The sequence below is a fragment of the Chenopodium quinoa genome, unplaced genomic scaffold (assembly GCF_001683475.1).
Source record: "Chenopodium quinoa cultivar QQ74 unplaced genomic scaffold, ASM168347v1, whole genome shotgun sequence".
Classification (NCBI taxonomy): domain Eukaryota; kingdom Viridiplantae; phylum Streptophyta; class Magnoliopsida; order Caryophyllales; family Amaranthaceae; genus Chenopodium; species Chenopodium quinoa.
In genome coordinates, this window is record NW_018744100.1 from 4819 (window position 1) to 133069 (window position 128251).

The 128251-nt window shown below is 35.9% G+C and overlaps 9 protein-coding genes and 2 long non-coding RNA genes across 22 annotated transcripts; 7 read left to right on the forward strand and 4 right to left on the reverse strand.

Moving 5' to 3' along the window:
• Nucleotides 1-20661: 20661 nt before the first annotated feature.
• LOC110692367 (hydroxyproline O-galactosyltransferase GALT3-like) lies at nt 20662-21929 on the forward strand. The gene has a single exon (XM_021869372.1). The coding sequence runs from the start codon at nt 20775-20777 to the stop codon at nt 21774-21776; it is 1002 nt and encodes a 333-aa protein (XP_021725064.1). The 5' UTR covers nt 20662-20774; the 3' UTR covers nt 21777-21929.
• Nucleotides 21930-24234: 2305 nt separating this feature from the next.
• Nucleotides 24235-25374, forward strand: LOC110692242. Its single transcript, XR_002505437.1, has 3 exons — nt 24235-24486; nt 24936-25011; nt 25363-25374. It is a non-coding gene; the product is annotated as an uncharacterized LOC110692242 (long non-coding RNA).
• Nucleotides 25375-26233: 859 nt separating this feature from the next.
• Nucleotides 26234-49727, forward strand: LOC110692236. Of its 2 annotated transcripts, XM_021869228.1 has the most exons (6): nt 41896-42708; nt 43407-43580; nt 45097-45226; nt 46255-46328; nt 48820-48876; nt 49488-49727. In XM_021869228.1, the coding sequence occupies exons 1-6, from the start codon at nt 42643-42645 to the stop codon at nt 49602-49604; spliced, it is 618 nt and encodes a 205-aa protein (XP_021724920.1). In that variant the 5' UTR covers nt 41896-42642; the 3' UTR covers nt 49605-49727. The 2 variants fall into 2 exon arrangements, 1 of the variants encoding a protein (XP_021724920.1); XR_002505427.1 differs by lacking the exons at nt 41896-42708; nt 43407-43580; nt 48820-48876 and adding an exon at nt 26234-26255 and having other exon boundaries at nt 45051-45226; nt 49488-49529.
• LOC110692233 (zinc finger protein ZAT3-like) lies at nt 38405-39966 on the reverse strand. The gene has a single exon (XM_021869226.1). The coding sequence runs from the start codon at nt 39631-39633 to the stop codon at nt 38671-38673; it is 963 nt and encodes a 320-aa protein (XP_021724918.1). The 5' UTR covers nt 39634-39966; the 3' UTR covers nt 38405-38670.
• Nucleotides 49728-49840: 113 nt separating the features above from the next.
• On the forward strand, nt 49841-62486 carry LOC110692240. Of its 2 annotated transcripts, XR_002505435.1 has the most exons (17): nt 49841-50310; nt 50675-50750; nt 51193-51268; nt 53083-53246; nt 53374-53486; nt 53694-53773; nt 54199-55101; nt 55750-56123; nt 56237-56370; nt 56490-56659; nt 56827-56996; nt 57279-57335; nt 58721-59512; nt 59653-59838; nt 60444-60689; nt 61205-61520; nt 62102-62486. It is a non-coding gene; the product is annotated as an uncharacterized LOC110692240 (long non-coding RNA). The 2 variants fall into 2 exon arrangements; XR_002505436.1 differs by lacking the exons at nt 49841-50310; nt 50675-50750 and adding an exon at nt 50821-51021.
• Nucleotides 62487-62969: 483 nt separating this feature from the next.
• Nucleotides 62970-66003, reverse strand: LOC110692237 (protein FAR1-RELATED SEQUENCE 4-like). Of its 2 annotated transcripts, none has more exons than XM_021869229.1 (2): nt 65661-66003; nt 62970-65199 (listed from the first exon to the last, which is right to left on the reverse strand). In XM_021869229.1, exon 2 carries the CDS (start codon nt 64296-64298, stop codon nt 63690-63692), a length of 609 nt encoding a protein of 202 aa, XP_021724921.1. In that variant the 5' UTR covers nt 64299-65199; nt 65661-66003; the 3' UTR covers nt 62970-63689. The 2 variants fall into 2 exon arrangements, with proteins under 2 accessions (XP_021724921.1, XP_021724923.1); XM_021869231.1 differs by having other exon boundaries at nt 64385-65199.
• A 194-nt stretch (nt 66004-66197) lies between these two features.
• On the reverse strand, nt 66198-88200 carry LOC110692238. 9 transcript variants are annotated; one of them, XR_002505430.1, is made up of 10 exons: nt 80632-82129; nt 79706-80006; nt 73915-73990; nt 73397-73472; nt 71432-71595; nt 71192-71304; nt 70905-70984; nt 70413-70478; nt 69386-69611; nt 68519-69204 (listed from the first exon to the last, which is right to left on the reverse strand). XR_002505430.1 is itself a non-coding variant. In XM_021869232.1 (7 exons), exons 1-5 carry the CDS (start codon nt 85828-85830, stop codon nt 79890-79892), a joined length of 561 nt encoding a protein of 186 aa, XP_021724924.1. In that variant the 5' UTR covers nt 85831-86576; the 3' UTR covers nt 73552-73563; nt 73915-73990; nt 79706-79889. The 9 variants fall into 9 exon arrangements, 2 of the variants coding, with proteins under 2 accessions (XP_021724924.1, XP_021724925.1); XR_002505431.1 differs by lacking the exons at nt 68519-69204; nt 69386-69611 and adding an exon at nt 66198-66818 and having other exon boundaries at nt 80632-82127; XR_002505432.1 differs by lacking the exon at nt 69386-69611 and having other exon boundaries at nt 80632-82127.
• Nucleotides 88201-88502: 302 nt separating this feature from the next.
• LOC110692235 (zinc finger protein ZAT3-like) lies at nt 88503-89897 on the forward strand. Its single transcript, XM_021869227.1, has one exon. It carries the CDS (start codon nt 88836-88838, stop codon nt 89796-89798), a length of 963 nt encoding a protein of 320 aa, XP_021724919.1. The 5' UTR covers nt 88503-88835; the 3' UTR covers nt 89799-89897.
• A 22050-nt stretch (nt 89898-111947) lies between these two features.
• On the forward strand, nt 111948-114108 carry LOC110692239. Its single transcript, XM_021869234.1, has 2 exons — nt 111948-113037; nt 113620-114108. The coding sequence occupies exons 1-2, from the start codon at nt 113008-113010 to the stop codon at nt 113974-113976; spliced, it is 387 nt and encodes a 128-aa protein (XP_021724926.1). The 5' UTR covers nt 111948-113007; the 3' UTR covers nt 113977-114108.
• Nucleotides 114080-117497, forward strand: LOC110692344. Its single transcript, XM_021869352.1, has 5 exons — nt 114080-114483; nt 114624-114810; nt 115445-115690; nt 116208-116523; nt 117115-117497. Exons 1-5 carry the CDS (start codon nt 114080-114082, stop codon nt 117126-117128), a joined length of 1167 nt encoding a protein of 388 aa, XP_021725044.1. The 3' UTR covers nt 117129-117497.
• A 559-nt stretch (nt 117498-118056) lies between these two features.
• Nucleotides 118057-120700, reverse strand: LOC110692345 (protein FAR1-RELATED SEQUENCE 5-like). The gene is made up of 4 exons (XM_021869353.1): nt 120359-120700; nt 119193-119913; nt 118535-119150; nt 118057-118205 (listed from the first exon to the last, which is right to left on the reverse strand). The coding sequence occupies exons 1-4, from the start codon at nt 120391-120393 to the stop codon at nt 118057-118059; spliced, it is 1521 nt and encodes a 506-aa protein (XP_021725045.1). The 5' UTR covers nt 120394-120700.
• Nucleotides 120701-128251: the final 7551 nt, after the last annotated feature.

The window sequence follows — 128251 nt, forward strand, 5'->3', positions numbered from 1 at the left end:
TAATTTTTTTCTAATCGCATCAAAAGTTATAAGTTCTCATAAATTGAAAGGTTCTTATTATGAGCATAAAATTATAAATCTATATTGTAAATAAAATCATTAATTTATAATTTTATTTTTTTTACTTTAAGCTCACAATAAGAACTATCTTTACTTACAATTTTTTGAAAAAAAAAAACAAAGAGACTAGCTACTCCATTTGTGTGCCCAAATTAATAATGCTAATTTAAAAGATAAAGTATGTATATGTAAAAATTTAAATCTAAACCACGTACTACATGTTTTATTTAAGAATAGAAAATTTCAATTATTGTATATATCAATTTAATTAGTTGATTTGCATACACTAGAGCTAAGTATACCTATGATTTTTATTTTAATTTTGCTTATTTTACCAGTTTTGCTCATTTTTGTAAAACTGATAAAATGAGGCCCCCCCCACCCCCCCCCAAAAAAAAAAAAAAAAGTGTACCTAATGATTAGGGGATTTTTATCCACCAAGCGCCGTTTGACAAGTGGACCAACCAGGTTCCGCCACGCGTCCTCCACGGACCACTTAAGACACGCCACGTGTCCACCCATGCCAAATGGGACAACCGGCCATCAAGGCCCATTTCAGTCTAGAAGCCCGATCGGCCCTAGGTTTACCTTAAACCTAGAGAGTTGCACGCTTCCCAAGGCTATAAATACTCGATTAATCCTCATTAATCAAGGGACCGAATAATTAACGGAACGGAGGAGAAACATTACGGAACACACTAATAACCGGCTGATCTCGCTAGCAAAGCAGATTACCTACATTAAATACTCTCACCTAGAGAGACCTTATTACTTTAATTTCTGTATTAATTACTCCTTAATCAGGTACTAACTTGACCGTTGGAGGCGGAGCTCTCAGGAGTCTCCGTTATTTTGCAGGTACAGGCGTCCGGTTCCAGTCTCGGAATTGTAGCTCTCCCGCAGGACATCAGAAAACCCCAAAACATTTGGCGCCGTCTGTGGGGAGAGTACTTCAGAGATGGCATCCAAGTCTGTACCGACCCCAGAAGAGAGGCGTCCCCTAGACGACCCTCAAGTTCAGTCGGACCATGATACCGAAAGTGAATTTGAAGTTGAAACTCATACAGCTCCAGACGGGACCCTAAGGGCCCGCCGTACCCGTCATACTGAAATAAGGGAACGGGAGTATCTTCAAACAGGAAGCGAGCCAGCAGGCGCACCGCTTGCTCGGCAACAGCCGACTGATGGGTCTGCTCCCATCACAAGGAACGAACTCATGACCTTCATGAGGGGATTCAAGGGAGAGATCCAAGAGTTGATCAACAAAAAACCGCCTGCTTCAGTCAAAGAGCAGGCGGCCAAAAAAACCTTCCACTTCACTGAAGAGGAAGCCAGTTCAAGGGCGAGAGGCGACTCCCCATCCTAAATCTAAGAAGCGGGAGCCGTCTGCTCTTGATTTCACAAAACTCCGTTATCCTACGGGAAATAGGAAACCGGTTCGTCATATTCAGGCGGACGGGTCAAAGCAAACGTTCACAGATGCTCGGCACCTGCTAGAGCAGAAGAAGAGTGACCGATTATCAGAGTCGGCTTCTACTTCAAATTTTCAGGACAGTTTGCGAAATGCCTCGATGAGGCCAACTCAGTCGTACCATGAGAGTCAGTCAGGCGGCACCTCCCGTCAGTCTGGCTTTCATAGTGCGCAGGCGGTACCAAATTTACCATTTGTGCCGCAACAACAATATTTTATGCAGCCACCTCCATTTGGTGGACCTGCAGCAAAAAACGTCCAACCTATGGACTGGCAGCTACGGCTGCTTAGACTTGGTGAACAGCCGTCGGCCTTCTCCAAGGAAATTACTGAAGCCGCTCAGCCGGCCAAAGTAAAAAATGTTTTAGTAGGCGCCTATGATGGCACTACTAACCCGGAAGACCATCTGATGGCATTCACCAACCTGATGTACCTTCAAGGGTTGGATGATCCCACTTGGTGCAAGTGTTTCCCAGCAACTCTCAAGGGAATTGCACAGCAATGGTTCGGCAACCTGCCGACTGGTTGTGTAAACAGTTTCAGGACGCTTGCTTACTTATTTGCCTCCAACTTTGCAATGAACATCCCTGCGAAGAAAACGACCCTTGATTTGGGAACAATTCAGCAGGGTGAAAAGGAGGGGCTTCGTTCCTACATCAGGCGGTTCAACCTGATGAGAATACAGATTCAAGGGTTACCGGATGAGGTAGCTTATACTGACTTTTTTAGAGGTCTCAAAGACGGGTCTACCTTCAAATTTGATTTAGTTCGAAAAAGGGTGGCGACTCTTCAAGAGGCCTTGATTGAAGCAGAAGCCTATATACAGGCGACTGATCTGTGTACAATGAAACAGTCGGACGGGAAGAGGTTCGACAATAGAGAAGGACGACAGAAACAGTCGTCCAACAAAGATGAAAAAAGAAAAGGGGTCTGGGCGGCTGATTCCTCTAAACAGCCGGCCAAGAAGAAAAAGGAATTCAAACCATACTCCCCAAAGTATGTGTTTAACAAGGATAACCAGTTTATCCTAAAAGAAATAAAGGGACGGCTCTCAATTGAGAAACCGCTCCCCATGAAGGGTTCTGCGAGCAACCGGAACCAAGACAAAATCTGTGCTTATCATGATGACATTGGTCATCACACCAACGACTGCATTAGTCTCATGCGGTACCTAGACCGCTTGGCTGATCAAGGTGATCTTGACACTTATGTCAAGAAATCTACGGGGAATACTTCCTCAAAAAAGCAGTCGGCCAAAAAGAATCAACAGGCCGACAGTTCCGATACAGATGATGCAGTCGTCTACACCATTGCAGGCGGCTTCTCAGGAGGCGGCCCCACTATTAGGGGCAACAAAGATAATATAAGGCGGTTAGATGTAAATTCCGTTCACCAAGAACGACCGTCCAAATATACATTTCCTGAGATTGTCATCACTGAAGAGGATCTAGGAGGAATAAGGGGGCCGCATGACGACCCTCTCGTTATTGAATGTAAAGTGGCCAACCAGAGAGTTGGTCGAATCCTCATAGATACTGGGAGCTCTTCAGATCTCATCAGCAGCAAATGTCTGTCAAAACTGAAATATCAGACGGACTGCATACATCCGGCCTCCCACCCTTTAATAGGGTTTGGAGGAGGAGTCGTCCACCCACTGGGACGAGTTGATCTACCCGTCCGCCTGGGCGAAAAAGGGGAAGGACGACACATGGTAGTCCGATTCCTAGTTGTAGAGGAACTCTCTGCCTACAACATGATTCTGGGTCGCCCAACCCTGAATAGTGCCAAGGCTGTTATAATCCCGTCACTTATGCTGCTTAAGTTTGAAAGGGACAATGGAACAGTCGGCTCCCTAAGGGGAGATCAGAGGATGGCCCGAGAGTGCTATCTCTCGGATGTCAAACCCACTGCTAAGGCCACTGGGTCAAGTGGAGAAAAAACAGACCTTGACAATGTCAAGGAAAGTGCGCCTGTTCAAGAAACAGGCGACAGAAAAAGAAAGGCGTCCCAGACAGAGTCCGCCAGAAAGGCAAGAAAATAGCAATCATTGGCAGAGGACCGGCCGGATGAGTTACGCCCTCAGCCGGCTGGTGAGCATACGGACCTGATATTAGACGACTCCCGCCCTGACCGAACAGTCAAAGTTGGGACGACTGCTCTGAGAAACCTTGGTGATGACTTTCACAACCTGTTGAAAGAATACAAAGACATCTTTGCATTTGAAGTCCATGAAATGCCAGGCATTAGTCCTGATCTGGCAGTACACAAACTCGCTGTGGATCCGAAAAAGAAGCCGGTACGGCAAAAGAAGCGGAACCATGGTGAAGAAAGAGGTCAGGCGGCCGCCGCCGAAGTCAAAAAATTACTTGATGCAGGGTTCATTCGGCAATGTTACTTCCCAGATTGGGTTGCAAATGTGGTACTTGTTAAAAAGCCGAATGGCACCTGGCGAATGTGTGTAGACTACACAGACTTGAACAAGGCGTGCCCCAAAGACAGTTACCCTCTGCCCAAAATTGATAACCTGGTCGACTCAACAGCCGGCCATGCCTTGATGAGTTTTATGGACGCCTATTCTGGTTTTCATCAAATTCCTTTGTGGAAGAAAGATCAGGAGAAGACGGCCTTCGTCACTGATCAGGGATTATACTGTTATACGGTCATGCCGTTTGGTCTTAAGAATGCCCCGGCTACATTCCAACGAATGATAAACACAGTGTTCTTTGATCAGATTGGGAGAAACGTCGAGGCATACATTGATGATATGATTGTTAAGACTAAACTTCAGAAAGATCATCTGACGGACCTCCGAGAAACTTTCGCCACACTCAGGCGGCACCATGTCATGCTCAATCCCAAGAAATGTGTATTTGGAGTTGAGTCTGGGAAATTTCTCGGATTCCTTATCAACCAGAGAGGAATAGAGGCGAACCCTGAGAAGGTACAGGCGGTCGTTGACATGCAGTCGCCTCGTACCGTCCGAGAGGTTCAGAAGTTAACAGGTTGTCTGGCGGCCTTGGGAAGATTTCTAAGCCGATCAGGCGACAAATGCCTATACTTTTTCCAGGCAATTAAGAAAAAGGCAAGGTTTGAATGGGGGCCGGATGCTGAGGCCGCCTTCCAGAAATTAAAGGTTCACTTGCATTCCTTGCCAAGGCTGGTCAGCCCTTTGCCCAAAGAAAATCTCTACATGTACCTGGCCGTCTCTGATCATGCGTTAAGCGCGGTGCTCCTTGCTGAAAGGGACGGCTGTCAACTTCCGGTCTACTTTGTCAGTCACGTACTGAAAAATGCCGAGTTGAGGTATCCCCTAGTGGAGAAATTTGGTCTTGCACTCTTCATGGCTGTTAAAAAATTGAAGCCCTACTTTCTGGCACATGCAGTCGTCGTGTATACCGACCAACCGATCAAACGGCCCCTTACCACCATGGAGTCCTCCGGACGAATGATCAAATGGGCCATAGAAATGCAGAGTCTCGAAGTTACTTTCGAGCCTAGAAAAGCAGTGAAGGGGCAAGCCTTTGCTGACTTTATTGTAGAGATGACTCGTCCTCCTGACTCTCAAGTTCCAGACCAAGTCTGGAAGGTATATGTGGACGGAAGCTCTACTTCAAACGGTTGTGGAGCAGGCGTCGTATGTCAATCTCCAGAGGGCGACAGGTTCGAGTATGCTCTACGCTTCAGTTTCCAGGCTTCAAACAATGAGGCAGAATATGAAGCTTTACTAGCCGGGATCCGCATGTGTAAGGCGGCCGGGGCAAGGAAAATAGACGCCTGTTCTGATTCACAACTGATAGTGAGTCAGTACAATGGCGAATACGAAGCAACACATCCGGCCATGATCAAATATTTACAGGCGGTCCGACAAGCAGTCGGCTCCCTTGAGGATTTCCATCTGATCCAAGTACCGAGATCAGAAAACAACCAGGCAGATGCACTCTCGAAATTAGCATCATCCGCCTCCTCCGATACTCCTCGAACTGTGTTTTGGGAAGTAATGGAGAAGAGAAGCATCGAGGAAAATCCTATTGGAATTCTAGACAGAAGCTCAACCTGGATGGATTCAATCAGGGCATATCTGACAAACGGTACACTGCCGGATGATCCTCAACAGGCGGCATCACTGAAAAAACGAGCCTCCTGTTTTGAAATGATACAGGGGGAACTGCACAAGAGGGGGCACCTTCAACCCTTCTTAAAGTGTGTTACTCCTGAAAAGGGACGAGAGATACTAGATGATCTTCACTCTGGTTTCTGTGCTTCCCATATAGGTGGTAGGATGCTTGCTCAAAGGGCAAGGCGGCAGGGCTACTTTTGGCCTACTTTGGAAGCAGATGCAATGGAGATGGTGAAAAAATGTGACAAGTGCCAAAGGTTTGGCAAATTAATTCACCGTCCGGCTACTGACCTCACTACCATTCACAGCCCACTACCGTTTGCTAAGTGGGGCATGGACATTCTGGGTCCATATACGCCTGCTACAGGCGGCAGAAGGTATATACTTGTTGCCGTTGACTACTTCACTAAATGGGTAGAGGCGGAGGCTGTAAAGGGAATCAAGACGAAAGATGTAATTTCATTCATTTGGAAAAACGTCATCACTCGGTTCGGGGTTCCCATGTCTATGGTTTTTGATAATGGTCCCCAATTTGAGACGCCTGTTCTCAAAAGCTGGTTGGGAGACCAAGGAATTGGACATTACTTTGCATCTGTCGGCCGTCCACAAGCAAACGGCCAGGTAGAAGCCTTTAATAAAATCATCTCAGACGGTCTCAAGAAAAAAGTTGAACGAGCAGGCGGCCTATGGGCAGATGAACTACCACATGTTCTTTGGGCCATTAGGACGACTGAAAAAGGGGCGACTGGAGAAACTCCATTCCTCCTAACTTATGGTGCAGAAGCTGTTCTTCCAATAGAACACTACGAGCCGACTCTTCGAGTAATGCTATATGACGAAGAGGCAAACTGGGAAGCTATGCGCCTGGCATTAGACTCACTTCCTGAAAAGAGGGGCAATGCTGTTTTGCGCCATGAAATCTACCGCCTGAGAATGACTAGATCATACAACAAAAAAGTGCACAGGCGTCCACTCAAAGTAGGGGACTTTGTACTTAGAAAAATGGAAGCAGTTGGTAGGGCTAACGAGTCTGGCAAACTAACTCCCAACTGGGAAGGACCCTACCGAATCTATGCGGAAGTCAGGGACGGTACCTACCGTCTGGAAACACCAGACGGACAACCGTTGCCTCGAACTTGGAATGTAGATAACCTTAAGAAATATTTCTTTTGAATGATGTAAAGTAAAGAGCTACTTAATAAAGTTGGCACTTACTATTCAATTTTGTATTACGAGGGGCATGCCGTCTGTACCTTTACAGTCGGCTACTCTCCATTGAGTTTCACTCTTTATCTTTACAGGGGCATGCCGTCTGTTCCATTACAGTCGGCTACTCTCCCTCGAGTATTTTACTCACAATACTTAGCTAAAAAGTTTAGGGCCTGGCCGATCCTGTAACTAACAGGCGGCTACCCTTCTTTTACTTAGCACATACGTTCACCAAAAACGTACCAAGGCCACTGGCCGAATGATCAGACCAGGCGCCTAGTCAACTGATCTAATTTTTAAAAACTAATCCGACCTGTCCCAACATTATAGCAGGCGTCCGGCGGCATCCATTCGGATGAAATTCGTCGCAGAGAGCAGCTCCCTTTTGGGTGGAACATTGTTCTATAAACTAATTACACGGCACCTATACGACTGTCCCAAAGGGCAACCACGTAGCCGTTTTTGAGACAAGGATAACTCTATCACTAACCAAACCAGTGGTAGCAGTTGACATCTGAGTCAGATGACCGCCTGTATTACTTGGGATAAATGCAGGGGGTACCTATTGAGTTAATAGCCAACAAACATTGGCGAATCAAGGGGTCTAGCCGGCCTACGCCGCCTGGTACCTCTACTTCTCAAACAAAAGTGACGGCGACTGAGTAACTCCAAAGTTAACTCATAGTCACTCCTTCAAATTTGGTATGGAACCTAAAAAGTTTGAGTCGTCCGCCTGTTTTATACAAACAAGGGCACTCGAACCCCTATTCCTACTGGATAACCTATTGAGTAAATAGCCAACAAACATTGGTAAATCAAGGGGTCTAGCCGGCCTACGCCGCCTGATACCTTTACTACTCAATCAAGATTGTGACGAAGACTAAGTAACTCCTATGTTAACTTAATAGTCACTCAAACTTAGTACTGAGCCTAAAAGGTACGAGTCGTCCACTTGTTTTTAATAAACAAAGGCTCTCAACCAATACTCTTGCTAGGTTAACAAATAACAAATTAGAGGCCAACATTGGCAATAAAGGGAAACAACCGGTACCCGCCGCTTGTTTTCCTACTTAAATTCCTTGGCTACTTGGTAATTCTATTTACTTGGTCAAATTGAATAAAGAGTTCGAATACCGATTGATTAAATGGCCGACTGATCATCTATCCTGGAAACAGACAACCAGTCGTCCAGGGGCATAGGCGGCATACTTACTATTTGTACCTGTCTTAACGTTCGGCCATACACAACAGTCTGTCTAGTGAGCAAATTTCAAATACTTAGACAAATTTGAACAAAAACAAAAAATTTGATTAAAATGAGCCGGCCATAAAAGACCAGCAGAATATTCAAAACCCCGGCCCCCTGGCCGGGTAATTACAAAGCAAACGGCACGCAGGCCGTGAAAAGAAAAAATATACTTAAAGCTTAAGAAGGGGGCAGTTCAGTATCAGCAGCAGCCGCCTGGTCAGCACTCTTCTTGCTGGACTCGGCCTTCGCTGCATCATCTTTTGATGCCTTTCCCCCAAGTGGCACAAGCGCCACAACAGGCTCTTCCTCCTCCAACGCAACGTCCATCGCCTCTTCTTCAGCAGCCGCCAGGATCTGTTGATTATATATTTCCGAACACTGGCGGTACGTTCTTTCCCATGAGGCAAAGTCGGCACTGGGGAACAGTCGTTCCCAGGTCATGCGTTGGATTTGGGCGGAGTCTTCCACCATCTCCCGGACGAGCTCTTGTTTTTCTTGCTCGGCCTTGTCCGAGAGCTCTTGGGTAAGACTCTTCTCCTGGTTCACCAGGCGTTCTTTTACGTTAGCCAAAGATTTCTCCATGGCTTCGTAAGAGTGCATTTTCTGGCGAAGGGGTTTCAGCTCGGCTTTAAATTTGGTGACGGTCCCCTCCAGCTCGTCAACCTTCTTTTGGGCCGCCTCTAGCTGAGCCCGAACAGCGGCGGTCGCCTGCGCCTGATAATAAAGAAGATCAATGGTCAGTACTTCATTTTGGGCAATTTGAAACATTGCTTTATCACAGCTGGAGGCGGCCATAGCCTTTGCGGCCTTTACCTCTTTGTTTTTCCGATCAATCGGCTTGCGAAGGCTGTTGACTCGGAGCAGGGCCTAAGTACAAAGAAAAACAGGCGTCAGTTTCCAATCATAAGGGTTAACAGGCGTCCTGGAACTTCAAAAGGGTATACCTCAGCTAGGATCCCCGAAATTCCATCGAGGTCAAGGGTGCCGGCACCCTTGACCGCCTCCCTGTCAGAGGGAGGAACTACTTTAACCATTGACTTGGCTACCTCAACCAAGTCAAGTCCCTGGGGGCCGGCTGCATTAAGCAGAAGGAAAAACAAGTTAGACCTAATCAAGAAGGAAGCAAGAGTGAGTTTTTACAAGCAAGTGTCCATACATCTAGGCGGCCCCGCCTGGGTTTTTGAAGAAGTGGCCGGCTGCTTCTCAGCCGCCACTGTTTTCCTGGAAGACCCAGGAGAGCTTGCAACAGTCGTTCTCCGGGCCTTGGGGTCCGGCTGTTGCGAGGAAGAAGCCCTTGGAGTGCCAGACTGAAAACAAAAAGAGTTAGTATATGCATAATACAACTTAAAGGGGAAGAGTTTTCAAAGCTTACCAAGGGTGCCTCCTTGCTGGGGGAGTCGGCGTACGACTGCTTCATTAGCGAAACCCGCAGCATGGCCGCCGCAGTCTTAGATGCTGTTATTTTACTCATGGCGTCGGCTGAAAGAAATAAACAGCAAAGTTAGTAAAAATCCCAAGTAAACAAGGCGTGAGAAAACAGAGTATTCGTCAGGCCGGCTACCTCTAGAGCACCGACTGCCGAGGCCACAGGCGGCCAAGAAGTACTCATCATAGAGCCACTTGAAGCTCGGGACGCAGTGTAGGGGTACTTGCTCTCGTACCCCTGAAGTAGAGTTCACCCTAGTCTCTACTTTGAAGAGTCCTTTGTCTAGGATCTCTCTTTTAGCCTTTGGGGGAACAGGCGGCATGCTGCGGCCGCCTGCAAGAAGAGGCGGATCTCTGTTCCACTTGTTAAAACGTTTGTTCAGCTCCGTGTCTGAACTCTCGATAATAAGGAAGGTGTTCCGCCAATCCTTCCATTTGTTTGCCTTACCTCTCGTCATGAGGTAACCCCTGTGGCTTGTTAGTTGATACCAGCCGGTACCTCCCGACTTAGGGGTCCGGCTGAGATAGTTCATGTGGGCGAAAGCCTCAAAACTTGGCTCCACCCCGTTCAGTTCGCACCCGGCCACATAGCCGAGTACGTTTACCCAAGAGTTGGGGGCTAACTGCCATAACCCCAGATCATACCCATCTAAAATCCGCTGAACAGCCGGATGTAATGGGAAGCGCAGACCAGCTTTGATGGCCGCCACATAGCAGCCAAAACAGCCGTCACCATAGCTGGTACCAGCCGGCCAGACGACAGTATCTTCTGGATCCGGCACAAACAGTAAATACTCCGGGCTCATTTTGTGGTTAGCAATAAAGCTCGCCACGTTGTCTCGCATGGTTGCGATCCGGCCCCGGGGCACCCTGCAGTAGTAGGGGGTGTTTTCCTCTCTGTAAGAGGCGGACGGCTCTGCCCAATTATCCCCCTTCTCCACTGCATGGGAACTTCTCGCCTCTTGTAGGCGGTTATGTTTTTCTTCTGAGTCAGAAGAACTATGGTCAGAAGAACTATGGTCAGAAGAGCTGGAATCGGACTCGTCCCCTGACGAGTCCGAAGAGGACGACTCCTCCCCTCTCCTAGAGGGGCCCGCCTCCTCTCCCTTAGAAGGAGCAGAAGGTAAATTAGACATGTCCACGGTTAGATGAGAAGGGAACACCTTGGTCCCTCTCTCAGAACTGTCAGCTTGACAGTCGCCTCGTTCCACATCTGGCGCCTGGTCAGATGTTTCGCTAAGGAGTACCCTTTGGGAGGAGCCGTCTGAGTTTGATATTCTAGCAGTCTTTTTTGTTCTGGCCATCACGTTCTGCATAGACACAGATTCAGTCGGACTTTGTATAAAGGGCAAAGATGGGTCCAGAAAAGGGCAGGCGGCACTCCTAGTCCTAGATTCAGCCGTCCCCGGTGACCGGCTGATCACTAACTTAGGGCGTGTCGTGTGCTTCCATGGTGCCATTTCAAAAAATAAAAAGAAAATTAAGAGTAAGAGAACTGAGTTACCTGAACGGATGACAGTTGATGAAGTCCTGAAAGTTCGGGTCAGTCGGCTTGTCAGAACAGGCGGTAGGCAGAAAAAGTCCGAAAATGTCAGATCAAGTTCAGGGGTCCGAATGTTCTCGCAAAAATTCTCAAATGTGAAAATGACCGAAGTCAGCACTTCCTTTTATAGGCAAAATGAGAAGGCGAAGGGTCGCTTCCGAATTCAAATTTGGGCGGGAGGATCTCCCGGCCGTCTGCAAGGTGACACCTGTAACGGGCCGTCGCCTGTCACCGTGCGACACCTGTCACAGGCGACACGTGACCAGTCGCGTGCCACCTGTGAGGGGCAAATGATTAGGGGATTTTTATCCACCAAGCGCCGTTTGACAAGTGGACCAACCAGGTTCCGCCACGCGTCCTCCACGGACCACTTAAGACACGCCACGTGTCCACCCATGCCAAATGGGACAACCGGCCATCAAGGCCCATTTCAGTCTAGAAGCCCGATCGGCCCTAGGTTTACCTTAAACCTAGAGAGTTGCACGCTTCCCAAGGCTATAAATACTCGATTAATCCTCATTAATCAAGGGACCGAATAATTAACGGAACGGAGGAGAAACATTACGGAACACACTAATAACCGGCTGATCTCGCTAGCAAAGCAGATTACCTACATTAAATACTCTCACCTAGAGAGACCTTATTACTTTAATTTCTGTATTAATTACTCCTTAATCAGGTACTAACTTGACCGTTGGAGGCGGAGCTCTCAGGAGTCTCCGTTATTTTGCAGGTACAGGCGTCCGGTTCCAGTCTCGGAATTGTAGCTCTCCCGCAGGACATCAGAAAACCCCAAAACACCTAACATTAAGTGTATCCGAAAACACAGCATAGGATTTGTCCATATTGAGAATGTAAAGTAATTTATTTGGTTTAAATCTTAGTTGTGATTTTTAATCAATTAAGATGTATGATCATCATATGCCATTTATATTTTAATATTCTCATAATAACTCTTTGTACACCGTCCAAATAAATTGATATTAGTTTCGACGATACTAAATAGTGCAAGATTGAATCAATTATTTTTAGTATGACTCATAGATATGTTAGTATAATTGTAGTTGAGTATGATTTACCAAAGCATAGATAAAAGTAGAAGAAAAGGGACACAAAAACCAACTTACAACGATAAGGGTTGTAGGAAGTTGAGATTGGTGAGAAGATAAGAGATGGCAAAAGCTCAAGGAAAACGACAATGTTTACCTACTTCAACTACAAACGAGTCGGGCCGGATGGTTCGTCCGGGCCGAGTGGCAGGTTCCACAATGTGAAAGTGGTTAATTATGTAATATATGTGTGTGCATGACGGCTATTAAGCGTCACTCCACCAAAAAACATCATAAAAAAGAAGCATAGTATGTGTGTTTTTCTTTACGTTAGACCTTTTATTTGTGTTGATTTTGTGGACTAGTGCTCAATTCAAATAATTTGTGGACACAATTCAAGTTCACTAACCCACCCAAAGAAATAAAATATGCAAGAAAATAATGTAAGTGTTACTACAAGATCATGATATAAAGAGCATGCCATCATTATCGCAATATACACTTGTTTTTATGTAAATTAGGGCCATAATTAATAAGGTACCTATCTTAGGTTGGCATTTGGCGGGTTTTTGCAGCTACCTAATTTCCTACCATTTTAAAGCCTGTAGTGATGGATTTAGAATTTTTAGGTGGATAAATAAATTATATTCATCCGCTTTTTTTTAGATGTAACATTTTTATTTGCACGTTTGTCAATACGTAACTTTTTTTTTGGTGTTTAGAGAGCACAAGGGCGTGTTATGAGAATAGATCCCAAAATCTCCTGAAATCGGGAGAGAAACTCTAATCACTTGACCTATACCTCACGCTCGTCAATACGTAACTTTAACTATAAATATTTTAAATTATCAATTAATAATTTTTTAAATAAAAGTTGTTGATTTGAATGTAAAACTAAGATAAAGATTTAATATGACTATGTATGTTTTCTCTTAATTATTTATATAAAACACGAAAACTAGTCAAATTAAAGCATATGAATAGTATAAAATGTATAACATTGCATCTTAAAATAAATGGATGAAATATAAAAAATTATATTAGTCAAAATCATTAGAATACTAATCAAAACGAAAATTATAAAAGTGGCCAATATTATTTTGTTATTAAATTTGAAAGAGATTTTTTAAATTGAACTTGTGAGAAGTGACTTTTAGGATATAGGGATTTGTTAAACATCGCCCACAAATCTCTACATAAAGCCCACAATTATTTTTACTTTGACTCTTTTGCCCTTTTTCTAATTTTTACCGAAATTGTAATTCACTCTCACGAAGAATGTGGAGCTGGAGTGGATTGCCGAGGGACACCGGAGAGTCGTCATTGTCGTCGGAAAGCGAGATAATCCGGGGAAAAAATTACGAAAAGTAGGGGTGGCGTTTGGTCAGGACGCCGCCACCACGGCGGTGGCGTCTGACCGGGACGCCGCAACCGTGGCAGTGGCGCCTGGCAAGGACGCCGCCACCATGGCTGTGGCGTCCTGGCCAGACGCCGCCCCTACTTTTTGATTTTTTTTTTCTTTTTTTTGTAATTTTATTTAAACTTTTTGTAATTTTTTTAAATTTTATTTAAAGTTTTTGTTTTTTTGTTTTTTTTTTTTGGTTTTTTAACTTTGATAAATTTGAAATTAAATATGTGTTAATAAGTTCAAAAAAAAAATGTTTTAATTTGAAATTATGTTTTAAATATGTGTTAATAAAATTATGTTTAATTTTGTATGTGTAAATTATATATAGAAATGAAATTTACAAATAAAAATTTTACATAATGTAAAAAATTTAGACACTATTAATTAACACAAAAAATTACCACATACAAAAAAATTAACACATATGAAAAATTAACACATAAAACAAAAAAAAATTAAACATTAACAAAAAAAATTAAACATTAACGCAAAAAATTCTGATTTTCAAAAAAAAATATATATATTAGAAATAAAAACATTAACACATAAAACAAAAATATTAAACATTAACAAAAGAATTCTGATTTTCCAAAAAAAAAAAAATATTAGACAAAAAAAAAAAAAAAAAAAAAAACCAGAAGTGGTGGGGCGCCTGGCCAGGACGCCCAGCCCCTGGTGGTGGCGTCTGCTCCGGCCGCCGGAACCAGGGGGCTGGCGTCTGACCTGGACGCCCAGCCACGGCGGTGGCGCCTCTGGAAAACGCCACAACCGTGGCTAGGCGTCCCAGACGCCAGTCCCCTGGTTCCGGCGGTTGGAGCAGACGCCACCACCAGGGGCTGGGCGTCCTGGCCAGGCGCCCCACCACTTCTAGTTTTTTTTTTAATTTTTTTTTTTTGAAAAAAACCCTGCCACCGTGAGCCGTCCTTCCCTCCGCCGCTGTGGCCGCCAAGTCCTTACCTTGCCGCCTCAACATTGCCGTATTTTCGAGTAATTAGAGTGTGGGTATGGGTTAGATTTTTTTATTTTAGGTTTAGGGCAATAAGGTAAATTCAATATAGATTTGTGGGCTTTATGTGGAGATTTGCGGGCGATGTTTAGCAATCCACATAAACATTTACGAACTCTTTATCACATATTATTTTTATGGTAAGGAAAATAACTATGAGTCTATGATTAGACTTTAACTCTTACATTTTTCTTAGTCCTATACATAAGGGTTAGGCCATTAAAAAGTAGGAGAGAAGGTAAGAGATCCTCACTACTAATAAACTCTAGTTGGAATGATTGGATCATATTCTCAAAAAGAAAAACTGAATCCCCAACTAACTACACAAAGCCTTACTTGATACATCCGCCGCACAACCACTAAATCACTAATCTATCTATTATTAGCAATCACTATAATATATGTCGAGTCACGTCGTATATTATTTTTATAATCCATCAAGCAAGGACACATGCCCCCTCTTGCTATAAGGTGGGTTAGATGGAACCACTATTGTTGTTTAGACGGCCAAACCGTTTGAAAGTCCCAAATGAAATACAAACTACTTCCTCTGTCCCTTTATTTTTGTCCCATTATCATTTTTTGGGTCAAATTTTAAAAACTTTGACCATAAATTACCGTTAATCTATAAACGATAATATGAGTGGTCTTGTTAAATTCGTTTTGTTGTTTATTTTATTAATATCACGTTTTTATAATTTTCACGTGTATGGACATAAAAATATAGACGTTTTAAGACGCGTCTTGAAGACCGTGTATAGTCAAATGGGACAATAAAATAGGGACAGAGGGAGTAGCTAGGAACAAGAACAAGTATGAGACACCCAAGATTCCCAACGAGTTCATCGTGATTGTTTTGATATATTACCAATAATAGTAGTTAATAGTTGTTGAGAAAATTTGCAAATGTTTGTTTTTTCTTTATTGTTTAAATGACTTGGTTGAAAGACCAACTATATGACTCAATGACTCATAATCATTTAACTTTATAAGTACTAAGTAGGTCCTTCGTTCATTACATGTCGGAAAAAGTCTAAGATCTTCACATCTATTGTAACAATAATAAAACCAATATATGAAAACAAGGAGTAACCGAGAAATATATCATTTTTTAAAATATAAAGAAAAAGTAATTTGTTCTTAATTTATAACATGGATTTAACTAATAAATAATTAAGGCTCTATTTTCTTCTACGGGCTCTTATAATCATAAATTACTTGTACACTCAAAGGTCCGTAGTTTTTATGGGAATACCCCTAAGACATTTTTGCATACGCAATGGTATCATCGACTTATTTGCATTTTTAATTTGCTCCAACGGATACACTACCTAAGTACCTATTACTATCTAGTATCTGATATAGAATGAGACCCTTGTTGCACTTGGCAAGGCCCAATAAAGATTCACCACTATTATCATCTAATTAAAACAATTTGTTCTTAGCTAGGAATTTTTTGGCATGGATATTGGATACTGGATACTGCCATATACGAAGTATATTCACAATTTCAATGGTAAGGACAACTATTATTGTAGAATTTTAACTCTTGATGGATGGAATGTATTTCAAACTTCATTATTTCATTTTCTTCTACTTGCAATATTTTCTGTGTTTTATGTTTGTCATGGAATAACTTTAACCATTAACTAGTTTTGTGTCCGGGCGATATCAAGATTGTTGATAAAATCTTAAGATATATAAACTTTTGGCTTGAATGTTAAATATGGGCACATAATGCCTTTTGATAATGCAATAAATTTAGACATATGATATCATAAATAGTGTATTTTTTGTAGTTTTGTTTGTAAATAGATTTTATTAATTCTGTATTATTTTTTAAATAAATTAAATACATAATAAATGGATCTTATTTTAAAGAACTTTTAAAAACGAATTTTATGATGGAAATAGAACCGAGTTATTGGATTTTTATTGAAAGTTATGATTAATTTCGTAAATAAAAAATATTAGAAGTATATCGATAATAAAACTCTATACAACATTTTTATCTTAAAAAAATATACCCAAAATTCGCTTATTTAGCATCATATGTGTCACAATAATACTTATTTGTCACCTAAGTGGCATGATATTTGGCGAAAAATTAAATGTCAAGTGTCGTTGTCTCGTGGCCTGGCTGTGAGACTGGCTTTATTTATTAATGACTAATTTTCCGGACGATGCCCAGATGGTTAATAAAATTTTGAGATAACATTTTTACTTGAATGTTAAATACAATCGAATAATTCGTTCTGATAATGTAGGATATTTAGATATATGATATCATATGGAGTGTACTTTGTGTAGTTTTGTTTGTAAATAGATATCTATGTCATTATTGTCTTGAAATTACTTTTATTAAACTCAAATTATTTTCACTGAACTGAAAGTATTTTTACCAAACTAAAATTATTTTTACTAATTTTTTTACTGATTCTATAATATTTTTTTTACATAAATTAAATAGCAATGCATTTTATATGCTGCTAACCACAACATCATCTGGCTGGACAAAGTAACCCCTATAAAATTGATCGAGTAACCCCTGAAATACTAAGTGAGTAACCTCTGTAATACTAACTGAGTAACCTCTAACACTGACTAAGTAACCCCTATCTATAACACTGATTGAGTAATTAACCACTACTATAACACTAACCAAGTAACCCCTATACCACTAACGAAGTAACTCTGATCTTGTAATGGTTGGTGACACGGTTTGGCCAGCTACGTATAAAAGTTTGTGATTAAATATATTATAAATGAATCTTATTTTAAAGAACTTTTTAAAACAAATTTGATGATGAGAATAGCATTGAGTTATAGGATATTTATTAAAAGTTATGATTAATTTTAATTTTATACATGAAACATTAGAATTTTATCGATAATAAAACTCTATCCAACAATTTTATCTTAAAAAATCTATCCAAAAATCGCTTACTTAGCATCATATGTGTCACAATAATACCTATTTATCTCCTACGTGGCGCGACACTTGGCGAAAAACTAGAATGTCAAGTGTTGCTGTCTCGTGGCCTGGCTGCAAGACCGGCTTTATTTATTAGTGATATATGATATAGTAACTTGTTTTTTTCGGATGCAGACATATGAGCTAATAATAGTTGAGTTCATAGTTTCATTTGTTGTTACTAGATACTTCACATGCATATTACACCAATTGTTCATGTTTAGTGCATTAATTAGAGTTTTATTATACTGCGAATTATATTCCGTATGTTTTATTTCTATGTAGAATGCATTTACGCGTTTTGGCACTGAATAATGCATATTATATTGTAATATACTCTGTATACTACACTTGTGAATGCATTAAGAAAAAAGTTTTTGTCACACTTTTAGACATACGTTAGCTAAGGATTTTTACGCACTAATGAAAGATTTTACTCCCTCAATTTTCTTTTTAAGTACTGTTTAACACAAATTAAAATTGCTATAAAGAGCCTTATTGCCTATTTAAGAATGTTTAGATTCATTTTTTGCAAATTAACACACACACTTGTGCCTTTTGCGCTACATCTTTCACGTACTCTTTTTTTATCATCAGTTTTGTTCATCCATAAACCTCAAATGTAATATAACCGCACGTACATTTTCCATCAATGCAAGAAGTCAAGATCTCCTTGTGAAAAAACGAGTTTACTAGAGTACATAGACCAACTTAAATAAAGGCAAGTGTATCATAGATTCTCCTTAGTCTTTACAATCCTAATACTTCGTAGTATTTGCTCGTGAAAATTAAAGTCTAGTCTAAGTATGTTATATAACACTTAGTAGACAAAGTCAACCATGAAACCGTGTTGATGCAATGCAAAAATACCTGATTCATAAAACGTTGACTTTATGACTTAACAGAAGACCCAAAAAAACTACTCCCTCCTTTTTAAAATACTTGTACCATTTCTTCATGCGAGGAGTTTAAGAGTAATTGGAGAAAGTAATAAAATATGGAAGTAGTGGGGTTGGTGGAAGAATAAAAAATTGTAAAAAACAAAAGTAGTTGAAAGAATTGGAGGAGAGAGAATATGAAATTACGGAGTAATAAAATATGATTTATGTTGGGACCACTAGTTGAGGAAAATGAATTAAATATTGTAAAATCTTTCTAAATAAGGAAATATAGCAAATATTTAAAAACGGAGAGAGTAAAAGAAAATAACAAATTACTCCCTCTGTCCCTTTATTTTTGCACCATTACATTTTTTGGGTAAAATTTGAAAATTTTGACCATAATTTACCGTTAATCTATAAAAGATAATATAGTCATGAGTGGTCTAGTTAGATTTGTCTCATTGTATATTTTATTAATATCATGTTTTTATAATTTTTACGTATATGGAAATAAAGATATAAACGTTTTAAAATGCGTCTTGGAGACCGCGCATAGTCAAATAGGGCAAAAAAATAGGGAGTACGTATGAAAAAGAAGAAAAAAAAAAAAAAAAAGAGTTTGACTTGGTTACTCCATAATAATCGATTTAACTTAATACTTGGAAAGTTGAAAACCTTATACGGAGTACTAGTTTTAATACGGAGTACTAGTATTAATTAGGTAATACGCCACTTTCTTAAAATCTTTTACACTTTTCTTCATTTTTAGACTTAGTCTTACGTTTTGAGATTTTTAGATTTAGATTAGATTAGAATAGAGGTGCGCATCCTTAAAACATACAAATTGCCAAATTGCCTTGATCTATTGCATTTTGCACGTTTAAGAAACTATACTTGCCTACATTTTTATGGAACTTGATTGGAGCACAAAAGACCATCTTATGCTTTCTTTGATTCTTGTTATTTTAAGTTTTAAGTTTTGCTCGTGAATACGCATAATTTTGAAAATTAATAAAAACTTTAATTATACAAAGTGTATTAGATAAAATTACATTAAGAGTACTTTACATTATTGATACATCACTAGTGGTTGTAACCAATATACAGTACAAGACTACAAGGGAATAACATTGGGAATAAAGATGTCACTAATTTGAGACGATCAGGATAAGGGGGGATTCGGAAAGTGAATATAAGGGATCTTAATTAATGATGGACGATAGATTCGTTTTCCAAGCTTGCATCTTTCAATTATCTTCAAATACACTCTTGTACAAGAATTACAATCATTGTTTAAAGCTCTTTTATAAAAGTGTAAGGAAAAGATCAGAACTACTCCGTAAGACATTTTACTAGTGAGACATTGTTTTGTCCATTTGAAGTGTTTGGTATTACTCTTTCCATTTTGAAATACTACGTACTACATAATACGGAGTATATACCTTTTCGAAACACAAACAAGATAAGAAATTTTCCATTTTATTTCATTTTGTTTATTTTCACCTTAGCCTAGAGGTAAACAACAATGTGCCGAATCGTGCTTTAGGGGGTGGGGTGGGGGTGGAACAATTAAGGATTGGGCCAAAATGGCCGGGCCTAAAAATCAATACTTAGGTTTAAAATCACATGGTTGGAGTCCAATTTCATTTTAACCAAATTTTAGGCCAAAAGTTGGGGCCCAGACCAAAAACCATGCTTGAACGTTCACCCAATACTTTTTCGAGATGATGAGCATGATGGACTCTAGTCAAGCTTATAGAGATCACCTCCACGGCTACGTCATCAACCAAAAGCTTAAGCTGATGGTTGAGCCTAAGAAATATGTTTTATACTTTATCAAATATTTTATATCATTTTTATTTACATGAAAATGTAAATTAAGAATAGTGACATACTACCTCAATTTCTTATTATTTACATCAAAGGAACATGTCTCACAAAAAATACCCCTTCATTGCAAACAATAAAAAAAATCAGGTAACATAAAATTCGATTCGAAATCTCCAATACTTTATAAATTTACCAAATTTACTAATTAACCTCATGCATATTTCAACACTCCAACTTTAAACCTTTTTTTAACATAACAATCTCCACACGCTACTTTAATATGGACACTAAGGGGCACATGCATAACCCCCTAAATTAGGCCCGTATCCTCCTTGACTACTTACTTTTTAAGTTAACAAAAGTCAAATTAAAGCAAATTGGTTGTTTTAACATCAAGAAACGACCTTAACTCGTTTATAGCAACGAGAAACAAGCTCTTATTTCATTTTATAACTTCCAATCACATTTTCAAACTCAGTTTTTCATCCTATAACCCCAATTATAAAGTTTATAACAACCCTCAAAAACCAAGAATATTCACATTTTTTCAATATGAAACCATCGATAATTACAAATAATGTTACACCAAAGCAAAGTAATGGTAAAAGATTTATCATTTCTTGTTTCTTCATCATTTGTTTTCTTTGTACTTTAGCTTCAATCAATGAAATTAGATACGAGAGCTTGTTAAATCTAAGCAAATGTGCTTTCTCTAGAGCGCCTTCTCTTCTTTCTAACTCGTCGTCATTGGATTCATTTCCGCTTTCTTTACGTACAATCAAGTCATCTCCTTCGGATGATGAGATTCGAGTTCTTGTAGGGATTTTAACGTTACCGGATCAATATCACAAGCGACATTTCCTAAGGATGATCTACGGAACGCAATCGCCGGAGGGTGCTAGAGTAGATTTGAAGTTTGTGTTTTGCAACTTAACAAAGGAAGATCAAAAAGTGCTTGTTGCCCTAGAGATTATGCGTTATAATGATATTATCATCCTTAATTGTTCGGAAAACATGAATAAGGGTAAGACTTACACTTATTTTTCAAGTCTCCCTAATATATTTAATAACAATGAGGGTCCATACCCTCCTTACCATTATGTTTTAAAAACCGACGACGACACGTATTTTAGGTTGGATAATTTGGTCAAGTCTTTAAGGCCTTTGCCTAGGGAGGACTTGTACTATGGATATGTTATCCCGTGTCCTAGTATGGACCCGTTTGTTAATTATATGTCCGGAATGGGATATTTGGTATCATGGGACATAGCGGAATGGATCAAGGAATCAGATATTCCGAAAGCCCATCTGGAGGGTCCGGAAGATAAAATATTTGGAGACTGGATGCGAAATGGGCATCGTGGTAAGAACCGATTTAATGCTAAGTGGTCGATGTACAATTACCCGGAGCCTCGCACGGGGTGTACCCATGAACTATGGCCGGATACAATTGCTGTTCATCTTTTGAAGACACAAGAGAAGTGGATCAAGACATTGGAATATTTCAATGCTACCAAGAATCTCAAGCCATCTAAAATGTATCATATACCTTAAGATGGATTTTTTTTTTAAAACTATGATTTTGGTCATTCTTTTCATTTATTTCTGCCCATTTGTTGATGTAGCAACCCTTTGAGTATATTTTGATAACTATACATAAATTTTTATTACAATTTTGAGATGATAACTTTTGTACTTCTATTTACAGAGCCCTTAAGATAATAAAATGAAGGATTTAATTTAAGAGTCTCTTAAATTTAAGATAGTAGTTACTATGTAAAATTGTCTACAACCTCAGTATACTCAAATTTTATAGACGACATATCCTGTGTATATTAACAAGAGTAGTAGAGTATATACAATCATAGCGTTAATTAAGTTCATTCTTGATAATAATAAATGTTTAGCTATATTAATTGCAAATTTGCAATTGATTGTCAAACTTAATAAATCGTTGAATCAAGACGAAAACAAAAATGAATAAAATAATGAGCTTGCTTTAAGTTGTGACTTAAGAGGACTTTTGCGTTAGTGCTAACGTAACAAACTCAACGACGGTGGTAAGGTGTCAAACCATATGGTGAGGGTGGATGCAGGCCTAAAACGTGACAAGTTGCAGATTATAATGCAAGTTTCACATGAATTGTCATGCTTAAGTTTTACTATAACCTTATACAAAGGTGAGGTTAAGGGGCGGGTTGGGAGCGAATGCATCCCCCAACTGCGGAACCGGAATTTTTTAATAAGGGGGCTAAGCGTAATATATGTAGTAATATGTCTCGTATAAAAATAATATGGAGTATATTGAAATATGAAGAAAAAAAAATGAGACCAAAAAAATATATGTTAGGGAGAAGGTTTGAATTTAGAGCTAGAAAAAGATCTCCATATTTTCACCGAAGACCAACTCATCTATATTACAACTAACATAAATTAATGCAATATTTATTAGATAACTTAAACCAAGGGGGAGGCCAAGGCCCACCCAGCCCCCCTGGTTCCGCCCCTGCCCAACTCTCCCTAAAATTTTTATCCTCATCCCTGTCTCGTTAAAATTTTAAATTTATCATCGCTTTATTACTCACCGAGGTCCACATATTCGTTTCTTGAGAGAGATTGTTATATACACCTGGGTGCACCGTACACTCAACTAACTCAAGGTTAGTTTTTGCTCTTCATTTGATGATTAAATAAAAAAAAATGAAAACGAAATACTTATGGGTGTACAGTGCACCCGGGTGTATATAACAAATTCCAATTTCTTGACACGTTTTAGGTCTGCATATGCACATGATGTGTGTACGAAATTTATATAGAAAATGTAGACCAATGTAAAACCTTCAGTTTTATATTATTTACAATGATTAAACGCTTTATAGTTTATTCTCACACTTTATGTCAAAATGTTACACTGATATGAAAAGGAGGTAGAATAAGCAATTTTATGGAAAATATAGGCATTAATACCAATAGTATCTTGGCCCAATCGGCCTAACTTGACAAATTTAGTTGGAATCAGGCAAAAAACATTGGGCTTTGTTAGATTTTTGGCAATATTATGTGTTTGCAAAAGGCTATTTTGGCGTTACGGCTAAGTGCAATCTAGATTGGCCCAAATTTCTTGGGTTGGTTGGAAAAAGTTCTTCCTAATTTGGGCGATGCCGAATTTTTAATCATGTTGTAAATTGTAAATCGAACTTGGAGTAACAATTCTTAATCCTTGAACTATTTTTGTTGAAATAGTTTTTTACAAACTTATTTTACCGGAATCCATTTGAGTTGTAAGTTACACCTAGTGATCTAGATGAGTTGAATTTGCTCAAGGGTTTTTGCTGGGGATATTTATGGGGATCATGCAGTGTCTTGTGCTGGGATGGTGGGTATTAAACAAGCACAACGTTGTTCGTGATACCCTTGTTGATATTTGTTTCCGCTCTGGGATTTCTGCAAGGAAGGAGGTCAAAGTTGGGTTGACTGGAGGGAACGACGGGGCTCTTCGGCCAACAGATGTGTTGCTTTACTCCTGGGATAGAGGCCTAGATGTATGTGTTGACTTGACGGGGTCCTTCTCCATTGACTCAATCTGGGTTGTCTGACTTCGTTCCTGGTCGTGTTGTGGCGGCTGCGGCTCAGCGGAAGCGAGACAAGTATGGGGCGCGTTGCAGGGCTATTGGCTATGATTTTCTCCCTTTCTCCTTTTCTTCATTGGGGGAATTAGAGAAAGATGTTGTTGCATTGCTGAAGTGGGTTCAGGCGTTCGCTAGGACTCAGGATATTGGTGCTCGTGCGGCTGCTCACATCTTTAACAGGATTGGGTTCGCTATAGCTAGAGGGGGTGGGGGCCCAGATTGTATCTCGGCTTCCCACTAATTTCTTGTAAATCGTTTGACTTTGTAGGTGTTTATTATAATAATAATAATAATAATAATAATAATAATTAATTAATTAACTCTTTAAATATCAGTAGACCACCCGGCACAGTTCCCTAGGAACAGTAGGACAGTGCGCGGACGGTACTACCCTTCGTCTGGGGTTTGTTTCACAGTTTTGCCACCGCCATTCTTGTTGTTCTTGCTTTCCATTTTTCCCTCACCATCACTCATTTGCTTCACTCTCTTTCTCTCTCTTCTTCTATTTTGGTTTTTACTGTTGATTCTCTCTCTGTACTTGCTTCTTCTTTCAATTTGGTTTTCTTCTCTTTGTTCGCCATTGAAGCTTTCAATTTGGTTTTCTTCTCTTTGTTCGCCATTGAAGCTTATATTAGGTGATTTAGTGTGTTTTTTTCTTTCTCTTCGTTTATTTTGAATTTTAATTTTGGGTTTTTTTTTTTCGTAATTGCTTGCCTTTTCTTTTAATTTTGGTATTCTTCTTTTTGTTCGTCATTGAAGTTTAGATGAGGCGATTTAGTGTATATATATATATTTGTTTACTTATTATTTGAGTTTTGAATTTTACTGGTTTCAATTCTTTTTCTTTGATAATGCAAAATTAGCTTAAAACATCCCCCACCCGCGAAATCCCCTTTTCCTTCCCGATCCAAGCCCGGAAATGATTAACGAGTGTGTTTAAATCATTTGAATTTTACTGATTTGGGTTTATATTTTACTGGTTTCACTCATATGAATACATGCATCTCCTAATCCACTATCATTAATATGTACAGTTACCCCTGATTACTCTTTGAATTTAACTGATTCCGATTGTTTCTTTCAGGGTTATTTTGCGGTATTCCTGGAGAAATTCACTCGGGTTTGAAGGTGTCAGTGAGTTGGGTGTATCTGTTGTGAAGGTACTAATTCTGAATTCATAATTGATTAACTCTATTCAAGTTCAAATTAAATCAAATCAAATCAATTTTAGGTTTTCTTTTTACATTTGGTTGAGGTAATTTAGATTAAAAAGTGTAATATCATATAAGAACATGCAATTGATGTTGGAGGTCTGACAGGGGAGGATGAGGTTTAACAATGGCGATAATTAGATTTTTTGGCTGCTGTTTGCAGTTTTGCATGCTTGAGATTTGTGCCGAAATGAGGAAATATAAGATTGTTGCAACTGAGGTTTATGACTAATAAAATTCAATTAGATTATTTCGTTAGATGAAGTAAAACAGAAATTTTACACCTACTATAATTTCCAGAATTTTGCATATTAATTTAAATTATGTGTGAAAAATTAATCTCTGTTTTAATATGTGATAATTCAGTTTTTACACCTATTATAATTTCCAGAATTTTGCATGTGGGAGAAGTTCAGGGAATTCCACTTCTGGAGCTGATTCTACCGAATCTAAGGAAAAAGGGAGAGGTAAATAATCAGTTCTTTACTCATTGATGTTATGCAGTAAACTGATTTAAGGGGAACTAGGGGAGGGGCTCTTTTGGCAGTATCTTTATATGTTAGTTATGAGTAGCTTGGGATTTGGAAATTAATTAGATATAATTAGGGAATAAATTCTATGTATAGAGAAGATTATGGAGAGGGAAAGGATGTCAATCTTGATGATAGTTTTTTTTTAGCATTTATGTTGCTTATTGGTTGAGAATGGAGCCTTTTGATAGCTTGAATATCCTTCATTTTGCTGCAATTACAGATTATTAATCAAATTGCCTTTTTTTTTTTTTACCTTTTTTTTGCCGTTTTTGATGTTGAAACTATTTAATTTATAACATGTTGTACACGTGTAGCTATTTTATATGAATCTCTGTTTAGTAAACTGCCTTGTGGCTCTGAGTTATATTTTTAACGGTCTTGCCATTGTATTCTAATTTTCATTGCTTTTCAGCTTTTTTGTCCTTCTTCCCTTTTTCTTTTTCCCTAAAATCAGATGCTATTACACAGTCTATCCTTCTTCTTTTCTCTCTCTTCGTACTTGCTTCTTCTTTAACATGCAATTGGGTTATGTATATTAGTCTATTAGTTTTCGGAGGAGTTGTAGTTGATTTGATTAATATTACATATATAAGAGCATGCAATAGATGTTGAAGGTAATTTGGTTTTCTTTTCTTTGTTCGCCATTGAAGCTTATATGAGGTGATTTAGCTTTTATTTTCCTTTTTGTTCGTCTATTTTGAATTTTAGTTTTGGGATTTTCTTTTCGTACTTGCTTGCTTCTTCTTTTATTTTGGTATTCTTCTTTTTGTTCGCTAATAAAGCTTCCATGAGGTGATTTAGTGTATATATTTGTTTAATTATTTGGGTTTACTATTTGTGTTTTGAATTTTACTGATTCCGATTCTGTTTCTTTGAATTTTATTGATTATGATTGTTTCTTCAGGGTTATTTTTGGGTACTTGTCATTACATAAAACAAAAAAAATATTATAATAAAGAAATGGAAAAAAGGACAGGATTCACATTTATATTTTTGTAGAATATTTACATTCTATTTGTTTAGTTTCATTCACCATTTAATGGGCATAGATTATAGACTATAGCTTGGCTGGACAGTAATATTTTTTCCTGTACTTTATAACCAGTCTACAATTTGTATGTCTAGACACGGTACGAGTAGTATTTATTAAGTAAAATTTGTTTATACTTGAGTAATGGAATAGTAAAGCTGTTGATTACATTTGATTTTATAATTTATACTTCTACTGGCATATTTATGCTGCTGTTTTGATTATGTCTTTACTCATTTCCTCCCATTCTCTTTTCAATGTCTTTTGAAAAGAAATCTTTTTGATACTCCCCTCTTTAGGCTAGAATATATACAAACAATATATACAAAGCATTGATTACTAAAACTATAAAGTTATGAAAATGTTCTGATATAACCACAACTGGAAAATGTTTAAGAAAAAGAAAATTAGAATAACACAGAAAGACCAACATCAGAACCACGATCCTTTTTGAATTAACATTTTTGTTTGTAATCTTTTCGGTTTTTTTGGGTTGAATTTGCGATTTCATTGTAATGTTTGGTTTTTGATGTGATTATTTATCTGTTTTTCGTTTTTTTTGTTTTTTTTGTTTTTTTGTTTTTTTTTTTTTTGTTTTGCTAATGGAGTTATGGTATAACAGACTGCTATCGACATAATGAGGTTATTGTGTGATTGTATTTTTTGTTGTTTTGATGAGGTTATTGTGTGATTCTTTGTCTGAATTTTGATTTTATTTTCTACTCAGCTTAATTGTTTGCTGAAAAGGTCATTGTATCCACCAAGCACAATGATGACGAGCAGTTCGTTTGGGAGTCTCAAGCTGGTGGTTCCTTCACTGCCACAAGGGACACTACTGGTGAACAACTTGGAAGGGGTACTAAGATCACCCTTTTCCTCAAGGAAAATCAGGTATATTTTTGCCCTCGAAAATAGCCTGCACTTTGCTTATCTACAGTGTTTGGTCTGTTTTGCCCTAAAAGAAGTCCAAATTTCCGCCCTCTCACCATAACCACAAATTCATCTCCTCTAATTTCAGTGTTGATAGATTGAGAAGCAAACCAACTACAGCCACAACTTCATCTCCCTCCTCCTCTTCTCCTGAGCTCTCCATGTTTTGCTCTTTCTCCTCTGTTGAAGCCCGCTGTTGAGGTAAGGGGTTTTTTTCTTCCTTTAAATTGTCCAATATGAATTTCACATTTGGGAGTTCAATTTCATATTATTGTCTATTTAACTGTTGAGGTACCATTTCCCCTTTCCTCTTTCATTTTTTTGTTTGTTTTTACTGGATTTACTCTGAATTTATATATTTCTGGTTTTTAATTTATGTAATTGAAATCTGGGTTTGAAATTTTGTAGGGAAATATAGAAAGGAGAAATTCTCAACATTATTTGCCCTTCGCACTGAAGCGACTTATGGGATTCTACTCCTTCATGAGGTAAGATTTTCTTTCTTCTTATTAATCACCCCGTATCAATTTCACAATCTAAGGTTTATAGAAACTTAATCGTACTCAATTTAGGGTTATTCTAAGGAACATTATGAAACTATCGATTTAGGGTTATTCTAAGTTAGATTATGAAACTATTGATTTAGGGTTATTCTAAGTTAGATTATGAAACTATTTATTATAAATCTTATAATCATTGAAGTAATGAAATATTATAACGAGCAAATTTTTTTTATAGATGATAGGTCATTTTTATATGAAAAACTTCTCATTAGATCTTTCAATAAACATTGTCGACCTTATATGGTACAAAGTAGAAATACCATACATTAACGTACTTAATGTTTATTACCTCTAAGCTTCAAAACGGCTTCCTTGATAATTGTTATTCTTTTTTTGTTTGGTATTTGCAGATACCAATTGCACCTTTTTGAGTACTAAGATGGCTAGAAGTTAATTCAAATTCAAGCACCCTTGTGGTTCGTACAATTTCTTTTTTCTGTGCCCTTTCAAATTTTGAATTTTTGGTGTAATTTGAATGTTTGATGATCAATTTTTGTGGAATATGCATCTGGGTTTGTTGTTTGTATGAATCTTGGAAGCAAATGGTCTTAATTGATAATTTACGTGATTCTAATTGATGATTATAATTGCTCACCAATAAGATGGGTTCAATTTTAAGAATAATTTTTGAGGCAAGTATAAATATAATTCGTACTCCTAATAATACAACACTATTCATAAACATTTTTAGAAGTAAAATTTGATTTAAATGCTTTTGATTTGAATTATTATAGACCCTTTAATTATATAGTTGCTGGTGAAAAAAAATTAATGATGCTCATACGCTAACATAAACAAGCCTTAATTGAGATGGAGTTTGATACAATAACTTTTTAGATGTTAGCTATAGAGATTATTGAGATGTAATACCTGGGAAATCTATATAGGTTACAATGTCTGCCAGTGGCTATAGAGTTCTCATAATTGGTCCTGAATGGAAGAGCTTGTATGATATTTGGTTTCGTGTGGAGAGCTTGTATCATATTTGTTTGAGTTAACTAACATTCTTGCTTCAACTGTGTTAAGCTGTTGCTACAATTTTTTGCTGAATTCCTGCCTTGATTTACTGATATTTTATTCTGAAATTTGAGAAGATTTGCTCTATTATGAATATATCGGCCATAAATTTCTGTTAGCCCACATGCTTGGTTTACAATTATTGTCGTTGTTTTCCTCAATCTCTCTCAATTCTCTCTCTCTCTCTCTATATGTGGTAGTTTAGTGAGAAACATAGAAATTAACTAAGAAAGAACTGAAGACTCATGAAGCAATAATACATGATGAGGAGAGCCCAGAAATTAAAGCACAGGGAGTTCATCAAAATAATAATGGCAAAGAAATCAAGGGAAATTCGCTTTGCTGTTAGATGTGTGCCCCAATCAATTGAGGCTGCACTTCAAAAGGCTGTTCTAGATAGTTCCAATAATGATTGGTTATTATTGCATCAGGTATCGTGCTTAGTCAACATCTTGTTACATCTGTTGGTTTCTAAAATAAGCTATGAAGTAGAGCATTTTAAAGTATGGAGTTAGGACGAATAATCTGCTCTCTTTTTCAGTTCCTAATTTTCAAATAAATCTTGGTGCTTTATATAACTGTACATTAATGATCTACAAATGTGAGTGCTAGCAAACCAGAGGATTGTTGATTCTGTTGCAACACATTTGGAAGTTCCTACAGAACGTGTCTTGCTAATTAGCAAATTATGGTAACACCAGTGCCGCATCAACCATCAATCCCCTTGGCATTGGATGAAGCTGTTTGGAGTGGAAAAGTCCAGCCAAGATATATCATTGCAACATCTGAATTTGGTGCTGGTCTTACATGGGGTTCTTCCATTATTAGATGGGGATAAAAAAGAAAAGATTTTGTGAAATCATCCTCCTGTTTGCAATATCTTCTTATTGTTGGTGAAAGAGGAGGGCGTTAGAGGAAGTGTTGTCGGTTCATTCTTGAAGAATCTCACTTCCCCTGGTTACAGATGATTCAGGAGCAACACCTCTCATAATTCACTGAAGCTCCATCAGAGTGGCCCCTTCGCGTGTTATATCTTTCCCTTTATTGCCAGAATAAGTTTTATTTATTCAAATCAGGTGAATTTATTCACACCTAGGAAAAAAAAACCTTCAAGCTGTTATTCATATTTTTTTTGCAGTGAGATCAGTACACAGAGCTATGAATCTTTTCAGATGAGTGATTCAAACAGCTTCTCTAGGCTTGTTCCTCCTGTCTGCTAGACCGTTTATGTTGAACTGTGTTGTTAGTACATTCATCTTTCTTGATATATTGAAGAAGTTATCGCCATTTCAGATTTATGTAGAAAACTGTTAATCGAAAGGGAGAAATATATATATATATATATATATTGGTAACTAAATTGCTGTTAGGAAGGATTCGTAAGGGTGTCTTAGCTGAGATGTGTCTGTAGTATATATAGAAGTTATCTCATATTCAGTAGTATATATATTATATCATTAATTTTATAGCCAATATGATATAAAACTAAAATTGAATATAACTTAATTTTGTATTCAATTTAGTATATAATACTTAAATTGAATTAAATTGAATTTAGGGTGTCTTAGCTGAGATGTGTCTGTAGTATATACAGAAGTTATCTCATATTCTGTAGTACATACATTATATCATTAATTTTATAGCCAATATGATATTAAAAGTTATACTTCTGTAGCATGCTCTTTTAATTCTAAATTCAGTTTAAGTATTAATTTAATCTAAGTTATATGCTCTTTTAATTCTAAATTCAATTTAATTCAGTTTAAGTATTAATTTAATCTAAGTTATATGCTCTTTTAATTCTAAATTCAATTTAGGGTGTCTTAGCTGAGATGTGTCCGTAGTATAAATTGAATATAAAGTTAATGTTAAAAGTTATTGTAGCATGATAAAATTAAATTGAATCCTCCCTAACAAATAATTTTAAAACTCTTATTTGAATGATTATTATTACATTATATCATTAATTTTATAGTCAATATGATATTAAAATTAGAACTATTTATACTTCTTATTGTAACATCTTTGATCCGATTCTAAGAACATTACTTCTTTCTAATAACATAATTTAAATTACATCTTTCTCATATAATAACTTAGCATGCAACATTTCCCTCTTAGATTGCCTTTAATAATTTAAATTCTTACGACATGCACACACTACGCAAACATAATTACCGTGTAACAGAACCACCGGATACATTACTTACTAATAATAATCACCACCGTTGGGGTACCGCACGCTACATCGTTAAATAAGTAATATTAATTAGCCTTGTCATAATTTATTTCCATCTTTAAAGTTTTCAGCCGTTCAGTATCATATGTTTCTTGCACTATATCAAGCACAATTTATTTTTATCTTTAAAGTGTTCGACAGTCGTTCAATATCATTTGTTTCTTGCACTGTATCAAGCACCTTTTCTTATAACAAACATCTTTTGTCTTTATGTTGCTTATTGGTTGAGAATGGAGCCTTTTGATAGCTTGAATATCCTTCATTTTGATGCAATTACATATTATTAATCAAATTGCCTTTTTTATTTACCTTTTTTTTGCCGTTTTTGATGTTGAAACTATTTAATTTATACCATATTGTACACGTGTTGCTATTTTATATGAATCTCTGTTTAGTAAACTGCCTTGTGGCTCTGAGTTATATTTTTAACGGTCTTGCCATTGTATTCTAATTTTCATTGCTTCTAAAATATGTATTTTATTTAAGTTTACTAACTTCAAAAATGTGTATTTTATTTAAGTTTACTAATATTTTGATATAATTTTATCCATTTCTCGAACTAACTTGCCATTGTATTCTAATTTTTGCCATTGTATTCTAATTTTCATTGCTCCAAATTTAACTTCCAAACAATCATCATTATATGTATGTTTCTGATCCAAAATTTATTGCACTAAATCTATAGAAGTAGAGAGAGACTACTTAAGAAACATAGATCGTTTGAGATGGACCACTTAAGAAAATAAGAGAAATTAGCTTAGGAGAAAGAGTTACTAAAAGCTATAGAGAGAGTGGGAGAGAGAGGGAGAGGCCACTTAAGAAAGATCGATCATTCAAAAAGAGAGAAATATCACTTAGGAAAGAGAGAGATAGACTACTTAATTAAGAAAGATCGCTTAAGAAAATCAATTCAATTAGTTTATGGGGAGAGAGAGACTACTTAAGAAAGATCACTTAAAAAATTAGGATAATTAGCTTTGGAGAGAGAAAGACCACTTAAGAAAAATCGACCAGACAATTAGCTTTGGGAGAGGTTTACTATAATGCTTAAGAATAGAAGAACACTTATGAAAATAATAGCAATTATTTAAAAACACAAATAACCACCTTATCTTATACGTCCTTAGCCCTTTCGCCATTAACTATAACAAACTTTTGCATTTACCCCCACAAACCAACAAATAATTTTAAAACTCTTATTTGAATGATTATTATTACATTATATCATTAATTTTGTAGCCAATATGATATTAAAATTAGAACTATTTATACTTCTTATTGTAACAACATCTTTTGATCCGATTCTAAGAACATTACTTCTTTTTAACATGATAATTCAAATTACTTCTTTCTAATAACATAATATAAGTTACATCTTTCTCATATAATAAATTAGAATGCAACATTTCCCTCTTAGATTGCCTTTATTACTTTAAATTCTTACGACATGCACACACTACGCAAACATAATTACCGTATAACAGAACCACCGGATACATTACTTACTAATAATAATCACATCGCGGGACCACAACTAGTTAAAAAAAAAGTAAGTAACATATTTAATTTTTTTCCATTCTTTTATAAAAATATTTACAAGTTTTTTGAACTACAAACTTTTTCTTTAAAAAAAATAAGACTTCTTCATGATTTCATTTGTTAATTGACTTGTAAAGTTGATGAACTTGTTTGATCATATTCTAAACTATTACTGTAGCAATTATTTTGACGTAAATCTAATTTCAAAGGAGCCATTATTATTTTAAATTTTGGTAGGTCTAGAAGAGTTCAAGAGAAATGGTGAGAGAGGAGACAAAGGTGAGGGAATAGGAGGATATAAGACATTATTTTTATTTTCTTCTATTACAAACCAATCGGAAAATAAGAAAGCCGTTTTTGGAAAAATGATTTTCCTTCCATTGAAACACAGATTTAAGCCAAGAAGCAAAAAACGGGAAAGCAAACAAGTGAATGAGACAAAAATGGAAGCAAAGCAGGACATGAAAACGAAGGACCATTGCATTAGATAATACTAATTTAAAGAAATGATAATGAAAATTATTACACTACATATTAGTTGTTAGACAATACAAACTTACAGGTGATAATGAAGAGGAGTGTTATCCATGGAAGGAAAATAGGGAGTGAAAAGTTGTCGGTAAAAAACAGAAAAAAAAAAAAAAAAAAAAAAAAAAAAGGAAGTTTGATGGTAAAAAAAAAAAAAAGAAGAAAGAGAGGGGGTGTATGAAGAGAAGAGTTGAAAAAGGTTGGAAGTGGGGGGGGGGGAAGAGTGGGTTTTGTAGGGGAAGGAAGTGTGAGATGACGGTTATTTGCCTCTATCCATTTTACAGTTTTTTTCGAAGAGTTAGGTGCATAGCCGTTTCTAATATTCTAGTGGCCCGGGGCAAAATGATAATAATTTTGTTGAATAAATCATTTGTTTTTATAATTATAAATATTTACGTTATTTGTTAATTAATAAATAATTTTACGTAATTTGTTAATTACTAGATGAAAGCCCGTGCAACGCACGGTTTTTTCATCTAAGATTTTTAATTATTTGCTTTATTGTATTTAATAATTTCAGACAAAATTACAAAAGTTTAATATTTTTTTTTTTACTATAATTTATAATGAATTTATTAAATATAAATAAATTGTAAATATGATATTTTTTATCTAATTTGTTTTTACTGAATTCATAATATTTAAATATAAATATTATTAAATTGTAAATATGAATTTATTAAATATAAATAAATTGTAAATATAAATAAATTGTAAATATGAGAAAGAAAATATTGATACTCATAATATTTTTTATTTAAATAGAATATATTTAAATAATATGTAAAATAATTAGATGAAAGCCTGTGCGATACACAGATTTTCATACATATATCTCAAGAAAAGATATTTCTTATATACTCTAAGTTTTTTTTTTTAATCATATATATATATATATGACTTATTTTTCAATTTAATAATTTCAGACAAAAAAATAAAAACAAATAATAATTTAATTAAAATGATATTGTCAATTACAAAAGTATAATTTTTTTAATGTAATTTATATCGCGACTTCATTTATTGTTGTTTTGTATTTTTTTCGTTGTTCTTAGTTATATGACAATAATATGATATCTTTCAAAAAAAAATAAAATTGTAAATATGATATTTCATTGATTACATATTAGGATAAAATCATTAATGTGAAAAGATAATAATTTTTTATTTTTAAGATAATTTAAATCCTAAATCATTATTCGTTACTTTTTACACTTGAAATTAAACTCTCAAATCTATATATCATTATGTATATTTCTTGTGATCTCTTGATCTCAAACAAATGATCTGTCTTTTAAAATTTGTAGACATAAAATTTTTACAAAAGGTAAAGTTTTTTATTGGGTTAAAAGTTTTAAATTTTTTTTATGAAAAAACATCTTATAAATCGGGTATTTAGATAAAACCATTAATTTCATAAGATAATTTTTATTTTTTTAATAATTTAAATCCTAATATCCTACGGTTTTTTATACATAAAATCTCATAAACATAATTTTTGTAATTAGATTATACTCATAATATTTTTTACATTAAAAATAAAGTTATTAGATGTAATATTTCGATGTAAAAAAAATTTGTATTAAAAAAAAAATTCGATAGGATCACCAACTTAGTTCACATCGATATCTCTTCCATCTAATAAAAGTGGATAAATAGAATATGTTAGCAAAAATAAAATTTATATAAAATTAATCTTTATAGTCTTATAAAATAAATTAAAATATTTACCAGAAAGTCAATAATTGTTGTGAAATTAATCTAAAAATTGTAATTATACAAAATTAAATTTATGTATTGGAATTTGTTCATCTAAATGTCACAAATTTTAATTTAATTATAATCAAGGAATATTTTTTATTTCTTATCATAAACACTATCAAAATTTATCTTATAATAGTACATATATAAATCCTATATCTAAAGATGATTATTTTAAAAGATAATTTCTAGTTTTTTAAATAAATTTAATCCTAATAAATCAATATTCGTTGTTTTTACTTACGTGGAAAAATTCTTAAATCTCATTCGCCAATTTTGTTTAGGTGGCAAATGAATTTTTTAATTCCAAAATAAAATAGAAATCTAATTATTAATTGGTCGAAAATATACCTTTGCTTATGTGGCGCTCCGAATGCTCTTGAAAAATGCCTACTTTATTTATATATATTAGATTTCATCAATTATTTTAATTGCATTATTTATACTTTTTCACTATTCACACACCTCTTTTGAATTTCTTTTGTGATTTATTAGTTAGAATATTATATTTTTAAATAGTTATATGTGATAATTTATTTCGTGATTAATCAATTTATTACATGGTTATGACACACACAAAATGTGCATAATTATACTTCTACATTGAAATCCTTCTTTGATTCATCTCATTCTATGAAAGAGTATTAAATTGACTTACTTGTTTCAATCTATAATTATGAGTGAGAAATCAATAATAATCATGTTTCATAAATATATCATCTCATAATTAAATTATCATTTATTATCATGCTTGTAAACATGTCATTAAATAGAATTTATCAAACAATCTAAGAATCATAATCTTCTTATAATGATGACACTTTAATTTTCAAAGTATATAAAATACCTATTAAGATACTATGCGAATATTAAAAAATCCATACATGTATACATACCAAATAAAATTATCAACCACTTAAAAATCATCTCACTCGATTCTCCTATATCGTAAAAATAATTATTGTCAAAATAAAATTGCATAATTAAAATATTTTAAGCCTAAAACAAGAAAAACCTTCTCATGTAAGAAATAAAAACTTATAAGAAAACTTCTGAAACAACTACTATCATTAGTAACACATACACATCTAAATCCCTTCCAATTCAAAGTGGAATCTTGATTTTGATAACTTTAATATAAACTACTTAAGAAACATAGATCATTTGAGATGGACCACTTAAGAAAATAAGAGAAATTAGCTTAGGAGAAAGAGTTACTAAAAGCTATAGAGAGAGTGGGAGAGAGAGAGAGAGGCCATTTAAGAAAGATCGATCATTCAAAAAGAGAGAAATATCACTTAGGAAAGAGAGAGATAGACTACTTAATTAAGAAAGATTTCTCATATAATAACTTAGAATGCAACATTTCCCTCTTAGATTGCCTTTATTACTTTAAATTCTTACGACATGCACACACTACGCAAACATAATTACCGTGTAACAGAACCACCGGATACATTACTTACTAATAATAATCACCGCGCGGGACCACAACTAGTTAAAAAAAAAGTAAGTAACATGTTTAATTTTCAAAAATGTTTTCCATTCTTTTATAAAAATATTTACATGTTTTTTGAACTACAAACTTTTTCTTTAAAAAAAATAAGACTTCTTCATGATTTCATTTGTTAATTGACTTGTAAAGTTGATGAACTTGTTTGATCATATTCTAAACTATTACTGTAGCAATTATTTTGACGTAAATCTAATTTCAAAGGAGCCATTATTATTTTAAATTTTGGTAGGTCTAGAAGAGTTCGAGAGAAATGGTGAAGAGAGGAGACAAAGGTGGGGAATAGGAGGATATAAGACATTATTTTTATTTTCTTCTATTACAAACCAATCGTAAAATAAGAAAGCCGTTTTTGGAAAATGATTTTCCTTCCATTGAAACACAGATTTAAGCCAAGAAGCAAAAAACGGGAAAGCAAACAAGTAAATGAGATAAAAATGGAAGCAAAGCAGGACATGAAAACGAAGGACCATTGCATTAGATAATACTGCGTACAGTATATGGGTCTTACATTCAAGCTCTTGAACATTTTCTAAGTTTGAGGACTAATTTAAAGAAATGATAATGAAGATTATTACACTACATATTAGTTGTTAGACGATACAAACTTACAGGTGATAATGAGACAACACCACCTTTAGCAACACATTCTCGTGGTGGAACTCAGGAGCCTGAAACAATGATTGATGAATAAAACTTCCCTACAAAATTCCTTTTGTTGGTAGGCCGATGTGGTTTATAATGACTTGAGTCATGTTAAAGCATCTTAAAGTTCGATGAGAATCATCTAATTTCATGCGGTTTCATGTCAAATTGATCCAACTGTTTAGTTAAATGTCCTTTTCGAACTAGCTATCGTTAAGCCTTAATTACTCCGTAAAGGTCAATATAATATACTAGTCGTAAATATATGAAATTTTTTGTCCATAGGGACCATTTAAACTTGTGTTTCTCTATAATCCAATCACCTCATATAGATATTACTAATGATTGTATTAAAGTCTTAAAAAAAAAAATAAAAAAATAAATCCTGAACATTATATATAAATGTTCCCTACTAGCTTGATGATGAGAAATTATGACAAAAATATGAAGTACGAGTTGGTGAAGTGGTCCAGATTACTGGATCTGTAACTTTCAAACTAATAATATTTCTAAATTTAGGAACTCACCAACTAATAGTTTTTTTTTTTTTTTTTTTTTGACACAATATCATAGTTCATAAATTATACGGAGTGCAATAATTATAATGGTCACTTGCTCATGCTTTAAGGAATAATTAAAAAGAAAATCAAACTTAAACAAATACATACCTACTGAGGTATGCAAAGCATTACTTTAACTTTATTACAATTAATTAATTAATACACTTTGCATAGACAATACCTTAAAAAAGGACATTTTTTTGGATTATAGGCTATATAAGTGTTTAGTCTAAATGTTGTCAAAAAAAAAAAAAAAAGTGTTTAGTCTAAATGGATTAGGTCAGGTAAGCTATATGGGCCTTAGGTCCATGGGCTCATTGTATTGATCATCCATGAATTCCAAACTAATGATCGTAACTAAGAAAAAATACATCAAAATCAATACTATCTCCGCTTATATTTAACCATCACCTTACTAGTTTAGATATACACTTACAGCTAAAAATGTGACATATGTTTCTAGACATGGGAATAGTATAGTATTCGCCATAGGAAACAGCAACCTTATAACAGAGAAAGGTTACAATTATACGAGTAGTAATAAGAGTAAGTAATAATATTATGATGAATGAAGCGTTGTGTTAAATGAGATATTACATGAACCCACACCTAAAACAATGAGCATACATATGTTTTCATGAAACCCACACCACACACTATAAATAGTTAGTCTTTAACACTTAAATATGTGATAAATCATCAATTAATTAGTATTACAACAATTTTAAATAACCTAACCAATTGTATACCTTATATTCCTAACTTCAGCTCTAATTGCATGTTATTGGAAGAATCAATAGTAGTAGAAGAAGAACCATCCTCTAGAAGTTGGGGCGGTAGGTTAAGATCAACACCACATTGGGCCTTATTGGGCCTTGAATCTGACCCAAGTGGAAGCCCAAACAACGATCGCAATGCCGGCTCCTCACTCTTCTCCCAGTGGGACCTCATGTGCCCACCCAAGGCCTGTCCAGTAGGAAACACCTTCAAACAAACACCACACTTGTGGCCCACTCCAAGGCCCAAGCCCAAAGAAAGGCCCAGCCCAATTGCCTCCTCATGACTTGAACCACTTTGCATGATCATACATTGATCATCCTCAACGTCAGTTGCACTCTTGGTAATGGCAAAGCATCCCTTGACATTCTTATGGCTAGCACGGTGACCGCCGAGCGCTTGGTGAGACCCAAATGTCTTCTTACAACTCGAGCACTCAAACCTGGGCGGAGAGGCTAATGCCACGTCAGGGGAGACAGGACCAGCAGCGAGTAAGAGAAGGCTAGCAGCGACCTCATGGTCATCAGTGGTTGTAGTAGGAGTGGGAGGAAGAGAACGACGTCGAAGATGAGGCGGAGGGTTAATGCCACGCCACTCACGTTCGGGGTGGCATCGCATATGACCGAAAAGAGCCTTCCAGGACCAAAAGGTTTTCCCACACTCCGTGCATGGTGGTGTGATCTCAGGTTTTTTGTTGGCCGGTGTTGTGCTGGTGGAAGTGTCAATGCGGAGGAGTTTAGAGTGGCGTTTCTTACGTAAGGAGGCGGTTGGGGAGGAGGAGATCGGTGTGGTGGGAGGAGGAAAAGGTAAGAGTAAATCTTTGTGATTGTGGACGTAGGAAGTTGGAGTAGGAGGAGACAATGAAAGAGGTATCGGTATCGGTGTCGGAGGCGGTAGTGGCAAGGGTGGTGGTGGAGGAGGAGGAGTGTTATCCATGGAAGGTGAAAAAAAAGAGAGAGGGGGTGTATGAAGAGAAGAGTGGAAAAAGGCTGGAAGTGGGGGGAAGAGTGGGTTTTGTAGGGGAAGGAAGTGGGAGTTATTTTACAGTTACTTCAGTTTTTTTTATGAACAGTAGGACAGTGTCCTTCCGGAATTACCCTCGGTTTTGTCCTTTTTCTCCTTTCTGTCCTTCATTTTCTTCACGTTTGAGTTGCTTTTTTCCTCTTCGACGGTACGCTCCATCTCTCCCCTCGATTGAAGTGCGATCTGAATCCTCCATTGAAGTGCCTTCTTAGCTCTCTCTCCTCCTCCTATGAAGCAGCTTTTGAGGTCGCTCTTAATTTTTTTTAGTTGGGCTTTCAGGGTTTTGTTTAATTTGAAATTTATTTTTTCAATTTCTTTTGGTTGAAGCAGTTTTATGTTCCTGTTGTTTTCGATTTTTTTGGGTTGAATCTTTGTGGGTGTATTTTTGTGCGAAATCGTTTCGTTTTTAATGGGGTTTATTTGATCGATTTGTGTTCGATTTTTTGGGTTTATTTGTTCGATTGGTTTTCGATTTTTTTGGGGATTCTTTGTTTTATTTATTTTTTGTTTTTTTGGTTGCAATTTTGCAATTTTTTGGGGTTTATTTGTTTTTTTGGGTTTTTTTTTTTGTGTTGAATTTGAGTGATTTATTTTTTTTGGGTTGATTTTTTATGTTGATGATAATTAAAGTTGCAATTGAAGCAATTGTTGATATTATAGTTTCAGAATTTGGATTCTTCAGAACCATCATCGCATAGACAACGGGCCGGAGGAGGAGGGATTGTTTTTGAGGTGCTCTGAAAAGCACTTTAATGGTGCTTATGAATTCAGGTATGAATAATTGAATATATGTTTTTGAATTTAAATTAATTTGCTGATTTTTTCTGCCATTTGTTTAGGCGAAATTTCTTTGTTTGTTATCAGTCGATTAAGCTTCATGTTGTTTGTATTGGTTTTTATTTGTGAGTTGAGTTCCGAGATTTTTAAAATGAAAAATTGGATTTCTTGGGTCTACTGTTTACTGAAAGACCTTTTCTGTTTTCGTCTATTTGGAATAAACTGAGCTCTAAGGTTCTGTATTAAGTCCTTTCTTTCTTTCTTTTTATTTTTTTTTTATTTTTTATAATTACAGATAAGTCCTTTCTTACATCTCAATGGATTTTAAAGAAAGAGATTAGGAGCATGTGACATCCTCTTATACAATAATATTTATGATCATTTTAATCTATGAAAATTACCAAGCTATTTCCTATGGTTTTATGTTCTGCAATCAAATTTCAATTACAAAGAAGCAATTAGTGGGGGCAAAGTTGGACTTATTAGAGACTCAATTATAGCAAGGATTTTCTTATTAATGCGAGTTATTAGCTTTAATTCAAAGAAACTTTAAATGGGAGTTTGCTGAGGACCGTTTTGCCCCTCTTCTGTGATAACCTCCGTCAACGGCGGTCATCTTTAGCCGGTGATTTCTCCGACCACCATTAAAACGGCCCTCTGAGAAATCGAAGAGCTTAGTTTCCACAATTTTGCTCTCTTTCTCTCACCTTTTCTTTTTTTTTTTTTTTTTTGGCTACTCTGAATCTCTGATCTCTGGTTCTGTTTTTCACCATATACCATAATCAACCCCCAAAAAGAGCTACGTACTACGTATATATATATATATATACACACACACACACACACACACACACACACACATAAACAATTATACAAATTAATGAGGCTGTGATGAGTCAATTCAAAGTAATCGATGGTTTGGTTTTGGAATGTTTTACGAATTTGGGATACGTTTTGATCATTTGGCTTGGCAGCAAACGAAATTGTATTCCCTAATTCTTATTAGGGGGCATTTGGTTTGTGGGATTCGGTTGAGTTGCTGCCATGGTTGAGGTTTTCCCACTTCGAGAATGTGCCGCCAAATTGTTCGATGAAATGCAGATCTGAGTCTCCCTATAACCCACCCACCAAATAAACCTTGAAGATGGTATGGAGTTTTAATTTTTCTTTTTTTTTGTTGGTTTATTATGTCATTTATGTGTATGAAATTGTGCTGAAAATGCATGAAAGTATTATTGCAGTATTAGGGGGCGTTTGGTTTGTGGGATTCGGTTGAGTTGTCTCCATGGTTGAGGTTTTCCCACTTCAAGAATGTGCCGCCAAATTGTTCGATGAAATGCAGATCTGAGTCTCCCTATAACCCACCCACCAAATAAACCTTGAAGATGTTATGGAGTTTTGATTTTTTTTTTTTTTTTTTTTTTTGTTGGTTTATTATGTCATTTATGTGTATGAAATTGTGCTGAAAATGCATGAAAGTATTATTTGCATGTAATTTTTTAAGATGGTTGATGTTAGGTTCTTTAACTTTTGTGCTCTTCTTGCATGGAGTTGTTCACAGTATTTTATTTATTGCAAGGTATAAGATTTATTGTATAAAATAGATGTAGAGTTTATCAGTATTCTTATAATCCATCAATCTTGCTTTTGTTGTGAAGTATGAGATAAATTTAAGTTCTATGTTGTTGACCGTTGTTATTTATTCTCTAATGTGTCTGGATAAAGTCATACTGATGCATGTTACATAGTTGACTAATCAAAGGGAAGGCTGCTGGTGTTTTATAGGGAGGGTTGTTTGCTGAGTCTAGAATTATGTAGTTTCAACTATAAACATGGCCCTGGTCTTGGTGCATTCGTTTAATGGTGTTTAAATGAGAAGACCACCGGTACTGTTCCTTATGAACAGTAGGACAGTGTCCTTCTGGAATTACCCTCGGTTTTGTCCTTTTTCTCCTTTTCTTCTGTCCTTCTTTTCTCTCTCTTCTTCTTTACTCATTCTGTCCTTCTTGTAACCTCTCCCCTACCTTTCACTTCATCTTCTTCCTTCGTTCTCTCTCTTCTCTACCATTAATTATTTTTTCAAAGAATTCTTTGTTCTTATTAATGTGAGTTATTAGCTTTAATTCGAAGCAAGAAACTGTAAAAATGGTGGGTTTTTTCTCTAAGTTTTCTAGCAGCAAATCTGGGCACCGAAGAACGCAAAGCGCAATTGTGAGTTAAATTAGTTTTCTGGGGTTGCATGATTTTGTAAAATTAGGAACTTTTTTTGTTTAATTTGATTGTGAATTTTGTATGAATACTTTGTGTGGTAAGTAACCTAATATGATTTGAATAGGTGAACTGTCTATCTTACTGTTGTGTTTAGATGATTTTGTTCTTTGTTTTTACTGTTTTGTTTGACTATTTAAAGTTGATTTTGTGGGATTTTCTTATTGTGGTTGATTTGGTCAGATTTTGTATGTTTCCTTTTTGATCTGACTTTCTTATTGGCTTCCTTAGATCTAGGCGTGAATTGGGTAGTTGAGAATTTTTGATTTTGGGCAATATTCATCCTTTTTTTACCTGGGTTTTTATAAGGTTCATTGTTGACATAATTGGTCAGTTTGCTTGGTTTCTGTGGTCTTGAGTTTTCGGGAGAAATATAACCAGGTTTAGTCATGTATCTTATTGTCCTTTAAGATCATTGAGTCATATAGTATCCGAAATTGTGTCCAAAATCTTTATTGGGTTGTCTTTAATCATGTCTAGAACCTGCTTTTGGTGTGTTTTTGCCAAGGATTGGTGTGCTTCATTGTTATTGGTATTGCTCTTCAAGTTCATGCTGCTTGTAGTTAATTGTCGTAAGTTCGATGCCTGCTGATTGCTGATTGTGATTTTATTTTCGCGTTTTCTTATGTGAATGGACACAGGATGCAAGGGAGGTCTCAGCCCCGATTCCAGAGGACACGGTGGCCGAGGTTGCACAGCCTCTTGCTCATGGTATAGATGTAGGTGTAGAATTTAAACCTGTTGAACATCCAGTTGAGCCTCTTGACAATGATAAACCCGTCCAGTGCCCATTGCCAGAACCTTCTATTCTAAATGTAAGTTTTTACTCATATCTGATGATCCCCATATTTTCATACTTCTTTGCTTGTAGAGTCTTACAATATCCCTTGTCTTAATTGGCTTCTGTACTAGATTATTGGATTTCATTGCTTGGTGCTTGTAGGATAGTCCTTTTGATTGTCACTCATGTGTCCAACTTATTTGTTAAGAAATTAAAGTTGGTACGATACTATTAGCTGCTTTGGACTATAGGTGTGAGAAAGTAATAGGTGGTGGACAATTACATTAAGATAGAATCGTCTCATATTCGTACTAGGGAGGGAAAAGAGAATGTTCTCTTTGGTCTCTGCCTTTGAAATATATGGCAGGGAGGTCCTTCAAGTCTCAACTTCCAAGCAAGCATGTTGAAATTAACTTCTTTCAGATGCATTGTTTGAGTATTGCTACAATAAAATGCATCTAGGTCATTAATATAAAAAAATAGGTGTATTATTAGCGGTAGTTTGCATCTTGAGTAGTTAGATTACTATTCTTAAACAGGGGAATGTGGATGATCGCCTGAAAAATAACCTCTTCCGTCGGATGAAAGCCTATGTAGTATGTAGGATGCTGTATATCAAAAACCAATGGCAGCATATTGAGTGTTTCTATGGTAAACTGAGTGTTAAAATGTCCATGTTAGTACCTTAGAAATCAAAGGCAGTTCAGTGTAGTAGATTTTCTCAGTGAATATCGACCATTTTAAGTCCTATCACCTTTGGTACTAGCTTACCAGTTGTTTATATACTTTATACCCGTGGTTGTTGTTCTAAAAATTGTTGCTCGAGCTTAGAAATGTATGCCTTCTTTATGGTGGCAGTGTGACTCTTCTTCTAACAGTATCAAGCTATATGCCTGCATTTTCTTAGTAACTTTTGGTTGAAGTAAACTGCTACTGTGAATTGGGCATTGCCTTCAATCTGAAGTTGAGCTATTATGTTAGCTGTATTCACTTGCTAGAAAAAATAGATTTGCCAACTCTACTCTCAGGTTCCCTACTTATTCGTCTTAACTTTAACAAGCTGTGTGAGCATCACACCATTTCTCCATATAATAATTCAATAAATTTCTTATATGAGCTAACTGTGATGAAATCACAGATAACAGCTGCTCAGTCATAATTAGTTATGAGCGATCAAATTCTTGAGCATAGTTTTTTATGTAGAGGGATGGTTTTATATTTTAATCATTGTCTTAATCTTTGTCAAGATTCAAAAGCCCGCTATCGGAATAGTATCAACTGCTGAACAGTTGAGGTAAAAGATGAAAGCATCTTGCTCTTCAGCAAGAGTTCAGGACTGCATAAAAAAGCTTATATGAGGTGATTTAGTGTAGATTTGTTTAATTTTTTGGGTTGAGCTAATATTAAGTGTGAATCTTTTGAAATTTTGGTTTGAGCTTCATAATTTGAGTTTTGAATTTCGATGTTATTGATGTTGGTTTTTACTGATTTTGATTGTGTTAAGGTCTCTGTTCATTTTTCATTCTGAAATTTTTGTTTGAGCTTACTAGCTTAGCAAACCTACAAAAATGGCGATTGCTACTGGTTCATCTTCATTGTTGAAGACTCTTCTTAATCCTAAGAAGAATGTCTTGGCTGCTATGCACAAGAGTTCCGTCGACCATCGTCTTCGCAAATATGGTATGGTTCCTCTTCCTCTCTCCTCTTTTTTGATTGATTTTGACCTAATTTTTGTGATTGATTTTTATATCAATTATGTGTTTTTTGATGGAGTGAATTTAGGTAATTCTGTTTTGCTTTTGAATCTTGGTGTCCTCTTGGTTTAATTATTTTTTGCATGTGATGTTAGGTGAGATTTATTGGTTTCGTTTGCTGCTTGAATTCGTTAAGTGAGCTTGATTGGGTTCGTAAAGTGTATTTTTGGGCTTAACATGTTTTATTTAGTTGGTGGATGTTCTGTCTGTATTAAACCGTGTTATGCTTAAATCTTGCAACTTTATTCTCACTACTTGCATGTTTAAGAAACGCTAGGCAAGTTTAATTAAGTATACCTGCCAAGAAAATTCATTTTGTTTTGGGGTTTTGCAGCTTTTACTTGTACTTTTATTGTTTTTGTTATTGTTCAGGTATGATATTTGATTTGCATTTGTTTATTGTGGTACTTATAATCATAAGAGAGTGGTGTATCGTAATATGCGGTTTTTATTTTTTGAATGGAGAAAATCCATGTAATAGATCATGAATAACTGATGGAATAGATCTAAAACTCTAAATCTAAATTCATACCTAAATATAAATAGATTACCATTAAATGCGATCATCAAATATGTATAGATTAATAACTAGGCTATTTTGCTTTGGGTGGAACCTGGTGGTGCATGGGCCACGTAGTAGATTATAAATGGTTATTGCAGCTCGTAGGCCAAGACCTCTATTGCTTTCATGAGTGTGGCTTGTAAGTTTAGGTTGCGATGTTTGTTATTACTCATCAATAGATTGTTAGTTTACAATATGACACATTTTCTCATTGAAGACTGCAAATGCACACTTCGGCTAACAAGCGTAGGTCGTGATTGTTTTGTTGCACACCATCTTTTGAGTCTGGTCTGCAATTGTTTTTGTTATCTGAAGCAACTTAGCTCTTTTACAGTGACAAGTTATTGTTATTCTATGGTTAAGGCTTATTGTTGTTCTTTTGCAATTTACAGTGCATTGGATAAACTGTCACTTTGGTTGGTACTCAATTGGCTGTTTGGGCATTTCGGTTACTACATTACAGTTGGTAAGTTGACAATTCTGCTAAATTGTGATCTGAAATGATGTAGTTTGTGCTGTGGTTTCTTTTTTTGGGGTTTAGCTTAGTGGGGTGTGTATAAGCTGTTGGAATCAAGAAGAGGGTAATAGACATATTAGTGGATTAGCTGACTTTAATTTGCATTATTTCTCCTTCTATTGCTTCTACTCAATAGTCAAATTAACATGAATACCCTGTCTGATGACTGTAGCAATGAAGTAGCTGTTACCGGCATTTGCATTTCTATCAACTGCAGTATTAAGACACAGTTTGGAAGAAACCTACATGTACTGAGATAGCTTATTACAATGAGATACTGGCATTCAGTTTTGGGTATTGTGGTTTAGAGATATTTCCTTGCACCTCTGACTTCGTTGTATTACGCACTTATCATCATGGCATTTGACTATTGGTTGATTTTCGTTCTTATCAACAAAATATCCCCTTCTGTGTGCTTAATTTTTGTTGTCTTTAATTCCATAAGATGTTGTGTAGAAATGCCTGTTTCAGGGTTGCCAGTTGCCACATTCTGCTAATCTATGAGCTAATTTAATTTGGTGTCCTATAGTACAAATAATGGATCACCAGTATACCACAGTTAATATGAAGATAAGTTCAGCGACTTTAATAGTTAAAAGGTCATCTTATTAGTTTCTTAAGAAAGAAGAGAGATACAAGGTCAATTTTTATTAAGTAATATCAGTCTCCCTTAGGCCTTTAACAACCCGACAACAATTATATGTTTAATCAAGCATTCCATGAGAATTGGAAGGACTCTTAAAGGAGAGAGACCTTAGTAAAGTAAGAAACGGTATTGTAATTAAAATTGGTTTTTAAGAGTGAAAATTTTCATGGGTTAATAAGTTTGTAGTGCTTTTATTTAATTTTTGTATGGGTAAGTAATATTAAATTATTAATTTTAGGGAAATTCTCATTGGTAACCCTCTATAATTGCTACACCCTAATGGTGACCCTACTTTTTTTGGATTATGCGAAATGACCTTAGTTATCTTTTTTCTCCTAATGATGACATTAATGATGGTGTTTTAATATAAAATTAAACCATGGTTAACCAAAATAGCGAAATGACAAAAATGCCCCCACCCTAGCTGGTGAACCCACCCAATCCCCCACCCAGCCCCAACCCCTGCCACCTCCAGCCCCTACAGCCGCCCAACCTCCAGCAGCCCACACATCACCAATCCAGCCATCTCAACCTCGCACACACCAACCACCTAACTAGCCGCCAACAATACCACCGAACCGTCGCAACATACCACCAGTTAACCACCACTCCACCTTCGCACCACCGCAGCAGCCCCAATTGCACCAATTTTGCATCTAATTGAAGAACCATGGCAGCAATTCAATAGAGAAATCCCAATTTCGGTTCGTCGCACGCAACCCCCAAGAAAACCTCTCCCGCAACTCCGAAAACCCACAAACGGCTAGGGTTTTTGGTGGTGGGGAGGGCCGATTGGGTGTTTTCGGGAGTAGGGAAAGGGGTTTCAAGGGAGTTCCGGGAGCGGAGGTTGGGGCTTTTAACGGCGGAGAAGAACCGGAAAAGGAAGGGTTGGGTTAGGGAAGGAGGGCGGCGATTGGGGTGGGTTACAGTACCAGCGCGAGGGGAGGGGGAATTTGGCGCAGCACCTGGAGTGGGGGAACGGATGGCCGCCGTAAAGGTGGCCGGATGGTTTGGCAACCATAAAGGGGTGGGGCTGGGTGAAAATTTTTTGAAATTCTGTTTTTGTTTTTTGTTTTAATTTTTAACCAATGATCTTGCAACAAGTGTCATTTTTTTTTTTATAAATATAAAAAACTAACCATAGTTAATTTTAATTGACTATTTTATGTTAAAACACCATCATTAAAGTCATTTTTAGGAGAAAAAAGAAAAGTAGTGTAATTTTGTATAATCCAAAAAAAAGAGGGTTACCATTGGTGCGTAGCAATAATAGGGGGTTACCATTGAGAATATCCCTTAATTTTATTATTAGTTATTATTATGTGGTCTGTGCATGGAACGTTATGCAATGCCAGCAAGGAATCTTAGGTTAAAAAAAGATGAAACTAGGATATAATTAAGAATTAATTAGTGCATTATCCAAGGAAGACTTCATCAATTTTGTATAATTGGGGATAATGAAATCAACATCAGCATGGGTTCATCATGAGCATGTATGTCATATATTTGTTACATAAGGGGTTCCATGTAATTCAACTGTTTAGTCCTTAAGTATGGTTGATTAGCTTGATTAACTATGGTTAATTAGTTCACGAACACAAGTCAATACTAAAATTAAGACAATGATTAAAATATAAAACCATCCCAACAATGAGTTTACTATGAAAACTAAATATACTAACAGTCATTCGTGATATAATTACGCTATATCACGAATGACTGTTAGTATATTACGCTATATCACGAATGACTGTTCAGATAAGTGTGTTGGATATTACTCCTTTGCTGCTGCAGATTGAACTTGAACAATACCCAACTGGCCCTCGTATTGCTTCTCTGATGTTATACAGTGTATGTAATAATCCCATTACTTTCTTTATTAGTATAACATCATTTTGTTGTTGATATCATTTAAAAGTTGTAATCTTTTCGAAGTTTGATCGATTTACTGGACCGATAATTGATAGGTATTTTTGTTTCTTGAATTGGGTAGGCAGAGAATTCATTTGGAGATGTTAGTGATAAGGTGGTGGCTGATTTTGGTTGTGGGTGTGGCACATTAGGAATTGCTGCTGCTCTTTTGGGTGCAGAGTTAGTTTTTCTAGCATTTCTGTGAGCATGAGTGCTTGATTTGATGTTTAATGTACTTTGTCCGAAAATCGAGCTTTTATCAAATGATTGAATGTGTAAAGTACATCAGTCATGATTGTTTGTTTGTTGTCTTCTTTTTTCTTGGGCTGAAGTTGATTGCTATCAACAGTCATGTTATAGGTTTCGATGTGCACCATCTAATTTGCGCTCTAGCATGGTTTTTTTTTTTTTTTTTTTTTCATAAATTTTCTTGTTAGACCTTCCTTGCAAGCGGAATAGAAGTATAAAGTGTTCGCAGTTGTTAATTTTGTCCTTCCATGTGCTTGAATAGTAAGTATCTAATACATTTATGTCTTCTGCTTCCTTTACAGAGTGATGCAGATTACTGGTTACTGTCGGATGGTGATGTCAGCATTACTGATATGTGGAGAACAGACTATCCTTTCACTTTTTTTTACTTACGTTTCATTTTGTTGTATAAAAAATAATTTTGTCAAGTTTCTGAAGAAAGAAACATGAACTTTGATTCCCTAACTCAGTGATAGCTGGAGTTGAATGGAATGAATTAGGGACCATCCACGAAGACTATGCTGTGGCCAATGTTGGCACACCACAACCACAAAGCCCACCTCCAAGTGCTACAGAAGTTCTACCTAATAACATGATGGGGAGGTGATTAGAGGTCTTTCTTCTCAGTATATCAAAATTGATCTTCACATTTAGTTGATTGTGTGCTTGATGGATTTATGTGTTATTATTATTATTAGATTAGATTTATTTATTTATTATTACTGGCTTTCTTTGTTGCTATATCCTGTTGTAAGAGTCGTTACTTTCTTATCGATGGGCATACTGAAAATGCTGGGATTAAAAAGAAGAAGGTTTGTTGCAAGATTGTACTTTTTTTATAAGATTTCTTCATATGCTGTTTCAGTTTTGTTTGCTACCATTTTAGCAAGGACTTATAGATTTATAGCGGCGATTGTATCCCAACTCTTAGTATAAAATACTCTTAAATTAAGTACTGTTAAGATTAATTATGTTAAGTTGCATTCAGTTTTTTCGTAATAATAGTACAGAGAATATTTGGTTAAATTAAGCTTCTTCTTTCAATTTGGTTTTCTTCTCTTTGTTCACCATTGAAGCTTTCAATTTGGTTTTCTTCTCTTTGTTCGCCATTGAAGCTTATATTAGGTGATTTAGTGTGTTTTTTCTTTCTCTTCATTTATTTTGAATTTTAATTTTGGGTTTTTTTTTTTCGTAATTGCTTGCCTTTTCTTTTAATTTTGGTATTCTTCTTTTTGTTCGTCATTGAAGTTTAGATGAGGCGATTTAGTGTATATATATATATATATTTGTTTAATTATTATTTGGGTTTATTATTTGAGTTTTGAATTTTACTGGTTTCAATCCTTTTTCTTTGAATTTTACTGATTTGGGTTTATATGTTACTGGTTTCACTCATATGAATACATGCATCTCCTAATCCACTATCATTAATATGTACAGTTACCCCTGATTACTCTTTGAATTTAACTGATTCCGATTGTTTCTTCAGGGTTATTTTGCGGTATTCCTGGAGAAATTCACTCGGGTTTGAAGGTGTCAGTGAGTTGGGTGTATCTGTTGTGAAGGTACTAATTCTGAATTCATAATTGATTAACTCTATTCAAGTTCAAATTAAATCAAATCAAATCAATTTTAGGTTTTCTTTTTACATTTGGTTGAGGTAATTTAGATTAAAAAGTGTAATATCATATAAGAACATGCAATTGATGTTGGAGGTCTGACAGGGGAGGATGAGGTTTAACAATGGCGATAATTAGATTTTTTGGCTGCTGTTTGCAGTTTTGCATGCTTGAGATTTGTGCCGAAATGAGGAAATATAAGATTGTTGCAACTGAGGTTTATGACTAATAAAATTCAATTAGATTATTTCGTTAGATGAAGTAAAACAGAAATTTTACACCTACTATAATTTCCAGAATTTTGCATATTAATTTAAATTATGTGTGAAAAATTAATCTCTGTCTTAATATGTGATAATTCAGTTTTTACACCTATTATAATTTCCAGAATTTTGCATGTGGGAGAAGTTCAGGGAATTCCACTTCTGGAGCTGATTCTACTGAATCTAAGGAAAAAGGGAGAGGTAAATAATCAGTTCTTTACTCATTGATGTTATGCAGTAAACTGATTTAAGGGGAACTAGGGGAGGGGCTCTTTTGGCAGTATCTTTATATGTTAGTTATGAGTAGCTTGGGATTTGGAAATTAATTAGATATAATTAGGGAAGAAATTCTATGTATAGAGAAGATTATGGAGAGGGAAAGGATGTCAATCTTGATGATAGTTTTTTTTAGCATTTATGTTGCTTATTGGTTGAGAATGGAGCCTTTTGATAGCTTGAATATCCTTCATTTTGCTGCAATTACAGATTATTAATCAAATTGCCTTTTTTTTTTTTTTACCTTTTTTTTGCCGTTTTTGATGTTGAAACTATTTAATTTATAACATGTTGTACACGTGTAGCTATTTTATATGAATCTCTGTTTAGTAAACTGCCTTGTGGCTCTGAGTTATATTTTTAACGGTCTTGCCATTGTATTCTAATTTTCATTGCTTTTCAGCTTTTTTGTCCTTCTTCCCTTTTTCTTTTTCCCTAAAATCAGATGCTATTACACAGTCTATCCTTCTTCTTTTCTCTCTCTTCGTACTTGCTTCTTCTTTAACATGCAATTGGGTTATGTATATTAGTCTATTAGTTTTCGGAGGAGTTGTAGTTGATTTGATTAATATTACATATATAAGAGCATGCAATAGATGTTGAAGGTAATTTGGTTTTCTTTTCTTTGTTCGCCATTGAAGCTTATATGAGGTGATTTAGCTTTTATTTTCCTTTTTGTTCGTCTATTTTGAATTTTAGTTTTGGGATTTTCTTTTCGTACTTGCTTGCTTCTTCTTTTATTTTGGTATTCTTCTTTTTGTTCGCTAATAAAGCTTCCATGAGGTGATTTAGTGTATATATTTGTTTAATTATTTGGGTTTACTATTTGTGTTTTGAATTTTACTGATTCCGATTCTGTTTCTTTGAATTTTATTGATTATGATTATTTCTTCAGGGTTATTTTTGGGTACTTGTCATTACATAAAACAAAAAAAATATTATAATAAAGAAATGGAAAAAAGGACAGGATTCACATTTATATTTTTGTAGAATATTTACATTCTATTTGTTTAGTTTCATTCACCATTTAATGGGCATAGATTATAGACTATAGCTTGGCTGGACAGTAATATTTTTTCCTGTACTTTATAACTAGTCTACAATTTGTATGTCTAGACACGGTACGAGTAGTATTTATTAAGTAAAATTTGTTTATACTTGAGTAATGGAATAGTAAAGCTGTTGATTACATTTGATTTTATAATTTATACTTCTACTGGCATATTTATGCTGCTGTTTTGATTATGTCTTTACTCATTTCCTCCCATTCTCTTTTCAATGTCTTTTGAAAAGAAATCTTTTTGATACTCCCCTCTTTAGGCTAGAATATATACAAACAATATATACAAAGCATTGATTACTAAAACTATAAAGTTATGAAAATGTTCTGATATAACCACAACTGGAAAATGTTTAAGAAAAAGAAAATTAGAATAACACAGAAAGACCAACATCGGAACCACGATCCTTTTTGAATTAACAGTTTTGTTTGTAATCTTTTCGGTTTTTTTGGGTTGAATTTGCGATTTCATTGTAATGTTTGGTTTTTGATGTGATTGTTTATCTGTTTTTCGTTTTTTTTTTTTTTTTTTGTTTTTTTTTTTTGTTTTGCTAATGGAGTTATGGTATAACAGACTGCTATCGACAGAATGAGGTTATTGTGTGATTGTATTTTTTGTTGTTTTGATGAGGTTATTGTGTGATTCTTTGTCTGATTTTTGATTTTATTTTCTACTCAGCTTAATTGTTTGCTGAAAAGGTCATTGTATCCACCAAGCACAATGATGACGAGCAGTTCGTTTGGGAGTCTCAAGCTGGTGGTTCCTTCACTGCCACAAGGGACACTACTGGTGAACAACTTGGAAGGGGTACTAAGATCACCCTTTTCCTCAAGGAAAATCAGGTATATTTTTGCCCTCGAAAATAGCCTGCACTTTGCTTATCTACAGTGTTTGGACTGTTTTGCCCTAAAAGAAGTCCAAATTTCCGCCCTCTCACCACAACCACAAATTCATCTCCTCTAATTTCAGTGTTGATAGATTGAGAAGCAAACCAACTACAGCCACAACTTCATCTCCCTCCTCCTCTTCTCCTGAGCTCTCCATGTTTTGCTCTTACTCCTGTGTTGAAGCCCGCTGTTGAGGTAAGGGGTTTTTTTTTTCCTTTAAATTGTCCAATATGAATTTCACATTTGGGAGTTCAATTTCATATTATTGTCTATTTAACTGTTGAGGTACCATTTCCCCTTTCCTCTTTCATTTTTTTGTTTGTTTTTACTGGATTTACTCTGAATTTATATATTTCTGGTTTTTAATTTATGTAATTGAAATCTGGGTTTGAAATTTTGTAGGGAAATATAGAAAGGAGAAATTCTCAACGTTATTCGCCCTTCGCACTGAAGCGACTTATGGGGTTCTACTCCTTCATGAGGTAAGATTTTCTTTCTTCTTATTAATCACCCCGTATCAATTTCACAATCTAAGGTTTATCGAAACTTAATTGTACTCAATTTAGGGTTATTCTAAGGAACATTATGAAACTATCGATTTAGGGTTATTCTAAGTTAGATTATGAAACTATTGATTTAGGGTTATTCTAAGTTAGATTATGAAACTATTCATTATAAATCTTATAATCATTGAAGTAATGAAATATTATAACGAGCAAATTTTTTTTATAGATGATAGGTCATTTTTATATGAAAAACTTCTTATTAGATCTTTCAATAAACATTATCGACCTTATATGGTATAAAGTAGAAATACCATACATTAATGTATTTAATGTTTATTACCTCTAAGCTTCAAAACGGCATCCTTGATAATTGTTATTCTTTTTTTGTTTGGTATTTGCAGATACCAATTGCACCTTTTTGAGTACTAAGATGGCTAGAAGTTAATTCAAATTCAAGCACCCTTGTGGTTCGTACAATTTCTTTTTTCTGTGCCCTTTCAAATTTTGAATTTTTGGTGTAATTTGAATGTTTGATGATCAATTTTTGTGGAATATGCATCTGGGTTTGTTGTTTGTATGAATCTTGGAAGCAAATTGTCTTAATTGATAATTTACGTGATTCTAATTGATGATTATAATTGCTCACCAATAAGATGGGTCCAATTTTAAGAATAATTTTTGAGGCAAGTATAATTATAATTCGTACTCCTAATAATACAACACTATTCATAAGCATTTTTAGAAGTAAAATTTGATTTAAATGCTTTTGATTTGAATTATTATAGACCCTTTAATTATATAGTTGCTGGTGAAAAAAAATTAATGATGCTCATACGCTAACATAAACAAGCCTTAATTGAGATGGAGTTTGATACAATAACTTTTTAGATGTTAGCTATAGAGATTATTGAGATGTAATACCTGGGAAATCTATATAGGTTACAATGTCTGCCAGTGGCTATAGAGTTCTCATCATTGGTCCTGAATGGAAGAGCTTGTATGATATTTGGTTTCGTGTGGAGAGCTTGTATCATATTTGTTTGAGTTAACTAACATTCTTGCTTCAACTGTGTTAAGCTGTTGCTACAATTTTTTGCTGAATTCCTGCCTTGATTTAGCATAAAGGCCCTTGTTTGTAGCTTATCATTTTAGTAAAGAGTGGTTGCACAATTATAATGTGTTGGTTTTTTTATGTAAGAGTAGCTTATGTAAAGACACTGACATGTGAAGGAGGAGACCTCACCACATTGATTAAGGAGCAATTATGTGACCCCATGGGAAATTTGTACTCTAAATTGCTGAAGGTGCATATTCTTTGTTTTCTATAAAAGCTAGGTGTGAATTGAGGCAATGCTGTGTTTAGACCCCAGGAACTTGTTGAATTATAGGGATACCAGGGACATTAGAATAGCTTTGGTATAATTACATGTGTGTATGATAGATAACAGAGCTTGCAACTTGTACAAGGGTAGAAGTGAGCATATGGTCATTCTCCAGCCCCAATCCCAACCTATCCCGACATCCCGACCTTGTGACACCCTAACCATGGATGTCCCATACGTAGCTTACCTGTCCTACCCTTGCACCATATTACTCTGCCCAGACCTTGTAAAATAGTGATTTGTGCCTCCTCCCCTAAGCTAACCTATGAAAAGTTGTCTGTATCTACATCGTAATTATCAGCCCAATCCCTATCCTCCCTAAGATACATCTTCTGGTTAGCTTTAAACATAAATCTGATTAGCTTTAAACACCTCAGATGGGAAAACCTCCTCATTATCATGTGTAGGTGTTTGCTCATTTGATAAATGAGTAATCTACTATTTGCTCATTTGGTAAATGAGCAAAAAATTGATTGCTCATTTGACAAATGAGCATCTATGTTTTTGCTCATTTGTATAAAATTACCAACTAATTATTTACTTTTTTTTTTTATTGTTTTGTATGAGCAGGAAGTCTATTGAAAAGGAGCCTGCTGCCGATGTTGGTTCATCAGGTGCTGCTGTTGATGTTGTTTCAGCAAGGCCTGCTGCTGATGTTGGATCAACAGGGCCTGCTGCTGACTGCTGATGTTGGTTCATCAGAGGTATTAGTTGGTACTAAGGTTAAAGGGAAAAAGGTTGAAAAAGGATTGAAAGAAAAACAGAAGATTAAGTTGGAGGAGACGAAATCCAGCAACGAAGGGGAAAATTTGAAGTCTCGTGTTTATAGGACATTACATAGTCGGATGTCCCCTTCATCCATAGTTCAAGTTATTGAAAAATGTTCAGAAAATCAGTTGAAAGCTATTAGAGCAATAGGATTCGGGTCTATGGAGTTCTTGAAGGTGAGGCAGTTGGGTTTATGGTTGGTTCATCACTTTGATGCTAACACATGCTCTTTAAACATTCCAGCTGAACCTTTTTGTATCATTGAAATTGACAAAAATAATTTTTCCAGAGATAAGAGAGTGATTCAGCAATGGAAGAAGCAATTCAAAAGCAACTCACTCTCTATCAAAATAGGGAAGCTGAAAGAGTTTCTGAAATAAAATTAATTATATCATCAGGAAAAGGTGGAGAGTCAACATCAAGGTTTTAAATTTTATAGGAGTTTGTTCATTTTCAATTTTGTTTGCTTATTTATATTATATTTTGTTCATTTAAATTTCATTTTACTCATTTTTCTTTTGTTTTGCTCATTTTTTTGTCAGGGAAACAAAATGTGAATATCAATTCTGATATTCTCACATTTCTTTCTGATGTTGATAAAATAAAGGACTTGAATTGGTGCAAGTATATCCTTGATTCACTTGTGAATGCCAAGCTTTTCTGGGAAGAACGTCAAACTCGTTCTTTTCTTGGGTCTTTACTGTTTCTTATGGTATTACTTTAATTTTTGTTTTTTTTTTTTAATGTAGTATTTTTTACTTATTTGTTGATTTTTAATTTACTAATTATTTTTTCTTACTTGTTTGTAGTTATTGTATGTATTAATTGTTATTTGTTTAATTTTAATGTACTAATTTTTTCTATCTTACTTGTTTGTAGCTTTTATATGTTCATCAGTTAGAGCCAAACGAGAAACTCCACTTCTCAAAGGTTGAACAACCAATATGTTGTCAAGTCGTGAGAAATTGGAAATTTTTAAGGGGAGGCTTGGAATTTTTGATAAAAATCAGAAGCTTGTTGGTCCTTCTGGCAGCAATCAACCAAAAATGGTATTTCACTTGTAACCAATACTTAGTTTTTCTATGTCTTTGGCATTGTTTGAAGAATTGAATTGGAACAAATTTTGCCTTTAGGAAAATGATGCAATGTGGTGCTCTTTATAGCACATTAATGGACCTCATAAATCAGCAAAAAAATATTTGCTCATTTGTCAAATGAACAATTATTTTTTGCTCATTTGATACTGTGTGTGATTTGGATGAAAGTTACACAAGTAGCTATTTTTTTTTTTCTTTTTTTTTTTTTATTTTTTTATTTTTGCTTGATTTTAGGAACAATCTGATCCAATTCATACAAAAAATGAAGAAATTGAACAAGATCCGAAGAAGGTATTTATATGACTTTTCCGGAAACTTATATTAATTTGCTCATTTTTATATGACTTTGCTCATTTTTTGTTTTTGTTTTTTTTTTCCTAATTTTTGTTATTTTTTACTTAATTTGTGAATTTGTATTGTTGTTTTGTGAATTTGGGGATTGCCGTGCGATGAAAGAGTAGGGGGTTAAAAAGGTTGGGGGTGTGCGAGTTGTTATGAGGTGAGGGTGACTTTCATGGTGAATATCCTTTGAGTTGTGCATATTAATTGAATCCGATATCAATTTTTTTTTTTTTTTTTTTAACTACCAGCATATATTTAGTTAATTTAGCCTCTATGATTTTGAAGATTAGGGTATGTTGAGTTGTTCTCTTTACTGAACTCATTGTATAATATCTTGGATTGGACTATTTCTGTTGCATCTGCTTACTGCTTTGTTAAGTTCATTTGTGCTATACTTAGTTAATATCCAGAATTATAGCTATGCCTTGTTTAAATGTTTTTGATTTGCCTTTGGCATATAATTTTTAAATTGTTTAAATGTTGAAAATGCCTATTCTTTGGAACTCGAATATGTCATAAGAGGTTTGAGGCTTTGTTTTAGAGATAGTGTGGGAGCAGTGAAGATTTAGCATAAAGGCCCTTGTTTGTAGCTTATCATTTTAGCAAAGAGTGGTTGCACAATTATAATGTGTTGGTTTTTTTATGTAAGGGTAGCTTATGTAAAGACACTGACATGTGAAGGAGGAGACCTCACCACATGGATTAAGGAGCAATTATGTGACCCCATGGGAAATTTGTACTCTAAACTGCTGAAGGTGCATATTCTTTGTTTTCTGTAAAAGCTAGTTGTGAATTGAGGCAATGCTGTGTTTAGACCCCAGGAACTTGTTGAATTGTAGGGATACCAGGGACATTAGAATAGCTTTGGTATAATTACATGTGTGTATGATAGATAATTACATGTGTGTATAATTACATGTGTGTATAATTACATGTGTGTATGATAGATAACAGAGCTTGCAACTTGTATAAGAGTAGAAGTGAGCATATGGTCATTCCCCAGCCCGACCTGGTGACACCCTAACTATGGATGTCCCATACGTAGCTTACATGTCCTACCCCAGACCTTGTAAAATAGTGATTTGTGCCTCCTCCCCTAAGCTAACCTATGAAAAGTTGTCTGAATCTACATCATAATTATCAGCCCAATCCCTATCCTGCCTAAGATACATCTTCTGGTTGTATCTTAGGGAGGATAGGGTTAATATCACATTTCTGTACCACATTTCTTTGCTCATTTCACATCCACTTTGCTCATTTCATATTCACTTTGCTCATTTCATATTTTATCTTTTCATTTATATTAATCTTATTATGTATTTTTTTTTTTATAGAAATGCCTTATGGAGCTTGCAACAACATCTACAAATCTAATCTTGGCATACATGGATTTCAGTCAAAAACATGAAACTGCTGTTAAGTATTTTCCAAACAATAAGAAGATGCAATGACCATTTGTGATGAGCAGAAGATGAGCTCTAAAGCTTTGACTGAAGATATTTTTCTCTCATTTAGCCAAGATGAACAGTATTGGCAAGATCCAGCTGTAATTGAAGCTTGGGATGGGTTTTCAAAGATTTCAGGCAATGACAAGCATGTTGAATCTACAATTAATGCTAGGGTTGATCATCTGATTGAATCAGAACCAATTAATGTTACTAAGATTGCTTGAATGTGTTCACATAGCAAGTGGTATACAGCTCCATCTGTTATCATACAGCCTAAGGTTGCTGAACATGTGTTTAAAAAACTTGGAGAGTCAAGTATGAGATATAGTTTAAGAAGTTCAGTTGCCAAAGGATATGGAACTCCTTCATTTTGCTTAGGAATCTCTTCTCAAGAAACTGATTCTCAGATGAACCTGTAGTTGCTCCTGTCAGTGCACAAGTTGGTGCTTCTAAATCAGTTGTTGCTGCTGTTGCTGTGAATGCTCAAGAAGATCCAATTGCGCTTAAGAGAAAAGGAGATGCTGAAAATGAGAGTTGTATTCCAAAGAAGCGTAAAGTGCAACCATCGTTGCAGATAAGATCTCTTTTTAAGTCTCGGATTATCAACATATATACACCATTAACAGCAGTTCAGAAAGGTGTTATGGATTCATTTTTTCATGAGAAGAAAAATCGTTTGTAAGTATTTATTCAATTTTTCAGTTCTGGAAATTGGCAACTGACCATATTTTTCTTTCTTAAAACAAGTCTAGCTCTATATTCTCACTTTACATATCTACGATTGAAATTATTTTAACTTCCCTAAATCTTATATGTAGTGATGCAGGTTTTTATGCGAGGGTGAGCCTGATAGTGAAGTAATGCTATTTCAACTTGAAATGCTAAAAACTCAGAGCAAAATTCATGGCGATATCATTAATGCATGGTCTACTGTTCTGAATTATAATGAGCAATATAGAGATATCAATTCTAGTGGACGTTTCTTTTTCGGTCTTAATGCAGTTGTAAGTTCAACTCGTTCATTTTATTTTGTTCATGTTCACTTTGCTCATTTCATATAATTTTTTATATTTGAATGTAGATGTTGTTTTGTATTTGCAAAAACTATTATTAGTTCTTTGCTCATTTGTCAAATGAGCAAACTATTCAATGCTCATTTGTCAAATATTCTTGCTAATATTCTTGCTCATTTGACAAATGAGCAAAAAATAAATAGTGAACTAATTTAAGTCTCTTATTGGACATTAAATAACATAAAATCTTTTGATAAAGTATTTGATATACAGAACTAATTTAAGAAATTTGCCTATTATAGTTATCTTCAAGGCATAATTATGTCATGGTTGTTTGTTTGCACTTTGTAGTGTATTGTCTTCCGTTTGCTCATTTTTTAAAAGAGCAATTAATTTTTGCTCATTTGCCAAATGAGCAGTTAATTTTTTGCTCATTTGTCAATGGAGCAAAACATTCACTGCTCATTTGTAAAAAAAATTTCAATTTACTCATTTTATAGGACTTTTCTCATTTCATATTCACTTTGCTCATTTGTTATTTACTCTTTTTATTTATATTTATCTTATTTATGTATTTTTCTTTATGTATTTTTTAGGATTGCCTTTTTCAATACGAAAGCGATCGTGCTCAAGAAAGGAATAAAATGTTTTGTGAGGTTGTGGAGTTGGAATTCAGCAAAACAATCATCCTAAAGAAAGATATTGAGCTTTTCTTTTTCCCAGTATTTGAAAAAAATCATTATTATCTGGTATGTTTTAACACCACCACAGACCGTGGTACAATTGAGGTTATTGATTACAGTGATGGTCCTAGAGAAAATAAGAAATTGCTTAAAAATCTGGTACGTCTCCTGGCACTTCATCATCATCATAAATCACTTCATTATCAATATCCCCATTGATGCCTGTCATGTTGTTACCAGATTCCTTATTCATGTCTCCTCTCATTATATCCCTGAATGAAATTCCATGTCCTCGGAGCCAGTGACGACGGTACCCTAACCCTTTCAGGATTCTCCTCTGAATTTCTCCTTTCTCCCATAACAAGAAAATATACACACACACACACACACACACATACACACACACACACACACACACACACACACACACAAGCACACATACAACCTGTAATAGAATCTGAAATCAGATTCTGAAATTAGTTTCTGAAATCAGAATTGTGTAATGTGTGGGTAGGTTTGTGTGGGTAGGTGGCAGTAATGGCTCAAGATTTTGTTAGATTATTTTAGAAAAATGATTAGAGTTTAGTTGCTTATCTTGATCTTGTTCTGCTTGTTCTGACTATATTTGTTCTACCTGTTTTTGTTCTTATTTTAACTTATTTGTTCATTTTCAGAGAAGTGCATTTTCATATTTCATGGATGGTGAAGGAAGTATACAAAGTGTTGTTTTGTCAAAACAGATCAAGTCTATGGAGTCTGTACTGATTGATTTATCCTGGAAGTCTTCAAATGATCATCATTTGTATTGTGGTGTTGCAATGATGAGGCATATGGAAACATATATGGGTTTGCAAAAGTGGAATTCAGGTTTAAAGAAAAATAATTTAAGTCTTTCACATTTCATGCTTGTTGTTGCAACTTACAGGCTATGTTCCTCTCATATGAGTATTAAATGTGTTGGAGAGCACTTAATTGCTGCAAATCCTGTTGGTAGGCACCTGTTTTATGTGCATTCTTTACTGAGCTTTGAGTACTCTATTCTCTTCATATTGTTGTATATTTGTTAACGAACACACTCAATCAGTGATAGCTTCTTGTTATAATAATTGCAAAACAATCTTAGGTAAGATAGTAGTTAGGGTTTAGAAACTAATCAGAAGTTAGTGGATATGAGTTTTCTTCGATATCTCTCTCTTTAGTTATTAAATCTTATGAAGCTAATATTGAATATTCTGAAAGAAGACTAAATATCTGAATCTTAATGTTTTATCTCGAATGAGATACACCATAAGTCATCACCAAAAGATTAAGGAACGAAGTGAAGAAGATTATAAAGGATAGTGGCAGATCAGGGAGGACGGTAGAGTAAGCAGTAGAACCTGACTTGTCTAACCAGAAAAAGTCTAATTGCAATTTTTATAATTTGCTTCTTCTGGAATGGGACACTTGCACTTTTTATCCATTTTTAATTTTAATTGCAATTTAGGTTAAAATTTGTGAGCAGCTTGTTGATATTCATTCATGAAGCCATTACTTACCCTAAATTATTGCTTCATTTTTTCTCTTTGCAGGACATAATTATTGAAAAACTTCGTTTGAAGTATACCTTCTCAATTATTTCAAGTGAAGTAAATACTGTTAAACCTGCTAAACAAGTTGTCCAAAAGAAAAAAAAAAAGGCTGAGGAAGCAAGTGATGCTGAAGAAAGCTAGGGGCAGCAATCCAAGAGCAATCAACGGAGAGAGTTAAAGACTGAAGTTGATCAATTGTTATGATGTTCTTAGGATTTGTATAGTTTTTGTATAGAACAATAGAAGTGTTAGTTTTATGATGTTTTAATAGGACAAATGTGACAAATGTTCTTAGTTGATCAAATGTTTTTATGATGTTGTTAGGATTTTCTAAGTATAACTTTTGCTATGTCAATGTAATGGATATCATTTTCTATCTTATTAATTAAGTTGGTCATTTGTTAAATTGCTAATTAACTATTTGCTCATTTGACAAATGAGCAACTAATTATTTGCTCATTTGACAAATGAGCAACAAAAAATTAATTGTTCATTTGCCAAACAGTATATAATTGTTCATTTGCCAAATGACCAAATAAATATTTGCTCATTTGACAAATGAGCAACTAACTATTTGTTCATTTGCCAAATGAGCAAAGAAATGTTTCCTTATTTTTCAAATGAGTAACTAATTATTTGCTCATTTAAAAAATGAGCAAACTAATGCTTACTCATTTCACTAATGAGCAAAGAAATGGTTGTTGATTTAATGTATGATTAAAGAAATGTTTGCTCATTTGACAAATGAGCATTAACTATTTGCTCATTTCAACAAAATTAAAAACACAAAATGCTAAATCTTATATTTATATAAAAATATTAACTTTTATATTTGTATAAAAATATTAACTTTTATATTAGCATATATCTAGTTAATTTAGCCTCTATGATTTTGAAGATTAGGGTATGTTGGGTTGTTCTCTTTACTGAACTCATTGTATAATATCTTGGATTGGACTATTTCTGTTGCTTCTGCTTACTGCTTTGTTAAGTTCATTTGTGCTATACTTAGTTAATATCCAGAATTATAGCTATGCCTTGTTTAAATGTCTTTGATTTGCCTTTGGCATTTAATTTTTAAATTGTTTAAATGCTGAAAATGCCTATTCTTTGGAACTTGAATATGTCATAAGAGGTTTGAGGCTTTGTTTTAGAGATAGTGTGGGAGCAGTGAAGATTTAGCATAAAGGCCCTTGTTTGTAGCTTATCATTTTAGTAAAGAATGGTTGCACAATTATAATGTGTTGGTTTTTTATGTAAGGGTAGCTTATGTAAAGACACTGACATGTGAAGGAGGAGACCTCACCACATGGATTAAGGAGCAATTATGTGACCCCATGGGAAATTTGTACTCTAAATTGCTGAAGGTGCATATTCTTTGTTTTCTATAAAAGCTAGCTGTGAATTGAGGCAATGCTGTGTTTAGACCCCAGGAACTTGTTGAATTGTAGGGATACCAGGGACATTAGAATAGCTTTGGTATAAATACATGTGTGTATGATAGATAACAGAGCTTGCAAAATATTTGCTCATTTCAACAAAATTAAAAACACAAAATGCTAAATCTTATATTTTTATAAAAGTATCATTATACTTTGTTTGGACAATTTCTAATATCATGATGACTCAATTCACCACAACCTCTACATAATCTCTTCTTTTTCTGGTTTTGTTCTACAGCCTTTTCTTTTTCTACCTTCAGTCTTTTTGCACTTCTACCTCTTGTTTCAACATTTGGCACATCAATCTCAGCCCCTTTCTCTTTTGAAGTCTCTTCATTTGATACATGAACTCCAGTCCCTTTATTCTTTGAAATTTTTGGAGGTTTGACAATTATTTCAGTTGGCACACTAGCTCCAATCAATAGCTCAATGTCTTGTCCTTTGTTGTTTGCACTTCCTGTTGTTTCATTATTCCTTGCAATCCTCTTAGCCTCCAAATCCTTTCTTATTCCTTGAAGATTTATCACAAGATCTTGAATATCTTCATCATTGCCTTCTGCCAAACTTACACAAGTGTGTATCTCTGACCATAAATCATTTAACAATTTTTTCTTGTCAATTAAATTAGCACATTGCTCCAACAGGTTTCCACCCAAGTCAAAAATTGATTTTTTCAGTGCCATAGTAGTCCATCTGTGTAGCATATACTGCTCAGGAATGGTTTCAAACCTTTTTGCTTTCCAAACCCAAATCATATGTCTACATGAAATTTCTTGTCTATAAAATAGCTTGCAAGAACATGTGGTATCATAGTTAGTTGGATTAAACACAACATCAAATGTTCTAATCCGATTTCCATCACTTACTTTTGCAACTTCCAATCCATTTTCTTTCTTCAATTCATCAACACCACAAGAAAAACAAGCAATTTCAACCTCATATTAAAATTCATAAAAGACAGAGTTAGTATATAAATGTGAGGCATGCTTTTCTATCCCTAGTGGTGTTTTGCACTCAGGATATTTGTGCTTTGAATCATTATCATTCTGACCTTGAGTGTGTCTCTGGGCATCAATTGCAGCTTCATATCTCAAGTAAAACTCAACAAGTGACACATGAGGATTGATAAAGGAGCAGAAAAAGTTGTTTTCGCTTTCGGATCTTGATGTTGTACGCATTATTCCTCCAAGGAACACATTTCTGAAATACGCCGGAATCCACTTGTTCCTTATCTTGTACATATAACCTAACCACTCATGTTCTTCCAAGTGGTATTCAACCATCATCTTGTTTCACCTTTCTTCAAACTCAGCAGGTTCAATGTCAAGATGCCAAACACAAGCACATAATTTTTTTAGGAAACCAGTTTCTTCTTGCATGATTGATTTCTCCACCTTATCTGGTAACTTTTTCATCATGTGCCACATACAGAAGCGATGTTCAGTCTTGTTAAACACACTTTTAACAGCAATTTTCATTGCTGGATCTTGATCTGTAATCATACAATTCGGTTCATTTCCACCCATTGCTTTGAGAAATGATCTGAACAACCACTCAAATGACACTATATCTTCCTTTGCTATGAAACCAACAGCAAAAGTAATGCAGCTCTTATGATGGTCAACCCCTGTTAATGGAGTAAACACCATGTTGTACCTGTTTACACATACAGATTAAATTTTAAATGATCAAATAACTACACACACACATAAATACACAGACACACGTACTTAGATACGGACACAAGCACACACACACACACATACACATACATACACGCACTCACAATCTGTAATAGAATATGAAATCAGATTATGAAATCAGAATTGTCATCAGCTACTGAAATAATTCAATGCTCATTTGACAAATGAGCAAATAATTGATTGCTCATTTGTCAAATGAGCTTATAACTCAATGTTAATTTGTGAAATAAGCAAACAATTGTTTGCTTTTTTATCAAATGAGCAAATAATTGAATGCTCATTTGTGAAATGAGCAAATAAGTCAATACTCATTTGTGAAATAAGCAAACAATTATACTAAGTTCATTTAAAACAAAGTTATTAAGTTAAGCTATAGTTATAACATAAAAATGAATTGTGATTTTTATGAATTACCTATTGGTTTGGTATGTGGTATCAAAGGATACCATATCACCAAATAGAGCATAACTCTTTTTACAAAAGGGGTCAGCCTACAATGCTCTACAAAGGCAATAATCTTCATCCATCTCAAAATCAAAGAAAAAAGCGCTCCACATTAGCTTTTTGTTGGTAAAGTTATCCACGAACATTTAAGCATCACTTCCTTGAATGTATGCTTTCAAATCTCTATGAAATTTTTTGAAATCTTGCTTAGATGCACCGATGTTATCATATCCTCCAACAATTTCCTTCATCATTCAAAAAGTTGTAAGAGGACCAATATTCATCTATTTAAAGAACAAAACAGTTTGTCAAATGAGCAAATAATTTAAATGCTCATTTTAAAAATGAGCAAACAATTCAATTATTTGCTTGCTCATTTGAACAATTTAATGCTCATTTTTCAAATGATCAAACAATTTAATGCTCATTTTTCAAATAAACAAACATTTAAATGCTCATTTTTCAAATGAGCATACAACTTTTATTAGAACATATAGAGAATTCATGAAACATAAGAGACTTTGAAAGTCGTACCTTAGAATTATTCACAATTATTTTTTTGTGCAATATGTTCATTTTTCTTCCTTCTTTTTTGGAAGAGATTGCAACTAGGTGTATAAAGTGCATGAGTATGTCCCTCATGAAATTGTGACACTATGAATTTGTTATCATCACAATGCTTTATGACAATATGTGCCTTGCACCCAACACGAGTAACGAGTCTCTTCCTTTTGATTGAAGTTTTTTCTTCATTGCTTTCTCCTTCGTTGTTATTTAAATCTTTTTCAACAGTAGGCTTTCTTTTCTCTTTGTATCCTTCTTTATTGCATAAGATATATTGTGATTTCAATTCTTTGCTTCTTCTTTGCCTTTTAGTTGTAGACTTTCTTGTGTTGAATCCAGCAGCAAATGCGTATCTTTTATAAAATTCAAGGCCCTCTTCAAGATTATTAAACTTCATCCCTATAGCTGGTTTCAACTCATTGGGGCATATTGGAAGCCATTCTTTTGTTCCTCCAGGAGTGAGCAAAGGTGCTACTTTAGAAGAAACTACTATTGTAGGAGTAGTTGGCACATTTGTGATGGTACTAGAATGACTGTCAAGTTCTTCGTTGTTGCTCATCATTTCTGACATTAAATATAATAGAAATAACAGGTTAGTAACAATTCCATAAAATAGTTTAAGGAAGCTCATTAAAAATCTCATATCAGAACATTATGTTGCTGCATCATGTTTTTAACCATATTAATTACTACTTACAGCATAACTCTTACACTTACTCACACACACACACACACACACGCACAAAATAATTTCAGAATCTAAAATAGATCTGAAATCAGCTTCAGAAATCAGAAGTGCAAACAGAAAGATTAGGGGGGAGGGGGAATAGGTTTGTATAAGGAAGTGTAAGAAGGGAGTGTGGTTGGTGTGCAGGAAACAGACCAAGAAGAAGTGGGGTGGGGCTTGTGTGCAGGCAAGAAAACCAAGGAACTCAATGCTTTAATAGCAGAAACTAGATGATTTGAAAAGGAGTAAAACTTGATAATGCTACCCTTCACTATGATTTGCAAAACCTAGCATATATAGCATTCAGTATAGCATATTTGCCTACAAAAACCATACACTCTTACACACACACACACACTCTAACACATGCACTCTTACACTCACTTACACACACACACACACACAGTAATATCAAATTATCATAGCACACAGAAGTGCTCAATCTAAGAAGCACAACCACTTGCTCATTTGATAAATGAGCAACTAAATATTTGCTCATTAGCTACAGCTACCTCTTTCACTTTCACTGCTTCTACAACTCATGTTAATGAGCTGAATCCCATTTCTCACCCTCTTTCTTACACTGTATAATCACCACCACCACCAAACTCTCTCTTCTTCCTCCGCCCCTGTCCCTGCACCTTACCACCACCACTATCACCACCACCACCTGTCTCACTCTCACTCCCTCGCTGCCACCCCTGTCCCCTGCACCCTACCACCACCACCATTACCAACTTATTTTGCTCATTTGCTCCTTTTTATATTTGCTCATTTTTTTTTGGATTATCTCATTTTAATTATGTTTGCTCATTATATGTTTTTTATATTATTACAAATATTTAGGTTTGCTCATTTTCAATTCATTTGCTCATTTTAAATTTGATTGCAAATTTCCAATTTCTATCAAATTAATCAAACCTAAATTATTGATTTAATTCAAAAAATTTCAAAGAAGTAAATTCAATCAAATCCATAATTAATGCAATTAAACAAGCAATTGAATGAGAACAGAACAAACCTCAAAAATCGAAAATTATCATGCAATTAACATGCAATTCAATAACCAGGCGATTGATGCAATTAAATATGCAATTCAATAAGAACAAAACAAACCAAAAAATCAAAAATTATCATCCAATTAACATGCAATTCAATAACCTGGCGAATTTGATTAGTAGTAGTGATTGCAATCGCGATTAGTAATATAGCGCAAGGCGAGTGAGGTCGGTGTGAACTTGCTTATGATTACTTGGAGGATCCAATTTGAAGCAATGAGAAACAGCGTTACTGATTAGGCGCCATTGATGAAGCTTCGTGGTGGAGAGAGAAGTTAGTTAGCTAGGTGGAAAGAGATGACAGTTAGGTGTGATTTTTAGGAGTTTTATGTGATTAATCACATGCGTTGGATTGAATACAATTTGATGGCTGAGATTGGTTCTCACATATAGGATGAGTTCTCACATAGAAGGTGGTTCTCACCGAATCCCGACCCTATATATATATATTACTCCCTTTCAATTAACAGTTTTCTACATAAATCTGAAATGGCGATAACTTCTTCAATATATCAAGAAAGATGAATGTACTAACAACACAGTTCAACATAAACGGTCTAGCAGACAGGAGGAACAAGCCTAGAGAAGCTGTTTGAATCACTCATCTGAAAAGATTCATAGCTCTGTGTACTGATCTCACTGCAAAAAAAATATGAATAACAACTTGAAGGTTTTTTTTTCCTAGGTATGAATAAATTCACCTGATTTGAATAAATAAAACTTATTCTGGCAATAAAGGGAAAGATATAACACGTGAAGGGGCCACTCTGATGGAGCTTCAGTGAATTATGAGAGGTGTTGCTCCTGAATCATCTGTAACCAGGGGAAGTGAGATTCTTCAAGAATGAACCGACAACACTTCCTCTAACGCCCTCCTCTTTCACCAACAATAAGAAGATATTGCAAACAGGAGGATGATTTCACAAAATCTTTTCTTTTTTATCCCCATCTAATAATGGAAGAACCCCATGTAAGACCAGCACCAAATTCAGATGTTGCAATGATATATCTTGGCTGGACTTTTCCACTCCAAACAGCTTCATCCAATGCCAAGGGGATTGATGGTTGATGCGGCACTGGTGTTACCATAATTTGCTAATTAGCAAGACACGTTCTGTAGGAACTTCCAAATGTGTTGCAACAGAATCAACAATCCTCTGGTTTGCTAGCACTCACATTTGTAGATCATTAATGTACAGTTATATAAAGCACCAAGATTTATTTGAAAATTAGGAACTGAAAAAGAGAGCAGATTATTCGTCCTAACTCCATACTTTAAAATGCTCTACTTCATAGCTTATTTTAGAAACCAACAGATGTAACAAGATGTTGACTAAGCACGATACCTGATGCAATAATAACCAATCATTATTGGAACTATCTAGAACAGCCTTTTGAAGTGCAGCCTCAATTGATTGGGGCACACATCTAACAGCAAAGCGAATTTCCCTTGATTTCTTTGCCATTATTATTTTGATGAACTCCCTGTGCTTTAATTTCTGGGCTCTCCTCATCATGTATTATTGCTTCATGAGTCTTCAGTTCTTTCTTAGTTAATTTCTATGTTTCTCACTAAATTACCACATATAGAGAGAGAGAGAATTGAGAGAGATTGAGGAAAACAACGACAATAATTGTAAACCAAGCATGTGGGCTAACAGAAATTTATGGCCGATATATTCATAATAGAGCAAATCTTCTCAAATTTCAGAATAAAATATCAGTAAATCAAGGCAGGAATTCAGCAAAAAATTGTAGCAACAGCTTAACACAGTTGAAGCAAGAATGTTAGTTAACTCAAACAAATATGATACAAGCTCTCCACACGAAACCAAATATCATACAAGCTCTTCCATTCAGGACCAATGATGAGAACTCTATAGCCACTGGCAGACATTGTAACCTATATAGATTTCCCAGGTATTACATCTCAATAATCTCTATAGCTAACATCTAAAAAGTTATTGTATCAAACTCCATCTCAATTAAGGCTTGTTTATGTTAGCGTATGAGCATCATTAATTTTTTTCACCAGCAACTATATAATTAAAGGGCCTATAATAATTCAAATCAAAAGCATTTAAATCAAATTTTACTTCTAAAAATGCTTATGAATAGTGTTGTATTATTAGGAGTACGAATTGTAATTATACTTGCCTCAAAAATTATTCTTAAAATTGAACCCATCTTATTGGTGAGCAATTATAATCATCAATTAGAATCACGTAAATTATCAATTAAGACCATTTGCTTCCAAGATTCATACAAACAACAAACCCAGATGCATATTCCACAAAAATTGATCATCAAACATTCAAATTACACCAAAAATTCAAAATTTGAAAGGGCACAGAAAAAAGAAATTGTACGAACCACAAGGGTGCTTGAATTTGAATTAACTTCTAGCCATCTTAGTACTCAAAAAGGTGCAATTGGTATCTGCAAATACCAAACAAAAAAAGAATAACAATTATCAAGGATGCCGTTTTGAAGCTTAGAGGTAATAAACATTAAGTACGTTAATGTATGGTATTTCTACTTTGTACCATATAAGGTCGATAATGTTTATTGAAAGATCTAATAAGAAGTTTTTCATATAAAAATGACCTATCATCTATAAAAAAAAATTTGCTCGTTATAATATTTCATTACTTCAATGATTATAAGATTTATAATGAATAGTTTCATAATCTAACTTAGAATAACCCTAAATCAATAGTTTCATAATCTAACTTAGAATAACCCTAAATCGATAGTTTCATAATGTTCCTTAGAATAACCCTAAATTGAGTACAATTAAGTTTCGATAAACCTTAGATTGTGAAATTGATACGGGGTGATTAATAAGAAGAAAGAAAATCTTACCTCATGAAGGAGTAGAATCCCATAAGTCACTTCAGTGCGAAGGGCGAATAATGTTGAGAATTTCTCCTTTCTATATTTCCCTACAAAATTTCAAACCCAGATTTCAATTACATAAATTAAAAACCTGAAATATATAAATTCAGAGTAAATCCAGTAAAAACAAACAAAAAAATGAAAGAGGAAAGGGGAAATGGTACCTCAACAGTTAAATAGACAATAATATGAAATTAAACTCCCAAATGTGAAATTCGTATTGGACAATTTAAAGGGAAAAAAAAAACCCTTACCTCAACAGCGGGCTTCAACACAGGAGTAAGAGCAAAACATGGAGAGCTCAGGAGAAGAGGAGGAGGGAGATGAAGTTGTGGCTGTAGTTGGTTTGCTTCTCAATCTATCAACACTGAAATTAGAGGAGATGAATTTGTGGTTGTGGTGAGAGGGCGGAAATTTGGACTTCTTTTAGGGCAAAACAGTCCAAACACTGTAGATAAGCAAAGTGCAGGCTATTTTCGAGGGCAAAAATATACCTGATTTTCCTTGAGGAAAAGGGTGATCTTAGTACCCCTTCCAAGTTGTTCACCAGTAGTGTCCCTTGTGGCAGTGAAGGAACCACCAGCTTGAGACTCCCAAACGAACTGCTCGTCATCATTGTGCTTGGTGGATACAATGACCTTTTCAGCAAACAATTAAGCTGAGTAGAAAATAAAATCAAAATTCAGACAAAGAATCACACAATAACCTCATCAAAACAACAAAAAATACAATCACACAATAACCTCATTCTGTCGATAGCAGTCTGTTATACCATAACTCCATTAGCAAAACAAAAAAAAAAAAAACGAAAAACACATAAATAATCACATCAAAAACCAAACATTACAATGAAATCGCAAATTCAACCCAAAAAAAACCGAAAAGATTACAAACAAAAATGTTAATTCAAAAAGGATCGTGGTTCCGATGTTGGTCTTTCTGTGTTATTCTAATTTTCTTTTTCTTAAACATTTTCCAGTTGTGGTTATATCAGAACATTTTCATAACTTTATAGTTTTAGTAATCAATACTTTGTATATATTGTTTGTATATATTCTAGCCTAAAGAGGGGAGTATCAAAAAGATTTCTTTTCAAAAGACATTGAAAAGAGAATGGGAGGAAATGAGTAAAGACATAAACAAAACAGCAGCATAAATATGCCAGTAGAAGTATAAATTATAAAATAAAATGTAATCAACAGCTTTACTATTCCATTACTCAAGTATAAACAAATTTTACTTAATAAATACTACTCGTACCGTGTCTAGACATACAAATTGTAGATTGGTTATAAAGTACAGGAAAAAATATTACTGTCCAGCCAAGCTATAGTCTATAATCTATGCCCACTAAATGGTGAATGAAACTAAACAAATAGAATGTAAATATTCTTCAAAAATATAAATGTGAATCCTGTCCTTTTTTCCATTTCTTTATTATAATATTTTTTTTTGTTTTATGTAATGACAAGTACCCAAAAATAACCCTGAAGAAACAATCATAATCAATAAAATTCAAAGAAACAGAATCGGAATCAGTAAAATTCAAAACACAAATAGTAAACCCAAATAATTAAACAAATATATACACTAAATCACCTCATGGAAGCTTTATTAGCGAACAAAAAGAAGAATACCAAAATAAAAGAAGAAGCAAGCTAAGCAAGTACGAAAAGAAAATCCCAAAACTAAAGTTCAAAATAGACGAACAAAAAGGAAAATAAAAGCTAAATCACCTCATATAAGCTTCAATGGCGAACAAAGAAAAGAAAACCAAATTACCTTCAACATCTATTGCATGCTCTTATATATGTAATATTAATCAAATCAACTACAACTCCTCCGAAAACTAATAGACTAATATACATAACCCAATTGCATGTTAAAGAAGAAGCAAGTACGAAGAGAGAGAAAAGAAGAAGTATAGACTATGTAATAGCATCTGATTTTAGGGAAAAAGAAAAAGGGAAGAAGGACAAAAAAGCTGAAAAGCAATGAAAATTAGAATACAATGGCAAGACCGTTAAAAATATAACTCAGAGCCACAAGGCAGTTTACTAAACAGAGATTCATATAAAATAGCTACACGTGTACAACATGGTATAAATTAAATAGTTTCAACATCAAAAACGGCAAAAAAAAGGTAAATAAAAAAAGGCAATTTGATTAATAATCTGTAATTGCAGCAAAATGAAGGATATTCAAGCTATCAAAAGGCTCCATTCTCAACCAATAAGCAACATAAATGCTAAAAAAAACTATCATCAAGATTGACATCCTTTCCCTCTCCATAATCTTCTCTATACATAGAATTTATTCCCTAATTATATCTAATTAATTTCCAAATCCCAAGCTACTCATAACTAACATATAAAGATACTGCCAAAAGAGCCCCTCCCCTAGTTCCCCTTAAATCAGTTTACTGCATAACATCAATGAGTAAAGAACTGATTATTTACCTCTCCCTTTTTCCTTAGATTCGGTAGAATCAGCTCCAGAAGTGGAATTCCCTGAACTTCTCCCACATGCAAAATTCTGGAAATTATAATAGGTGTAAAAACTGAATTATCACATATTAAAACAGAGATTAATTTTTCACACATAATTTAAATTAATATGCAAAATTCTGGAAATTATAGTAGGTGTAAAATTTCTGTTTTACTTCATCTAACGAAATAATCTAATTGAATTTTATTAGTCATAAACCTCAGTTGCAACAATCTTATATTTCCTCATTTCGGCACAAATCTCAAGCATGCAAAACTGCAAACAGCAGCCAAAAAATCTAATTATCGCCATTGTTAAACCTCATCCTCCCCTGTCAGACCTCCAACATCAATTGCATGTTCTTATATGATATTACACTTTTTAATCTAAATTACCTCAACCAAATGTAAAAAGAAAACCTAAAATTGATTTGATTTGATTTAATTTGAACTTGAATAGAGTTAATCAATTATGAATTCAGAATTAGTACCTTCACAACAGATACACCCAACTCACTGACACCTTCAAACCCGAGTGAATTTCTCCAGGAATACCGCAAAATAACCCTGAAAGAAACAATCGGAATCAGTTAAATTCAAAGAGTAATCAGGGGTAACTGTACATATTAATGATAGTGGATTAGGAGATGCATGTATTCATATGAGTGAAACCAGTAAAATATAAACCCAAATCAGTAAAATTCAAATGATTTAAACACACTCGTTAATCATTTCCGGGCTTGGATCGGGAAGGAAAAGGGGATTTCGCGGGTGGGGGATGTTTTAAGCTAATTTTGCATTATCAAAGAAAAAGAATTGAAACCAGTAAAATTCAAAACTCAAATAATAAGTAAACAAATATATATATATACACTAAATCGCCTCATCTAAACTTCAATGACGAACAAAAAGAAGAATACCAAAATTAAAAGAAAAGGCAAGCAATTACGAAAAAAAAAAACCCAAAATTAAAATTCAAAATAAACGAAGAGAAAGAAAAAAACACACTAAATCACCTAATATAAGCTTCAATGGCGAACAAAGAGAAGAAAACCAAATTGAAAGCTTCAATGGCGAACAAAGAGAAGAAAACCAAATTGAAAGAAGAAGCAAGTACAGAGAGAGAATCAACAGTAAAAACCAAAATAGAAGAAGAGAGAGAAAGAGAGTGAAGCAAATGAGTGATGGTGAGGGAAAAAGGGAAAGCAAGAACAGCAAGAATGGCGGTGGCAAAACTGTGAAACAAACCCCAGACGAAGGGTAGTACCGTCCGCGCACTGTCCTACTGTTCATAAGGAACAGTGCCGGGTGGTCTAATGATATTTAAAGAGTTACTAGTTGTGGCGTCGCGCGCGCCACCACAATGGCGGTGATTATTATTAGTAATTACTTTATTCGGTGTTTCTGTTACATGATAATATTGTTTGCGTATTTTGTGCATATCGTTAAAATTTAAATTGTTAAATGTAATCTAAGAGGAGAAGATTGTTGTATTTAAAGTTAGTATATGAGATAGATGTAATTTAAATTATGTTGTTAAAAAGAAGTTTTTTGAATTATTACCTCCGCCCGCAATTATCTGCAACATTTACTAAAAATAGGTGCTCTCTATTATCTGCAACAATTTTTTTTATTTCCTCTTTTGGTAAATTTTTAGCAATAAAATGTCAACTTTACCCTTACTTAAAATTTTTAACTTTGTTTACAATTTGTTAATTACATTGACTAACCAAGTAATCCACCACCTTACCCCATCCACCTTCGCCGCCCCTACCACCGGCCCAGACGAGCCCAGAGCACCAGCACCACCGTCATTCGTCGCACAATTCTCCACCACCTTACCCCAGCCACCTTCGCCCCGGCACCACCGCAATCCGTCCACAATTCGTCCGCAATTCCACCACAATTCGTCCGCAATTCATGTCGTCTGCAATTTGGTGGTGGTTTGGGGGGTTTCGGGTGGGTTTCGTGGGTTTGGTTTTGTGGGGTGGTGGTTTGGGGGGTTTTCGTGGGTTTGGTTTGTCGGGTGGTGGGTTTTGGTGGTGGTTTGGGGGGTTTCGTGGGTTTGGTTTGTGGGGTGGCGGGTTTTTGGTGGTGTTTTGGGGGGTTTCGTGGGTTTGGTTTGGGGGAGGTGGGTTTTGGTGGTGGTTTGGGAGGGGTTCGTGGGTTTGGTTTGTGGGGTGGTGCGGTGGTTCGTGGGTTTTGGTGGTGGTTTCGGTGGTTTGGGTGGTTCATGGGGTGGTGCGGTGGTTAGTGGGTTGGGTGTTGGTGGTTTGTGGGGTGGTGTGGTAGTTTTGGGGTAGTTGTTCTCCATTCATTAATTGTGTGTTTTATTTTAGTTTAGTTTAATTATCCCTTCTCTCTCCTCTTACTTTTCAATAACCTTGTTTAAGAAGTTTTGCCTAGGAGTCCGAACTTCTGTCCTTTGTTGCAGATAACCTCGGGCGGAGGTAGTACTATTTTCATAAATAACATTAGATATTTTATTTTCGCGCGCGGCACCTCAATGACGGCGATTATTATTGGTGATTATTGTATTCGGTGTTTCTGTTACACTGTAATTATGTTTGCGTATTTTGTGCATGTTGTTAAAATTTTTAGTGTTAAATGTAATCTAAGAGAAGTTTGTTGCATTCAAAGTGGGATAGATGTAAAATAATTTCATTAAAAAAGGTAAGTACGAAAGTACTTTTGTCATAAACAAAAAAGGTAAGAAAAATACTTTTTGTACTTTTCATTAGTTGATCTTGAAATTCTTCTTCAGAGGTTTAGGGGTATTCATAGATTTAAAGGTTTCATAATAGAGCTGAATAAGTAATAATAGACCACTGTAAACTACCGATGAAGCTGAATGAAAAAATAACAGCACAAGGTTTTGAAGTTGTCTTTTCTAATTTGATTGAAAAGTAAGATCATTATTTTAGTAAGCGTTTCTAATTGACTAAAAATATGAAATGACTAAAAATTAAGAAAACAGTGTAAATATCAATCTTGGATATCACTTTATTTCTTAGTAATGTTTTATAGCACAGAATTGGATATTTACATAAGGCCATTGTTGTAAAACATTACTAATAAATATGGTAAAGAAATAAGCTTAATTGAAAAACAATGACCTTATGGTGAAAAAAAATCTGTAAAATTTAAGAAATACATAATTCTACTAATATATTTGAAGTTGTTTCGAAATAAGTACATTGAAATCATAATGTATATTTGCATTCATTTTTTAGAACGTTAACCAAAGTCTTTGAATGAAGTTTATTAAACAAATGGAGCAGATTAGGGAATACTAAATTTGATTGCATCATCCAAACTCTAATTTTAAAGGATCATATGGATTATTTATTTGACTAATAGGCTATTCTTGGTTTTGAAGATGATAAGTTGCAATTGCTCCTTTCTTACTTATTCTTTCCTTTATTGGCTCAAACTCTTTTTCTTATTCTCTTGTTTTTCCTAATCGTTTTGGTCTCTATTTCATCCTCTAAAAAACTTTGAATAGTACGTTGCACTTGCTTTCTATTTCCCTTGGCCCCTAGAACTTCCTATCTCTCCCTTATATGCATCAATCTGATATTGTTCTGCATTGCCAATTTATATATTCATTATAAACAGATTTGTAGTTTTTAAAAAATTTTAAAAGGGAAGATTTTAATTAAGCCAGTAAAAAATGGAACAATTCTAAATTACCGTAATTAAAATATTTTAGACATGCTAATCTGTACATAAACATTACATCAGTGTTTTTTTTTTTTAACAACATTCGACCTTTTTATAGTGTTTTCTAAGAACATTAACTATTGTACATGTTCTTAGAAAACTCTTCAAAAGTTTTAACTTAACTGCATTGCATTCCTATTTACATTAGATACTCTATTTTCATCTAAAGGTATTTTAATGCAATGTTGGAGTAGTACACCAAAAAAATATAGGTTTTTAAAGAAATATACATCAAAACAGCTACTGCTGTAGTTACTCTGCTGTTTAATATAAGTCACTGATGTAATTATCACGGAAGCTCAAAATTTGTAACAGAGGTGGTGACAGTACCACAACTTTGAAGTTATTTATAATACCTACTTCTCTTATGTATGTGCATTGTTGTTCTTTTTTTTTGCTAATTATCTTGAGTAAGAGAGTTAAGTGAGGCCTGTGTCATATGATCATTCACAAGTACAGATGTGTTAACATCATTTTCTGGTGTAACTGATTTTTCAGAAGCAGATGTTAAATTAGCTGGGGCAGATGGTGATGCTGTGAAACGGAGTTTTTTTCGAGCTGGACTTTGTACACAATCCAAGTTACTTTGTGTGTCTCCACTTCGTGTTGGAGTCACTGGAGATTGCTTGTTTGCATTTATGCGAGTGCGACAGAGCTGTATCCACTCTGTAGGTGAAATCTTTGGAGTTTTGACAGGTGGAGGTGTATGTGTAGCTGAATGCTTGAGGGGCTTGTTTTTCAAGTTGCTGTTCAGCAACCCCATGGCCTTCGTAAATAGGGATATATGAGTATCAATTGTCATGAATGTATTCTTAATAAATTTTCTTGAAATTGAAAGTGCTTACATTAAATAACAACATAACACTTAAATACAAACATCCAGAATTATTTTTGAAATTGAAATAAGCAACTAATAATAACCTTTTAAAACAATAATTAAATTAAATGATTAAAACATATCTACTTAACCATAGATTTATTTACAGTCAACTTCTCATACGTGGAATATATATACACTTCCTATATGTTCTTTTTTATTATATCATTTGTGATTTCCAATGCTTTATTTTAGCTATTAATATCTTTAATTATACTTTTGTACAATAATGTTGTTTAGTAATCCTCATAAATTATTGTAATAGTGTTAATGGTATACTAAATGCTAAAGAGAAAAATAATAATAATAATATCCTCATACATTAGATCTTTTCCTTATACATTATTGTAATAGTGTAGATTTCAAATGGGTTTTAGCACGCCTAAAAACTAATAATGAGTTGTTTGCCAAACATTTCACTTACAATGGCGAATTTCATGTATGAGGATGGTCAATCAACATTTGATAATTGGAATTAACTAAACGGACAAATAAATTAATGAAGAACCCTAAATTGTGAAATCAACATTTGATAATTGGAATCAAACCCCATAACTCAACAATTCAACAGTGATTTATTTCACTATAAAAAATGAATCTATTTGCAAGGAACTTCCATTAATTTTACCAAATCTGATTCATTCTTCGTTTTCTTACCCATACTATATAAAATCTAGCACCAATTACCCTATTGATCTACACACTACCATCACAAAGTCATGCTCGCTCCCTTCCCAACGTATTCATAATTAAGGGTCTTACATTTCATACTTTGTCTCTCCCATCCAAAACATGCATCACCCCTTTACTTAGACTCTGACCATTATTTACCTCAAAATAAACTCATAAAATGTCGTTTACATTATTCTGTACTATTATTACGAAAAAACTGAATGCAACTTAACATAATTAATCTTAACAGTACTTAATTTAAGAGTATTTTATACTAAAAGTTGGGATACAATCGCCGCTATAAATCTATAAGTCCTTGCTAAAATGGTAGCAAACAAAACTGAAACAGCATATGAAAAAATCTTATAAAAAAAGTACAATCTTGCAACAAACCTTCTTCCTTTTAATCCCAGCATTTTCAGTATGCCCATCGATAAGAAAGTAACGACTCTTACAACAGGATATAGCAACAAAGAAAGCCAGTAATAATAAATAAATAAATCTAATCTAATAATAATAATAACACATAAATCCATCAAGCACACAATCAACTAAATGTGAAGATCAATTTTGATATACTGAGAAGAAAGACCTCTAATTAGCTTAACTCAGTCTAGCCAAGTAAGTGGGATTCCAAATGTAAAACACATAAATCCATCAAGCTCCACGAACACCCTTAGATAGTCAACCACTCTTCAAATTATAATCACAGTTTGTCAGGGGTTATTTGATATTTCGTAATTGATACGGAGTATAAGTAATGCCCATCTAGTTCCTTATACCTCAAAATTTCAATAAAATGGCATCGAAAGGCCACAACACATATTCATATATAATATGTAATACCTTCACCAGAACAGTATTGCACATGATCTAGCAGCATCCTTTGAAGCCATTTTATGCCCAATTCTCAGGCTGAACCAGAGAAATAAGGAAGCTCAGTTCAGTTCTAGCATAAGCAATCAAGATGGACAACATTGGCAAATCCCTCAGAACTTTATGTTAATCACCTCCCCATCATGTTATTAGGTAGAACTTCTGTAGCACTTGGAGGTGGGCTTTGTGGTTGTGGTGTGCCAACATTGGCCACAGCATAGTCTTCGTGGATGGTCCCTAATTCATTCCATTCAACTCCAGCTATCACTGAGTTAGGGAATCAAAGTTCATGTTTCTTTCTTCAGAAACTTGACAAAACTATTTTTTATACAACAAAATGAAACGTAAGTAAAAAAAAGTGAAAGGATAGTCTGTTCTCCACATATCAGTAATGCTGACATCACCATCCGACAGTAACCAGTAATCTGCATCACTCTGTAAAGGAAGCAGAAGACATAAATGTATTAGACACTTGCTATTCAAGCACATGGAAGGACAAAATTAACAACTGCGAACACTTTATACTTCTATTCCGCTTGCAAGGAAGGTCTAACAAGAAAATTTATATATAAAAAAAAAAAAAAAAAAAAAAAAAAAAAAAACCATGCTAGAGCGCAAATTAGATGGTGCACATCGGAACCTATAACATGACTATTGATAGCAATCAACTTCAGCCCAAGAAAAAAGAAGACAACAAACAAACAATCATGACTGATGTACTTCACACATTCAATCATTTGATAAAAGCTCGATTTTCGGACAAAGTACATTAAACATCAAATCAAGCACTCATGCTCACAGAAATGCTAGAAAAACTAACTCTGCACCCAAAAGAGCAGCAGCAATTCCTAATGTGCCACACCCACAACCAAAATCAGCCACCACCTTATCACTAACATCTCCAAATGAATTCTCTGCCTACCCAATTCAAGAAACAAAAATACCTATCAATTATCGGTCCAGTAAATCGATCAAACTTCGAAAAGATTACAACTTTTAAATGATATCAACAACAAAATGATGTTATACTAATAAAGAAAGTAATGGGATTATTACATACACTGTATAACATCCAAGAAGCAATACGAGGGCCAGTTGGGTATTGTTCAAGTTCAATCTGCAGCAGCAAAGGAGTAATATCCAACACACGTATCTGAACAGTCATTCGTGATAAGAACTTATACTAACAGTCATTCGTGATATAGCGTAATATACTAACAGTCATTCGTGATATAGCGTAATTATATCACGAATGACTGTTAGTATATTTAGTTTTCATAGTAAACTCATGGTTGGGATGGTTTTATATTTTAATCATTGTCTTAATTTTAGTATTGACTTGTGTTCGTGAACTAATTAACCATAGTTAATCAAGCTAATCAACCATACTTAAGGACTAAACTAGTTGAATTACATGGAACCCCTTATGTAACAAATAGATGACATACATGCTCATGATGAACCCATGCTGATGTTGATTTCATTATCCCCAATTATACAAAATTGATGAAGTCTTCCTTGGATAATGCACTAATTAATTCTTAATTATATCCTAATTTCATCTTTTTTAACCTAAGATTCCTTGCTGGCATTGCATAATGTTCCATGCACAGACCACATAATAATAACTAATAATAAAATTAATAATTTAATATTACTTACCCATACAAAAATTAAATAAAAGCACTACAAACTTATTAACCCATGAAAATTTTCACTCTTAAAAACCAATTTTAATTACAATACCATTTCTTACTTTACTAAGGTCTCTCTCCTTTAAGAGTCCTTCCAATTCTCATGGAATGCTTGATTAAACATATAATTGTTGTCGGGTTGTTAAAGGCCTAAGGGAGACTGATATTACTTAATAAAAATTGACCTTGTATCTCTCTTCTTTCTTAAGAAACTAATGAGATGACCTTTTAACTATTAAAGTCGCTGAACTTATCTTCATATTAACTGTGGTATACTGGTGATCCATTATTTGTACTATAGGACACCAAATTAAATTAGCTCATAGATTAGCAGAATGTGGCAACTGGCAACCCTGAAACAGGCATTTCTACACAACATCTTATGGAATTAAAGACAACAAAAATTAAGCACACAGAAGGGGATATTTTGTTGATAAGAACGAAAATCAACCAATAGTCAAATGCCATGATGATAAGTGCGTAATACAACGAAGTCAGAGGTGCAAGGAAATATCTCTAAACCACAATACCCAAAACTGAATGCCAGTATCTCATTGTAATAAGCTATCTCAGTACATGTAGGTTTCTTCCAAACTGTGTCTTGATACTGCAGTTGATAGAAATGCAAATGCTGGTAACAGCTACTTCATTGCTACAGTCATCAGACAGGGAATTCATGTTAATTTGACTATTGAGTAGAAGCAATAGAAGGAGAAATAATGCAAATTAAAGCCAGCTAATCCACTAATATGTCTATTACCCTCTTCTTGATTCCAACAGCTTATACACACCCCACTAAGCTAAACCCCAAAAAAAGAAACCACAGCACAAACTACATCATTTCAGATCACAATTTAGCAGAATTGTCAACTTACCAACTGTAATGTAGTAACCGAAATGCCCAAACAGCCAATTGAGTACCAACCAAAGTGACAGTTTATCCAATGCACTTAAATTGCAAAAGAACAACAATAAGCCTTAACCATAGAATAACAATAACTTGTCACTGTAAAAGAGCTACGTTGCTTCAGATAACAAAAACAATTGCAGACCAGACTCAAAAGATGGCGTGCAACAAAACAATCACAATCTACGCTTGTTAGCCGAAGTGTGCATTTGCAGTCTTCAATGAGAAAATGTGTGTCATATTGTAAACTAACAATCTATTGATGAGTAATAACAAACATCGCAACCTAAACTTACAAGCCACACTCATGAAAGCAATAGAGGTCTTGGCCTACGAGCTGCAATAACCATTTATAATCTACTACGTGGCCCATGCACCACCAGGTTCCACCCAAAGCAAAATAGCCTAGTTATTAATCTATACATATTTGATAATCGCATTTAATGGTAATCTATTTATATTTAGGTATGAATTTAGATTTAGAGTTTTAGATCTATTCCATCAGTTAAATTTATGATCTATTACATGGATTTTCTCCATTCAAAAAATAAAAACCGGAATATTACGATACACCACTCTCTTATGATTATAAATACCACAATAAACAAATGCAAATCAAATATCATACCTGAACAATAACAAAAACAATAACAGTACAAGTAAAAGCTGCAAAACCCCAAAACAAAATGAATTTTCTTGGCAGGTATACTTAATTAAACTTGCCTAGCGTTTCTTAAACATGCAAGTAGTGAGAATAAAGTTGCAAGATTTAAGCATAACACGGTTTAATACAGACAGAACATCCACCAACTAAATAAAACATGTTAAGCCCAAAAATACACTTTACGAACCCAATCAAGCTCACTTAACGAATTCAAGCAGCAAACGAAACCAATAAATCTCACCTAACATCACATGCAAAAAATAATTAAACCAACAGGACACCAAGATTCAAAAGCAAAACAAAATTACCTAAATTCACTCCATCAAAAAAGACATAATTGATATAAAAATCAATCACAAAAATTAGGTCAAAATCAATCACAAAAGAGGAGAGAGAAAGAGGAACCAAACCATATTTGCGAAGACGATGGTCAACGGAACTCTTGTGCATAGCAGCCAAGACATTCTTCTTAGGATTAAGAAGAGTCTTCAACAATGAAGATGAACCAGTAGCAATCGCCATTTTTGTAGGTTTGCTAAGCTAGTAAGCTCAAACAAAAATTTCAGAATGAAAAATGAACAGAGACCTTAACACAATCGAAATCAGTAAAAACCAACATCAATAACATCGAAATTCAAAACTCAAATTATGAAGCTCAAACCAAAATTTCAAAAGATTCACACTTAATATTAGCTCAACCCAAAAAATTAAACAAATCTACACTAAATCACCTCATATAAGCTTTTTTATGCAGTCCTGAACTCTTGCTGAAGAGCAAGATGCTTTCATCCTTTACCTCAACTGTTCAGCAGTTGATACTATTCCGATAGCGGGCTTTTGAATCTTGACAAAGATTAAGACAATGATTAAAATATAAAACCATCCCTCTACATAAAAAACTATGCTCAAGAATTTGATCGCTCATAACTAATTATGACTGAGCAGCTGTTATCTGTGATTTCATCACAGTTAGCTCATATAAGAAATTTATTGAATTATTATATGGAGAAATGGTGTGATGCTCACACAGCTTGTTAAAGTTAAGACGAATAAGTAGGGAACCTGAGAGTAGAGTTGGCAAATCTATTTTTTCTAGCAAGTGAATACAGCTAACATAATAGCTCAACTTCAGATTGAAGGCAATGCCCAATTCACAGTAGCAGTTTACTTCAACCAAAAGTTACTAAGAAAATGCAGGCATATAGCTTGATACTGTTAGAAGAAGAGTCACACTGCCACCATAAAGAAGGCATACATTTCTAAGCTCGAGCAACAATTTTTAGAACAACAACCACGGGTATAAAGTATATAAACAACTGGTAAGCTAGTACCAAAGGTGATAGGACTTAAAATGGTCGATATTCACTGAGAAAATCTACTACACTGAACTGCCTTTGATTTCTAAGGTACTAACATGGACATTTTAACATTCAGTTTACCATAGAAACACTCAATATGCTGCCATTAGTTTTTGATATACAGCATCCTACATACTACATAGGCTTTCATCCGACGGAAAAGGTTATTTTTCAGGCGATCATCCACATTCCCCTGTTTAAGAATAGTAATCTAACTACTCAAGATGCAAACTACCGCTAATAATACACCTATTTTTTTATATTAATGACCTAGATGCATTTTATTGTAGCGATACTCAAACAATGCATCTGAAAGAAGTTAATTTCAACATGCTTGCTTGGAAGTTGAGACTTGAAGGACCTCCCTGCCATATATTTCAAAGGCAGAGACCAAAGAGAACATTCTCTTTTCCCTCCCTAGTACGAATATGAGACGATTCTATCTTAATGTAATTGTCCATCACCTATTACTTTCTCACACCTATAATCCAAAGCAGCTAATAGTATCGTACCAATTTTAATTTCCTAACAAATAAGTTGGACACATGAGTGACAATCAAAAGGACTATCCTACAAGCACCAAGCAATGAAATCCAATAATCTAGTACAGAAGCCAATTAAGACAAGGGATATTGTAAGACTCTACAAGCAAAGAAGTATGAAAATATGGGGATCATCAGATATGAGTAAAAACTTACATTTAGAATAGAAGGTTCTGGCAATGGGCACTGGACGGGTTTATCATTGTCAAGAGGCTCAACTGGATGTTCAACAGGTTTAAATTCTACACCTACATCTATACCATGAGCAAGAGGCTGTGCAACCTCGGCCACCGTGTCCTCTGGAATCGGGGCTGAGACCTCCCTTGCATCCTGTGTCCATTCACATAAGAAAACGCGAAAATAAAATCACAATCAGCAATCAGCAGGCATCGAACTTACGACAATTAACTACAAGCAGCATGAACTTGAAGAGCAATACCAATAACAATGAAGCACACCAATCCTTGGCAAAAACACACCAAAAGCAGGTTCTAGACATGATTAAAGACAACCCAATAAAGATTTTGGACACAATTTCGGATACTATATGACTCAATGATCTTAAAGGACAATAAGATACATGACTAAACCTGGTTATATTTCTCCCGAAAACTCAAGACCACAGAAACCAAGCAAACTGACCAATTATGTCAACAATGAACCTTATAAAAACCCAGGTAAAAAAAGGATGAATATTGCCCAAAATCAAAAATTCTCAACTACCCAATTCACGCCTAGATCTAAGGAAGCCAATAAGAAAGTCAGATCAAAAAGGAAACATACAAAATCTGACCAAATCAACCACAATAAGAAAATCCCACAAAATCAACTTTAAATAGTCAAACAAAACAGTAAAAACAAAGAACAAAATCATCTAAACACAACAGTAAGATAGACAGTTCACCTATTCAAATCATATTAGGTTACTTACCACACAAAGTATTCATACAAAATTCACAATCAAATTAAACAAAAAAAGTTCCTAATTTTACAAAATCATGCAACCCCAGAAAACTAATTTAACTCACAATTGCGCTTTGCGTTCTTCGGTGCCCAGATTTGCTGCTAGAAAACTTAGAGAAAAAACCCACCATTTTTACAGTTTCTTGCTTCGAATTAAAGCTAATAACTCACATTAATAAGAACAAAGAATTCTTTGAAAAAATAATTAATGGTAGAGAAGAGAGAGAACGAAGGAAGAAGATGAAGTGAAAGGTAGGGGAGAGGTTACAAGAAGGACAGAATGAGTAAAGAAGAAGAGAGAGAAAAGAAGGACAGAAGAAAAGGAGAAAAAGGACAAAACCGAGGGTAATTCCAGAAGGACACTGTCCTACTGTTCATAAGGAACAGTACCGGTGGTCTTCTCATTTAAACACCATTAAACGAATGCACCAAGACCAGGGCCATGTTTATAGTTGAAACTACATAATTCTAGACTCAGCAAACAACCCTCCCTATAAAACACCAGCAGCCTTCCCTTTGATTAGTCAACTATGTAACATGCATCAGTATGACTTTATCCAGACACATTAGAGAATAAATAACAACGGTCAACAACATAGAACTTAAATTTATCTCATACTTCACAACAAAAGCAAGATTGATGGATTATAAGAATACTGATAAACTCTACATCTATTTTATACAATAAATCTTATACCTTGCAATAAATAAAATACTGTGAACAACTCCATGCAAGAAGAGCACAAAAGTTAAAGAACCTAACATCAACCATCTTAAAAAATTACATGCAAATAATACTTTCATGCATTTTCAGCACAATTTCATACACATAAATGACATAATAAACCAACAAAAAAAAAAAAAAAAAAATCAAAACTCCATAACATCTTCAAGGTTTATTTGGTGGGTGGGTTATAGGGAGACTCAGATCTGCATTTCATCGAACAATTTGGCGGCACATTCTTGAAGTGGGAAAACCTCAACCATGGAGACAACTCAACCGAATCCCACAAACCAAACGCCCCCTAATACTGCAATAATACTTTCATGCATTTTCAGCACAATTTCATACACATAAATGACATAATAAACCAACAAAAAAAAAGAAAAATTAAAACTACATACCATCTTCAAGGTTTATTTGGTGGGTGGGTTATAGGGAGACTCAGATCTGCATTTCATCGAACAATTTGGCGGCACATTCTCGAAGTGGGAAAACCTCAACCATGGCAGCAACTCAACCGAATCCCACAAACCAAATGCCCCCTAATAAGAATTAGGGAATACAATTTCGTTTGCTGCCAAGCCAAATGATCAAAACGTATCCCAAATTCGTAAAACATTCCAAAACCAAACCATCGATTACTTTGAATTGACTCATCACAGCCTCATTAATTTGTATAATTGTTTATGTGTGTGTGTGTGTGTGTGTGTGTGTGTGTGTGTGTGTGTGTGTGTGTGTATATACGTAGTACGTAGCTCTTTTTGGGGGTTGATTATGGTATATGGTGAAAAACAGAACCAGAGATCAGAGATTCAGAGTAGCCAAAAAAAAAAAAAAAAAGAAAAGGTGAGAGAAAGAGAGCAAAATTGTGGAAACTAAGCTCTTCGATTTCTCAGAGGGCCGTTTTAATGGTGGTCGGAGAAATCACCGGCTAAAGATGACCGCCGTTGACGGAGGTTATCACAGAAGAGGGGCAAAACGGTCCTCAGCAAACTCCCATTTAAAGTTTCTTTGAATTAAAGCTAATAACTCGCATTAATAAGAAAATCCTTGCTATAATTGAGTCTCTAATAAGTCCAACTTTGCCCCCACTAATTGCTTCTTTGTAATTGAAATTTGATTGCAGAACATAAAACCATAGGAAATAGCTTGGTAATTTTCATAGATTAAAATGATCATAAATATTATTGTATAAGAGGATGTCACATGCTCCTAATCTCTTTCTTTAAAATCCATTGAGATGTAAGAAAGGACTTATCTGTAATTATAAAAAATAAAAAAAAAATAAAAAGAAAGAAAGAAAGGACTTAATACAGAACCTTAGAGCTCAGTTTATTCCAAATAGACGAAAACAGAAAAGGTCTTTCAGTAAACAGTAGACCCAAGAAATCCAATTTTTCATTTTAAAAATCTCGGAACTCAACTCACAAATAAAAACCAATACAAACAACATGAAGCTTAATCGACTGATAACAAACAAAGAAATTTCGCCTAAACAAATGGCAGAAAAAATCAGCAAATTAATTTAAATTCAAAAACATATATTCAATTATTCATACCTGAATTCATAAGCACCATTAAAGTGCTTTTCAGAGCACCTCAAAAACAATCCCTCCTCCTCCGGCCCGTTGTCTATGCGATGATGGTTCTGAAGAATCCAAATTCTGAAACTATAATATCAACAATTGCTTCAATTGCAACTTTAATTATCATCAACATAAAAAATCAACCCAAAAAAAATAAATCACTCAAATTCAACACAAAAAAAAAAAAAAAAAAAAAAAAACCCAAAAAATTGCAAAATTGCAACCAAAAAAACAAAAAATAAATAAAACAAAGAATCCCCAAAAAAATCGAAAACCAATCGAACAAATAAACCCAAAAAATCGAACACAAATCGATCAAATAAACCCCATTAAAAACGAAACGATTTCGCACAAAAATACACCCACAAAGATTCAACCCAAAAAAATCGAAAACAACAGGAACATAAAACTGCTTCAACCAAAAGAAATTGAAAAAATAAATTTCAAATTAAACAAAACCCTGAAAGCCCAACTAAAAAAAATTAAGAGCGACCTCAAAAGCTGCTTCATAGGAGGAGGAGAGAGAGCTAAGAAGGCACTTCAATGGAGGATTCAGATCGCACTTCAATCGAGGGGAGAGATGGAGCGTACCGTCGAAGAGGAAAAAAGCAACTCAAACGTGAAGAAAATGAAGGACAGAAAGGAGAAAAAGGACAAAACCGAGGGTAATTCCGGAAGGACACTGTCCTACTGTTCATAAAAAAAACTGAAGTAACTGTAAAATAACTCCCACTTCCTTCCCCTACAAAACCCACTCTTCCCCCCACTTCCAGCCTTTTTCCACTCTTCTCTTCATACACCCCCTCTCTCTTTTTTTTCACCTTCCATGGATAACACTCCTCCTCCTCCACCACCACCCTTGCCACTACCGCCTCCGACACCGATACCGATACCTCTTTCATTGTCTCCTCCTACTCCAACTTCCTACGTCCACAATCACAAAGATTTACTCTTACCTTTTCCTCCTCCCACCACACCGATCTCCTCCTCCCCAACCGCCTCCTTACGTAAGAAACGCCACTCTAAACTCCTCCGCATTGACACTTCCACCAGCACAACACCGGCCAACAAAAAACCTGAGATCACACCACCATGCACGGAGTGTGGGAAAACCTTTTGGTCCTGGAAGGCTCTTTTCGGTCATATGCGATGCCACCCCGAACGTGAGTGGCGTGGCATTAACCCTCCGCCTCATCTTCGACGTCGTTCTCTTCCTCCCACTCCTACTACAACCACTGATGACCATGAGGTCGCTGCTAGCCTTCTCTTACTCGCTGCTGGTCCTGTCTCCCCTGACGTGGCATTAGCCTCTCCGCCCAGGTTTGAGTGCTCGAGTTGTAAGAAGACATTTGGGTCTCACCAAGCGCTCGGCGGTCACCGTGCTAGCCATAAGAATGTCAAGGGATGCTTTGCCATTACCAAGAGTGCAACTGACGTTGAGGATGATCAATGTATGATCATGCAAAGTGGTTCAAGTCATGAGGAGGCAATTGGGCTGGGCCTTTCTTTGGGCTTGGGCCTTGGAGTGGGCCACAAGTGTGGTGTTTGTTTGAAGGTGTTTCCTACTGGACAGGCCTTGGGTGGGCACATGAGGTCCCACTGGGAGAAGAGTGAGGAGCCGGCATTGCGATCGTTGTTTGGGCTTCCACTTGGGTCAGATTCAAGGCCCAATAAGGCCCAATGTGGTGTTGATCTTAACCTACCGCCCCAACTTCTAGAGGATGGTTCTTCTTCTACTACTATTGATTCTTCCAATAACATGCAATTAGAGCTGAAGTTAGGAATATAAGGTATACAATTGGTTAGGTTATTTAAAATTGTTGTAATACTAATTAATTGATGATTTATCACATATTTAAGTGTTAAAGACTAACTATTTATAGTGTGTGGTGTGGGTTTCATGAAAACATATGTATGCTCATTGTTTTAGGTGTGGGTTCATGCAATATCTCATTTAACACAACGCTTCATTCATCATAATATTATTACTTACTCTTATTACTACTCGTATAATTGTAACCTTTCTCTGTTATAAGGTTGCTGTTTCCTATGGCGAATACTATACTATTCCCATGTCTAGAAACATATGTCACATTTTTAGCTGTAAGTGTATATCTGAACTAGTAAGGTGATGGTTAAATATAAGCGGAGATAGTATTGATTTTGATGTATTTTTTCTTAGTTACGATCATTAGTTTGGAATTCATGGATGATCAATACAATGAGCCCATGGACCTAAGGCCCATATAGCTTACCTGACCTAATCCATTTAGACTAAACACTTTTTTTTTTTTTTTTTGACAACATTTAGACTAAACACTTATATAGCCTATAATCCAAAAAAATGTCATTTTTTAAGGTATTGTCTATGCAAAGTGTATTAATTAATTAATTGTAATAAAGTTAAAGTAATGCTTTGCATACCTCAGTAGGTATGTATTTGTTTAAGTTTGATTTTCTTTTTAATTATTCCTTAAAGCATGAGCAAGTGACCATTATAATTATTGCACTCCGTATAATTTATGAACTATGATATTGTGTCAAAAAAAAAAAAAAACTATTAGTTGGTGAGTTCCTAAATTTAGAAATATTATTAGTTTGAAAGTTACAGATCCAGTAATCTGGACCACTTCACCAACTCGTACTTCATATTTTTGTCATAATTTCTCATCATCAAGCTAGTAGGGAACATTTATATATAATGTTCAGGATTTTTTTTTTATTTTTTTTTAAGACTTTAATACAATCATTAGTAATATCTATATGAGGTGATTGGACTATAGAGAAACACAAGTTTAAATGGTCCCTATGGACAAAAAATTTCATATATTTACGACTAGTATATTATATTGACCTTTACGGAGTAATTAAGGCTTAACGATAGCTAGTTCGAAAAGGACATTTAACTAAACAGTTGGATCAATTTGACATGAAACCGCATGAAATTAGATGATTCTCATCGAACTTTAAGATGCTTTAACATGACTCAAGTCATTATAAACCACATCGGCCTACCAACAAAAGGAATTTTGTAGGGAAGTTTTATTCATCAATCATTGTTTCAGGCTCCTGAGTTCCACCACGAGAATGTGTTGCTAAAGGTGGTGTTGTCTCATTATCACCTGTAAGTTTGTATCGTCTAACAACTAATATGTAGTGTAATAATCTTCATTATCATTTCTTTAAATTAGTCCTCAAACTTAGAAAATGTTCAAGAGCTTGAATGAAAGACCCATATACTGCACGCAGTATTATCTAATGCAATGGTCCTTCGTTTTCATGTCCTGCTTTGCTTCCATTTTTGTCTCATTTACTTGTTTGCTTTCCCGTTTTTTGCTTCTTGGCTTAAATCTGTGTTTCAATGGAAGGAAAATCATTTTCCAAAAACGGCTTTCTTATTTTACGATTGGTTTGTAATAGAAGAAAATAAAAATAATGTCTTATATCCTCCTATTCCCTCACCTTTGTCTCCTCTCCTCACCATTTCTCTCGAACTCTTCTAGACCTACCAAAATTTAAAATAATAATGGCTCCTTTGAAATTAGATTTACGTCAAAATAATTGCTACAGTAATAGTTTAGAATATGATCAAACAAGTTCATCAACTTTACAAGTCAATTAACAAATGAAATCATGAAGAAGTCTTATTTTTTTTAAAGAAAAAGTTTGTAGTTCAAAAAACATGTAAATATTTTTATAAAAGAATGGAAAACATTTTTGAAAATTAAACATGTTACTTACTTTTTTTTTAACTAGTTGTGGTCCCGCGCGGTGATTATTATTAGTAAGTAATGTATCCGGTGGTTCTGTTACACGGTAATTATGTTTGCGTAGTGTGTGCATGTCGTAAGAATTTAAAGTAATAAAGGCAATCTAAGAGGGAAATGTTGCATTCTAAGTTATTATATGAGAAATCTTTCTTAATTAAGTAGTCTATCTCTCTCTTTCCTAAGTGATATTTCTCTCTTTTTGAATGATCGATCTTTCTTAAATGGCCTCTCTCTCTCTCTCTCCCACTCTCTCTATAGCTTTTAGTAACTCTTTCTCCTAAGCTAATTTCTCTTATTTTCTTAAGTGGTCCATCTCAAATGATCTATGTTTCTTAAGTAGTCTCTCTCTACTTCTATAGATTTAGTGCAATAAATTTTGGATCAGAAACATACATATAATGATGATTGTTTGGAAGTTAAATCTGGAGCAATGAAAATTAGAATACAATGGCAATGAAAATTAGAATACAATGGCAAGTTAGCTCGAGAAATGGATAAAATTATATCAAAATATTAGTAAACTTAAATAAAATACACAATTTTGAAGTTAGTAAACTTAAATAAAATACACATTTTAAAAGCAATGAAAATTAGAATACAATGGCAAGACCGTTAAAAATATAACTCAGAGCCACAAGGCAGTTTACTAAACAGAGATTCATATAAAATAGCTACACGTGTACAATATGGTATAAATTAAATAGTTTCAACATAAAAAACGGCAAAAAAAAGGTAAATAAAAAAAAAGGCAATTTGATTAATAATCTGTAATTGCAGCAAAATGAAGGATATTCAAGCTATCAAAAGGCTCCATTCTCAACCAATAAGCAACATAAAGACAAAAGGTGTTTGTTATAAGAAAAGGTGCTTGATACAGTGCAAGAAACAAATGATATTGAACGACTGTCGAACACTTTAAAGATGAAAAGAAATTGTGCTTGATATAGTGCAAGAAACATATGATACTGAACGGCTGAAAACTTTAAAGATGGAAAGAAATTATGACAAGGCTAATTAATATTACTTATTTAACGATGTAGCGCGCGGTACCCCAATGGTGGTGATTATTATTAGTAAGTAATGTATCCGGTGGTTCTGTTACACGGTAATTATGTCTGCGTAGTGTGTGCATGTCGTAAGAATTTAAAGTATTAAAGGCAATCTAAGAGGGAAGTGTTGCATTCTAAGTTATTATATGAGAAAGATGTAACTTAAATTATGTTATTAGAAAGAAGTAATGTTCTTAGAATCGGATCAAAAGATGTTGTTACAATAAGAAGTATAAATAGTTCTAATTTTAATATCATATTGACTATAAAATTAATGATATAATGTAATAATAATCATTCAAATAAGAGTTTTAAAATTATTTGTTAGGAAGGATTCAATTTAATTTTATCATGCTACAATAACTTTTAACATTAACTTTATATTCAATTTATACTACAGACACATCTTAGCTAAGACACCCTAAATTGAATTTAGAATTAAAAGAGCATATAACTTAGATTAAATTAATACTTAAATTGAATTAAATTGAATTTAGAATTAAAAGAGCATGCTACAGAAGTATAACTTTTAATATCATATTGGCTATAAAATTAATGATATAATGTATGTACTACAGAATATGAGATAACTTCTGTATATACTACAGACACATCTCAGCTAAGACACCCTAAATTCAATTTAATTCAATTTAAGTATTAATATCATATTGGCTATAAAATTAATGATATAATGTATATACTACTGAATATGAGATAACTTCTGTATATACTACAGACACATCTCAGCTAAGACACCCTTACGAATCCTTCCTAACAGCAATTTAGGTACCAATATATATATATATATATATATATATATATATATATATATATATATATAGGGTTGGGATCCGGTGAGAACCACCCTTTATGTGAGAACATATCATTTATGTGAGGACAAATCTCAGCCATTGGATTGTAATAAATCCAACAGCTGAGATTAATGATATAAACATTCTATAACAAACCTTCTCTAACAACCATGCTTAACTGTTTCTAAGCTTCTGCTCTGCTCTCTCTCCACCACGAAACTCCAATCTCTGCTCTACTCTCTCTCCACCACGAATTGAAGCTTCAAGAATTTATCAACGGCGTCTTTTTAAACTCGACAATTTCTCTCTCCTTTTCTTGTTCACGGGTATCAATTTCCATAAATTATTGAGGTTTGTAATTCTTTTAGTTTTGTAAATTTTGTAAATTCAATGATCTTAGTTTAATCTTAGCATCAAAATTTACAAAAAGTTTTTCAATTGCATGTTAATCTTAGTGTTTGAGAATTTCAAATTGTTCGTGTTTGAGAATTTCAAATTGTTCATTAGATTTTTTGATAATTTTCCTTAAAAAATTCGATTATATTCGTTAAAATTCAATGAGAAATTTTCGATTTGAGTATTTAAGAACTAATAAATTGCCTGTTAATGTTATTATGTCCAGTTGAACGAGCTCAATTTTCTCTCTCCTCTTGTTCACTGCTGCATAATTTCAACTAGTACTTTTCAGATTTTTCTTAATTTAATTTTAATTTTGATAATTTCAATTGAATTCCCAATCTTCTTGTTTTGATTTTTGTAATTTTGATGATTTCAAATCATCTTGTTTGAATTTTGATGAATTCAAATCAACTTGTTCGAATTTTGATTCATTTTTATGATACTTATGAATATCCTGATAGTGCATACAAGGTGTTTGATAAAATGCTTGTTAGAAATCTTGTGACTTGGTACTCTATTATCCATGAGTTTGTTTTGAATATCCTGATAATGCATGCAAGGTGTTTGATAAAATGCTTGTTAGAAATCTTATGACTTGGTACTCTATTATCAATTAGTTTGTTTTGAATGAGTTCGTAGGTAATACTTCGGATACTTTTGATGCGGAAAATGAATTGCCCTTTGTTATTAAGGGTAGTCAGATTGGTGTGGCAGACGGGGGTAGTTGGGTTAATGTCTTAGTTGGTGATATTCGAACAGATGATAATCTTGGTATTTATCATATGAGCAAACAATTATTTGCTCATTTTTCAAATGAGCAAATTATTCTTTGCTCATTTTGTCAAATGAGCAAATTATTCTTTGCTCATTTGTCAAATAAGCAAGCAATTATTTGCTCATTTATCATGATATCAACATATGCAAGATTTAACTCATCTTGCTGCACCTGCCACCTGTGTACAATTTCTTGGGGTATAGCATGAAGTCTTATATGGCCATTAATATTCTGATCACCGTTGCATTATCCTGTTTAAATTTGTTGTAAGACCACTATTTATGTGCTATGTGTCATTTGTGACTGCTTTATATTAAATGTATGCTCTTGAAATCTGAAAGATTTAAGTAGATTTTTACCAAATACACACACACGTGCAAGATTTAACTCATTTTGTTGCAACATCGACAAGTTTCGCGAGTTATGAATCTTATGATGTTAAATTGATATGATACAATTCTCAAATTTGAGCTAAGCATTGTCTGTATGCAGGTTTATACTTGAATCATATACTTGTGATCAACATGGCAGGAAGAGTTTGTATCTAAGAGGTTTTCAAGTGGCGGCAAGGTTCTAGGTGAGGAGGAAAAGGCTGCAGAGAATGTCTACATCAAGGTGATGCATTTACTTTTAACTTATAAGTTATATTTATGTAGTTAAGTTGATGGTCATGCTGATTATTTCTAAGAATAATGGAAATTTGGACTTTTAGGAGAGAGAACATGTTATCATCTATCAGTGTTTCTCTGAATTCTCCATGTATCTTCATCTGATGTGTAGATTAAATGTGCTATGACGTGCATTTTTTTCCCTTGCATAAACATGGTCTGTTGTCATTTATAACCAGTCTCAAATTTTGACCTTTATGAACTGTCCTAGTGGTTGTTTATTTGAGATCAGAGCTCTAGAATGAATGTGGTTGTTTAATTTATGAGTTTATTTTTTTTCTTGCCCTTATTTACCTAGCCAGCTGATATACTAGATTCTAATACCTATTTATCGCTCTCTGCAGAAAATGGAAAAGGAAAAGCTGGAAAAGGCTGCTTGTCAGGTTTGCAGATTGCGCCCTTTATCTGTTTAATTTCATTTCTAATGTGGGTATTATGAATGCCCAGTCTAAGTAATTGGGATTGAGACAGCAGGGTTGGTGACAGTGTCTCTTTTTTATGTGATAACCTGCTTTTACTTCTGGTCCCTCCTCTCTCTGTATGATTCCCCCATTATAATTCTTAAATGGAACTAAAATAAACGGTGGTTATGTTGGGCCTATAGTATTTCTTTTAATATGAGCAATCTGCACAAGATTTATTTTGTTTCTTGCTACTGTTATGTTCATCTGCCATCTTGATATCAGTAAAGTTGATGACTTTTGCAATATACACATTTCTCTCTGCTAACACACTAAGTAAGACTGAGATGATGTACATAAACTACATTACTCTTGATATATAATCTATTAATCTATTGTGGTGGCTGAAAGCTCTAATGATGTAGAAAGCCTTGGGTTTGGTGCTCAGTCATTATTCTCCCCCTTTTTTCAGGTTTGGCAATCTCTTTCAGCTGTCACATGATGCAGATCCTTGGTCATTGTCTATGAGGAGAGTTGTATATGTCAAATTGGTGTGGCTACTGAATCATTGATCAGTGGTGAAGCAGCAAATGTGGATTGGTGTTTTGATTGTGTTTCCTACCATTTCTGTTCTGATAGAATTCAATAACTTCTTTGGTTAGATTGATTATAAAACCTATTAACTCAATTGGTAGAGCACTATGCAAATGCATAAGGGATGTAGGTTCAATTCCTACATAGGTTATCTTTATAAACAAAATTAATTAAAAAAAAAATCAAATTCGTACTAATTATATGAGCAAAAAAAATGGTTTGAAATGATTTATAACTATATAAACTTTGTTACAATTAAACTCTCATACAAACTTGTGTCTCCACATTACATAAATGAACCTACGTGGGATTCGAACCCACATCTTTTGTGCATTTGCACAATGCTCTACCCTTGAGCTAGTAGGCTAACATATTTAAAACATTCAAACACACTCACAAATGAGCATTAATTTGACAAAATGAGCAAGAATCATTTGCTCATTTGACAAAGCATTGAATTTTTTGGCTCATTTGACAAATGAGCAAAAAATAATTGCTCATTTGAAAAATGAGCAAAAAATAATTGCTCATTTGACAAATGAACAAAAAAATTAATTGCTCATTTGACAAATGAGCAAATTATTAATTGCTCATTTGACAAATGAGCATTAAATAGTTTGCTCATTTGACAAAGGAACATTGAATTTTTTTGCTCATTTGACAAATGAGCAAAAAATAATTGCTCATTTGACAAATGAGCAACTAATTATTTGCTCATTTGACAAATGAGCAAATAATTAGTTGCTCATTTGTCAAATGAGCAAATACTTAGTTGCTAATTTAAAAAATGAGCAAAAACTTAGTTGCTCATTTGTCAAATGAGCAAACTATTTAAAAGGCATGACTTAAGAAAAAAGAAGAGCATAACCCCAAAAAGAAAGGACACCAAAGATCCATTCCCAAACGACACATATATCATCCACCATACAATTCAGTCCTAAAATATACTAAACACTATCAGACAACTCCTATCTGAATGCACTTGCACTTTTGCAACAAAACAAAACCCAAACTCGAACAAACCGCAAATAAGTAAGATGTTCACACGATGCTAGCAGGATTAACTGTGAAAATTGACCTTATATACAACAGTGATCTATCGTATTGTATCAACTATCAGCATTGACCTAATATCCTGCTAGCATTCAGTATTGACCCACACAAACAGAAACACTAATGAGAGAACAATGCAGCAGATAAAACAAAGGATGCAGAAAAGTGCAAACAACGGTAAGAACAAAGGGTAAATCTACATTACTGAAATTTAGCAACGGTTAAAAAAAAGCACGAGGTAGATATCTCTTTGAAGACTAACAGAGCATTGTAGACAAAAGCCACACCTTTTAAAGGCTCAGCAAACAGTCACAAAGGCAGATTAGCAACAACACAGTAGCCTGAAAAAAAAACCAAGCACAATTAATAACACGAAAAGAAACCACACGAGCATATATAAGGTAACCAAATCAACTCAATTGTTGTTCATGGTACTACAACCACAACCCTGATCAGAACTGAGCATAGCCAAAGCTGGTAAGGCCAGAACACCTCACAAATAGAACTAACAAAGAACAACTTGTTTTCACCTCCCTAACTTAAAGCAAAGAAGAAGCTATGACACACGTACAGAACCACTAAAAAGACCTCCATTATATTGATGGTAGTTTGACATCCACCACATAATCTAGTAAAATTTTCCCCTGGAATCTTTTCTACCACACAACGATGTTAAAAGTTTAGTTTCCAAGGAACAACATATAATTTATTTATTTTTTCACACAAGAACAACAAACAAATGAGCCACAATATTGACACCATTCGAAAGAAGCAAATTATGATTTCAGCCATTTCTATCACTAATGAAACACAAATATGCATAGAGCAGCATTACCAAATCATGCTAGAGAACTCAACATACAACTCCACACCTATACTTAGCATACTAAATGATATGTATTTAGTTAATTAGAACTCAAACATATGTAACATCATATCAGAGACTTTTATCAAACACTTGGTGTGCACATTACATTCCCTAAATTAGAACTCAATTATTATTACCTTAAAACACAAAACATTTACACTGTATTATTTAACAAGTAACTAGCAAACATCAAAACATTACATGTCCAAAAAATAAACACATTTACATGAAATAATTGAGCAAAAACGGACTTAAATGTCCACAAAAACACAAAATCAGAAAAATATCATCAAAATTATCGACACAAACACAAAATTCATAAAATTTGATGATGGAACTGAAAAAATCGAACACAAAGTGATAAACTAAGCCAAAAAAATCGAACACAAATTGAACAAATTAAGCCAAAAAAACCGATCACAAATTGAAAAAATTAATCCTAGAAAATCGAACACAAATTAAAACATAAGCGAAACTCACCTTGACGAAGAATTGATGAAGTTTGAAGAAGAATTGATGAAGAATCATAGCAAATAGCAAAGAGAAAGAGAGCAGAGAGAACTGAGAACTAAGAAATTGAAGGAGGAGAGAGAAAATAACTTACAAAATGGAGGAGAGAGAAAACACTGATTTTTTTTTCCTGAAATTATGTTTGATCGGGATAAATGGTAGCCATTGGATGCAATTGATCCAACGGTTGTAATATGTCCTCTATATATATATATATATATATATATATATATATATATATATATATATATATATATATATATATATATATATATAGAAATAGGATCATATGAGACCACCCCCCTTATGTGAGAACCCTGTTATATGTGAGGACATATTACAACCGTTGTTTAGGGTAAAAATTACCCCTGCCACGTGGCCCAATGAGGTCCTGACACGTGTCACCTTATCAGAGGATGCCACGTGGCATTGAACCCCTAATGGGGGAGCAGATTCTCATCTGCTATAAATAGAGGAATCCTCCTCATTTATTGGGCATTCAAAAATACATACACAAAACCCGAGCAATATTAATTGCGGAATCTCTCTGAATCAGTGAGAAATACCTATTTACTTTCCGCACGTTTACCCATCCGTAAATCATACTAACTTGATCGTCGGAGGCGGAACTCCACCCAACCGGAGTTTCGTGGTTTTGCAGGTACAGAAGTCAGGCGCGCATACTCCGTATTGTAACTCTCCCGAGGGACTAAAAACACCCGAAACATTTGGCGCCGTCTGTGGGGAGAGTACTACTGAGATGGCATCTGATGCTGTACCGAATGCAGAGGGCAGCCGGCCTCCGGCTGACCCTGAGGTCCATACGGACCATGAGAGTGGCAGTGGGGACGACTACGACGTCGAAACCTACATGGCCCCAGACGGTTCATTCCATTCTAGGTGCACCCGTTCCAAGGAAACAAGGGAACGGGGTCACGACAAAGTTTGTCCCAGCAACCCAGGCGACAAGCCTGAGGGACAACCCCAGGCGGCGGAGGGTGCTGCCCCCGTCACCAGAGACGAACTCATGAATCTCATGACTAGTTTCAAGGGGGAAATCAAGGATATAATCAAGAAGTCAGTTGGCTCCAGCAAGGGTCAGTCGGCAAAGAAGCCTTCTCCCTCCGGGAAGAAGCAAATCAAAGACCGGGTGCCTACTCCGCATCCCAAACACAAGGGGACGGATGGGCCCCTGATCGATCTCTCAAAAATTCGTTTCCCCGAAACGGGGCAACGGAAGGCCATCCGGCATACACAGCCGGATGGGTCAAAGAAGACTTTCTCTGACGCCCGGTTGTTCATTTAGGAGAAGAGAAGTCAGAGCATGTCTCAGTCGGCCTCAACGTCGACCTACTCAGAAAGTTTCCGAAATGCTTCAATGAAGCATTCGGAGACGCAGCAGGGGAGTCAGTCACGCAGCATGTCTGCACGTACTGGCCCTCATGTGATCCAGCAGGCTCCGTATGTGCCCCAACAGCCATACGCCCCGTATGGATCTCCATTCATGTAGTCGGCTCCCTTTGGGGGTCAGGCGGCCTACCAGGTCCAACCTATGGACTGGCAACTCCGACTGCTGAACCTTGGGGAACAGCCTTCGGCTTTCTCCCGGGAGATAACCGAGGCGGCACAGCCGGCCAAGGTTAAAAATGTGTTGGTTGGTGCCTACGACGGTACCACCAACCCGGAAGACCACCTAATGGCATACACCAATCTCATGTACTTACAGGGGTTGGATGACGCCGCCTGGTGCAGATGCTTCCCAGCTACATTGAAGGGCATAGCCCAGCGATGGTTCGGCAACTTGCCGGCTGGGTGCATCAATAACTTTAAGACGCTTGCATACCTGTTTGCGTCCAACTTTTCCATGAATATCCCTGCTAAAAAGACAAGTCTCGACCTAGGGGCTATCCAGCAGGGTGACAAGGAAGGACTTCGGTCCTATGTCAGGCGGTTCAATCTGATGAGAATTCAGATTCAGGGGCTGTCTGACGAAGTTGCATATACAGACTTCTTCAAGGGTCTGAAGGATGGGTCAACTTTCAAATTTGACCTGGTCCGCAAGAGGGTAGCCACCCTCCAAGAGGCGCTGATGGTGGCGGAGGCCTATATACAGGCAACTGAGCTCTGCGCCATCAAGCATCCGTCGGAACCCAAGCGGTCCGACAGGAGAGACAGCCGGCCTAACCAGCCGGCCAAAAAAGAAGAAAAGAAAAGAAAAGAAGTCTGGGCAGCAGACCGCCCAGGTCAGCCGTCCCAGAAGAAGCAAAGGAAGTTGGAACCGTACGTCCCCAAGTACGAGTTCAACAAAGACTGCTCCTCCATCCTCATGGAGATAAAAGACCGGTTGACAATTGAAAAACCGGCTGCAATGAAAAGCTCTGTCAAGAACAGAGACAAAAGCAAGTACTGCCAGTTCCATGAGGACGTTGGCCATGACACCATTGGTTGCTATAGCCTCAGGCAGCTATTGGACCATCTGGCTGATGAGGGGGTTCTAGAGTCGTATCTGGTGAAGTCCAAAGGCAACCCCAAACCAAGCGGGGGGCAACCGTCCAAGAAACCGGCTGCTAGCTCTGAAACAGATGAAGGCGGATTCGCAAGCGGAGGTCCTACCATCCGGGGTGCCAAGGATAACATCCGGAAATTATCCAACCCAGAAGATGAGGGCCAGGCGTCGAAAGACACTTTCCCTGAGGTCTTCATCTCTGAGAAGGATAGGGGCATGGTCAGGCGGCCTCACGATGACCCCCTTGTCATCGAATGCAAAGTTGCCAATCAACGAGTTGGCCGGATCTTAATCGATACCGGGAGCTCGTCTGACCTGATCAGTTACCAGTGCTTGACAAAACTCAAGTACAAGCTTAGCAGCATGCACAAGGCTCCCCACCCCCTAGTTGGCTTTGGGGGAGGGGTAGTGCATCCGGTGGGAATGATTGACCTACCCATCCGGCTAGGAGGCAAAGGGGAAGGGCGACACATGGTCGTCAAGTTCTTGATGGTCAAGGAATTGACCGCCTACAACCTTATTCTGGGCCGCCCCACCCTTGACGAATCCAAGGCTGTCATCATCCCATCTCTTATGATGATCAAGTTTCAGAGGGATGATGGATCAGTTGGTGCCCTAAGCGGGGACCAGAAGACGGCTAGGGAGTGTTACCTCTCAGACGTCAGGCCGACTGTTACTGCAGCCGGTCATAACGAGGAACCCACTGACCTCGAGGACTCAGAAGCCGTGCCTATTCCCAAGGCAGCCGGCAAAAAGCGAAAGGCGGACCAATTGGCCCTCGCCAGAAAAACAAAATAGCAATCACTAGCCGGGGAAAGGCCGGATGACTCCTGGCCCCAGCCGGCTGGTGAGAGTATGGATGTCGCCCTAGACGACAGCCGTCCTGACAGAGCAGTTAAGGTTGGGACGGTAGCTTTTGAGAAGTTAGGGGCATCTTTGCCTTTGAAGTGGAAGAGATTCCAGGCGTCAGCCCGGATCTAGCTGTCCACAAGTTAGCTGTTGATCCCAAAATAAAGCCGGTTAGGCAAAAGAAGAGGGATCATGGTGAGGAAAGGTCTTAGGCGGCAGCCGCTGAGGTCAAAAAGCTTCTGGATGCCGGGTTCATTCGACAATGCTACTACCCAGATTGGGTAGCAAATGTTGTCCTTGTCAAGAAGCCGAATGGTACCTGGCGGATGTGTGTAGATTACACAGATCTGAACAAGGCATGTCCGAAGGATAGTTATCCCCTTCCAAAGATTGACAGCCTGGTCGACTCTACAGCCGGCCATGCCTTGATGAGTTTTATGGATGCCTACTCAGGCTTCCACCAGATTCCCCTGTGGAAGAAGGATCAGGAAAAGACGGCCTTCGTCACTGATCAGGGGTTGTATTGTTACGCGGTGATGCCGTTTGGGTTGAAAAATGCGCCGACTACCTTCCAACAAATGATCAACACGGTTTTCTCCAATCAAATCGGAAGGAATGTAGAGGCGTATATTGATGATATGATAGTCAAATCAAAGCTTCAGGCGGATCATCTAGCTAACCTCCGAGAAACCTTCACCACCCTCAGGCGGCATAAGGTCATGCTTAATCCCAAGAAGTGTGTCTTTGGTGTTGAGTCTGGGAAGTTTCTCGGATTCCTGATTGATCAAAGAGGCATAGAGGCCAATCCGGAAAAGGTGCAGGCGGTGATTGACATGTAGTCACCTCGCACTGTCAAGGAGGCCCAGAAGCTAACAGGTTGCCTGGCAGCATTAGGAAGATTCCTCAGCCGGTCAGGTGACAAGTGCCTTTACTTCTTCCAAGCAATCAGGAAGAGGTCTAGATTTGAATGGGGAGAAGAGGCTGAGGCGGCATTTCAGAGGTTAAAACAACACTTGCACTCTTTGCCAAGGCTAGTGAGCCCCCTGCCTAAGGAGGTTCTCTACATATACCTAACCGTCTCAGATCACTCCCTTAGTGCCGTTCTCCTTGCCGAGAGAGACGGTAAGCAGCTCCCGGTGTATTTCATCAGCCATATACTGTGGAATGCTGAGCTTCGGTACCCAATGATCGAAAAATTTGGGCTGGCTCTTTACAAAGCAGTCAAGCGGTTGAAGCCCTACTTCTTGGCTCATCCGGTGACTGTCTATACTGATCAGCCACTCAAGCGTCCAATGACTACCATAGAGTCATCCGGCAGAATGATCAAGTGGGCTATTGAAATGCAAAGCCTGGAGATAACTTTTGAACCTAGGCGGGCAGTGAAAGGTCAGGCGTTTGCCGACTTCATTGTTGAAATGACTAGGCCGGCACAGCCGGAGAATACCGATCAGGTTTGGAAGTTGTTCGTAGACGGAAGTTCTACCTTGAATGGTTGTGGTGCAGGCGTAATTGCAAATCTCCGGAAGGAGATACCTATGAATATGCACTACGGTTCAAGTTTCAAGCTTCAAACAATGAAGCTGAGTATGAAGCCCTGCTAGCCGGTATACGCATGTGTCAGGCGGCAGGGGCAAGAAAAGTTGACGCCTGTTCTGACTCTCAATTGATTGTTAGCCAATTCAATGGTGACTATGAGGCCACCCATCCGGCAATGATCAAATACCTTCAGGCAGTCAAAGATGAGGCGGCGACACTTGACGAATTCCATCTAAGTCAGGTGCCCCGGTCAGAAAATAACCAGGTGGATGCTCTGTCCAAATTGGCCTCATCCGCCACTTGTGATACGCCTAGGTCAGTCTTCTGGGAGGTCATGGAAAAAAGAAGTATTGAGCATGATCCCATTGGAATTCTTGACCGAAGCTCTACCTGGATGGACCCCATCCGGGATTATTTGGTAGACGGCACTTTGCCGGATGCCTCTTCAGAAGCGGCTGCACTTAAAAAACGAGCTTTGAGCTTTGAAATGTACAAGGGAGAACTCTTCAGAAAGGGTTACCTCCAGCCGTTACTGAAGTGTGTTACCTCAGAAAGGGGAAAAGAGGTGCTAGAGGATCTGCATGCGGGCTTTTGTGCTTCACATATAGGCGGCAGGTCTCTAGCAAAGAGGGCCAGTCAGCAAGGTTACTTTTGGCCCACCCTTGAGGCAGACGCCATGGAATTGGTGAGAAATGTGACAAGTGCCAGAGATTTGGCCGGCTCATACATCGTCCGGCAACAGATCTTACGGCTATCTACAGCCCGGTTCCATTTGCAAAATGGGGCATGGACATCCTGGGTCCTTATACGCCTGCCACAGGCGGCAGAAGATACATTCTGGTGGCTGTAGACTACTTCACCAAATGGGTCGAGGCAGAGGCGGTCAAAGGCATCAAGACAAAGGATGTCATCTCCTTCATTTGGAGGAACATCATCATTCGGTTTGGGGTTCCTATGTCTATGGTGTTCGACAACGGTCCTCAATTTGAAATGCCTACCCTCAAGGATTGGTTAGGAGATCAGGGGATCTCACATTGTTTTGCATCCGTTGGCCGGCCCCAAGCAAACGGCCAAGTTGAAGCCTTCAATAAACTCATCTCAGACGGCATAAAGAAGAAGATCAAAAGAGCCGGTGGACTTTGGGCGGATGAGTTACCTCACGTCCTTTGGGCCATCAGAACAACTGAAAAAGGGGCAACCGGTGAAACCCCGTTTCTCATGACATATGGCACTGAAGCCGTCTTGCCAATAGAGCTTTATGGGCCAACACTCCGAGTCATGCTCTATGACGAAGAGGCTAATTAGGAGGCCATGCGTCTTGCATTGGATTCTCTCCCGGAACGCAGGGGCAACGCCGCCTTGCGTCATGAGATATACCGTCTGAGAATGACGAGGGCTTACAACAGAAGAGTACATAAGCGGCCCCTCAAAGTTAGGGACTTTGTGTTACGAAAAATGGAGTCAACCGGTAGGGCAAATGAGCAAGGAAAGCTAACCCCCAATTGGGAAGGCCCCTACTGGATTTTTGAAGAAGTTAGAGGCGGCACCTACCGTCTGGAGACACCAGACGGCAGGCGATTACCCAGAACCTGGAATGTAGACAACTTGAAAAAGTACTACTTCTAGGGAAATTATAATTATTTTTTGTAAATAGAGTAAGTACAAAAGGATGCTTTATTTCAATTTTTCGTATTAAGTCCCATGTGCAATGCACAACCGGGCACCTCTCAAGTCCCCTGTGCAATACACAACCAGGCACCCATTTGCTCAAACGTTAAAATGCTTAGTACCTAACTTAGCCGTTTAAAGGCACAAAGCCAACATATTTCAAACCGCCTGCTTTAACCCTAAAACAGGCATCCGGCGACGCCCATCCGGGTGAATTCGTTGAAGAGAACATCTCCCTTTCGGGTGGTACATTGTTCTACGCGTCATATTCTCAAACGGCTTAACCGTCTAGGTTAAAGATAACCCATGTACATTTGAATGACCTATCGCAAACAAGATACATCCGGCTATTGCCCCAAGGCAATACAGACGGTGACTTAAATCTTGTTAAGCAGCCGGCTTTGCCCAAAAGCACTACAGCCGGACCCCGCTTCTATCCCGAATTTCACTAAATCATCTTAAAATTGAGACTGGCTATTGCCCCAAGGCAATACAGCCTATATATTTTGTTATATGCTGCAACCGGCTATTGCCCCAAGGTAATACAGCCGGACGTTGACAAAAGCGATACAGATATATATTTCTGTGCCTGGTTATTGCTCAAAAGCAATACAGGCGGTAATCCACATATTTGTATGCATCCGGATACCATCCAAAGCGAATACGTCCGGCTTAGTTCCGCTTGCATGCCACCATAGGCATTGACAGGTACCAAGTGGTAGCCCGTAGCCGGGTGAGCGACAGATTAATTCAGCCGACGCAGTCGGCAGATTCAACTTTAATCAATCCTGTTGTACAACGGTCAAGGACCGCCTAATCGTTCATCCGGATGCTTATGGACGGCTGCCTGCTTAGAGTTGGTAACTGTAAGCAAACAACCATCCAGGGGCAAGCAGAGCCAGTACATCCGACATATCACATGATTTGATGCAAAGCAAAGCAAAGTGCAAAAAATGAAGAGAATTGAAAATATGCAAAGCAAACCGACACAGTCGGTATATATATGTATATATATATATATGTATATATATATATATACATATATATATATATACATATGTATATATATATATGTATATATATACATATATATATATATATATGTATATATATATATATGTATATATATATATGTATATATATATATATATTAAAATTTTAAATTCAAATGTTAACTGGACCACCGTCTGGGAAAGTGATACAGAAATTCACGGCTCGCAGGCCGGTAAAAAAAGAAAAAATATCCTACTGTTGCTGCTGCTGAGTTTGCTGTTGCTGCTGCTCCGGCTGCTGGCCCTGATCGGCATTAGGGGCATCCTGGGTCTGCTGGGGTTGAGTTTCCTCACCCGACACCTCTTCCTCTGCCTATTCATCCCCAATCGGCCCACTCCTCGAACGGCGCCGGTTGCTTAAGCCCGAGGACTTGAGCATCAAATACTTCTGTTACGTATTTGTACCTCAAGTCGAAGAAGGCGTAGTCGGTCTCCGGGTGGATCATGGACCACGCCATCTTCATGCGTGCTTCGAAGTCACGCTCGTTCTCGTTGACCAGCCGGGTCTGCTCAGCCGCCAGCAGGTCCAGAGCCTCCTTTTTGGACTTAACCAAATCATTTTTGGCTTTGTCCAGCTCCCCCTCCAGCCGGGTGACCTCGTCCTTCAATCCGGCTCTCTCCTTCTCCGCATCCTTCAGAGCTTGGATGTCAGTTTTGAGCTGGTCGATTTGGAGCTGTCGGTCGGCAGCCGTCTTGTTGGCAGTATAGGCAGCAGCCGTCAGCTGCTGGATGAGTTCCTCCTGTTTCATCTCCCGGGCTTTAGTGTGGATTTCAAGCATTAGGGAGTTGTATTGACAGACATCAATTAATTCAGCTGCCCGTTTCTGGGCATCTTTTACCTCCTCTTGCTTCTTCCGCAAGGGGGTTTTCAACCCATCCACCCTCAGCATCCCCTGCAAGGTCAGCCGGTAATGGAGTTAGCAAAATTGAACTAAAAGGCATCATCTAGCAAATCTTGCACAAAAATACCCCATCCGGTAAATAAGCAGATTGCACAAAACTACTACATCCGGTAACTTACCTCAGCCAGCAGTGAGGTAATTCGGTCAAGGTTGACCTGGCTGATGCCCGGCACAGCCTCCCTCTCGGACCTAGTTAGGGTCCTTATCATTCTCCTGGCATAGTTTTGCATGTCCGGCCAGCGAGAAGTGGTATCTGCATCATGAGAGATATCGGTTAAGTGTTGGGAATAAACGGCTCCTACATTCAGCCGGTTCCCGACCTGGGCCAAGCGGCCAGGGTGGGTCAAAAGCGGAGTCGATACCTTGGTCATCAGGCTGAGGGGTGCCACCACCCCCGGCCGCATTTGAGCCGGATGCAATAGCTGGCACCCGGGTAGAAGGAGCAGGCTCCCTGGATCCAGTCTCAGCCGGCTTAGAGTCTAAGCCCAGACTTTGCAGACTTTTGCCTGCGGTCGTGGGCCTTTCAGGAGCCGGTGTTCTTCCGGCTGATGTTGGTGCAGGGCCGCCTGAGACCCTGTGCCTCTGTGAAGGCGGTTGGGGAAGCTCTCTACCCGGCCTCCTCACCATCTGGCGAATGGAGCGGGGAATGTTCTGGCTTCCCGTCTGTAAAAGACAATCAACAAGTTGGTATCAAAGTTATTTGCAAGATATACAGACAGCATAGGGACAGCCGGTGCTTACCCCACCGGCCCGGGTTGCAAGTTGGGCTCGCTTCTGTTCGAGCTGCTCTTTCCTGATCTCAGCGGCTGACTTAGCCGGCGTCATTTCAGGAGGAGTCATTTCTAGCCCTTTCTCTGCAAAATAACAAGAAAATGTTAGCATCATTTAAACAGCATACAAGCGGCATAAATTGCCGGTTAAGCAGTAGACCTTTGTCCCAAAAAGTGCTGAGACCGCAGGCGGAGAGGAACGCCTCGTTTTTGAACCAGTCCGGATGAGGGACCCAGAATAGAGGGACAATGATTTGTGTCCCATCAGCCAAAGGCTCGATGGTTTTCTTAAATAGCCCCGGCTCCATTATGGCATCCCAAGCCTCAGCCGGAACCGTTGGTAGGGCGCACTTCTTTCCCAGAAGAGCCGGGTTCTTATTGTAACGGCGCATCCAGTGATTAGCAGCCGTTGAAGGAGAAGAGACGAAATAAAACTTGCTCTTCCAGCTCTTCCACTTGGAGGGCTTCTCCAAGGTCATCATATATTCCGGATGCGTGGTGAGAGTGTACCACGCATTCCAGCCGCCTGGGGCACGGCTCAAGTAGTGCATATGCGCGAACGCCTCCCAGCTAGGCGTCACGTCCTGCATGTCGCAGGCGGTAATGTAACCAATAATGTTCACCCAAGAGTTGGGTGTAAGCTGCCAGACCCCCAAGTCATAGCCTCTTAAAATGGCTTTGATGCATCTGTGAAGGGGGAACCGGAGGCCGGCTTTGAATGCCGCCTCATAGCAGCCGAAGTAATTGTCGGCATGTTCCAAGTCATCCTCCCAGACGACTGTCGCGCTCGCAGGCGGGACACCCAACTCCCAGCCGTCCCCTACCGGACGCTTTTTCAAAAATGCTGGGAGAGTTGCGTTTAATGTCACAACATCCCGGGTGCTCATGTGCGCCTCCATTGGATTGTTTACTGAAGGCCAGTTGTATGCCTCCTCATTTTCTTGTGGGGCATCCGGTGTCATGGTGGACTATGTAGATCCGGCTTCCTGATCGGTTTCTTTACCGCTTGAGCTCCCGGATTCTTCCAAAATCTCTTCAACCGGAGTACAGGCTGAATCATCTGACTTGTACTCGGGGTCAACAACCGTTTTCCTTGTCCGAGCCATTCTGTCCTGCACACGAACAGAGACGGTTGGATTCGCAGAAAAGTAAGGGTGTTCCATGCACCCCTAGACGGCATCCCCAGTCCTAGATTCAGCCGTATCCGGTGACCGGTTGACAACTGCCCTAGGCCGTGCCGTGTGTGTATTGGGAGAGTCCATTGTTCTCTAACCTATACAACCGGTAAACTCAAGAGGTTACAAAAGGGGCAAGGGCGATACCTTGAATTTATGAAGACGGTTGAAGAAGACTTGATTGCTGAGTTTCCAAGATGTGGCTTGAAGATGCCACAGGCGGAGAAGTCCGTTTGTGTTTTAAAAACCTGAAGCACAAAGACAAAGTCAGGCATTTTGGAAAAATCTCACCCAAAGATACCCCAGGCGGTATCAAGGAAATTCGCTCAAAGATACCCCAGGCGGTATTAAGGAAGCTTGTTCAAAGATACCCCAAACGGTATCACAAAGTTTTATTCAAAGATACCCCATGCGGTATCAAGGAAGCTTGCCCAAAGGTACCCCAAACGGCATATAAGCCGCCTGAGGTTCTAATGAATTATATCGGAGCATTGCTCAAAGACCCCCCAGGCGGGATCGATGAAGATTGCCTAAAAGCCCCCCAGGCGGCATTAATACCGGCTGAGGGTCTTATGAATGCAAATAAAATTATGATAAAAATTACTCCGAAATACCCCAGGCGGATTATCTCCGACTAAGGGCCTTACAAGAACAGATTATGAGCAAGTTATGAAGAATATTGCTTGAGCATACCCCAGCCGGAGTAAGTCCGGCTGAGGGTATCATGGATCCAAGTCTTGAGGAACAATTGTCTGAAGATACCCCAGACGGACCATAACCGTCTGTGGGTCTAGTTCGAAAAGCAATGGTCTGAAGACACCCCAGACGGTCCAAAACCGTCTGTGGGTCTGGATTTGAAGAATCCTTTGTTTGAAGATACCCCAGGCGGCTCCTAGCCGTCTGAGGGTCTATGAAATGAAAGTTTTTTGTAGGCAATTGTTTGAAGATGACCCAGGCGGAATATTTCCGGCTGAGGACATTTAAAAAAAAAGGGAGAGAATGAAGACTTGTCTGAAGATGCCCCAGACGGCATGTAACCGTCTGTGGGTCTTTTGAGTGCAACTCCATGAAGACCAGTCTAAAGATGCACAGGCGGTATTTCACGCGTCTGTGGGCCTATGGGATGCATTCAGTGGAAAGTCCATTGTTTAAGGATACCTCAGACGGTCCACAACCGTCTGAGGGTCTATCTTTGAGGATCATGGTTTGAAGTTTCCCCAGACGGTCCACACCGTCTGTGGGTCTAACAAATGCAAAACATGAAAAGGGCTTATGGAGTCCCAGACGGTGTAAGACCGTCTCTGGTTCTAATCAAGCTAAGAAAGAAAATCACGTCAGACGGTACCTGTGTGAGTTAAGTGAAGAAGTCCTCAACCGGTATCCGTATGCGTTTGAATGAAGCAACTGGTTGCACAAATTAGCAGCCGGTGTCAGAGCTCTCAAGAAATTTTTGAAAAAATTTGTAAAGTGAGGAGGAGAGAGGGGGTACGCCTCAATTTATAGGCAAGCCCAGAAGGCGAATCACCAACTTCTGCCTCAAATTTTTAAAATTTGAATCCAAGAGAGAGAGGCGGGAAGCAACTCAATCGTCGCCTCCCCTGTGCTTGACACCTGTCACAGGTGACACGTGGCTACGCCACGTCACACCTGTGAGGGGCAAATGTTTGGGGTAAAAATTACCCCTGCCACGTGGCCCAATGAGGGCCTGACACGTGTCACCCTAATATAGGTCCAAGGGGATCCTATCAGAGGATGCCACGTGGCATTGAACCCCCAATGGGGGAGCAGATTCTCATCTGCTATAAATAGAGGAATCCTCCTCATTTATTGGGCATTCAAAAATACATACACAAAACCCGAGCAATATTAATTGCGGAATCTCTCTGAATCAGTGAGATATACCTATTTACTTTCCGCACGTTTACCCATCCGTAAATCATACTAACTTGATCGTCGGAGGCGGAACTCCACCCAACAGGAGTTTCGTGGTTTTGCAGGTACAGAAGTCAAGCGCGCATACTCCGTATTGTAACTCTCCCGAGGGACTAAAAACACCCAAAACAACCGTTGGATCAATTACATCCAACAGTCATAATACAACCCGGTAAAACAAAACAAATTTATTTCCTGCGTTTTTTCTCTCTCCTCCTCCTTCTTTTTCGCTCAATTTTCTCTCTCCTCCTTCAATTCTACGGTTTTCTACTCTGTTGCTCTCTGATTTTTCATCACAAGTTCTTCAATCTTCATCAATTCTTCGTTAATGTAAGTCTATTGTTTATACATTTGTTGTTTTTCAATTAATTTTATGTTACATTCATTGTTTGTTTTAGTTTTGATTTTCGTTTAATTTGTTCTGATTATCGTTTTTTTTGTTGATTTTAGTTTTATTTTCGTTTTCTTGAGTAATTATCAAGTTAATTTTAGTTTTATTTTGGCTGAATTTAGGTTTTACTAAGTGTCCTTGCTTTGGTTTTGTATTTGCGAAATTATGTTGTGGTTTTGTTGCGATTTTTGCTTGATTTTGTTGCGATTATGTTGTTTATTTTCGTTTTGCTTTTCGTTTAATTTGTTTTTATTTTAGCTCATTAATTTTAGGTTACTTTGTGTCGAATATGTTTTATTTTGTTTTTTTTGTTGATTTTAGTTTTATTTTCGTATTTTTGAGTAATTATCAAGTTAGTTTTAGTTTTATTTTGCTTGAATTTAGGTTTTTACAAGTGTTCTTGCTTTGGTTGTGTATTTGAGAAATTATGTTGTGGTTTTGTTGCGATTTTTGCTAGATTTAGTTGCGAATATGTTGCGTTTTTGTTGCTATTTTGTTGTGATTATGTTCTGGTTCTTTGTAATACATTGTTTTAGCAGCTCTTTTGCGATTAGCTCTGAGTGCTCGACCTAACTGTCATGTTTTGACTTTGCGAATATGACTTTGCTCATTTTTTGTTTTTTTTTTTCCTAATTTTTGTTATTTTTTACTTAATTTGTGAATTTGTATTGTTGTTTTGTGAATTTGGGGGTTGCCGTGCGATGAAAGAGTTGGGGGGTTAAAAAGGTTGGGGGTGTGGGAGTTGTTATGAGGTGAGCGTGACTTTCATGGTGAATATCCTTTGAGTTGTGCATATTAATTGAATCCGATATCAATTTTTCTTTTTATTTTTTAACTATCAACATATATCTAGTTAATTTAGCCTCTATGATTTTGAAGATTAGGGTATGTTGGGTTGTTCTCTTTACTGAACTCATTGTATAATATCTTGGATTGGACTATTTCTGTTGCTTCTGCTTACTGCTTTGTTAAGTTCATTTGTGCTATACTTAGTTAATATCCAGAATTATAGCTACGCCTTGTTTAAATGTCTTTGATTTGCCTTTGGCATATAATTTTTAAATTGTTTAAATGTTGAAATTGCCTATTCTTTGGAACTTGAATATGTTATAAGAGGTTTGAGGCTTTGTTTTAGAGATAGTGTGGGAGTAGTGAAGATTTAGCATAAAGGCCCTTGTTTGTAGCTTATCATTTTAGTAAAGAGTGGTTGCACAATTATAATGTGTTGGTTTTTTATGTAAGGGTAGCTTATGTAAAGACACTGACATGTGAAGGAGGAGACCTCACCACATGGATTAAGGAGCAATTATGTGACCCCATGGGAAATTTGTACTCTAAATTGCTGAAGGTGCATATTCTTTGTTTTCTATAAAAGCTAGGTGTGAATTGAGGCAATGCTGTGTTTAGACCCCAGGAACTTGTTGAATTGTAGGGATACCAGGAACATTAGAATAGCTTTGGTATAATTACATGTGTTTATGATAGATAACAGAGCTTGCAACTTGTACAAGGGTAGAAGTGAGTATATGGTCATTCCCCAGCCCCAATCCTGACCTGGTGACACCCTAACTATGGATGTCCCATACGTAGCTTACATGTCCTACCCTTGTACCATATTAGTGTCAGACTTGGAACTCTGCCCAGACCTTGTAAAATAGTGATTTGTGCCTCCTCCCCTAAGCTAACCCATGAAAAGTTGTCTGAATCTACATCATAATTATCAGCCCAATCCCTATCCTCCCTAAGATACATCTTATGGTTGTATCTTAGGGAGGATAGGGTTAATATCACATTTCTGTACCACATTTCTTTGCTCATTTCACATCCACTTTGCTCATTTCATATTCACTTTTCTCATTTCATATTTTCTCTTTTCATTTATATTAATCTTATTATGTATTTTTTTTTTTTTTTTTTTTTTTTTTTATAGAAATGCCTTATGGAGCTTGCAACAGCATCTACAAATCTAGTCTTGGCATACATGGATTTCAGTCAAAAACATGAAACTACTGTTAAGTATTTTCCAAACAATGAGAAGATTCAAAAGCTGAAGGAAGATGTAATGACCATTTGTGATGAGCAGAAGATGAGCTCTAAAGCTTTGACTGAAGATATTCCTCTCTCATTTAGCCAAGATGAACAGTATTGGCAAGATCCAGCTGTAATTGAAGCTTGGGATAGGTTTTCAAAGATTTCAGGCAATGACAAGCATGCTGAATCTACAATTAATGCTAGGGTTGATCATCTGATTGAATCAGAACCAATTGATGTTACTAAGATTGCTTGAATGTGTTCACATAGCAAGTGGTATACCTGATATTGAAGCTCCATCTGTTATCATACAGCCTAAGGTTGCTGAACATGTGTTTAAAAAACTTGGAGAGTCAAGTATGAGATATAGTTTAAGAAGTTCAGTTGCCAAAGGATATGGAACTCCTTCATTCAGCTTAGGAATCTCTTCTCAAGAAACTGATTCTCAGGAGAAGTCCCCTGGCATTGCACCTACTGATGAACCTGTAGTTGCTCCTGTCAGTGCACAAGTTGGTGCTTCTAAATCAGCTGTTGCTGCTGTTGCTGATGCTGCTGATGCTGTGAATGCTCAAGAAGATCCAATTGCGCTTAAGAGAAAAGGAGATGCTGAAAATGAGAGTTGTATTCCAAAGAAGCGTAAAGTGCAACCATCGTTGCAGATAAGATCTCTTTTTAAGTCTCGGATTATCAACATATATACACCATTAACAGCAGTTCAGAAAGGTGTTATGGATTCATTTTTTCATGAGAAGAAAAATCGTTTGTAAGTATTTATTCAATTTTTCAGTTCTGGAAATTGGCAACTGACCATATTTTTCTTTCTTAAAACAAGTCTAGCTTTATATTCTCACTTTACATATCTACGATTGAAATTATTTTAACTTCCCTAAATCTTATATGTAGTGATGCAGGGTTTTTATGCGAGGGTGAGCCTGATAGTGAAGTAATGCTATTTCAACTTGAAATGCTAAAAACTCAGAGAAAAATTCATGGCGATATCATTAATGCATGGTCTACTGTTTTAAATTATAATGAGCAATATAGAGATATCAATTCTAGTGGACGTTTCTTTTTCGGTCTTAATGCAGTTGTAAGTTCAACTCGTTCATTTTATTTTGTTTTATTTTGTTCATGTTCACTTTGCTCATTTCATATAATTTTTTTTATTTGAATGTAGATGTTGTTTTGTATTTGCAAAAACTATTATTAGTTCTTTGCTCATTTGTCAAATGAGCAAACTATTCAATGCTCATTTGTCAAATATTCTTGCTTATTTGACAAATGAGCAAAAAACAAATACTTATTTAATTTAAGTCTCTTATTGGATACTAAATAACATAAAATCTTTTGATAAAGTATTTGAAATATAGATCTAATTTAAGAAATTTGCCTATTATAGTTATCTTCAAGGCATAATTATGTCATGGTTGTTTGTTTGCACTTTGTAGTGTATTGTCTTCCGTTTGCTCATTTATCAAATGAGCAATTAATTTTTGCTCATTTATCAAATGAGCAAATAATTTTTTGCTCATTTGCCAAATGAGCAGTTAATTTTTTGTTCATTTGTCAATGGAGCAAAACATTCACTCTCATTTGTAAAAAAAAATTCAATTTACTCATTTTATATGACTTTTCTCATTTCATATTCACTTTGCTCATTTGTTATTTACTCTTTTCATTTATATTCATCTTATTTATGTATTTTTCTTTATGTATTTTTTTAGGATTGCCTTTTTCAATACGAAAGTGATCGTGCTCAAGAAAGGAATAAAATGTTTTGTGAGGTTGTGGAGTTGGATTTCAGCAAAACAATCATCCCAAAGAAAGATATTGAGCTTTTCTTTTTCCCAGTATTTGAAAAAGATCATTATTATCTGGTATGTTTTAACACCACCACAGACCGTGGTACAATTGAGGTTATTGATTACAGTGATGGTCCTAGAGAAAATAAGAAATTGCTTAAAAATCTGGTACGTCTCCTGGCACTTCATCATCATCATAAATCACTTCATTATCAATATCCCCATTGATGCCTGTCATGTTGTTACCAGATTCCTTATTCATGTCTCCTCTCATTATATCCCTGAATGAAATTCCATGTCCTCGGAGCCAGTGACGGCGGTACCCTAACCCTTTCAGGATTCTCCTCTGAATTTCTCCTTTCTCCCATAACAAGAAAATATACACACACACACACACACACACATACACACACACACACACACACACACACACACACACACAAGCACACATACAACCTGTAATAGAATCTGAAATCAGATTCTGAAATTAGTTTCTGAAATCAGAATTGTGTAATGTGTGGGTAGGTTTGTGTGGGTAGGTGGCAGTAATGGCTCAAGATTTTGTTAGATTATTTTAGAAAAATGATTAGAGTTTAGTTGCTTATCTTGATCTTGTTCTGCTTGTTCTGACTATATTTGTTCTACCTGTTTTTGTTCTTATTTTAACTTATTTGTTCATTTTCAGAGAAGTGCATTTTCATATTTCATGGATGGTGAAGGAAGTATACAAAGTGTTGTTTTGTCAAAACAGATCAAGTCTATGGAGTCTGTACTGATTGATTTATCCTGGAAGTCTTCAAATGATCATCATTTGTATTGTGGTGTTGCAATGATGAGGCATATGGAAACATATATGGGTTTGCAAAAGTGGAATTCAGGTTTAAAGAAAAATAATTTAAGTCTTTCACATTTCATGCTTGTTGTTGCAACTTACAGGCTATGTTCCTCTCATATGAGTATTAAATGTGTTGGAGAGCACTTAATTGCTGCAAATCCTGTTGGTAGGCACCTGTTTTATGTGCATTCTTTACTGAGCTTTGAGTACTCTATTCTCTTCATATTGTTGTATATTTGTTAACGAACACACTCAATCAGTGATAGCTTCTTGTTATAATAATTGCAAAACAATCTTAGGTAAGATAGTAGTTAGGGTTTAGAAACTAATCAGAAGTTAGTGGATATGAGTTTTCTTCGATATCTCTCTCTTTAGTTATTAAATCTTATGAAGCTAATATTGAATATTCTGAAAGAAGACTAATATCCGAATCTTAATGTTTTATCTCGAATGAGATACACCATAAGTCATCACCAAAATATTAAGGAACGAAGTGAAGAAGATTATAAAGGATAGTGGCAGATCAGGGAGGACGGTAAAGTAAGCAGTAGAACCTGACTTGTCTAACCAGAAAAAGTCTAATTGCAATTTTTATAATTTGCTTCTTCTGGAATGGGACACTTGCACTTTTTATCCATTTTTAATTTTAATTGCAATTTAGGTTAAAATTTGTGAGCAGCTTGTTGATATTCATTCATGAAGCCATTACTTACCCTATACTTACCCTGAATTATTGCTTCATTTTTTCTCTTTGCAGGACATAATTATTGAAAAACTTCGTTTGAAGTATACCTTCTCAATTATTTCAAGTGAAGTAAATACTGTTAAACCTGCTAAACAAGTTGTCCAAAAGAAAAAAAAAGGCTGAGGAACCAAGTGATGCTGATGAAAGCTAGGGGCAGCAATCCAAGAGCAATCAACGGAGAGAGTTAAAGACTGAAGTTGATCAATTGTTATGATGTTCTTAGGATTTGTATAGTTTTTGTATAGAACAATAGAAGTGTTAGTTTTATGATGTTTTAATAGGACAAATGTGACAAATGTTCTTAGTTGATCAAATGTTTTTATGATGTTGTTAGGATTTTCTAAGTATAACTTTTGCTATGTCAATGTAATGGATATCATTTTCTATCTTATTAATTAAGTTGTTGGTCATTTGTTAAATTGCTAATTAACTATTTGCTCATTTGACAAATGAGCAACTAACTATTTAAAAACACAAAATGCTAAATCTTATATTTATATAAAAATATTAACTTTATATTTGTATAAAAATATTAACTTTTATATTAGCATATATCTAGTTAATTTAGCCTCTATGATTTTGAAGATTAGGGTATGTTGGGTTGTTCTCTTTACTGAACTCATTGTATAATATCTTGGATTGGACTATTTCTGTTGCTTCTGCTTACTGCTTTGTTAAGTTCATTTGTGCTATACTTAGTTAATATCCAGAATTATAGCTATGCATTGGTTAAATGTCTTTGATTTGCCTTTGGCATATAATTTTTAAATTGTTTAAATGCTGAAAATGCCTATTCTTTGGAACTTGAATATGTCATAAGAGGTTTGAGGCTTTGTTTTAGAGATAGTGTGGGAGCAGTGAAGATTTAGCGTAAAGGCCCTTGTTTGTAGCTTATCATTTTAGTAAAGAATGGTTGCACAATTATAATGTGTTGGTTTTTTATGTAAGGGTAGCTTATGTAAAGACACTGACATGTGAAGGAGGAGACCTCACCACATGGATTAAGGAGCAATTATGTGACCCCATGGGAAATTTGTACTCTAAATTGCTGAAGGTGCATATTCTTTGTTTTCTATAAAAGCTAGCTGTGAATTGAGGCAATGCTGTGTTTAGACCCCAGGAACTTGTTGAATTGTAGGGATACCAGGGACATTAGAATAGCTTTGGTATAATTACATGTGTGTATGATAGATAACAGAGCTTGCAAAATATTTGCTCATTTCAACAAAATTAAAAACACAAAATGCTAAATCTTATATTTATATAAAAATATTAACTTTTATATTTGTATAAAAGTATCATTATACTTTGTTTGGACAATTTCTAATATCATGATGACTCAATTCACCACAACCTCTACATAATCTCTTCTTTTTCTGGTTTTGTTCTATAGCCTTTTCTTTTTCTCCCTTCAGCCTTTTTGCACTTCTACCTCTTGTTTCAACATTTGGCACATCAATCTCAGCCCCTTTCTCTTTTGAAGTCTCTTCATTTGATACATGAACTCCAGTCCCTTTATTCTTTGAAATTTTTGGAGGTTTGACAATTATTTCAGTTGGCACACTAGCTCCAATCAATAGCTCAATGTCTTGTCCTTTGTTGTTTGCACTTCCTGTTGTTTCATTATTCCTTGCAATCCTCTTAGCCTCCAAATCCTTTCTTATTCCTTGAAGATTTATCACAAGATCTTGAATATCTTCATCATTGCCTTCTGCCAAACTTACACAAGTGTGTATCACTGACCATAAATCATTTAACAATTTTTTCTTGTCAATTAAATTAGCACATTGCTCCAACAGGTTTCCACCCAAGTCAAAAATTGGTTTTTTCAGTGCCATAGTAGTCCATCTGTGTAGCATATACTGCTCAGGAATGGTTTCAAACCTTTTTGCTTTCCAAACCCAAATCATATGTCTACATGGAATTCCTTGTCTATAAAATAGCTTGCAAGAACATGTGGTGCCATAGTTAGTTGGATTAAACACAACATCAAATGTTCTAATCCGATTTCCTTCACCTACTTTTGCAACTTCCAATCCATTTTCTTTCTTCAATTCATCAACACCACAAGAAAAACAAGCAATTTCAACCTCATATTGAAATTCATAAAAGACAGTGTTAGTATATAAATGTGAGGCATGCTTTTCTATCCCTAGTGGTGTTTTGCACTCAGGATATTTGTGCTTTGAATCATTATCATTCTGACCTTGAGTGTGTCTCTGGGCATCAATTGCAGCTTCATATCTCAAGTAAAACTCAACAAGTGACACATGATGATTGATAAAGGAGCAGAAAAAGTTATTTTCGCTTTCGGATCTTGATGTTGTACGCATTATTCCTCCAAGGAACACATCTCTGAAATACGCCGGAATCCACTTGTTCCTTATCTTGTACATATAACCTAACCACTCATGTTCTTCCAAGTGGTATTCAACCATCACCTTGTTCCACCTTTCTTCAAACTCAGCAGGTTCAATTTCAAGATGCCAAACACAAGCACATAATTTTTTTAGGAAACCAGTTTCTTCTTGCATGATTGATTTCTCCACCTTATCTGGTAACTTTTTCATCATGTGCCACATACAGAAGCGATGTTCAGTCTTGTTAAACACACTTTTAACAGCAATTTTCATTGCTGGATCTTGATCTGTAATCATACAATTCGGTTCATTTCCACCCATTGCTTTGAGAAATGATCTGAACAACCACTCAAATGACACTATATCTTCCTTTGCTATGAAACCAGCAGCAAAAGTAATGCAGCTCTTATGATGGTCAACCCCTGTAAATGGAGTAAACACCATGTTGTACCTGTTTACACATACAGATTAAATTTTAAATGATCAAATAACTACACAGACACACGTACTTAGATACAGACACACGCACGCACACACACACATACACATACATACACGCACTCACAATCTCTAATAGAATCTGAAATCAGATTATGAAATCAGAATTGTCATCAGCTACTGAAATAATTCAATGCTCATTTGACAAATGAGCAAATAATTGATTGCTCATTTGTCAAATGAGCTTATAACTCAATGCTAATTTGTGAAATAAGCAAACAATTGTTTGCTTTTTTGTCAAATGAGCAAATAATTGAATGCTCATTTGTGAAATGAGCAAATAAGTCAATACTCATTTGTGAAATAAGCAAACAATTATACTAAGTTCATTTAAAACAAAGTTATTAAGTTAAGCTATAGTTATAACATAAAAATGAATTGTGATTTTTATGAATTACCTATTGGTTTGGTATGTGGTATCAAAGGATACCATATCACCAAATAGAGCATAACTCTTTTTACAAAAGGGGTCAGCCTACAATGCTCTACAAAGGCAATAATCTTCATCCATCTCAAAATCAAAGAAAAAAGCGCTCCACATTAGCTTTTTGTTGGTAAAGTTATCCACGAACATTTAAGCATCACTTCCTTGAATGTATGCTTTCAAATCTCTATGAAATTTTTTGAAATCTTGCTTAGATGCACCGATGTTATCATATCCTCCAACAATTTCCTTCATCATTCAAAAAGTTGTAAGAGGACCAATATTCATCTATTTAAAGAACAAAACAGTTTGTCAAATGAGCAAATAATTTAAATGCTCATTTTTAAAATGAGCAAACAATTCAATTATTTGCTTGCTCATTTGAACAATTTAATGCTCATTTTTCAAATGATCAAACAATTTAATGCTCATTTTTCAAATAAACAAACATTTAAATGCTCATTTTTCAAATGAGCATACAACTTTTATTAGAACATATAGAGAATTCATGAAACATAAGAGACTTTGAAAGTCGTACCTTAGAATTATTCACAATTATTTTTTTGTGCAATATGTTCATTTTTCTTCCTTCTTTTTGGAAGAGATTGCAACTAGGTGTATAAAGTGCATGAGTATGTCCCTCATGAAATTGTGACACTATGAATTTGTTATCATCACAATGCTTTATGACAATATGTGCCTTGCACCCAACACGAGTAACGAGTCTCTTCCTTTTGATTGAAGTTTTTTCTTCATTGCTTTCTCCTTCGTTGTTATTTAAATCTTTTTCAACAGTAGGCTTTCTTTTCTCTTTGTATCCTTCTTTATTGCATAAGATATATTGTGATTTCAATTCTTTGCTTCTTCTTTGCCTTTTAGTTGTAGACTTTCTTGTGTTGAATCCAGCAGCAAATGCGTATCTTTTATAAAATTCAAGGCCCTCTTCAAGATTATTAAACTTCATCCCTATAGCTGGTTTCAACTCATTGGGGCATATTGGAAGCCATTCTTTTGTTCCTCCAGGAGTGAGCAAAGGTGCTACTTTAGAAGAAACTACTATTGTAGGAGTAGTTGGCACATTTGTGATGGTACTAGAATGACTGTCAAGTTCTTCGTTGTTGCTCATCATTTCTGACATTAAATATAATAGAAATAACAGGTTAGTAACAATTCCATAAAATAGTTTAAGGAAGCTCATTAAAAATCTCATATCAGAACATTATGTTGCTGCATCATGTTTTTAACCATATTAATTACTACTTACAGCATAACTCTTACACTTACTCACACACACACACACACAAAAAAAATAATTTCAGAATCTAAAATAGATCTGAAATCAGCTTCAGAAATCAGAAGTGCAAACAGAAAGATGAGGGGGGAGGGGGGAATAGGTTTGTATAAGGAAGTGTAAGAAGGGAGTGTGGTTGGTGCGCAGGAAACAGACCAAGAAGAAGGGGGGTGGGGCTTGTGTGCAGGCAAGAAAACCAAGGAACTCAATGCTTTGATAGCAGAAACTAGATGATTTGAAAAGGAGTAAAACTTGATAATGCTACCCTTCACTATGATTTGCAAAACCTAGCATATATAGCATTCAGTATAGCATATTTGCCTACAAAAACCATACACTCTTACACACACACACACACACTCTAACACATGCACTCTTACACTCACTTACACACACACACACACACACAGTAATATCAAATTATCATAGCACACAGAAGTGCTCAATCTAAGAAGCACAACCACTTGCTCATTTGATAAATGAGCAACTAAATATTTGCTCATTAGCTACAGCTACCTCTTTCACTTTCACTGCTTCTACAACTCATGTTAATGAGCTGAATCCCATTTCTTACCCTCTTTCTTATACTGTACAATCACCACCACCACCAAACTCTCTCTTCTTCCTCCGCCCTTGTCCATGCACCTTACCACCACCACAACCTGTCTCACTCTCACTCCCTCGCCGCCACCCCTGTCCCCTGCACCCTACCACCACCACCATTACCAACTTATTTTGCTCATTTGCTCCTTTTTATATTTGCTTTTTTTTTTTTTTGGATTTGCTCATTTTAATTATGTTTGCTCATTATATGTTTTTTATATTATTACAAATATTTAAGTTTGCTCATTTTCAATTCATTTGCTCATTTTAAATTTGATTGCAAATTTCCAATTTCTATCAAATTAATCAAACCTAAATTATTGATTTAATTCAAAAAATTTCAAAGAAGTAAATTCAATCAAATCCATAATTGATGCAATTAAACAAGCAATTCAATGAGAACAGAACAAACCTTAAAAATCGAAAATTATCATGCAATTAACATGCAATTCAATAACCTGGCGATTGATGCAATTAAATATGCAATTCAATAAGAACAGAACAAACCAAAAAATAAAAAATTATCATCCAATTAACATGCAATTCAATAACCTGGCGAATTTGATTCGTAGTAGCGATTGCAATCGCGATTAGTAATATAGCGCAAGGCGAGTGAGGTCGGTGTGAACTTGCTTATGATTACTTGGAGGATCCAATTTGAAGCAATGAGAAACAGCGTTACTGATTAGGCGCCATTGATGAAGCTTCGTGGTGGAGAGAGAAGTTAGTTAGCTAGGTGGAGAGAGATGACAGTTAGGTGTGATTTTTAGGAGTTTTATGTGATTAATCACATGCGTTGGATTGAATACAATTTGATGGCTGAGATTGGTTCTCACATATAGGATGAGTTCTCACATAGAAGGTGGTTCTCACCGGATCCCGACCCTATATATATATATATATATATATATATATATATTGGTACCTAAATTGTTGTTAGGAAGGATTCGTAAGGGTGTCTTAGCTGAGATGTGTCTGTAGTATATACAGAAGTTATCTCATATTCAGTAGTATATATATTATATCATTAATTTTATAGCCAATACGATATTAAAACTTAAATTGAATATAACTTAATTTTGTATTCAATTTAGTATATAATACTTAAATTGAATTTAGGGTGTCTTAGCTGAGATGTGTCTGTAGTATATACAGAAGCTATCTCATATTCTGTAGTACATACATAATATCATTAATTTTATAGCCAATATGATATTAAAAGTTATACTTCTGTAGCATGCTCTTTTAATTCTAAATTCAATTTAATTCAATTTAAGTATTAATTTAATCTAAGTTATATGCTCTTTTAATTCTAAATTCAATTTAGGGTGTCTTAGCTAAGATGTGTCTGTAGTATAAATTGAATATAAAGTTAATGTTAAAAGTTATTGTAGCATGATAAAATTAAATTGAATCCTTCCTAACAAATAATTTTAAAACTCTTATTTGAATGATTATTATTACATTATATCATTAATTTTATAGTCAATATGATATTAAAATTAGAACTATTTATACTTCTTATTGTAACAACATCTTTTGATCCGATTCTAAGAACATTACTTCTTTCTAATAACATAATTTAAGTTACATCTTTCTCATATAATAACTTAGAATGCAACACTTCCCTCTTAGATTGCCTTTAATACTTTAAATTCTTACGACATGCACACACTACGCAGACATAATTACCGTGTAACAGAACCACCAGATACATTACTTACTAATAATAATCACCACCATTGGGGTACCGCGCGCTACATCGTTAAATAAGTAATATTAATTAGCCTTGTCATAATTTCTTTCCATCTTTAAAGTTTTCAGTCGTTCAGTATCATATGTTTCTTGCACTATATCAAGCACAATTTCTTTTCATCTTTAAAGTGTTCGACAGTCGTTCAATATCATTTGTTTCTTGCACTGTATCAAGCACCTTTTCTTATAAAAAACACCTTTTGTCTTTATGTTGCTTATTGGTTGAGAATGGAGCCTTTTGATAGCTTGAATATCCTTCATTTTGCTGCAATTACAGATTATTAATCAAATTGCCTTTTTTTATTTACCTTTTTTTTTGCCGTTTTTGATGTTGAAACTATTTAATTTATACCATATTGTACACGTGTAGCTATTTTATATGAATCTTTGTTTAGTAAACTGCCTTGTGGCTCTGAGTTATATTTTTAACGGTCTTGCCATTGTATTCTAATTTTCATTGCTTTTAAAATGTGTATTTTATTTAAGTTTACTAACTTCAAAAATGTGTATTTTATTTAAGTTTACTAATATTTTGATATAATTTTATCCATTTCTCGAACTAACTTGCCATTGTATTCTAATTTTCATTGCCATTGTATTCTAATTTTCATTGCTCCAGATTTAACTTCCAAACAATCATCATTATATGTATGTTTCTGATCCAAAATTTATTGCACTAAATCTATAGAAGTAGAGAGAGACTACTTAAGAAACATAGATCATTTGAGATGGACCACTTAAGAAAATAAGAGAAATTAGCTTAGGAGAAAGAGTTACTAAAAGCTATAAAGAGAGTGGGAGAGAGAGAGAGAGAGGCCACTTAAGAAAGATCAATCATTCAAAAAGAGAGAAATATCACTTAGGAAAGAGAGAGATAGACTACTTAATTAAGAAAGATCGCTTAAGAAAATCAATTCAATTAGTTTATGGGGAGAGAGAGACTACTTAAGAAAGATCACTTAAAAAATTAGGGTAATTAGCTTTGGAGAGAGAAAGACCACTTAAGAAAAATCGACCGGACAATTAGCTTTGGAAGAGGTTTACTAAAATGCTTAAGAATAGAAGAACACTTATGAAAATAATAGCAATTATTTAAAAACACAAATAACCACCTTATCTTATACGTCCTTAGCCCTTTCGCCATTAACTATAACGAACTTTTGCATTTACCCCCACAAACCAACAAATAATTTTAAAACTCTTATTTGAATGATTATTATTACATTATATCATTAATTTTGTAGCCAATATGATATTAAAATTAGAACTATTTATACTTCTTATTGTAACAACATCTTTTGATCTGATTCTAAGAACATTACTTCTTTTTAACATGATAATTCAAATTACTTCTTTCTAATAACATAATTTAAGTTACATCTTTCTCATATAATAACTTAGAATGCAACATTTCCCTCTTAGATTGCCTTTATTACTTTAAATTCTTACGACATGCACACACTACGCAAACATAATTACCGTGTAACAGAACCACCGGATACATTACTTACTAATAATAATCACCGCCATTGGGGTACCCGCGCGCGAAGCGCGCGGGACCACAACTAGTAGACCAAAAAGTGAGAAATCAATCAAAAGTTAGGGGACTAAACGTCTTCAACATCCAAGAGTCATCGGAATGTAAATCTAAGGATACAAGAAGAATACTGCTTCTAATGCTCTTACTACACACGTTAACATCCGATATAACCCATGCGATTTATCTATTTAGGGCCAGCTATGTTCACCTTATTTTCATTTTTCACAAACTATTGGGTGCGGATGTTCGCACCCAATGTTTGGTGCGACCATTCTCCATTTTTTGCCTTTTCACTTTTCTTCTCTCTGAAAATCAGAAAAATGAACTTTCTCTCTCCTCTTTATTCCACCAATTTGCGATTTACTTGGAAGCAATTTGGGATCTGCGAAATTTCCAAATAATACAAAGAAAAAATCAGAAAACTGAACCTTTCTCTCTCCTCTTTCTTCCACCAATTTGAGATTTACTTGGAAGCAATTTGGGATCTACGAAATTTCCAAATAATACAAAGAAAAAAATGAAATCTCCAAAATCAAAACAAATCACAAATTAAAACAAATAAATAACCCTAAATCGAAAGAAAACAAAAAAACTTACAATCGGAGGTCCTAGTGGCGTGGCGTCGGCGTCGGTGGTTGGTGATGCGGTGGTTGGTGGGTTTGGCTGGTGATGTGGTGGTGTGGTGGTTGGTGGGTGAGGTGGACGGTGAGGTGGGGTGGCGTGAGGATTTGTCGTTGAATGTATTTATGGGTTTGGTGGACAGTGGTGTTGTTTCATTGAAATGAAAAAGAGAGGAACAAAGGAAATGAAAAAGAGGGGAATAGCGGGAAAGGGGAGAGAGAAGAAATGAAAAAGAGGGAGGAAATGAGAGCCACGCATATGTTATGTTAGCATGTTATGTTGTTAATCATATTAGCCAACAAATAATACATATCAGCCAATTGATGTTTGATATAGGTCAATATTATGGACATACCAGACATTAATAAAAACGTATCATCCAACGAAAGGAACCTATCAGCCAATAAAAGATACATATCAGCCAATAAGAGTAATATATCAGCCAACAAAAGGTACTTATCAGCCAAGAGACGGAACATAACAGCCAACAAAAGATACATATCAGCCAACAAGAGGATGAAATCAGCCAACTAAAGGTACAAATAAGTTAACAGAAAGAACATATAGCCAACAAATGAAGCATATCAGCCAACAAAAGGATGAAATAAGCATACAAAAGCAACAGGTAAGCCAACAAAATAAACATATCAGCCAACAAAATGAAACATATAAGACAACAATTAAAATATACATATCAGCCAACAAAATAAATATATCAGCCAACTAAAAAAACATATAAGCCAAATGATGTATGTTTGATATCAGCCAACAAAAGGAAAAAAAAAAAAACATACCAGCCAACAAAAGGAATATATTAGCTAACACAAAAACCATATCAGCCAACAAATGAAACATATCAGCCAACAAGTAAAATATACTCCCTCCGTCCCAAATTACTCGCAACGTTTTGACTTTTTGCACTATTCACACATCTCACTTTGACCATCTTTTCTAACTATTATATGAAAGCCAATGTAATCATGTAAGATGTTGTTGGGTCTTTTTTAATGTATAGTTTCTTAATATAAACTTTTTATAGCTTTTATAAATATCTAATAAAAGATATCGGCGGTCAAACATGTGCATCGGCAAGCGTGTCCAGTCAAAATGTTGCAAGTAATTTGGGACAGAGGGAGTATCAGCCAAGCCTCCCGCACCAAATTTGCGTGCGAACGTCCGCACCCAATGCCTTCTCATCATTTTTTTCAGGTCTAATAAGTTCAGTTAAGTTAAGATAAGTTTAGCTCAGAAAAAATAAGTTCAATTTAGGAAAAATAAGTTCTGATAAGGGTTATCCAAGTTCAAATTCCAATTAAAATAAGTTAAGATAAGTTTAGATTAGTTTTAGTGAAATCAGATGAATAAAACACACCCTTAGTAACTTTAAATATGCAATGAACAAATTTAATTTACCCAAACAATTTTTTAGGAAATAAGTGAAAACAGGATGACAACTCTAATATTAAATTAGGGAAATTCTACATGGTGGCCTCAAGATTTCATTTTTCTACGTGGAAGACAAACTTTTTTCCAACTCTCTTAAGTGGCACCAAGGTTTTGAAAAATTAAGCATAGTGCCCATTTTTTGATTTTTTGGCTAATTTTTTTTGTTTTTGGTTAACCATAAGTAATTAAATTTTTTTTTAAAATGTAAAAAAAAAAAAAAAAAAAAAAAAAAAAAAAAAAAACCAAGAAAACCAAAAAAAAAGAAAACCAAAAAAAAGAAAACCCACGATAGCCGGCACCTGCCGTACCCACTGCCCCCGACGCCGGCGCGCCCTAATCCCCCTCCCCCGGCGCCGGCGCGCCCAGAACCCCATCTCTCAGCGTCAGCGCCACCCCGACCTCCCTCTCTTCCCCTTCCCTAACCAATCCGGTAACCCCAACCCCCACCAATCGAAAACCCCTAAAAGAAGCCGGAAAAGTCCGGCTGCCCCTCCCCCCACACACGAAACCCTAGCGTCGACCTTTTCCAGGTTTGGGGAAGGGGCGGCCGGACTTTTTCGGCGAATTTTTGGGGTTTCCGAAGGGTGGAGGTAGGGTTACGGGATTGGTTA

What these genes read in the sequence shown, in the direction of transcription:
- LOC110692367 (XM_021869372.1), top strand. Translation starts at nt 20,775, where the DNA reads ATGAAACCATCGATAATTACAAATAATGTTACACCAAAGCAAAGTAAT.
- LOC110692233 (XM_021869226.1), bottom strand. Translation starts at nt 39,633, where the DNA reads ATGGATAACACTCCTCCTCCTCCACCACCACCCTTGCCACTACCGCCT.
- LOC110692236 (XM_021869228.1), top strand. Translation starts at nt 42,643, where the DNA reads ATGGTGGGTTTTTTCTCTAAGTTTTCTAGCAGCAAATCTGGGCACCGA. An exon ending in GAAGAACGCAAAGCGCAATT is followed by an intron (nt 42,709 to 43,406) that starts GTGAGTTAAATT and finishes GAATGGACACAG; the next exon opens with GATGCAAGGGAGGTCTCAGC. An exon ending in CTTCTCTGATGTTATACAGT is followed by an intron (nt 48,877 to 49,487) that starts GTATGTAATAAT and finishes CTTCCTTTACAG; the next exon opens with AGTGATGCAGATTACTGGTT.
- LOC110692237 (XM_021869229.1), bottom strand. Translation starts at nt 64,298, where the DNA reads ATGATTTGGGTTTGGAAAGCAAAAAGGTTTGAAACCATTCCTGAGCAG.
- LOC110692238 (XM_021869232.1), bottom strand. Translation starts at nt 85,830, where the DNA reads ATGGTGGGTTTTTTCTCTAAGTTTTCTAGCAGCAAATCTGGGCACCGA. An exon ending in GAAGAACGCAAAGCGCAATT is followed by an intron (nt 85,067 to 85,764) that starts GTGAGTTAAATT and finishes GAATGGACACAG; the next exon opens with GATGCAAGGGAGGTCTCAGC. An exon ending in CAGAACCTTCTATTCTAAAT is followed by an intron (nt 83,377 to 84,892) that starts GTAAGTTTTTAC and finishes TGAGCTTACTAG; the next exon opens with CTTAGCAAACCTACAAAAAT.
- LOC110692235 (XM_021869227.1), top strand. Translation starts at nt 88,836, where the DNA reads ATGGATAACACTCCTCCTCCTCCACCACCACCCTTGCCACTACCGCCT.
- LOC110692239 (XM_021869234.1), top strand. Translation starts at nt 113,008, where the DNA reads ATGGGAAATTTGTACTCTAAATTGCTGAAG. An exon ending in TGTACTCTAAATTGCTGAAG is followed by an intron (nt 113,038 to 113,619) that starts GTGCATATTCTT and finishes TTTTTTTTATAG; the next exon opens with AAATGCCTTATGGAGCTTGC.
- LOC110692344 (XM_021869352.1), top strand. Translation starts at nt 114,080, where the DNA reads ATGAGATATAGTTTAAGAAGTTCAGTTGCCAAAGGATATGGAACTCCT. An exon ending in CATGAGAAGAAAAATCGTTT is followed by an intron (nt 114,484 to 114,623) that starts GTAAGTATTTAT and finishes TCTTATATGTAG; the next exon opens with TGATGCAGGGTTTTTATGCG. An exon ending in TTTTCGGTCTTAATGCAGTT is followed by an intron (nt 114,811 to 115,444) that starts GTAAGTTCAACT and finishes GTATTTTTTTAG; the next exon opens with GATTGCCTTTTTCAATACGA.
- LOC110692345 (XM_021869353.1), bottom strand. Translation starts at nt 120,393, where the DNA reads ATGGTATCCTTTGATACCACATACCAAACCAATAG. An exon ending in ACCACATACCAAACCAATAG is followed by an intron (nt 119,914 to 120,358) that starts GTAATTCATAAA and finishes ATGTGTAAACAG; the next exon opens with GTACAACATGGTGTTTACTC. An exon ending in GCCAAATGTTGAAACAAGAG is followed by an intron (nt 118,206 to 118,534) that starts GTAGAAGTGCAA and finishes GTCTAAACACAG; the next exon opens with CATTGCCTCAATTCACAGCT.